We start from the raw sequence: 144179 nt of genomic DNA, 5'->3' as shown, positions 1-144179 counted from the left end.
CATATAATACCAGTACAAGCTCAGTAAGATCCCTATAAAACCAATAAATATATTGCATTGGTCAAATACAGATTTCTACTGGAATTTTTGCTATGGGAGGTGTAAGGCCACGGTGGCCCATTTTCTAATGTTTCGGCGCGCGCGCCGCAGAAAGTGGCGATGGAAATTTTCGCAAGCTTCGAGAAAGCGACGCGACCGATTACGTAATCTCGGCTACCGCGCTGCGCATCCTCGCCCTTGTCGACATCTGCTGAGTCACACTTGCATTCCCCCGCACGGACCCGCCCATCCTCCTCACTTCGCGCGGGAAGGCCGCGCATGCTGAAGAGTTTCGAGAAAATTCCAGATCGCTCCAGAGGGCCGAGGGGGGGGGAGGCATAGCTTTGGTAGCGCTTAGCTGTTTTCCGTTCCTCCTCCGTGCCTAGAAGCTTCTGCGCTGGCTATTTAAGAGTGCGCCGCGCAGTCATCGACAGTTCTGGTTCTTGTGCTGAGGCTAGTCATCGACGAAGACAGTGTAGCAGGCAGACCCCGACTGAGAAGTCGTAAAAAGAGCGATGCGCTCAGTTTGCAGTTAGTCTTTCGCCCAGTCTCTTTTATAAAGTGTGTCGTCTCTCTGCCACGAGAAAAAAGTTTTCTGCATCTTGTGTTTGTTTCGTATAAAGTTAATTTTCGTTTCGTTACTGCAAGTTCCTCGTCCTACGTCTCATTGAGAATTTGTGTGTGAACTACATATCGCCTGCCGAAACGAGCAGCACCTTGCAGAGATGCCGAAGATTTGAAGAAAACGAACCTGACGTTTACTGGAGGACTACAGGCGAGGACCGTATGGGCTGCTTGAAGGTTGAATAACGCCATCGGCAAGCATCTCCTTGACTTGTTGTTAGATAGCGTCTCTCCCAAGGAGGCACACGATAGGGCTGCTGATGGATGGGTCGAGTGCCTTCATGCGTGACATTCCTGTGTTTAATGACCGACGTTTCCTGAAATTTAGACGAAGACGTGAAGCACGCACGAAACTCCAGCAATAGATCCTGGAGTTGCCTCTTTTCAGCGGAGGAAATTGATGTCGACTGCGTGCACGGCATCATCCGGTTCAGTGCTAGGCGTAGCTTCCTCGGAAGCAAAGCATTCGGCGACTTCCTGCAGATGGTCGACGTAAGCAATGACAGTGCCACGGAACAGATGTCGATGTTCATTGGAGAAATTGGTGACAAGTACCTCCGTGTCTCTGCCACGAAAGAAACAAAGACCTCTTGCCACAGAAAGTCCCAAGGCGAGTGAGAGGGAGACATTGCGCTCAACAACCCGGAGGCCGAGATGTGGCTCGTCACAGGTAACTCTGGCGAGGATGCTGGCACGTGGTGGCACTGTGAGGCTGTGATCGCGACTCGCAGCGTGGAGTGGGAACCACGGTACTCATCCTTTTCGGTGGCCAGTTTGGCGGAAAATGTCACCAAGGGGTTCGGAAGATCTATAGTGGCACCGTGCCCACAAAGACAGTCGATGCCAAGAATAACATCGCGGGAACATTCGCGTAAAACAGGAAAAGTCGCGACAAATGTGCAGCCTCGCACCGTAACCCGGACCGTACACATACCCAGTGGTGCAACCACATGTCCGCCTGCCGTACGTATGCCTGGTCCGTTCCATGGCGTCATCACTTTTCTCAGCGTCCTTGTAAGCCACCCGCTAAGGATAGAATAATCGGCTCCCGTATCAACTAAAGCGCTAACCTCCTTCGTGTCGACGATAACAGGGATGTCCAGGGAGACCCGGTCAAGACCAGGGCCTGCCGACGTCGGTTCGGAGTGCAGCGAGCGGTGTGGAGGCGGAAGCTGGGCGGCAGTTGGGTGGTCGGCGTCGGGGCGATTCAGTGTCGACGGCAGGTCAGAGTGAAGCGAGCGGTGCGGCGGCGGAAGCTGGGCGGCAGTTGTGTGGTCTGCGTCGGGGCGATTTAAGCGAGACGGTGGTTATAACAGGTCGGCGATGCGGACGATATCGGGGCGATCGTGTCTGTGCGGCGAAAACTGGACAGGAATTCGGTGTTCGATGTCGGGGCTAATCGACGTGAGGCGGCATTGCCCTCAAAGGTCGCCGGAGCTAGTTTTTCCTGACGAGGGCTTATGAACCACGGTGTGCAGCGGTATAACGTGGCCCAGAGGGCGAAGAGCGACTCACGACGCGGAGAATGCGGCGGACTACACTGGCGGGTGGCGTACTCGGCGATGTCCTGAGGCCGCTGACCAGGCCGTGGAAGAGGGCTGTCGGGAGAAAATCCTCTAAGACCCATTTGGCAATAAGAATACCGCCGGTAGAGGTGACCTGCCTCGCCACAGAGGTAACAGAGAGAGGTTATCTGGAGCGCGCCAGCGATCAGTATTCCTTGGCGCCTGGCGCCGATCTGCCCAGAGGGGCAGCGGTTCCGCAGCGTGCACAGCGACCTGAGGTGGCGTGTAAGGCGAAGGGGTAGTAGGCGGGGCTGGACGGCGTGTGACGTCAGCATATGTCATCGGCTGGGTGAGGCCCCGGGGTGGCGGTGGAATGACTGCATTTATTGGCGGTGTGAGTGCGTTCTGGACCTCCTCATGGAATGCTGGCTAGAGAAGCCGTGCCAGGAGGATATGTCCCATGAAGTTGCTGGAACTCCTCGCGAACCACGGTGCGAATGAAGCCGCGAAGGGAGCTCAGATCTGTCCCGGGAATGTAGTCGGTGCGGTCAGTCGGCGCTAGTGCGGAGATGGAATTCAGTGGCCGAACGTACTGGCTGCATCGCTGCTGTAGCAGTTTCTCCATGATCACAGCTTCAGCCAGAAATGCCGTGATGGTGGTGGGCGGGTTGCGCACGAGGCCAGAAAAAAGCTGATCTTTGGCTCCATGAGTCAGGTGCCGCAGCTTCTTCTCACTCATGGACAGGTCGGCGCGATGGCAGACACATGACGCCTTCAACGTACATTGCGACCTGAACGCTGAACTCGAGACGTCAGGGCACACTTGGCATTCTCCAGGCGGTCACTGTTGGCGTACGTATTGAGAAGCTGGCATCGGAAGGCCGGCCACGTAGAGAATGTGGTCTCGAGGTTCTCGGTACCTCCGAGCAGCGTCTTCAAGGCTGATGTAGACGTTCCGCATTTTCGCAGCGTCGTCCCAGCAATTAAACGTCGCGACCCTTTTGTAGTGAGCTAACCAGTACTCGACATCTTCGAACTGCTCACCATGAAATGCTTAAGGGTACGTGGGGTCTGAAGAATGAGACAGGACGAAGGGGTGGAAGGGACAGTCGGTGTACGGGCGAGCGGCGTCGTTGCCATAGCTAGGGTGGAAGCTCGGGTCTATCGGGCCTTGCGAAGCAAGCCTCGGAGCCGCCGGTTTGCATGATGAACAGGGGTGGTCACGAGAGTCGGCCACGTCGGGTCGTCCGCAGGAGAAGGGATCATTGATGGCACCTCCACTAGAGTCATGACTCAAGCCATAGGGAGCCGTGAAGGTACACGTAGACGAGGACCCGAGAATAAGGTCGGCTTCTAGTTCCGATAACAGAGTCCAGACCCAGCGCGCCAGTCGAGCCAACAACCGCTTCGTCGTCTTCGGCACCAAGCACGGCAGTCGCGCGGCACTAGGCACGTGGCAATATAATTCAAGATGTGAATGCAGGGAACATCATTTTCACCGGTGAATATTAGAGAATGTTCCACGAAACTGCACTGGCAGCCACCGAAAACTCCTGCTCTTTCTTTGTAGATGTTGTTCCTCTACAGTACTTTCAATAGAAACTACGGCCGCCAGATTACTGAGCGGACATCCTCAAGCCAAGCATTGTTAAACCTTGCAGTATATTTTCTGTTCTATGTACTTCATACAAATCTCAAATAGGAGCATCGTGATTATTGGCTGATGAATCGTGCGTGCTACAATGCATTTTTTGTAGCCGTAGAGCGTTGTTTGATGCGACGAATGCGTGTTTTCCGGCAGCACTATGCTACCTTGAACGAAGGGCTTTAAAAACTTAATTTCCACATCTACTCGTTGCAACAATACAGTAGGCGTAAGGTGGGTGGAAACTAACTGCAGGTCGCATCTTTTGGTGCAGTTCCGCAGTATAGTGCGATAGTAACAGGGGTCTGTTCGGAAGAAAGGCTAGCGGTGTCACATGCTAGAATTGATATCAATTGCAAGTCTCAAGAGCCACTTGTCAAATTATTAAGCTGGGAAATGACCAGCAGGAGTGGAGGTCCGTCAGAGCGAATTCGTTAACGCCATCCTGAAGAACAAAGAGTTGGAGTGACTGCTTTGGGTTGGAACCGCTAAGACGACCGATGAGTGGACCCAAGGAGCAGTTTTGCATCTGCTAGTGCGTGATGTTAAGCAGATGAGATTACACAAACTTATGGGCCGAGGTCCTTTCCTCCAGGATATGTTAACTCCACAGGGTATGAAAGCAGGCAGTCACCGTATTGATGTAGATGGCCTGGCTTACCGACAGTTTTGTAAAAATACTCTTTGATGCGCAATGTGCAATTACAAGGTCGGCCATTCGGGTCCATCAGGGAAGAAAACAAAAAAGAGAGGAGTAGTCAGTCACAACCGAGAAAGTATGTCCAAACATGTAGGCCGAAATTTGAACACGAACAAAGAAATTCTCGGCCCTCGCACTTTCACCGGAATAATTGCACTCGGTAGAGGAAAGGAGAGCTGGCATGCGCAAGGACGCGCCCTAATCTTGCCGATATTGGTCTACTATAGCGACTGTGCAATATTCGCTGGCGTCTGCGCGAAGTTCAGTTGGAGTCGACGGGTTGAAATCAAACAATATAGGTGATCCTTAAGGAACTGAGTCACTAAAATAAAGCCTTGCCATGGCAAGGGCCCTGCGTTAGGACTATGTTTATTTAGGAGGTCATGAGTACGGGCGATTCCCCCAAGAATTATCTTAAAACGTCGGAAATAGGAGCATCAGCCGACAACATTGCGAACATCCGTAGAATATCAAGGCGGAAGTCTGGCGGATTGATGGTTAGCAATACCTGGACGATGCCCCAACGCATCCCCAGATATACAAGGATTATGGTTTGGTTTGGTATGTGTGGTTTAACGTCCCAAAACGACCCAGGCTATGAAAGACGCCATAGTGGAGCCCTGCAATGCCTGCGAGGCATTAACGGGGCCATTGTAGGCCAAGTCAAATGCGCGCATAAAATTCATAACAATTGCAGGTACTTTTCAAACGTCCCTATACTATTCTGAGTAACAGTTACGCTGTTAAGTTTGTTCCACTCAGTAGAAAAAAAAAGAATACTTAAAGCAGGTATTTCGCGCGTTCAAGGGTGTTATTGTCAGTGCGTGCCTTTGTCTCCTGTTATAACCTGAGGAGTAAAAAAACAATTAGAAGTATTAATGCTATAGTGACCTTTTATGAGCTGAAATAAAATCTTTAATGGGCAGACACGATTGTGTTTACTGACTGGGGATAATCCGCTGCCTTTTGACGAGCTCACTGACAGAGGCACGGCCGTATGCGTTAAACGAAAACCTAACTACCTTTGCTGTATTCGCTCTAATTTCGGCATAGTAATTGACTGGCATCTGGCATCTTAATTAACTGAAATATGTGTCTTGCAGACAAACATTGACAACATTTGTGACCATTCAAATTGTTGCGTTTTATGAATGGCTTGAACCTAGTAATAAGACCGATAGCCGGGTGTAGCCACGATATGCCCGTCAATCTCGGCTTTCAATCCGCGGTTGTTTTATTTATAAATGCAGGAATGGAAAGGTTGAATATGTCTCAAACATTTCGGTGGATACCCATATTAAGAGAAGGGAAGAAGGAAGGTGTTAATCAACGCGGAAAGAGAAAGATGCCGGAGAAAGGGCTGCCGTGCACTTTCGACCACAGGAGGAATGTTAACATGCACTGCAATTGCAGAGCACACGGATATCTCCCCGCTTCGCCTCCATCAATACGCAGCTATCGGCAGATGGTTGAAGGTCAAGCGGCTGGATATTTAGTAGACGGGAAGGCACAGTGTATGAGCACATGGTACTGTGGCTCCATAGAAATCAGTGACTAGCTCATGCCGATATTTTGTGTTGTTTTTAAGAAAAAAAAAGCTGAGTTCCTGTGACGTTTTTTTTTCTGTGAACACGTTCACCGCATTTAAACTCTTGGTCCCCTGGATTTTTGAAGGTCCATGAAGATCAAATGTGAGCTACCGTATATCTTGATGCGAGATGGTGTAGAAAAGCTTTCGCCTCAAAATCTTGTCCCAGCGGTGGTGGTGCAGTAATAAGGGCGATCTATTGCTTTATCCAAGGATGCGGGATGAAAACCGTGCCGTGACGGCCGCTATTGGGTAGACCTGAAAAACAAGGCGTCCGTGTGCTGTGGGATGCTTGTAAGCATTGAAGGACCGCAGGGGGTAGAAATTTCCGGAGACTTCCGCTACGGCGTCACAGATGTCTTTAGTTTCATGAGGTAAATATCACAAACATGAAACATATGTTTAAAAGTTATGCACATTTTCAGTTTGCTTCCTGAAAGGCGCCCCATCAAACATAAGAGCGAGATTTGTCCTTCCATTGGGGGCTCAGCTATAAAGAGAATGTTGACGCATTCTTAACGAATTCGTGAATCTCCTGCATTGTGCGCCTGAAATAAGAGCCTCATTTACCTTATGCTCTAGGCATAGAAAATATGATAATATCCATGTCGTTGCACAGAAGCTAAGCGTATGCTAATGAGATAGTGACCAGAACCAATGCGGGGTATTTGATTCCTGGCCTTTTGAGCTTCTTGAGCTTCTTCAGAAGGTTTCCTATACTGCATGCAAACTTCAAGATCATGTTGTTCCAATCCAGGTACCCTCAAAGCATGCGGCTTGCAATGATTCGCTCAGTCGGCATGCGCTCCTTACCGCGTAACTGGCTCGCTCGGCAGGTGTGCCTAAACTCGTGACTCGCCGTTCGTCTAATAATGCGAAAGCGATACTCGGTCCGTCGTACAGATATTAAAGTAGCAGGTTCAGGTACCTGTTTTTGGGCTTGTATCCGAGATGCCGGCAAGAATCTGACGACTGAGAAAATGTTGTGGGCTGTTCAATATTTGGGGATAATTAAAATCGCCCAATAAAATGCGGCCTCGTAGTAAGTATGTCGTAAGACCTAAAATTGAGATGCATTATCTTTCTTGCGTTCTCAAAATATATTTAAGAAAGTATGAAATATATGATGAAACAATGGTATTACAGATGCTATAATTTCACTCTTATGAAAATATTAATTATCTCACAAACTGAAACAAACAAACCAAGTACAATCATTCTAAACCATGCACAACTCTCATAGCAAGTTTCTCACCTTCAGGTTTCAATAAAAATAGAACTTCCTGCACCGGTACAACCGATTTGACTTTGAAGTGACCGTAATGCGATGTTTCTGTATGCGCGTGTGATTGCGGCCACACTACAGTTTAAGCATCTGCTGCGCAGCCCCTAGTGTTCAACGTCTACTGAATATTAAGTTAGCCATCGAATACCCTCAAATTTTGCTTAACGCTAGCGTGCTATGAAATGTAATGGCTGCCCCCATTCTTTTTCTCCATACCTTTCTCTATTTCCCCCTTCAATGTTCACCTCTGTGTGCTCTCTCTCCTACATTTTAGAACTGTCGAGGCATTCCCCTTTCTAATATTTCAATCTGACGACTAAGAACATAACTTTAGACAAAGCACAGTACAGTAAAGCACACACACTGAGAAACTACCGAGACTCGAAATGACCCTTTACGTTGAATATCGCAGGTCGATCACACCACTCCGAGCGTACGCACTTCTGCACTTGGAATTGCACTCTTTATGGTGGTGCACAACGGAAGAATCATGGCAAAGAAACGACCTTTACCCACATCGGCATAGCGAGCAACAACAAAGAAGAGACAATGACACAAGTGACGAGGCCCAGCGCTTTATGACTGCGTTCAAGAAATTAAAAACACTATTCGGAGATACAATTGGCTACATGGTGGTAAAACTGGTTTCGGTTTCTGTTTCACTGAGAGAAAACACAATCGTACATTTTGCTGTTTATTTCGTTACAATAGCTCATAACTGCGCTTAAATATCAGTGCTTAGAGTCTATTATCGGGAATTTCGACCACAATCGTCCGTGCCTTCTGGGTACGTATTTTTACAGGCTGATCTGCATCGGTATCATCCCAAAACTGTCCCTTTGAATTGATATTAAGGAAGCAAGCCTTATGTGGGGTACTGTACCTAAAGGAGAATTTTGTGACTCAGCAGCCAAAAACTGAGAAGCCAAACCTTCTCTTCGAGGAAAAATCTGAAATGTGCCGGGTTTTACTATTGATGTTGTTGATTTGTTCCATTCACTTCTGCATGTTCAACTTGTGTGGTATGTTCTGGAGTGTATCGCAAAGGACGATAATGAAAGCAGCTTTCAAAACAGTTGTTGGATTAGTACTTCGCCCATCCAGGAGCAGCTGGATTTTACCTTAACAAGACGTACGTATTGTGGGATGCTCAGAATTGTGTGCAAAGACCTGAAATCTGCATTGGTTCCAGAGGATCCCCCATTTAAGTAACATTTTTCTAGGCAGGGTTAACAGACTAGTGGAGGAAGAGCTGGACCGAAGTAACAGCCGCAATTTCCGCTATGTCGGCGCTTTGTTGGTACTAGGCAGGTTTGTGTGCAGGATATATTCTCACTTTCTTCAGGTTTTTGACCGTAATGGGTTGGGACCTGAGTTCACACATGATCTTCCACACTAGGAGCCCTCTCTAAGGATTTATGTTGGGACTACACACCAAGGAGCTATTTGTACGGCTGTCACTTCAACTTAATTACCCACCATCACTCCCTGTGTTGGCTGGTTGGCCTGCTTGACCCCTCAGGTCGATTAGCCCGCTGGGCATTACGTCTACAGGAATATGACTTTTCTGTGTCCTATAAGAGTGGCTGCCGCAACGCCGATGCTGATTGTTTGTCCCGATTTCCTCTTCCATGCACGGCAGTCAGTGAAGATGGTCTGTATGACTGCCTGGCGCCTGTCAGCGAGACATTACCAGACCTCGTAAAGTTCCGGAAAGAACAAAGTCAAGACCATGAACTTATTCCGTTCTTTGATATTGCGCGCAATTCTGCATCTGCACCTTTTATTATTCAAGATGGTCTACTCCTCAAAAAGAACTACTCAACTGATGGTGCCCGTCTTCTGCTTGTTGTCCCGGCTTCTCTCCGCAATGCTGTCCTCCATGCGATGCATGACGGCATCACTTCAGGTCATCTTAGTTTTTTGCGCACTCTCGCGAGGGTCCGAAATCGATTTTATTGGCCAAGGTTGTACACGACAACGAACAGCTATGTAACAAGTTGCATCCCATGCCAACGTCTCGAACGAAGCACCACGAAACCTGCTGACCTTCTTCAACCTGTCAAGCCCCCTAGGTCGCCTTTCGAGAATATTGGGATTGATCTAATTGCTCCTTTCCCCAAATCGTCTGACAGCCGTCGCTATATTATCGAAGCTATTGACTATTTTACCCGGTATGTGGAGACGTCTGCACTCGTTTCTGCCAAAGCAGCCGATGAGTCGAAGTTTTTATTACACCAAATCGTCCTTCGCCACGGCGCGCCCCGAGTGATCATCAGTAATCGCGGTCGGCAGTTAACTGCAGATATTGTGGAGGAACTTTTACGGTTCTGTGGTTCCGAATACCGTCATTCTGCCCCCTACCACCCTCAGACAAATGGCTTTACTGAGCGTCTAAACCGGACTCTCATTGCCATGATGTCAATGTACTGAACATCAAATCATAAGAACTGGGACGCCGTCTTGCTATTTGTAACTCAGGCTTATAATACAGCTAAGCATGAAGTGACCGGATATTCTCCTTTTTTTCCTTCTTTACGCGCGTTCACCATCAACCTTCCTGGACACCATTCTTCCATTCTCGGTGCACGATGACGTATCCGTGTCGCAACATCTTTGTCTTGCTGAAGAAGCGCGTCGTCTTTCTCGTTTGCGAACTATCGCCTCCCAAGACGCATGAAGGTTCGCTATGATGCGGCTCATGCTGCAGTAACTTGTGAACACGGATATTTGGTTTGGATTTGGACGCCATGTCAACGCCGCGGACTGTACCAGAAGTTATTGTGGCAATACGCTGGACCCTTCGTTGTTGTAAGTCATTTAGGTGAAGTAACTTACGTTATCGCTAAATTTACGCTGCGCCGCACGGTGTTGCGCATGTGCAGGAGAAGTAAAAAGTGAATGGTGGCGCTTGTGAAAAAGGAGAACGAAGTGGGGGCGCGTAGAATCGTTCGGGGACAAGCTTTACTGAGACTGTGCTTAAATAATAGAGCGAAGGGTACGCTTCATTTAAAGAAACATTTTATTAGACTCGACGTTTCGATCGGAGACCGATCTTTCTCAAGAGTGAATCTTCTTGGATAGTGTTGCGGCTTTTTAAGCATTCGGACATAGACCACACCTGGGTAGGAAAACAAAACGTGGGAGACAGAGGAAAGAGACAGATACAGTAGGGAAGGATGATGTCCAGGTGTGCCATTGCAGGTGCATCGCAGGTGCTGGACAGGCCTGTCGAACTGTGCTGACACAGGTGCCTGGATGCATAGTCTCTGCTGCGAAAGAATGCGGGCTATTTTCACTCTTCCTGGCCACGACGGCCGAAGAGTGGGAGTAGGGAAAAAAATATAAATGAATAAATAAATAAAAAAATAAAAAAAGAAAAAAGGGGGGGGGGGATGGAGGTGGATAAGGAAAGGTGTTAGCTTAGAAAAAAAAAAGTGTCGGAAGGGCGGTAGGAGGTAAGTGGCTCTGACAAGACCAGAACACACCAACACTTTGGTATTCAAAAAAGGTGATGACCTCAGACGACTTGGCCAGGTGTGCACATTTCCTGTGTTCGTGAGTCGTGACATCGGAAGAGAGGACAGGACCCCGTGGTTTTCGTTTAAGCCCTGTTGTAGAGTATTAAATTTAAAAATGAAATATGATTCTCGTTGTTCGCGCTCACGAGTGTTTTTGAAGCCACTCTGCAATATTGTGACTTTAAGATTATCGAACTCATGTCCCTCCTTGCGAAGGTGCTTCGAAAGGGGGAGGTTGGGAAGGGTTTGAGCGTGCGAGCGGTGGTTATTAAATCTCAATCGGAAGGAATTATCTGTTTGGCCAATGTACTGCATACCACAGTCACCACACTCGAGCATGTAAACAACATTGCTAGAATCGCAATTTAAATCTTCTCGTATAAAATGTTTGAAATTTGAGTGGGTGCTTTTAGCTAGTGCTGTGGATTGCATGTGTTTACAGATTTGACATCGGCTTTTTCCGCATGACGTGCAACCCAAAGGTCTCGGTTTATTGACAGTTGAGTGGACAACGTGGTTTTGTAAATTCTTTGGTCTTCTGTATGTTACCTGAGGAGCAGTCGAGAATATTTTGGAAAGTCGTTGACTTTGTTCTATGATATTGAAATGTTTTTTAAGGATTTTGTTAATATTTGGGATATTGTCTGCGAAGGTTAGAATGAGATTACAGTGTTGTGGTGTTGGCTGTGATTCCTGATGGAAAATAGCATTACTTAACGGCATTACTTAACGTGATTCCGCAAGGGTGTGATGACGATTACTTATTTCAGCCTTTTTTATGGCATCTTCGATGATAGAGGGCGGATAGTGTTGTTTCTCTAGTGTTACTCGCATGCGATTAGCATTTTCTTGAAAATCTATGGATTTTGAGCAAATACGTTTGAATCTGATAGCTTGCGAGTATGGGATTGAAGTCTTGCAGTGGCGTGGATGGCAGCTTTTGAAGTGAAGGTATTGTTGTCTGTCTGTGGGTTTTTTGTAAACGCTAGTGATTAATGCGCCCCATTCAACTCGAACCAGAACATCTAAGAAGTTGATTTTACTAGTTGAGTAGGTGTGTGTGAAAGAGATGCTAGGGTGTATGTTGTTGAATGAGGCGATAAACTTTACGAGTTCGTCCTCTGTTTCGGTCCAAATCATGAATATGTCATCCAGAAAGCGTTTGTAAAAAATTGGTTTGATTGCACATGAGGACAGAAAGTCGGACTCAATTTTGCTCATAAATATGTTTGCGTAATTTGGAGCCATTTTGGTGCCCATAGCTGTACCACTAGTTTCAAGATAGTATGAGTTGTTGAATTCAAAAGTGTTAAGTTGAAGGACCAGATTGGCTAGTGTCTCGATGGTACTTGGACTAGGAGAGTCTAAAATTTTATATTTCTCGTGTGCTCCGATCATGGCCTGGATTCCGTCGTCATGTGGGATGTTAGTGTAAAGTGACACCACGTCAAGGGTGACTAGAAAAGCGCCATGAGGGAAGGTAATATTGGATAATTCTCTCAGGAAATGATTGGTGTCGCGTATGTAAGATGGATGTTTCGGAGGTATGTGTTTGATTAGGGAATCGATATAATCTGAAATTGGCTCTGTGAGTGTGCCGATACCGGAAACAATAGGTCGCCCTGGATAATTCTCTTTGTGTATTTTCGGGAGCATATAGAAGCGCCCCGCTGAGGCATTTTTTGGCGTCAGTGCCTTACTTACACGTAGGGGTAATTCACCTTCATCGGTTAGTTTAGTCAGAGTTTTTCCTATGATGCTCCGGTGTTCAGCGGTGGGGTTCGATGAGAGTTTCTTATAGAATTTTGGGTTATTGAGTTGACGGTTGCCCTCCTGAATGTAATCGTCTTTGTCTAAAATGACTATACCTCCACCTTTGTCGGCGGGTTTAATAACAATGTCAGTTCGTTTGCCGAGTGAGCCTAATGCATTACGTTCTTTCCTTGTGAGGTTAGGTGGGCCAGATCTGCGTGTCCCAAAGGCCTGAAGAATATCCCCTTGTACTGCTTTATATACATGTCAAGATATTTTTCCCTACCAGGTTTGGGCGTCCACGGTTCCTGAGGTCGGGGGAAGTGCGGATTACTCGAGTTTGGTTTATCGAAAAAGTATTCACGTAGTCTAAGATTTCGAGAAAAGTTATCCAGATCTTTGAATAATTGAAATTCATTATACTTTCTATTACTTGGACAAAATTTTAGGCCGCGTGACAAAAGGGACTTTTCATCGGAGGTGAGTTGAGAGTTTGAGAGGTTAATCATAATTTCTGGAAGGTGTGGTTCCTCGGGTGTTTGGTCTAATGTGGTTAGGTGTTCGGTTACGGTTTTGAGGTTCTCGTTGGATGGGTGTATGTGGCTCCCTGGTTGTATTTCTTTTGTAGGGTCTATGTTCGCATCAACAATTATGTTATCCCGGGAGAACTTTTTAAGTTTCTTTGTCCAAATTTGCTCAATTTTGCAAGACTGGAAGACCTCAAGCTCGGTTGCCTGTGATGTTGAAAGCAACATGTTGTGACGCGCCCGGAGTTTTGGAGGTGTTTCGGTGCTCGCCTGGAATATATTCAACCTCCTCCTCAGTGCTCAACGGCACTGCATGGCCCCATTGAAAGACCACCTGCCAACCTCAGATAAGACCCACCAACCCACCATGGAGCACAGCACCCGAATAGCTGCCAGCTGTTTTGAGGTCCCATCCCAAAACAGTGAAGATGCTGGTCCACCCGCAACACCGGATTTCCCAACCATTGAGGAAGCAGAGCATCTGATCAACCAAGGACGGACATCTGGGTTGAAATGCCGCCGTGCCACGCATAACCTACCACCAAGTGGTTCAGGCTACACTACACTCACGAAAACGCCCCTTCGCCAAGCTCTGCTGCCAACTCCAAGATCACCACATTTCACTGCGCCTCCAGCCGCCGCCAAACCATCCAGAACAACAGGAAATCCCACACCGAATAACCCCACCTGCCCATCATCAAACCGCCCGTCCCTACTACCAACGCCTGCTGTGCAAGGCGGTACATCCCCGGTCTCCACTTCGGCGAGGCCCCGATCCCGGATGGATCCACTCTCAGCTGCAACACTTGGATCCCAGCAAGCTTCATCCACCATGCAGGACATCGGAAATGACGTCAACACGCCCACTCCAAGAGAACCAACGGGACACCAACAGCCTCCTTCCAATGAAAACGATCGTCCAGAGAGCGCCGCTACACCGAAACAAAGTGTTGCATCACGAGACACCACACTCCGGCACCCAAGCTCTACATCGAACTGCCCGTCCCTACTGCCGACGCCCATGGGGAAGGCGACACGTCGCCGGCTGCCACGCCGAAAACCCCGGGACCACGGATGGCTCCAATGTCGGCACCAATGGAGCCGGAACTTGGATCGCAGCAAGCATCAGTCACCATGCAGTGCTTCGGGGATGAAACCACCACGCCAAAACAAAGGTATGACCTCAGGCGACGCTGTGGCTCAGCCCAACGGCTGAAGCAATACTGACAGGCCGACCAGGCTCACGCGCCCACCAATTCTCCTTCTGGCGATGACATACACTCTCGAAATTTTTTAAAGTTAAGAAAAATAATAGACAAAAGAATCAGGCACGAGCTCCACGTAAAATCCCTTCGAATATATCTGAAATCGGAAATTGTACCGAGAGGACTTACTCTATATCTAACCCCATCGATGAATAACCTTTCGGAATCCCATCGACTAGCATAGACCAAAGAACTACTCGGGGCATCTTTTAAACTTTTCAAAAATAACAATTGAGCACTTCGAACAAACGTTGGCATCATTAAACTTCGAGGAGAGGCGGGCGCGTCACATGTTGCTTTCAACATCACAGGCAACCGAGCTTGAGGTCTTCCAGTCTTGCAAAATTGAGCAAATTTGGACAAAGAAACTTAAAAAGTTCTCCCGGGATAACATAATTGTTGATGCAAACATAGACCCTACAAAAGAAATACAACCAGGGAGCCACATACACCCATCCAACGAGAACCCCAAAACCGTAACCGAACACCTAACCACATTAGACCAAACACCCGAGGAACCACACCTTCCAGAAATTATGATTAACCTCTCAAACTCTCAACTCACCTCCGATGAAAAGTCCCTTTTGTCACGCGGCCTAAAATTCTGTCCAAGTAATAGAAAGTATAATGAATTTCAATGATTCAAAGATCTGGATAACTTTTCTCGAAATCTTAGACTACGTGAATACTTTTTCGATAAACCAAACTCGAGTAATCCGCACTTCCCCGACCTAAGGATCCGTGGACGCCCAAACCTGGTAGGGAAAAATATCTTGACATGTATATAAAGCAGTACAAGGGGATATTCTTCAGGCCTTTGGGACACGCAGATCTGGCCCACCTAACCTCACAAGGAAAGAACGTAATGCATTAGGCTCACTCGGCAAACGAACTGACATTGTTATTAAACCCGCCGACAAAGGTGGAGGTATAGTCATTTTAGACAAAGACGATTACATTCAGGAGGGAAACCGTCAACTCAATAACCCAAAATTCTATAAGAAACTCTCATCGAACCCCACCGCTGAACACCGGAGCATCATAGGAAAAACTCTGACTAAACTAACCGATGAAGGTGAATTACCCCTACGTGTAAGTAAGGCACTGACGCCAAAAAATGCCTCAGCGGGGCGCTTCTATATGCTCCCGAAAATACACAAAGAGAATTATCCAGGGCGACCTATTGTTTCCGGTATCGGCACACTCACAGAGCCAATTTCAGATTATATCGATTCCCTAATCAAACACATACCTCCGAAACATCCATCTTACATACGCGACACCAACATTTCCTGAGAGAATTATCCAATATTACCTTCCCTCATGGCGCTTTTCTAGTTACCCTTGACGTGGTGTCACTTTACACTAACATCCCACATGACGACGGAATCCAGGCCATGATCGGAGCATACGAGAAATATAAAATTTTAGACTCTCCTAGTCCAAGTACCATCGAGACACTAGCCAATCTGGTCCTTCAACTTAACACTTTTGAATTCAACAACTCATACTATCTTCAAACTAGTGGTACAGCTATGGGCACCAAAATGGCTCCAAATTACGCAAACATATTTATGAGCAAAATTGAGTCCGACTTTCTGTCCTCATGTGCAATCAAACCAATTTTTTACAAACGCTTTCTGGATGACATATTCATGATTTGGACCGAAACAGAGGACGAACTCGTAAAGTTTATCGCCTCATTCAACAACATACACCCTAGCATCTCTTTCACACACACCTACTCAACTAGTAAAATCAACTTCTTAGATGTTCTGGTTCGAGTTGAATGGGGCGCATTAATCACTAGCGTTTACAAAAAACCCGCAGACAGACAACAATACCTTCACTTCAAAAGCTGCCATCCACGCCACTGCAAGACTTCAATCCCATACTCGCAAGCTATCAGATTCAAACGTATTTGCTCAAAATCCATAGATTTTCAAGAAAATGCTAATCGCATGCGAGTAACACTAGATAAACAATACTACCCGCCCTCTATCATCGAAGATGCCATAAAAAAGGCTGAAATAAGTAATCGTCATCACACCCTTGCGGAATCACAGCCAACACCACAACACTGTAATCTCATTCTAACCTTCGCAGACAATATCCCAAATATTAACAAAATCCTTAAAAAACATTTCAATATCATAAAACAAAGTCAACGACTTTCCAAAGTATTCTCGACTGCTCCTCAGGTAACATACAGAAGACCAAAAAATTTACAAAACCACGTTGTCCACTCAACTGTCAATAAACCGAGAACTTTGGGTTGCACGTCATGCGGAAAAAGCCGATGTCAAATCTGTAAACACATGCAATCCACAGCACTAGCTAAAAGCACCCACTCAAATTTCAAACATTTTATACGAGAAGATTTAAATTGCGATTCTAGCAATGTTGTTTACATGCTCGAGTGTGGTGACTGTGGTATGCAGTACATTGGCCAAACAGATAATTCCTTCCGATTGAGATTTAATAACCACCGCTCGCACGCTCAAACCTTTCCCAGCCTCCCCCTTTCGAAGCACCTTCGCAAGGAGGGACATGAGTTCGATAATCTTAAAGTCACAATATTACAGAGTGGCTTCAAAAACACTCGTGAGCGCGAACAACGAGAATCATATTTCATTTTTAAATTTAATACTCTACAACAGAACTTAAACGAAAACCACGGGGTCCTGTCCTCTCTTCCGATGTCACGAACACAGGAAATGTGCACACCTGGCCAAGTCGTCTGAGGTCATCACCTTTTTTGAATACCAAAGTGTTGGTGTGTTCTGGTCTTGTCAGAGCCACTTACCTCCTACCGCCCTTCCGACACTTTTTTTTTCTAAGCTAACACCTTTCCTTATCCACCTCCATCCCCCCCCCCCTTTTTCTTTTTTTTATTTTTTTATTTATTTATTCATTTATATTTTTTCCCTACTCCCACTCTTCGGCCGTCGTGGCCAGGAAGAGTGAAAATAGCCCGCATTCTTTCGCAGCACAGACTATGCATCCAGGCACCTGTGTCAGCGCAGTTCGACAGGCCTGTCCAGCACCTGCGATGCACCTGCGATGGCACACCTGGACATCATCCTTCCCTACTGTATCTGTCTCTTTCCTCTGTCTCCCACGTTTTGTTTTCCTACCCAGGTGTGGTCTACGTCCAAATGCTTAAAAAGCCGCAACACTATCCAAGAAGATTCACTCTTGAGAAAGATCGGTCTCCGATCGAAACGTCGAGTCTAATAAAATGTTTCATTAAATGAAGCGTACCCTTCGCTCTATTATATATATATATATATATATATATATATATATATATATATATATATATATATATCAACCGTATCTCTTGCTGGGCTAGTTGGTCTGCAATTGTGTTTTTAGCCAAAGAAAAAACAGCGGTAAATATTAGACAGGACACACAGAAAGACGAACGGGACGGGTTCGTCTTTCTGTGTGTTGTAATATTTATCGCTGTTTTTTTCCTTTGGTTAAACACACACACACTTAATATATATATATATATATATATATATATATATATATATATATATATATATATATATATATATATATATATATATATATATATATATAACTGCATTGTCGTGGCGTAGGGGCTTGCGAAACTCGATGAAGTCGTGAGCTCTGCTGTGTAGGGCCACCCAAGATAGACAGGTCACGGCAGAGAGGTCTGACAAAATGTGATTCACTGGAGAAGGTAATGGCAACCCACTCCAGTATTTCCTGCCAAGAAAACCCTATGGCCAGTCACACTACCATTAATGATATGGCGCCGGAAGATGAGCCACCCAGGTTGGAAGGCGTCCCACATGTTACTGGGGATGAACAAAGGGAGATTCCTAGTAGCTCCAGGACGAATGCAGCGGCAGGGCTAAAGCCAAAAGGACGCTCAGTTGTGGATGTGTCTGGAAGCGACCGGAAAGTTCGATGTTGCAAGGAGATGTATCACATAGCAACATGGAATGTAAGATCTATGACGCAAGGTAAACTGGATATCGTCAAGCGAGAAATGGACAGATTGAACATTGATATCTTGGGTATCAGCGAGCTCAAGTGGACCGGAATGGGAGAATTCAACTCCGGCGACCATTATGTCTTTTATTGTGGGCACGAATCCAAAAGAAGGAATGGGGTCGCTCTCATAGTAAACAGAAGAATGGGCAAAGCAGTGCTAGGGTACAACCCCAAAAACGACCGAATGATTTCACTTCAAATCCAAGGTCACCCTTTCAACATAACAGTTATCCAAGTCTATGCACCGACCACTACTCCTGAAGAAGCTGACGTTGACAGATTTTATGCGGACCTACAATGCCTTTTAGACCGCACCCCATCATCAGACGTCGTTTTTCTCATAGGAGACTGGAATGCTAAGGTAGGGAGTGAAGAAATATCCGGAATTACAGGCAAGTTCGGTCTTGGTGAGCCAAATGAAGCTGGGCAGAGGCTAGTAGAGTTTTGTCAAGAAAACAACCTGACCATAGCGAATACTCATTTTCAACAGCACAAGAGGCGCCTGTACACATGTACATCACCGGACGGTCTGTACAGGAATCAGATCGATTATATTATTTGCCGGCAGAGATGGAAAAGCGCTATACAAGCAGTAAAAACAAGGCCTGGGGCCGATTGTGGCACCGATCACCAGCTTCTTGTTGCCAAGATTAAGCTTCGATTGAGGAAAACGCAGAAAACTAGAAGGCCTTTCAGGTATAATCTGGATCAAGTTCCATTAGATTATGCTGTGGAAGTGAGGAATCGATTTCAAGAATTAGATCTAGAAGACAGAGAGCTTGAAGAGATGTGGACTGATCTTCGTGATATAATACATGTAGTTGCTAATAAGGTAGTTCCAAAGCAAAAAAAAATGTAAGAAAGCAAACTGGTTATCTGAAGAGGCTTTGCAAATAGCTGAAGAAAGGAGGATGGCAAAAGTATGGGGGAAAGAGAAAGATACAAGGTTCTCCATGCGGATTTTCAGAAAATAGCAAGGAGAGATACGAATCCCTTCCCGAACATACAGTGCCAAGCAGTTGAGGACAACAGCCAATTAGGGAACACAAGAGCTCTGTATAAGACAATAAAAGATATGAAAGCAAGCTTCTGTGCTAAGCTGGCAAGGACCTCACTGAAGCAACAGAGATAAAGAAGAGGTGGCAGGAATACACAGAAGAACTGTACAAGAAGGACCCGGATGTGCAAACTCAACATAAGACGGTTGTGATTACTGATCTCGAGCAGGGCATCCTGAAGAGTGAAGTTGAATGGGCCTTAGCCAGCCTTGCTAAGAACAAAGCTAGCGGAATTGATGGCATCCCAGCTGAGTTGCTTCAAAACCTCAACCATGACGCTGTTAACATTCTGCATACATTATGTCAGAAGATTTGGACAACCCTGCAGTGGCCACAGGATTGGAGGAGGTCAGTTTACATCCCCATTCCAAAGAAAGGCAGTGCCAAAGATGGTTCCAGCTACCGCACGATCGCGCTTATTTCGCATGCTAGCAAGGTGATGTTGAAAATCCTCCAAGGTAGGCTGCAGCAGTATGTGGATCGGGAGCTTCCGGACATGCAAGCTGGGTTTCGTAAGGGCAGAGCAACTATAGACCAAGTTGCCAACCTTCGCTGGATCATGGAAAAGCAAGAGAGTTCCAGAAACCCATCTACTTCTGCTTTATTGATTATGCGAAAGCGTTTGACTGTCGAGATCACAGCAGATTGTGGCAAGCTCTCCAAGAGATGGGAGTTCCAATTCACCTCATCTGTCTCCTCAGGAACCTGTATGAAGGGCAAGAGGCCACAGTCAGAACTGGGTATAGTCTTACTGATTGGTTTCCGATTGAGAAAGGAGTGAGGCAAGGCTGCAAACTGTCGCCCTGCCTTATTTAACCTATATGCAGAGTGCATCATAAGGAAGGCCGGTCTGGACGAGTCTTCAGCTGGAGTGAAGATTGCTGGAAGACGTATCAACAACCTTAGATATGCGGATGATACCACTTTAATGGCAGAAAGTGAAGCGGAACTCAAGAGACTTCTGATGCGCGTACAAGAAGAGAGTGAGAAGTTTGGACTTAAACTGAACATTAAAAAGACAAAGATCATGGCGTCTTGCCCTATCAAGTCCTGGAGCATCAAGGGACAAGAAGGGGAAGCTGTGACAGATTTTTTCTTGGGCTCCAATATTACCTCGGAAGGAGGCTGCAGCCATGAAATTAGGAGACGCCTGCTTCTGGGAAAGAGAGCAATGGTTAGCCTTGACCACCTAGTAAAGAGCAGAGACATTAGTCTGCCAACCAAGATCCGTATAACTCGTGCTATGGTCTTTCCAGTTGTGATGTATATATGCGAGAGTTGGACTGTGAAAAAGGCTGACCGCCGAAGAATTGACGCGTTTGAATTGTGGTTCTGGCGAAGACTTGAGAGTTCCTTGGACTGCCAGAAGATCAAATCAGTCAATATTGTCGACCACAAACTCTGACTGCTCTTTGGAGGGCCAAATTCTAAAGTTAAAGCTCAGCTACTTTGGTCATCTGATGAGAAGAGAGAAGTCGCTGGAGAAAGATTTGATGTTGGGAAAGATTGAGGGCCGCCGGAGAAGGGGTAGGCAGCGAACGCGATGGTTAGATGGCATCCTCGAGGCACTGCAGATGAAGTTATGTGATGTTAGGAAGATAGTGAGAGACCGGAAAGCGTGGCGTGACATGGTCCATAGGGTCACGAAGAGTCGGACACGACTGAACGACTGAACTGAACTTTTGGACGGAAGAAAATTTGCAATTCGCAATAGTTAAAATATTGAGAACGCGGTTCGGAGCTGCAAAAGGTTCCTAGAGAACGCAAGAAGGTGGCGGTAATGCCATATGTGCATGCCTTGTCACACAGGTTAAAGAAAGTGGGAGCTAAGCACGGAGTGGATGTGGTATTCTCAGCCCCTAACAAGCTAGAAAAATTGGGGGCTGCCATTCAAAGGAAGAGTGAAGGACGCAATAGACATAAGTGTAATATTAATCATTTGAGTAAGTACGTTCCGTGTCAAAAGGGTGTTGTGTACCAAATACCGCTCTCATGTGGCCGAACGTACATCGGCCAAACTGGCCGATGTATCAACGTTAGGCTCATGGAGCATTGTAATGCATTAGACAAACAAGCCACAAACCTAGCCAAACATTGCTTTTCATGTAAATGTGTTCCATTTTTTGTAGATACAGAAGCGTTGTTTGCGCATAATGACCGGCGCACAAGAGAGCTGGCTGAGGCTTTCCATATCATCAGAAAAACAGACGGGTGTGTCAGCACACCATCCGTGTCTTTGTCAGCCAGAGAAATGAGCCTACTTCACAAAGATTAAAAGGCTCATTGCCCACGCATGTTTGATTTAAATTGATTTTATCCTGATAAGTATGTCTGAGTTTGACGCATGTTTTTGACATTGCGCATGTGCGCTGATTGAGTAGAGTATATATTGATCTGTGTTTTTCCTAATACAGCCAGTTGTAAGTTCAGCGTCGTCGTTGTGTACCTCCTTCCACTTGTCTCTGTCCTTTTGCGCTGTTGCCGAAACATACATGATCACCAACTAGCCCAAACCTCCGTTCTGCTCCGAATTTATCCTGGCCATCAATGAATGGGACGAGCCGGCGGTTTCCCAAAAGGAGTTGCAGGAGCTCTCTGCAAAAGACAACGTGCTGCTCAGTGTCTGCAGGTATGTCATTGAGGGTCGGCCAGCACCCGCTCGCATCGAAGGCTCGAAAATGAACCATTACTACAAAAAGCGTCTGGAGCTGTCGGTTGAGGTGGGACTATTGCTGTGGGGTCATCGAGTGGTAGTGCCGAAAGAAGCAAGGGGCCCATTGCTGAAGTTACTGCACGAGGCCCACCAGGGTATCGCAACTATGAAGAAAGTTGCGAGGCCAAAATTTTGGTGGCCGGATAACGACCAAGACATCTGCCGGATTGCGTCAGAATGTCGAAACTGTGTCCAGGCTTTGCCAATGCTTGCTGCACGAGAACCAGTCAGCTGGCCTGCTACCAACGAAAGGTGGTCAAGACTTCATATCGATTTCGCCGGACCAGTTAAAGAGAAAATGTTACTGATTGTTGTAGACTCGCACAGTAAATGGATTGACGCTATTCCTCTCTCTCAAGCAGCCACGTCGAGCAGCACGGTAGAAGCTTTACGTACTTTATTCAGCCAGTTTGGCCTGCCTCGTACGGTTGTTTCAGACAATGGCACACCATTTACTAGTTCCGAGTTTGCTCGATTTATGGAACGGAACGGCATAGTGCATATTCGCACGCCACCATATCATCCTCAAAGCAATGGGCTTGCAGAACGCGCAGTCAGGACAATTAAGGATGGTCGGAAGAAGATGCCTGGCGTAAATCTAGCAACCGCCCTCGCTAGGGCACTGTGCAAGTACAGAAATGCTCCGCAGCAGTCCGGATTGTCTCCTTCAGAATTGCTTTTAGGGTATCAGCTGCGCACGAGAATTGACATGTCTTTTCCTTCAAGGAAACTGCCCCCACAGCACGAACGATCTGCGGATGGAGGCTGGAGTTTCGCCCCGGGGGATAACGTTTTCTTTAGGAACTATGGTGTTGGTGATAAATGGAGACCAGGCAAGGTGAAGTCCACTGCAGGCGCATGACTATTATCCGTCGAGACTGAAGATCATCAGATGGTTCGCCGACATGTTGACCAAGTACGCAAACGGGACAAAGAAGAACCGGCTGCGTAAGAGGCCGGAACATCTGGGTTGTCACCTGGTCCAAGCCACAGCGCGCCAGAGTCGGAAGTTCACGAAGATGACACACCCCCGGAGCCCGTGCTGCGCCGGTCCACCCGTGTAAAGAAACCAGTGCTACGTTACGGTTACTAGGGGGAAGGAATGCTGATAGTCAAGTTCGACTCGTCGAAGGCTGGCATTGATAACCAGCCCCTGGCAACCGGCGCATGCGTCGCGCCTTTTTTCCCTCTCGTTTTATCCTTTCTTTCTTTCCAATGCTTTTCTATATATTCGCAAGCCGAGAATAAACGTGCAGTCATTCGCCGGGCGACGCTGTCTGCGGTGGTTGTTTATTGACGCTGCGGCCGTTGGGCCATACGCGTAACAGCCCCGTTCTTTTCTCTCTTTTGCGGCAGCGAAGATTCTGGCACTGTGGTGCAGAGTTCAATCCCTATATGGGGATTGGGGCTTTCGCAGTGTTCCCTCTCAGTTTCCTTTCTTTTCTGCCTTGAGCGCCTTGAGGGACGACTGGCCCCAGCTTTGAGAGAAGGAAACTCTGTCCCAGCCAACCCATCTCGAATACGGACTGCGGCGACTGTCGGTTACTGGGAGGGAGAATAGACGACCTCCTACTGTTGGGCTGTTTATGCGTTCGGTGGATTCAGCATAGGCCTTTGTGCCGGGTGCCTTTTTTCTTCGAGTGAGGTCCGTGGCTTCGCTTGCCGACCTCCGGCCTCGCGTTACAGCGGGTTGTGCTGCGAGGAACTGACAGGGATGGAAACGCAGGCCAGTCAGACTGAAAAAATTGGTGTTGCAGAAGGGTGCGTGAGGTGAGCCACGGTGTGCGAGGGCAAGCCAGTGTTGGACAGCGAGTTTAAGCAGGGGCTGTCGCGGCGAGTCCGGTGACGGCGACCCTGAGGATGCGTGGACCCAGACCGCGTGAGCCCACGACATCGCCTCAGTCCCGCAGTCAGCATCAGCAGCTAAGCCACCGGTACCCGCCGCCGCTCTATCGAACTCTTTTCTTTACTTCTCCCTCTTTAGTTCACATCTAGCTCTTTGGTGTTGTAGTCATTCCCGCAAGTTAGGTTGTAGTGTTAACTCTCTGCTTTTGCCTGCTTTATGTTCACAGTTAATGCCTGCGTCACCTTTCTTTCCGATACTTATATTACGCTATTGTTATCTTGCTATTGTGCATGGCAACTTTTCTTTTTCTTTTTGTGTGTATATAAGTAAATTCCATTGAACCGATCTTGAGTGTGCTCATGCCTCCGGCCAACAGCCAATCAGGCGTGGCTCTTATCGGCGGTTACCGTCCGAATCTGATTTTGCACATGGGGGAGAAGTTTGTCGCTCCACCCTCTCCTACGTACAAAGATTGCACTGGTGGGCAAGTTGGCCCGAATAATTAAATTCAACCGACCAGCCACCCACCAATATCCTGACACCCACTTGTGTAATAAAATACCTTGTGCCATGGTGCAGTCTAGTCAGGTTTCTCTTGTGCCAATAAAAAAGTTCCTTTATTAACAAGGCAGATAGGCAGTTGCTGGCATATTTATTTAAAACAGGATCAGTGAAGCAAACGGCACTGCTGATTGAACTGCGTACCTCTCGCAAGCGAGACAGCTGTTCAGTCCTTAAGGTGTGCATGTATGAATCCACTCTGAAAATTTCCCCGCCACATTCGTTCTTTCCGGAGATGGTGACTTGCGCTGCGCGGTTTCGCTGCTGGTAACGGCTCTAACCCATGTGGATGAAGCTAGAAATTTGAGCTTGTTGGCCTACAGCACATTGATTTTGTTTAAGACATTGCGCTTGCATCCCCAGTTGGCAACGAAATCACGCTGTAGTGCGTAGGCGCTGCGCAAGTCACTATCTGTACACAGAATGAACGTGCCGGTCCAGTAGCACAACGGGAAAATGAACGAAAAAGAAAACAGTAGAAAACCGGGAAAAAACCACGCCTATACCTGATGACAACAGGCAGACGGCTCTGATAGACCTTTTTCTACGCGCTTTGATATTCGCGTCTAATTTGACGCCGCTATTACCTAGCGCGTCGAAGAAATGCACAATACTGTCAGTGGTGCCAATTGTGGCACCGATCATCAGCTTCTTGTTGCCAAGATTAAGCTTCGATTGAGGAAAACGCAGAAAACTAGAAGGCCTTTCAGGTATAATCTGGATCAAGTTCCATTAGAGTATGCTGTGGAAGTGAGGAATCGATTTCAAGAATTAGATCTAGAAGACAAAGAGCCCGAAGAGATGTGGACTGATGTTCGTGATATAATACAAGAAGTTGCTACTAAGGTAGTTCCAAAGCAAAAGAAATGCAAGAAAGCAAACTGGTTATCTGAAGAGGCTTTGCAAATAGCTGAGAAAAGGAGGATGGCAAAAGTTATGGGGGAAAGAGAAAGATACAATGTTCTCAATGCGGATTTTCAGAAAATAGCAAGGAGAGATAAGAATGCCTTCCTGAACATACAGTGCCAAGCAGTTGAGGACAACAGCCAATTAAGGAACACAAGAGCTCTGTATAAGACAATCAAAGATATCAAAGGAAGCTTCTGTGCTAAGCTGGGCGTGATAAAGGACAAACGAGGCAAGGACCTCACTGAAGCCGCAGAGATAAAGAAGAGGTGGCAGGAATACACAGAAGAACTGTACAAGAAGGACCCGAATGTGCAAACCCAACATAAGACGGTTGTGATCACTGATCTCGAGCCGGGCATCCTGAAGAGTGAAGTTGAATGGGCCTTAGCCAGCCTTGCTAAGAACAAAGCTAGCGGAATTGATGGCATTCCAGCTGAGTTGCTTCAAAACCTCAACCATGACGCTGTTAACATTCTGCATACATTATGTCAGAAGATTTGGACAACCCTGCAGTGGCCACAAGATTGGAGGAGGTCAGTTTACATCCCCATTCCAAAGAAAGGCAGTGCCAAAGATTGTTCCAACTACCGCACGATCGCGCTTATTTCGCATGCTAGCAAGGTGATGTTGAAAATCCTCCAAGGTAGGCTGCAGCAGTATGTGGATCGGGAGCTTCCGGACGTGCAAGCTGGGTTTCGCAAGGACAGAGGAACTAGAGACCAAGTTGCCAACCTTCGCTGGATCATGGAAAAAGCAAGAGAGTTCCAGAAACCCATCTACTTCTGCTTTATTGATTATGCGAAAGCGTTTGACTGCGTAGATCACAGCAGATTGTGGCAAGCTCTCCAAGAGATGGGAGTTCCAATTCACCTCATCTGTCTCCTCAGGAACCTGTATGAAGGGCAAGAGGCCACAGTCAGAACTGGGCATGGTCTTACTGATTGGTTTCCGATTGAGAAAGGAGTGAGGCAAGGCTGCATACTGTCGCCCTGCCTATTTAATCTATTGCAGAGTGCATCATGAGGAAGGCCGGTCTGGACGAGTCTTCAGCTGGAGTGAAGATTGTTGGAAAACGTATCAACAACCTTAGATATGCGGATGATACCACTTTAATGGCAGAAAGTGAAGCGGAACTCAAGAGACTTCTAATGCGCATACAAGAAGAGAGTGAGAAGTTTGGGCTTAAACTGAACATTAAAAAGACAAAGATTATGGCGTCTTGCCCTATCAAGTCCTGGAGCATCAAGGGCCAAGAAGTGGAAGCTGTGACAGATTTTCTCTTCTTGGGCTCCAAGAGTACCTCGGAAGGAGACTGCAGCCATGAAATTAGGAGACGCCTGCTTCTGGGAAAGAGAGCAATGGTTAGCCTTGACCGCCTAGTAAAGAGCAGAGACATTAGTCTGCCAACCAAGATCCGTATAACTCGTGCTATGGTCTTTCCAGTTGTGATGTATGGATGCGAGAGTTGGACTGTGAAAAAGGCTGACCGCCGAAGAATTGACGCGTTTGAATTGTGGTGCTGGCGAAGACTCTTGAGAGTTCCTTGGACTGCCAGAAGATCAAATCAGTCAATATTGTCGACCATAAACCCTGACTGCTCATTGGAGGGTCAAATTTTAAAGTTAAAGCTCAGCTGCTTTGGTCATCTGATGAGAAGAGAGGAGTCGCTGGAGAAAGATTTGATGTTGGGAAAGGTTGAGGGTCGCCGGAGAAGGGGTAGGCAGCGGACGCGATGTTTAGATGGCATCCTCGAGGCACTGCAGATGAAGTTATGTGATGTCAGGAAGATAGTGAGAGACCGGAAAGCGTGGCGTGACATGGTCAATAGGGTCACGAAGAGTCGGACACGACTGAACGACTGAACTGAACTGTCTGGCATTCAGTGACAGTCCCGAAGCAAATGCAACAATCGGGCCGAGGTACGTTCGGAATTGCTGTTCGGACATAAACACTGAGGCATCACAATTAAGAAACGCGCCACTTGACCAGCACAAAACTAATATTTCCCACTCTAGAGTAACGGCTAACTAAATTAATTCTGACCTCTCGTTGGGAGTCCTCGCTCGATTTCGTCGAGGCGTCGAGGTCCTCGCTGTCGGATGGCGGTGGCGGTATGGGCACGCGTTTACTTCTTTGTTCTGCCTCTTCATTTGATGCTAAAATGAAGATAAAACATCTGAATATCACTGAGATAAAAGACGTAGGGCATGTTTTTCTTATCGACGAGTCTCAGGACTTGCGCCTTGAAATAGCCGTTTTGCTTGGAGTCTTCCCAGAAGACATCATACCACTTGCTTCTTTCGAAGTCGTGGAGGTGGGATGGACGAAAGCCTTAAAATCCCGTACGCTTACTACAACCTTTAAATCATCATCGCGCATGCGAACGTACGGGAACATATTTTCACTACTCGCACGTTACTGTATCACAACTCGAAGATAGGCCTTGAAGTGAATAGCACGTGGTTGCGACTTGCCGGCGATCACGATTCACGACCAGACCTCGTACGCCTCGTATGGCCAGCATGATTATAGTGTACTAGAATTCTAGTGCACTATAAGCATGTTTGCCAGAGCGGCTGGCTTTGGCTTGTGTTGGTTGGAACTGCTTATAAACTTTTGTGCTTAATAAATTGAAATAAAATATTAAATAAAAACTTTTGTGCTATAGTTAATTTAGAGAGAATTGCGAGTTAGCGTTTGTACGTGTCTTACTTCCTGCCGTCCTTCGTGTACCTTCGCGTTATTTTCCATCATGAATTTTAACCAACTCACCCAACTTTCGGCATTACTTAACAGTAATTAAAATAAATTGCGGTCCAGTTGTTACCAATAAACGTGAATAGATCCCGCGGGAAGCATCGCTAATCCAGCCAGTCTTGGTCAATCGAACGTCGGTAATGTTTTTTTTTTTTTTGCTTTTTTTCGCGTTCGCGCCTTCGCGCTTGTCGTTCCAGTGGCGAAATCGTGTGTGTTGTGGAATTGTGTCTGTACTACACTTGTGTCAGTAATATTATACTGGCTTGTGTAGTGCTAAGGCAAACGCGTGTTTTCTAGCAATGGGAGACAATGCATATTCAACAGTGACGAATGATGAACCTGCCACCTCGTCTACAAACCCCCGAGCTAAAAACGTAAGTGCTACTTGGAAACACGGAAGCCTTGTTTGCTTCCGCGAACGACGCTCCTTTACCGACAAGACAGAAATGAACAGAAATTTTCAAGCTCCAGTGACAGTGCGGCATGTGACATCAGAAGTGTGTCTCCGCCTTTTCTAACAGGTGATGGTGTGCACGCTACAGGCGACCAGTGGCAAGTTTTCATCATTGAAGAGCCATCGATCAAAAACATTGCAAATGCATTTGCAGGACTGCATAGCAGCAGCGCTCCGTGCAGCCTCACTTCAAGCAGTGAAGCAGAAAATCTTGAAAATGAAAACACGGACAGTGATTCGGATGTGAACAGCAATCCAAAGCGTTGTAGCGAAGCCGATGAATTTTGTAATCTATTTGCTGATATATATCTGCCAAATCTGACAAAACAGTAAAAGATGCAATGTTTATATTGATAGCATATGCTACCTCTGCAGGCTTGAACTGGGCGAACACAGAGAAACTTGTTTCTGTGGTTAACCTTTTAGTTGGCAAACACGTCTTGTCTGCGTCGTAATATAGGATCAGAAAGGTATGGAAACATTGGAAAGAAGAGCTTGTGACACAGCACTACTTCTGTGAAAATTGCGACTCCGTTTTTCAGAATCCGAGTCAAGGCTCTCAATAGTCGGCATGTTCAAACTACAATGCTGTGAGTTCAATGAACATTTTTGCTAGCTTCAGCATAGAAAAACAGAGGCTCATCTTTCAGACAATAGTTGCCACAGCATTGGCAACATCACTGAAGGATAAGGCAGCAGCTTCCAGCAGGAACACTCTAAGTGATATAACTGTTCGCAAACTCTACAAGCGAAGTATGAGACGAGCCTCCTGGTGTGACATTTCAGTGACATTCAACACTGATGGAGCCAGTGTCTCCAAAAGCAGCAAATCTATCCTTTGGCCAATACAAGCCATCATCAATGAATTGCCAGCAGCAGTACGATTGAAGAACATTCTGCTTTGTGGTGTGTACTTTGGGAAAACTCACCCAAAAATGGAACTGTTCATAAAAGCATTCGCCGATGCCATCCACAAACTGAGGCCTGTGAAGTGGGAGTGTGATGGACAGCAGTTTGTGTCGCAGGCAAACGTGATCTGCTGCTGCGTTGACGCACCGGCTTGAGCAGCTACGCTCAATATGAAACGGTTCAATGGTTATTATGGATCCAGCTAATGCTACCCCTAGGGTGCCTATGTTGGTCGTAAGTATCAATCCTTGACGCCTTCTATGCTCATAAATGCAAAATGTGCTACATGTAGCCTAGCTTACTCATTGGGTAATGTTTAAAAATAATTGCAGTTATGTCTTTAAACATACCTGCTTTTGGTTAAACAAACGAGGTGCAGACCAACAGATTCTGCAGGTTTTTAGATGATATTTGGTACATGATATTGTTGCAGGTATTTTAAAGAGTTTCTGTTTTTCTTTTAATTCAAGGGTCTGTGAAGTACCAAGTTTCAAAAAGTGGCCGTCAACCAGCTCCGAGGACCGACAAAGCCATGAGACGACATGCAAGCTGCTGTATCCACAGGCAGGCCATGCCATGGTGTAAATGGGCTGTCGCCACTTTCTCACTTGCCAAACTTTGACCTAGTGTGGGGCGTGTGCCCCGATTATATGCACTGTGTGCTTGAAGGTGCCAGCCGACAGCTATCAGAGCTATGGTTCAATGCTACCAGCTCTTTGGCATACATTGGTAAGCCTGCTGAGCTGCGGCAAATTAATTAACGGCTGCTTAGCATTAATCCACCTCTGTGTGTAACGAGGCTGCCTCGAGCAATCAATGAAAGAGGCATGTGGAAGGCTAGTGAATGGCGCTGGTGGCTACGTTTTTATGCTGCACCATGTCTTAATAGCATCTTGCCACATTCATATCATGGGCATTTGTGTTCTCTTGTAACTGGGATTTTTCTCCTTTTGAAGGACGCTGTCACTTGTCTTCAGCAACGGACCACACTACAAATGTTGTCATCCAGATGGGAAATTTCTAAGGAGATGCATGCATGCGTTTAACGTGCACCAGCTCCTGCACCTTCCCAAAAGTGTGGTGCAGCTCGGCCCCCTTTGGTCACATTCTACTTTTGTTTTTGAGTCTGGTAATGGAATGCTCCTCAAACTTATAAGTAATGCAAATGGTGTGCCTCTTCAAGTTGTAGAGAGACTTGTAGTGAAGCTTAGGTTGCAAAGCTTGCAAACAGCCTGGAATTGGCAATCTCTGTTAGGACTTTGTATGACAACGTTTTGAGGCCAAAACGTGCCAACAGAAGTATAAGACCATTAGTGCTTGGCACTGGAATTGTTGACTCCCTAAGCAGGACGAACAAGAGGCCTGTCTCGATAAGCTTGGCCATGTACCCAGCGTGGTAACAAAATACCAGCGCATAAAGGTTAACGGCCAGTACCTGCACACAGTTAATTACATGCGAACAAAGAAAACATGCAATACTACTTTCAGATGCACACAGGGGCAGCATTATAGATCGCAGAAAAACTATGAACTGCCTGGCTGCACATGTGTACTGTTATGTGCACAACTTCTCTGTGAACCCTGCAAGAGCCTTCCACACATATATACTTGTGTGGAAGCCTCTCGAAAAGTTGCAGTTTTTCCTGTTAATGTTGAAAATATTTGTTTCTACATGGTTGTTGGTTCAACTTGCTATGTTGGAATCTTGGCGAATATCTGTGAGAAAGACTAAATAAAGTGTTTGTTATGAATTTCGAATCCTGCATGTCTTGTAACTAGAATTCAATTCCTTCCTCTGTACACCTTTTATTAGTATCTGACTGGTGGCAACGTCAGTGCAATGCTATACCTACCAATTCTGAAATATGGAAGCAGATTTTGAAACAAGCTTAGCAAGTATATAAGTCATATAGGTTGCAAGGTGAACAATATTTGTACATTTCTCACATCAGTGGGCACTGTAGTGCACTGCAGATAGCTATTGTGACACATACTTGGGCTGATGTAGATTTGACGTGGTTGTCACTGTTAGGCAAGATACATGACATATATGAATGCCTGTACTTTTTATTATTGCAGGTTACCCAAACTATACGTTAGATATACCAATATGTAAGATGGATCAGAGAAACACTCTCAAAAATGACCCAATGGTATTCGGTCAGAAAAATAAAACGTGTAAAGAAATTCGAGTGGAAGAATGGGGAAAAACAGGACATGTAGTGCCGAAATTTGGGCTTGCTGGTTCATACTTCCAAGCTCTAGCGCACGCAAGACGAGGGACTGAGAACGAGAGGCCAGCGCTGTGTGTGTCCTCTCGTACTCAGTCCCTCGCCTTGTGTGCGCTACAGCTGGGGGGACATGTCGTGCAAACAGAGGATGATAACCGATGGTCACTAAGGGTAAGAAATTGGATTCCGAGATAATTGGAAAGCATAAAGGCTGGCAGGAACGTACAGGAATGAGTTAAAGTTCGCAGGGGTCAAGTGGATGCAGCTAGGCAGGACAAGGCTAATTGCTGGACTTGGGAGAAGAGTGGGTATATATATAAAGCTGATGATAATGCTACCTAATGGCCATATTTGTATTGGGACCAGCATGCCAAAGGTTATTGGTGTACTTGACACTGCAACCAATACGCTTATTTGTTTGGGGTCCATAAGAGCATTGCTTACTGGAGTACTTGACCATGTCCTAATATACTTATTTTTATTGGACCAATATCTGCCGGTCTATAGGACCAATTCATTACTATATTGGCCCTATACAATGTCATATAATACCAGTACAAGCTCAGTAAGATCCCTATAAAACCAATAAATATATTGCATTGGTCAAATACAGATTTCTACTGGAATTTTTGCTATGGGAGGTGTAAGGCCACGGTGGCCCATTTTCTAATGTTTCGGCGCGCGCGCCGCAGAAAGTGGCGATGGAAATTTTCGCAAGCTTCGAGAAAGCGACGCGACCGATTACGTAATCTCGGCTACCGCGCTGCGCATCCTCGCCCTTGTCGACATCTGCTGAGTCACACTTGCATTCCCCCGCACGGACCCGCCCATCCTCCTCACTTCGCGCGGGAAGGCCGCGCATGCTGAAGAGTTTCGAGAAAATTCCAGATCGCTCCAGAGGGCCGAGGGGGGGGGGAGGCATAGCTTTGGTAGCGCTTAGCTGTTTTCCGTTCCTCCTCCGTGCCTAGAAGCTTCTGCGCTGGCTATTTAAGAGTGCGCCGCGCAGTCATCGACAGTTCTGGTTCTTGTGCTGAGGCTAGTCATCGACGAAGACAGTGTAGCAGGCAGACCCCGACTGAGAAGTCGTAAAAAGAGCGATGCGCTCAGTTTGCAGTTAGTCTTTCGCCCAGTCTCTTTTATAAAGTGTGTCGTCTCTCTGCCTCGAGAAAAAAGTTTTCTGCATCTTGTGTTTGTTTCGTATAAAGTTAATTTTCGTTTCGTTACTGCAAGTTCCTCGTCCTACGTCTCATTGAGAATTTGTGTGTGAACTACATATCGCCTGCCGAAACGAGCAGCACCTTGCAGAGATGCCGAAGATTTGAAGAAAACGAACCTGACGTTTACTGGAGGACTACAGGCGAGGACCGTATGGGCTGCTTGAAGGTTGAATAACGCCATCGGCAAGCATCTCCTTGACTTGTTGTTAGATAGCGTCTCTCCCAAGGAGGCACACGATAGGGCTGCTGATGGATGGGTCGAGTGCCTTCATGCGTGACATTCCTGTGTTTAATGACCGACGTTTCCTGAAATTTAGACGAAGACGTGAAGCACGCACGAAACTCCAGCAATAGATCCTGGAGTTGCCTCTTTTCAGCGGAGGAAATTGATGTCGACTGCGTGCACGGCATCATCCGGTTCAGTGCTAGGCGTAGCTTCCTCGGAAGCAAAGCATTCGGCGACTTCCTGCAGATGGTCGACGTAAGCAATGACAGTGCCACGGAACAGATGTCGATGTTCATTGGAGAAATTGGTGACAAGTACCTCCGTGTCTCTGCCACGAAAGAAACAAAGACCTCTTGCCACAGAAAGTCCCAAGGCGAGTGAGAGGGAGACATTGCGCTCAACAACCCGGAGGCCGAGATGTGGCTCGTCACAGGTAACTCTGGCGAGGATGCTGGCACGTGGTGGCACTGTGAGGCTGTGATCGCGACTCGCAGCGTGGAGTGGGAACCACGGTACTCATCCTTTTCGGTGGCCAGTTTGGCGGAAAATGTCACCAAGGGGTTCGGAAGATCTATAGTGGCACCGTGCCCACAAAGACAGTCGATGCCAAGAATAACATCGCGGGAACATTCGCGTAAAACAGGAAAAGTCGCGACAAATGTGCAGCCTCGCACCGTAACCCGGACCGTACACATACCCAGTGGTGCAACCACATGTCCGCCTGCCGTACGTATGCCTGGTCCGTTCCATGGCGTCATCACTTTTCTCAGCGTCCTTGTAAGCCACCCGCTAAGGATAGAATAATCGGCTCCCGTATCAACTAAAGCGCTAACCTCCTTCGTGTCGACGATAACAGGGATGTCCAGGGAGACCCGGTCAAGACCAGGGCCTGCCGACGTCGGTTCGGAGTGCAGCGAGCGGTGTGGAGGCGGAAGCTGGGCGGCAGTTGGGTGGTCGGCGTCGGGGCGATTCAGTGTCGACGGCAGGTCAGAGTGAAGCGAGCGGTGCAGCGGCGGAAGCTGGGCGGCAGTTGTGTGGTCTGCGTCGGGGCGATTTAAGCGAGACGGTGGTTATAACTGGTCGGCGATGCGGACGATATCGGGGCGATCGTGTCTGTGCGGCGAAAACTGGACAGGAATTCGGTGTTCGATGTCGGGGCTAATCGACGTGAGGCGGCATTGCCCTCAAAGGTCGCCGGAGCTAGTTTTTCCTGACGAGGGCTTATGAACCACGGTGTGCAGCGGTATAACGTGGCCCAGAGGGCGAAGAGCGACTCACGACGCGGAGAATGCGGCGGACTACACTGGCGGGTGGCGTACTCGGCGATGTCCTGAGGCCGCTGACCAGGCCGTGGAAGAGGGCTGTCGGGAGAAAATCCTCTAAGACCCATTTGGCAATAAGAATACCGCCGGTAGAGGTGACCTGCCTCGCCACAGAGGTAACAGAGAGAGGTTATCTGGAGCGCGCCAGCGATCAGTATTCCTTGGCGCCTGGCGCCGATCTGCCCAGAGGGGCAGCGGTTCCGCAGCGTGCACAGCGACCTGAGGTGGCGTGTAAGGCGAAGGGGTAGTAAGCGGGGCTGGACGGCGTGTGACGTCAGCATATGTCATCGGCTGGGTGAGGCCCCGGGGTGGCGGTGGAATGACTGCATTTATTGGCGGTGTGAGTGCGTTCTGGACCTCCTCATGGAATGCTGGCTAGAGAAGCTGTGCCAGGAGGATATGTCCCATGAAGTTGCTGGAACTCCTCGCGAACCACGGTGCGAATGAAGCCGCGAAGGGAGCTCAGATCTGTCCCGGGAATGTAGTCGGTGCGGTCAGTCGGCGCTAGTGCGGAGATGGAATTCAGTGGCCGAACGTACTGGCTGCATCGCTGCTGTAGCAGTTTCTCCATGATCACAGCTTCAGCCAGAAATGCCGTGATGGTGGTGGGCGGGTTGCGCACGAGGCCAGAAAAAAGCTGATCTTTGGCTCCATGAGTCAGGTGCCGCAGCTTCTTCTCACTCATGGACAGGTCGGCGCGATGGCAGACACATGACGCCTTCAACGTACATTGCGACCTGAACGCTGAACTCGAGACGTCAGGGCACACTTGGCATTCTCCAGGCGGTCACTGTTGGCGTACGTATTGAGAAGCTGGCATCGGAAGGCCGGCCACGTAGAGAATGTGGTCTCGAGGTTCTCGGTACCTCCGAGCAGCGTCTTCAAGGCTGATGTAGACGTTCCGCATTTTCGCAGCGTCGTCCCAGCAATTAAACGTCGCGACCCTTTTGTAGTGAGCTAACCAGTACTCGACATCTTCGAACTGCTCACCATGAAATGCTTAAGGGTACGTGGGGTCTGAAGAATGAGACAGGACGAAGGGGTGGAAGGGACAGTCGGTGTACGGGCGAGCGGCGTCGTTGCCATAGCTAGGGTGGAAGCTCGGGTCTATCGGGCCTTGCGAAGCAAGCCTCGGAGCCGCCGGTTTGCATGATGAACAGGGGTGGTCACGAGAGTCGGCCACGTCGGGTCGTCCGCAGGAGAAGGGATCATTGATGGCACCTCCACTAGAGTCATGACTCAAGCCATAGGGAGCCGTGAAGGTACACGTAGACGAGGACCCGAGAATAAGGTCGGCTTCTAGTTCCGATAACAGAGTCCAGACCCAGCGCGCCAGTCGAGCCAACAACCGCTTCGTCGTCTTCGGCACCAAGCACGGCAGTCGCGCGGCACTAGGCACGTGGCAATATAATTCAAGATGTGAATGCAGGGAACATCATTTTCACCGGTGAATATTAGAGAATGTTCCACGAAACTGCACTGGCAGCCACCGAAAACTCCTGCTCTTTCTTTGTAGATGTTGTTCCTCTACAGTACTTTCAATAGAAACTACGGCCGCCAGATTACTGAGCGGACATCCTCAAGCCAAGCATTGTTAAACCTTGCAGTATATTTTCTGTTCTATGTACTTCATACAAATCTCAAATAGGAGCATCGTGATTATTGGCTGATGAATCGTGCGTGCTACAATGCATTTTTTGTAGCCGTAGAGCGTTGTTTGATGCGACGAATGCGTGTTTTCCGGCAGCACTATGCTACCTTGAACGAAGGGCTTTAAAAACTTAATTTCCACATCTACTCGTTGCAACAATACAGTAGGCGTAAGGTGGGTGGAAACTAACTGCAGGTCGCATCTTTTGGTGCAGTTCCGCAGTATAGTGCGATAGTAACAGGGGTCTGTTCGGAAGAAAGGCTAGCGGTGTCACATGCTAGAATTGATATCAATTGCAAGTCTCAAGAGCCACTTGTCAAATTATTAAGCTGGGAAATGACCAGCAGGAGTGGAGGTCCGTCAGAGCGAATTCGTTAACGCCATCCTGAAGAACAAAGAGTTGGAGTGACTGCTTTGGGTTGGAACCGCTAAGACGACCGATGAGTGGACCCAAGGAGCAGTTTTGCATCTGCTAGTGCGTGATGTTAAGCAGATGAGATTACACAAACTTATGGGCCGAGGTCCTTTCCTCCAGGATATGTTAACTCCACAGGGTATGAAAGCAGGCAGTCACCGTATTGATGTAGATGGCCTGGCTTACCGACAGTTTTGTAAAAATACTCTTTGATGCGCAATGTGCAATTACAAGGTCGGCCATTCGGGTCCATCAGGGAAGAAAACAACAAAGAGAGGAGTAGTCAGTCACAACCGAGAAAGTATGGCCAAACATGTAGGCCGAAATTTGAACACGAACAAAGAAATTCTCGGCCCTCGCACTTTCACCGGAATAATTGCACTCGGTAGAGGAAAGGAGAGCTGGCATGCGCAAGGACGCGCCCTAATCTTGCCGATATTGGTCTACTATAGCGACTGTGCAATATTCGCTGGCGTCTGCGCGAAGTTCAGTTGGAGTCGACGGGTTGAAATCAAACAATATAGGTGATCCTTAAGGAACTGAGTCACTAAAATAAAGCCTTGCCATGGCAAGGGCCCTGCGTTAGGACTATGTTTATTTAGGAGGTCATGAGTACGGGCGATTCCCCCAAGAATTATCTTAAAACGTCGGAAATAGGAGCATCAGCCGACAACATTGCGAACATCCGTAGAATATCAAGGCGGAAGTCTGGCGGATTGATGGTTAGCAATACCTGGACGATGCCCCAACGCATCCCCAGATATACAAGGATTATGGTTTGGTTTGGTATGTGTGGTTTAACGTCCCAAAACGACCCAGGCTATGAAAGACGCCATAGTGGAGCCCTGCAATGCCTGCGAGGCATTAACGGGGCCATTGTAGGCCAAGTCAAATGCGCGCATAAAATTCATAACAATTGCAGGTACTTTTCAAACGTCCCTATACTATTCTGAGTAACAGTTACGCTGTTAAGTTTGTTCCACTCAGTAGAAAAAAAAAGAATACTTAAAGCAGGTATTTCGCGCGTTCAAGGGTGTTATTGTCAGTGCGTGCCTTTGTCTCCTGTTATAACCTGAGGAGTAAAAAAACAATTAGAAGTATTAATGCTATAGTGACCTTTTATGAGCTGAAATAAAATCTTTAATGGGCAGACACGATTGTGTTTACTGACTGGGGATAATCCGCTGCCTTTCACGAGCTCACTTACAGAGGCACGGCCGTATGCGTTAAACGAAAACCTAACTACCTTTGCTGTATTCGCTCTAATTTCGGCATAGTAATTGACTGGCATCTGGCATCTTAATTAACTGAAATATGTGTCTTGCAGACAAACATTGACAACATTTGTGACCATTCAAATTGTTGCGTTTTATGAATGGCTTGAACCTAGTAATAAGACCGATAGCCGGGTGTAGCCACGATATGCCCGTCAATCTCGGCTTTCAATCCGCGGTTGTTTTATTTATAAATGCAGGAATGGAAAGGTTGAATATGTCTCAAACATTTCGGTGGATACCCATATTAAGAGAAGGGAAGAAGGAAGGTGTTAATCAACGCGGAAAGAGAAAGATGCCGGAGAAAGGGCTGCCGTGCACTTTCGACCACAGGAGGAATGTTAACATGCACTGCAATTGCAGAGCACACGGATATCTCCCCGCTTCGCCTCCATCAATACGCAGCTATCGGCAGATGGTTGAAGGTCAAGCGGCTGGATATTTAGTAGACGGGAAGGCACAGTGTATGAGCACATGGTACTGTGGCTCCATAGAAATCAGTGACTAGCTCATGCCGATATTTTGTGTTGTTTTTAAGAAAAAAAAAGCTGAGTTCCTGTGACGTTTTTTTTTCTGTGAACACGTTCACCGCATTTAAACTCTTGGTCCCCTGGATTTTTGAAGGTCCATGAAGATCAAATGTGAGCTACCGTATATCTTGATGCGAGATGGTGTAGAAAAGCTTTCGCCTCAAAATCTTGTCCCAGCGGTGGTGGTGCAGTAATAAGGGCGATCTATTGCTTTATCCAAGGATGCGGGATGAAAACCGTGCCGTGACGGCCGCTATTGGGTAGACCTGAAAAACAAGGCGTCCGTGTGCTGTGGGATGCTTGTAAGCATTGAAGGACCGCAGGGGGTAGAAATTTCCGGAGACTTCCGCTACGGCGTCACAGATGTCTTTAGTTTCATGAGGTAAATATCACAAACATGAAACATATGTTTAAAAGTTATGCACATTTTCAGTTTGCTTCCTGAAAGGCGCCCCATCAAACATAAGAGCGAGATTTGTCCTTCCATTGGGGGCTCAGCTATAAAGAGAATGTTGACGCATTCTTAACGAATTCGTGAATCTCCTGCATTGTGCGCCTGAAATAAGAGCCTCATTTACCTTATGCTCTAGGCATAGAAAATATGATAATATCCATGTCGTTGCACAGAAGCTAAGCGTATGCTAATGAGATAGTGACCAGAACCAATGCGGGGTATTTGATTCCTGGCCTTTTGAGCTTCTTGAGCTTCTTCAGAAGGTTTCCTATACTGCATGCAAACTTCAAGATCATGTTGTTCCAATCCAGGTACCCTCAAAGCATGCGGCTTGCAATGATTCGCTCAGTCGGCATGCGCTCCTTACCGCGTAACTGGCTCGCTCGGCAGGTGTGCCTAAACTCGTGACTCGCCGTTCGTCTAATAATGCGAAAGCGATACTCGGTCCGTCGTACAGATATTAAAGTAGCAGGTTCAGGTACCTGTTTTTGGGCTTGTATCCGAGATGCCGGCAAGAATCTGACGACTGAGAAAATGTTGTGGGCTGTTCAATATTTGGGGATAATTAAAATCGCCCAATAAAATGCGGCCTCGTAGTAAGTATGTCGTAAGACCTAAAATTGAGATGCATTATCTTTCTTGCGTTCTCAAAATATATTTAAGAAAGTATGAAATATATGATGAAACAATGGTATTACAGATGCTATAATTTCACTCTTATGAAAATATTAATTATCTCACAAACTGAAACAAACAAACCAAGTACAATCATTCTAAACCATGCACAACTCTCATAGCAAGTTTCTCACCTTCAGGTTTCAATAAAAATAGAACTTCCTGCACCGGTACAACCGATTTGACTTTGAAGTGACCGTAATGCGATGTTTCTGTATGCGCGTGTGATTGCGGCCACACTACAGTTTAAGCATCTGCTGCGCAGCCCCTAGTGTTCAACGTCTACTGAATATTAAGTTAGCCATCGAATACCCTCAAATTTTGCTTAACGCTAGCGTGCTATGAAATGTAATGGCTGCCCCCATTCTTTTTCTCCATACCTTTCTCTATTTCCCCCTTCAATGTTCACCTCTGTGTGCTCTCTCTCCTACATTTTAGAACTGTCGAGGCATTCCCCTTTCTAATATTTCAATCTGACGACTAAGAACATAACTTTAGACAAAGCACAGTACAGTAAAGCACACACACTGAGAAACTACCGAGACTCGAAATGACCCTTTACGTTGAATATCGCAGGTCGATCACACCACTCCGAGCGTACGCACTTCTGCACTTGGAATTGCACTCTTTATGGTGGTGCACAACGGAAGAATCATGGCAAAGAAACGACCTTTACCCACATCGGCATAGCGAGCAACAACAAAGAAGAGACAATGACACAAGTGACGAGGCCCAGCGCTTTATGACTGCGTTCAAGAAATTAAAAACACTATTCGGAGATACAATTGGCCACATGGTGGTAAAACTGGTTTCGGTTTCTGTTTCACTGAGAGAAAACACAATCGTACATTTTGCTGTTTATTTCGTTACAATAGCTCATAACTGCGCTTAAATATCAGTGCTTAGAGTCTATTATCGGGAATTTCGACCACAATCGTCCGTGCCTTCTGGGTACGTATTTTTACAGGCTGATCTGCATCGGTATCATCCCAAAACTGTCCCTTTGAATTGATATTAAGGAAGCAAGCCTTATGTGGGGTACTGTACCTAAAGGAGAATTTTGTGACTCAGCAGCCAAAAACTGAGAAGCCAAACCTTCTCTTCGAGGAAAAATCTGAAATGTGCCGGGTTTTACTATTGATGTTGTTGATTTGTTCCATTCACTTCTGCATGTTCAACTTGTGTGGTATGTTCTGGAGTGTATCGCAAAGGACGATAATGAAAGCAGCTTTCAAAACAGTTGTTGGATTAGTACTTCGCCCATCCAGGAGCAGCTGGATTTTACCTTAACAAGACGTACGTATTGTGGGATGCTCAGAATTGTGTGCAAAGACCTGAAATCTGCATTGGTTCCAGAGGATCCCCCATTTAAGTAACATTTTTTTAGGCAGGGTTAACAGACTAGTGGAGGAAGAGCTGGACCGAAGTAACAGCCGCAATTTCCGCTATGTCGGCGCTTTGTTGGTACTAGGCAGGTTTGTGTGCAGGATATATTCTCACTTTCTTCAGGTTTTTGACCGTAATGGGTTGGGACCTGAGTTCACACATGATCTTCCACACTAGGAGCCCTCTCTAAGGATTTATGTTGGGACTACACACCAAGGAGCTATTTGTACGGCTGTCACTTCAACTTAATTACCCACCATCACTCCCTGTGTTGGCTGGTTGGCCTGCTTGACCCCTCAGGTCGATTAGCCCGCTGGGCATTACGTCTACAGGAATATGACTTTTCTGTGTCCTATAAGAGTGGCTGCCGCAACGCCGATGCTGATTGTTTGTCCCGATTTCCTCTTCCATGCACGGCAGTCAGTGAAGATGGTCTGTATGACTGCCTGGCGCCTGTCAGCGAGACATTACCAGACCTCGTAAAGTTCCGGAAAGAACAAAGTCAAGACCATGAACTTATTCCGTTCTTTGATATTGCGCGCAATTCTGCATCTGCACCTTTTATTATTCAAGATGGTCTACTCCTCAAAAAGAACTACTCAACTGATGGTGCCCGTCTTCTGCTTGTTGTCCCGGCTTCTCTCCGCAATGCTGTCCTCCATGCGATGCATGACGGCATCACTTCAGGTCATCTTAGTTTTTTGCGCACTCTCGCGAGGGTCCGAAATCGATTTTATTGGCCAAGCTTGTACACGACAACGAACAGCTATGTAACAAGTTGCATCCCATGCCAACGTCTCGAACGAAGCACCACGAAACCTGCTGACCTTCTTCAACCTGTCAAGCCCCCTAGGTCGCCTTTCGAGAATATTGGGATTGATCTAATTGCTCCTTTCCCCAAATCGTCTGACAGCCGTCGCTATATTATCGAAGCTATTGACTATTTTACCCGGTATGTGGAGACGTCTGCACTCGTTTCTGCCAAAGCAGCCGATGTGTCGAAGTTTTTATTACACCAAATCGTCCTTCGCCACGGCGCGCCCCGAGTGATCATCAGTAATCGCGGTCGGCAGTTAACTGCAGATATTGTGGAGGAACTTTTACGGTTCTGTGGTTCCGAATACCGTCATTCTGCCCCCTACCACCCTCAGACAAATGGCTTTACTGAGCGTCTAAACCGGACTCTCATTGCCATGATGTCAATGTACTGAACATCAAATCATAAGAACTGGGACGCCGTCTTGCTATTTGTAACTCAGGCTTATAATACAGCTAAGCATGAAGTGACCGGATATTCTCCTTTTTTTCCTTCTTTACGCGCGCTCACCATCAACCTTCCTGGACACCATTCTTCCATTCTCGGTGCACGATGACGTATCCGTGTCGCAACATCTTTGTCTTGCTGAAGAAGCGCGTCGTCTTTCTCGTTTGCGAACTATCGCCTCCCAAGACGCATGAAGGTTCGCTATGATGCGGCTCATGCTGCAGTAACTTGTGAACACAGATATTTGGTTTGGATTTGGACGCCATGTCAACGCCGCGGACTGTACCAGAAGTTATTGTGGCAATACGCTGGACCCTTCGTTGTTGTAAGTCATTTAGGTGAAGTAACTTACGTTATCGCTAAATTTACGCTGCGCCGCACGGTGTTGCGCATGTGCAGGAGAAGTAAAAAGTGAATGGTGGCGCTTGTGAAAAAGGAGAACGAAGTGGGGGCGCGTAGAATCGTTCGGGGACAAGCTTTACTGAGACTGTGCTTAAATAATAGAGCGAAGGGTACGCTTCATTTAAAGAAACATTTTATTAGACTCGACGTTTCGATCGGAGACCGATCTTTCTCAAGAGTGAATCTTCTTGGATAGTGTTGCGGCTTTTTAAGCATTCGGACATAGACCACACCTGGGTAGGAAAACAAAACGTGGGAGACAGAGGAAAGAGACAGATACAGTAGGGAAGGATGATGTCCAGGTGTGCCATCGCAGGTGCATCGCAGGTGCTGGACAGGCCTGTCGAACTGCGCTGACACAGGTGCCTGGATGCATAGTCTCTGCTGCGAAAGAATGCGGGCTATTTTCACTCTTCCTGGCCACGACGGCCGAAGAGTGGGAGTAGGGAAAAAAATATAAATGAATAAATAAATAAAAAAATAAAAAAAGAAAAAAGGGGGGGGGGATGGAGGTGGATAAGGAAAGGTGTTAGCTTAGAAAAAAAAAAGTGTCGGAAGGGCGGTAGGAGGTAAGTGGCTCTGACAAGACCAGAACACACCAACACTTTGGTATTCAAAAAAGGTGATGACCTCAGACGACTTGGCCAGGTGTGCACATTTCCTGTGTTCGTGAGTCGTGACATCGGAAGAGAGGACAGGACCCCGTGGTTTTCGTTTAAGCCCTGTTGTAGAGTATTAAATTTAAAAATGAAATATGATTCTCGTTGTTCGCGCTCACGAGTGTTTTTGAAGCCACTCTGCAATATTGTGACTTTAAGATTATCGAACTCATGTCCCTCCTTGCGAAGGTGCTTCGAAAGGGGGAGGTTGGGAAGGGTTTGAGCGTGCGAGCGGTGGTTATTAAATCTCAATCGGAAGGAATTATCTGTTTGGCCAATGTACTGCATACCACAGTCACCACACTCGAGCATGTAAACAACATTGCTAGAATCGCAATTTAAATCTTCTCGTATAAAATGTTTGAAATTTGAGTGGGTGCTTTTAGCTAGTGCTGTGGATTGCATGTGTTTACAGATTTGACATCGGCTTTTTCCGCATGACGTGCAACCCAAAGGTCTCGGTTTATTGACAGTTGAGTGGACAACGTGGTTTTGTAAATTCTTTGGTCTTCTGTATGTTACCTGAGGAGCAGTCGAGAATATTTTGGAAAGTCGTTGACTTTGTTCTATGATATTGAAATGTTTTTTAAGGATTTTGTTAATATTTGGGATATTGTCTGCGAAGGTTAGAATGAGATTACAGTGTTGTGGTGTTGGCTGTGATTCCTGATGGAAAATAGCATTACTTAACGGCATTACTTAACGTGATTCCGCAAGGGTGTGATGACGATTACTTATTTCAGCCTTTTTTATGGCATCTTCGATGATAGAGGGCGGATAGTGTTGTTTCTCTAGTGTTACTCGCATGCGATTAGCATTTTCTTGAAAATCTATGGATTTTGAGCAAATACGTTTGAATCTGATAGCTTGCGAGTATGGGATTGAAGTCTTGCAGTGGCGTGGATGGCAGCTTTTGAAGTGAAGGTATTGTTGTCTGTCTGTGGGTTTTTTGTAAACGCTAGTGATTAATGCGCCCCATTCAACTCGAACCAGAACATCTAAGAAGTTGATTTTACTAGTTGAGTAGGTGTGTGTGAAAGAGATGCTAGGGTGTATGTTGTTGAATGAGGCGATAAACTTTACGAGTTCGTCCTCTGTTTCGGTCCAAATCATGAATATGTCATCCAGAAAGCGTTTGTAAAATATTGGTTTGATTGCACATGAGGACAGAAAGTCGGACTCAATTTTGCTCATAAATATGTTTGCGTAATTTGGAGCCATTTTGGTGCCCATAGCTGTACCACTAGTTTCAAGATAGTATGAGTTGTTGAATTCAAAAGTGTTAAGTTGAAGGACCAGATTGGCTAGTGTCTCGATGGTACTTGGACTAGGAGAGTCTAAAATTTTATATTTCTCGTATGCTCCGATCATGGCCTGGATTCCGTCGTCATGTGGGATGTTAGTGTAAAGTGACACCACGTCAAGGGTGACTAGAAAAGCGCCATGAGGGAAGGTAATATTGGATAATTCTCTCAGGAAATGATTGGTGTCGCGTATGTAAGATGGATGTTTCGGAGGTATGTGTTTGATTAGGGAATCGATATAATCTGAAATTGGCTCTGTGAGTGTGCCGATACCGGAAACAATAGGTCGCCCTGGATAATTCTCTTTGTGTATTTTCGGGAGCATATAGAAGCGCCCCGCTGAGGCATTTTTTGGCGTCAGTGCCTTACTTACACGTAGGGGTAATTCACCTTCATCGGTTAGTTTAGTCAGAGTTTTTCCTATGATGCTCCGGTGTTCAGCGGTGGGGTTCGATGAGAGTTTCTTATAGAATTTTGGGTTATTGAGTTGACGGTTGCCCTCCTGAATGTAATCGTCTTTGTCTAAAATGACTATACCTCCACCTTTGTCGGCGGGTTTAATAACAATGTCAGTTCGTTTGCCGAGTGAGCCTAATGCATTACGTTCTTTCCTTGTGAGGTTAGGTGGGCCAGATCTGCGTGTCCCAAAGGCCTGAAGAATATCCCCTTGTACTGCTTTATATACATGTCAAGATATTTTTCCCTACCAGGTTTGGGCGTCCACGGATCCTTAGGTCGGGGAAGTGCGGATTACTCGAGTTTGGTTTATCGAAAAAGTATTCACGTAGTCTAAGATTTCGAGAAAAGTTATCCAGATCTTTGAATAATTGAAATTCATTATACTTTCTATTACTTGGACAGAATTTTAGGCCGCGTGACAAAAGGGACTTTTCATCGGAGGTGAGTTGAGAGTTTGAGAGGTTAATCATAATTTCTGGAAGGTGTGGTTCCTCGTGTGTTTGGTCTAATGTGGTTAGGTGTTCGGTTACGGTTTTGAGGTTCTCGTTGGATGGGTGTATGTGGCTCCCTGGTTGTATTTCTTTTGTAGGGTCTATGTTCGCATCAACAATTATGTTATCCCGGGAGAACTTTTTAAGTTTCTTTGTCCAAATTTGTTCAATTTTGCAAGACTGGAAGACCTCAAGCTCGGTTGCCTGTGATGTTGAAAGCAACATGTTGTGACGCGCCCGGAGTTTTGGAGGTGTTTCGGTGCTCGCCTGGAATATATTCAACCTCCTCCTCAGTGCTCAACGGCACTGCATGGCCCCATTGAAAGACCACCTGCCAACCTCAGATAAGACCCACCAACCCACCATGGAGCACAGCACCCGAATAGCTGCCAGCTGTTTTGAGGTCCCATCCCAAAACAGTGAAGATGCTGGTCCACCCGCAACACCGGATTTCCCAACCATTGAGGAAGCAGAGCATCTGATCAACCAAGGACGGACATCTGGGTTGAAATGCCGCCGTGCCACGCATAACCTACCACCAAGTGGTTCAGGCTACACTACACTCACGAAAACGCCCCTTCGCCAAGCTCTGCTGCCAACTCCAAGATCACCACATTTCACTGCGCCTCCAGCCGCCGCCAAACCATCCAGAACAACAGGAAATCCCACACCGAATAACCCCACCTGCCCATCATCAAACCGCCCGTCCCTACTACCAACGCCTGCTGTGCAAGGCGGTACATCCCCGGTCTCCACTTCGGCGAGGCCCCGATCCCGGATGGATCCACTCTCAGCTGCAACACTTGGATCCCAGCAAGCTTCATCCACCATGCAGGACATCGGAAATGACGTCAACACGCCCACTCCAAGAGACCCAACGGGACACCAACAGCCTCCTTCCAATGAAAACGATCGTCCAGAGAGCGCCGCTACACCGAAACAAAGTGTTGCAGCACGAGACACCACACTCCGGCACCCAAGCTCTACATCGAACTGCCCGTCCCTACTGCCGACGCCCATGGGGAAGGCGACACGTCGCCGGCTGCCACGCCGAAAACCCCGGGACCACGGATGGCTCCAATGTCGGCACCAATGGAGCCGGAACTTGGATCGCAGCAAGCATCAGTCACCATGCAGTGCTTCGGGGATGAAACCACCACGCCAAAACAAAGGTATGACCTCAGGCGACGCTGTGGCTCAGCCCAACGGCTGAAGCAATACTGACAGGCCGACCAGGCTCACGCGCCCACCAATTCTCCTTCTGGCGATGACATACACTCTCGAAATTTTTTAAAGTTAAGAAAAATAATAGACAAAAGAATCAGGCACGAGCTCCACGTAAAATCCCTTCGAATATATCTGAAATCGGAAATTGTACCGAGAGGACTTACTCTATATCTAACCCCATCGATGAATAACCTTTCGGAATCCCATCGACTAGCATAGACCAAAGAACTACTCGGGGCATCTTTTAAACTTTTGAAAATAACAATTGAGCACTTCGAACAAACGTTGGCATCATTAAACTTCGAGGAGAGGCGGGCGCGTCACAACATGTTGCTTTCAACATCACAGGCAACCGAGCTTGAGGTCTTCCAGTCTTGCAAAATTGAGCAAATTTGGACAAAGAAACTTAAAAAGTTCTCCCGGGATAACATAATTGTTGATGCAAACATAGACCCTACAAAAGAAATACAACCAGGGAGCCACATACACCCATCCAACGAGAACCCCAAAACCGTAACCGAACACCTAACCACATTAGACCAAACACCCGAGGAACCACACCTTCCAGAAATTATGATTAACCTCTCAAACTCTCAACTCACCTCCGATGAAAAGTCCCTTTTGTCACGCGGCCTAAAATTCTGTCCAAGTAATAGAAAGTATAATGAATTTCAATGATTCAAAGATCTGGATAACTTTTCTCGAAATCTTAGACTACGTGAATACTTTTTCGATAAACCAAACTCGAGTAATCCGCACTTCCCCGACCTAAGGATCCGTGGACGCCCAAACCTGGTAGGGAAAAATATCTTGACATGTATATAAAGCAGTACAAGGGGATATTCTTCAGGCCTTTGGGACACGCAGATCTGGCCCACCTAACCTCACAAGGAAAGAACGTAATGCATTAGGCTCACTCGGCAAACGAACTGACATTGTTATTAAACCCGCCGACAAAGGTGGAGGTATAGTCATTTTAGACAAAGACGATTACATTCAGGAGGGAAACCGTCAACTCAATAACCCAAAATTCTATAAGAAACTCTCATCGAACCCCACCGCTGAACACCGGAGCATCATAGGAAAAACTCTGACTAAACTAACCGATGAAGGTGAATTACCCCTACGTGTAAGTAAGGCACTGACGCCAAAAAATGCCTCAGCGGGGCGCTTCTATATGCTCCCGAAAATACACAAAGAGAATTATCCAGGGCGACCTATTGTTTCCGGTATCGGCACACTCACAGAGCCAATTTCAGATTATATCGATTCCCTAATCAAACACATACCTCCGAAACATCCATCTTACATACGCGACACCAATCATTTCCTGAGAGAATTATCCAATATTACCTTCCCTCATGGCGCTTTTCTAGTTACCCTTGACGTGGTGTCACTTTACACTAACATCCCACATGACGACGGAATCCAGGCCATGATCGGAGCATACGAGAAATATAAAATTTTAGACTCTCCTAGTCCAAGTACCATCGAGACACTAGCCAATCTGGTCCTTCAACTTAACACTTTTGAATTCAACAACTCATACTATCTTCAAACTAGTGGTACAGCTATGGGCACCAAAATGGCTCCAAATTACGCAAACATATTTATGAGCAAAATTGAGTCCGACTTTCTGTCCTCATGTGCAATCAAACCAATTTTTTACAAACGCTTTCTGGATGACATATTCATGATTTGGACCGAAACAGAGGACGAACTCGTAAAGTTTATCGCCTCATTCAACAACATACACCCTAGCATCTCTTTCACACACACCTACTCAACTAGTAAAATCAACTTCTTAGATGTTCTGGTTCGAGTTGAATGGGGCGCATTAATCACTAGCGTTAACAAAAAACCCACAGACAGACAACAATACCTTCACTTCAAAAGCTGCCATCCACGCCACTGCAAGACTTCAATCCCATACTCGCAAGCTATCAGATTCAAACGTATTTGCTCAAAATCCATAGATTTTCAAGAAAATGCTAATCGCATGCGAGTAACACTAGATAAACCATACTACCCGCCCTCTATCATCGAAGATGCCATAAAAAAGGCTGAAATAAGTAATCGTCATCACACCCTTGCGGAATCACAGCCAACACCACAACACTGTAATCTCATTCTAACCTTCGCAGACAATATCCCAAATATTAACAAAATCCTTAAAAAACATTTCAATATCATAAAACAAAGTCAACGACTTTCCAAAGTATTCTCGACTGCTCCTCAGGTAACATACAGAAGACCAAAAAATTTACAAAACCACGTTGTCCACTCAACTGTCAATAAACCGAGACCTTTGGGTTGCACGTCATGCGGAAAAAGCCGATGTCAAATCTGTAAACACATGCAATCCACAGAACTAGCTAAAAGCACCCACTCAAATTTCAAACATTTTATACGAGAAGATTTAAATTGCGATTCTAGCAATGTTGTTTACATGCTCGAGTGTGGTGACTGTGGTATGCAGTACATTGGCTAAACAGATAATTCCTTCCGATTGAGATTTAATAACCACCGCTCGCACGCTCAAACCCTTCCCAGCCTCCCCCTTTCGAAGCACCTTCGCAAGGAGGGACATGAGTTCGATAATCTTAAAGTCACAATATTACAGAGTGGCTTCAAAAACACTCGTGAGCGCGAACAACGAGAATCATATTTCATTTTTAAATTTAATACTCTACAACAGAACTTAAACGAAAACCACGGGGTCCTGTCCTCTCTTCCGATGTCACGAACACAGGAAATGTGCACACCTGGCCAAGTCATCTGAGGTCATCACCTTTTTTGAATACCAAAGTGTTGGTGTGTTCTGGTCTTGTCAGAGCCACTTACCTCCTACCGCCCTTCCGACACTTTTTTTTTTCTAAGCTAACACCTTTCCTTATCCACCTCCATCCCCCCCCCTTTTTCTTTTTTTTATTTTTTTATTTATTTATTCATTTATATTTTTTCCCTACTCCCACTCTTCGGCCGTCGTGGCCAGGAAGAGTGAAAATAGCCCGCATTCTTTCGCAGCAGAGACTATGCATCCAGGCACCTGTGTCAGCGCAGTTCGACAGGCCTGTCCAGCACCTGCGATGCACCTGCGATGGCACACCTGGACATCATCCTTCCCTACTGTATCTGTCTCTTTCCTCTGTCTCCCACGTTTTGTTTTCCTACCCAGGTGTGGTCTATGTCCAAATGCTTAAAAAGCCGCAACACTATCCAAGAAGATTCACTCTTGAGAAAGATCGGTCTCCGATCGAAACGTCGAGTCTAATAAAATGTTTCATTAAATGAAGCGTACCCTTCGCTCTATTATATATATATATATATATATATATATATATATATATATATATACATATATATATATATATATATCAACCGTATCTCTTGCTGGGCTAGTTGGTCTGCAATTGTGTTTTTAGCCAAAGAAAAAACAGCGGTAAATATTAGACAGGACACACAGAAAGACGAACGGGACGGGTTCGTCTTTCTGTGTGTTGTAATATTTATCGCTGTTTTTTTCCTTTGGTTAAACACACACACACTTAATATATATATATATATATATATATATATATATATATATATATATATATATATATATATATATATATATATATATATATACCCCTTCATGGATGACTGCATTGTCGTGGCGTAGGGGCTTGCGAAACTCGATGAAGTCGTGAGCTCTGCTGTGTAGGGCCACCCAAGATAGACAGGTCACGGCAGAGAGGTCTGACAAAATGTGATTCACTGGAGAAGGTAATGGCAACCCACTCCAGTATTTCCTGCCAAGAAAACCCTATGGCCAGTCACAATACCATTAATGATATGGCGCCGGAAGATGAGCCACCCAGGTTGGAAGGCGTCCCACATGTTACTGGGGATGAACAAAGGGAGATTCCTAGTAGCTCCAGGACGAATGCAGCGGCAGGGCTAAAGCCAAAAGGACGCTCAGTTGTGGATGTGTCTGGAAGCGACCGGAAAGTCCGATGTTGCAAGGAGATGTATCACATAGCAACATGGAATGTAAGATCTATGACGCAAGGTAAACTGGATATCGTCAAGCGAGAAATGGACAGATTGAACATTGATATCTTGGGTATCAGCGAGCTCAAGTGGACCGGAATGGGAGAATTCAACTCCGGCGACCATTATGTCTTTTATTGTGGGCACGAATCCAAAAGAAGGAATGGGGTCGCTCTCATAGTAAACAGAAGAATGGGCAAAGCAGTGCTAGGGTACAACCCCAAAAACGACCGAATGATTTCACTTCAAATCCAAGGTCACCCTTTCAACATAACAGTTATCCAAGTCTATGCACCGACCACTACTCCTGAAGAAGCTGACGTTGACAGATTTTATGCGGACCTACAATGCCTTTTAGACCGCACCCCATCATCAGACGTCGTTTTTCTCATAGGAGACTGGAATTCTAAGGTAGGGAGTGAAGAAATATCCGGAATTACAGGCAAGTTCGCTCTTGGTGAGCCAAATGAAGCTGGGCAGAGGCTAGTAGAGTTTTGTCAAGAAAACAACCTGACCATAGCGAATACTCATTTTCAACAGCACAAGAGGCGCCTGTACACATGTACATCACCGGACGGTCTGTACAGGAATCAGATCGATTATATTATTTGCCGGCAGAGATGGAAAAGCGCTATACAAGCAGTAAAAACAAGGCCTGGGGCCGATTGTGGCACCGATCACCAGCTTCTTGTTGCCAAGATTAAGCTTCGATTGAGGAAAACGCAGAAAACTAGAAGGCCTTTCAGGTATAATCTGGATCAAGTTCCATTAGATTATGCTGTGGAAGTGAGGAATCGATTTCAAGAATTAGATCTAGAAGACAGAGAGCTTGAAGAGATGTGGACTGATCTTCGTGATATAATACATGTAGTTGCTAATAAGGTAGTTCCAAAGCTAAAAAAATGTAAGAAAGCAAACTGGTTATCTGAAGAGGCTTTGCAAATAGCTGAAGAAAGGAGGATGGCAAAAGTATGGGGGAAAGAGAAAGATACAAGGTTCTCCATGCGGATTTTCAGAAAATAGCAAGGAGAGATACGAATCCCTTCCCGAACATACAGTGCCAAGCAGTTGAGGACAACAGCCAATTAGGGAACACAAGAGCTCTGTATAAGACAATAAAAGATATGAAAGCAAGCTTCTGTGCTAAGCTGGCAAGGACCTCACTGAAGCAACAGAGATAAAGAAGAGGTGGCAGGAATACACAGAAGAACTGTACAAGAAGGACCCGGATGTGCAAACTCAACATAAGACGGTTGTGATTACTGATCTCGAGCAGGGCATCCTGAAGAGTGAAGTTGAATGGGCCTTAGCCAGCCTTGCTAAGAACAAAGCTAGCGGAATTGATGGCATCCCAGCTGAGTTGCTTCAAAACCTCAACCATGACGCTGTTAACATTCTGCATACATTATGTCAGAAGATTTGGACAACCCTGCAGTGGCCACAGGATTGGAGGAGGTCAGTTTACATCCCCATTCCAAAGAAAGGCAGTGCCAAAGATGGTTCCAGCTACCGCACGATCGCGCTTATTTCGCATGCTAGCAAGGTGATGTTGAAAATCCTCCAAGGTAGGCTGCAGCAGTATGTGGATCGGGAGCTTCCGGACATGCAAGCTGGGTTTCGTAAGGGCAGAGCAACTATAGACCAAGTTGCCAACCTTCGCTGGATCATGGAAAAGCAAGAGAGTTCCAGAAACCCATCTACTTCTGCTTTATTGATTATGCGAAAGCGTTTGACTGTCGAGATCACAGCAGATTGTGGCAAGCTCTCCAAGAGATGGGAGTTCCAATTCACCTCATCTGTCTCCTCAGGAACCTGTATGAAGGGCAAGAGGCCACAGTCAGAACTGGGTATAGTCTTACTGATTGGTTTCCGATTGAGAAAGGAGTGAGGCAAGGCTGCAAACTGTCGCCCTGCCTTATTTAACCTATATGCAGAGTGCATCATAAGGAAGGCCGGTCTGGACGAGTCTTCAGCTGGAGTGAAGATTGCTGGAAGACGTATCAACAACCTTAGATATGCGGATGATACCACTTTAATGGCAGAAAGTGAAGCGGAACTCAAGAGACTTCTGATGCGCGTACAAGAAGAGAGTGAGAAGTTTGGACTTAAACTGAACATTAAAAAGACAAAGATCATGGCGTCTTGCCCTATCAAGTCCTGGAGCATCAAGGGACAAGAAGGGGAAGCTGTGACAGATTTTTTCTTGGGCTCCAATATTACCTCGGAAGGAGGCTGCAGCCATGAAATTAGAAGACGCTTGCTTCTGGGAAAGAGAGCAATGGTTAGCCTTGACCACCTAGTAAAGAGCAGAGACATTAGTCTGCCAACCAAGATCCGTATAACTCGTGCTATGGTCTTTCCAGTTGTGATGTATATATGCGAGAGTTGGACTGTGAAAAAGGCTGACCGCCGAAGAATTGACGCGTTTGAATTGTGGTTCTGGCGAAGACTTGAGAGTTCCTTGGACTGCCAGAAGATCAAATCAGTCAATATTGTCGACCACAAACTCTGACTGCTCTTTGGAGGGCCAAATTCTAAAGTTAAAGCTCAGCTACTTTGGTCATCTGATGAGAAGAGAGAAGTCGCTGGAGAAAGATTTGATGTTGGGAAAGATTGAGGGCCGCCGGAGAAGGGGTAGGCAGCGAACGCGATGGTTAGATGGCATCCTCGAGGCACTGCAGATGAAGTTATGTGATGTTAGGAAGATAGTGAGAGACCGGAAAGCGTGGCGTGACATGGTCCATAGGGTCACGAAGAGTCGGACACGACTGAACGACTGAACTGATATATATATATATATACATATATATATATATATATATATATATATATATATATATATATATATATATATATATATATACATATACATATGCAGATATATGAAGGGGAAATGAGGGTGCCCGTTATAATACATGAGGGAAAGAAGCCAAAGTCGGCGAGGCCAAGGAAGCATTGGGAATTGTACTTCGTCCTTTTTTTAATTTTTGCTTTGATAATCACATAAATTAGTAATACAATCTGTTTAGGGGAAAGGTAATTACACAAAGTAAAATAAAAAAACAAGTATATATATATATAGGAAGGGGGTTGAAGCTCGAATTGGTCCGGTAGGGCATAAAATTATAGGAGGTGAAACACGGTGGAAAAAACACTTTATTCCGACGTTTCGGCCGGGGTCCGGCCTTCCGGGGGGGGGGGGGGGATTCATCCACTGAAATATTCTCATTGGTAGGCGACAGTAGCAGAGAACACGTCAGTAGAATTTAACTGTGAAATATAACTGTGATTTAGCGCGGTACACACACAGATGTAAACAGTTACTCAAATCGCGTCATGGTGACAAAACTCGATTTTGTGCTCAATGCTATGGGGACAGAGAGAAGCAGTTAAAAAAGTTTATTTTTCGTAACAGTGTCGATTACACAAGATATCGCGTCCAAGGTTATTGGATAAGTTGTAATGATCAGTCCATGTTACGGCGGGAAGCAATATGATCGTGAGAAACTGGCAAATAGGAAAAAAGATCAGTGTAAGTAAAGCATGACATCCTGTGAGGGACTTTGGGCTGTGACCGTAAGAACGCAAGCGAAGAGGCAAACAGTGCAAAATGGAGCCAATGTTGATTAAACATAATATCTATTAAGAATGCTACGAAATGCTACGACGAGAGACAAGTTAGCTTGCCAATGTTTTCATTCATACCACAAGAAACCGTGTTAAAATTGTGTATTAACAATGATTCGCGAACTTCGCGTTCGTGGTGGGTTCTGAAACCTAATTCTGGTAAAGTTACTTGCGTTTTTTCAAAGGGGTGCTTGGTAATGTTTACATGCTTAGAGATAGGAAGGTTAGGCAGTGTATTACAATGAGCTTTATGAATATTAAATCGGTATCTGAAGGGTGTTTCGGTTTGGCCAATTTACTGAACTACATGTTCCTGCAGCGCCCGAAGGCATTATTGCAGGGGGGGAGCTGACAAGTAATCTTGCTGGGAACGCCAGTGATAAAATACATAAAAATGAAGAAAATAACATGACACAAGTGATAATGCAGAATGAAAAACATGCATCTAAAGGGGGCAACTGCGCGACGAACAAAGTGATGAAAACACTCAAAAACAAAGTAATGAAGAAAACACACGCAAAAGAACTGGGCGCCACGTCACACATCTGATAAAAAAGCCCGAAATAAATTTTCAGTGTAACAGTCAGTGATGCCAGCTGGCAGCCGGTTCCACTCATTGATCGTCAGTGGAAAAAACGAGGTTTTATACACATCTGTCCGGCATTTTATTTCGCGGATCTTCCACTGATGATCAAGTCGTCTAGACAAAAAGTGAGGTTGAAGCAGGTACCGGTCTTTGTCAATGCTGAACTTTCCAAAATAAATGCGATACATGATCTGAAGTCTGAAATGTTTTCTGCGGTGAGCTAAAGATTCCCAACCAAAATGATGTTTAATAGACGTGACACTAGATGAAAGATTATAATTGCTAGACACAAATCTGGCAGCATTATTTTGGACGCGCTCGAGCATGTCTGATAAGTAAATAAACTGGGGATCCCATACAGGGCATGCATATTCAAGAATTGGCCTTATGTAAGTGAAATACAGGAGCTGCTTGACATTTGACTGCGCTTTGCTGAAATTACGTTTTAAAAAATTAAACATTCTGCAGGCTTTCGATGTAATATGCTCAACTTGTCTCGTCCACGTAAGGTTAGAGGTGAAATATACGCCGAGATACTTATATTCAGAAACTTTTTCCAGGGGAACATTATTTATTGAGTAGCAGGTCGGTAAAGGGGAACGCTTACGAGTGAACGAGACAAGTTTGCATTTTGAAATGTTCAAAGACATTTGCCGTTTTGAGCACCAGTACTGTATAAAATTTAAGTCTCGCTGAAGTTTTAATGCGTCAGAAGAACTTTCCACAACATGGTAAAGCACACAGTCGTCAGCATATAGCCGAACTTGGCAGGTGAGGTCAAGAACAATATCATTAATAAAAATTAGACAAAGAAGGGGTCCAAGGACAGACCCCTGGAGCACACCTGAGGAGACGTTTACGGAATCGGAGTGACAACCGTTAATTACAACACGCTGCATGCGGTCCTGGAGATATGAATGAAGCCAGTCGAGGATATTGGGGTGCAGACCAAGACACCGTAACTTATGTAATAATAGCACATGAGGTACAGAATCAAAGGCTTTTTTAAAATCCAGAAATACACAATCAATTTGATATCCGTAGTCAAAAGAGGAAAACAGATCATTACTGAACTCAAGTAACTGGGTGGTACAGGAAAAACCCATTCTAAAGCCATGCTGAACTGGCGTAAAGAAGTCATGAGAGTCAAGGTGTTTCATGACTGCACTGTATATTATATGTTCCAATGTTTTACAACACACGCTAGTCAGAGAAATGGGTCGGTAATTAACAACAGACATTTTCGAACCGCTTTTATGCACTGGGACGACATTAGCATTTTTCCAGTCATTTGGCAAACATGCCGAGTTAAGCGATGTTTGGAACAAGGTGACTAAATAATGAGCAATTTCGTTAGCACATGATTTTAAAACAAAGGTAGGTACACCATCAGGTCCGCAGGCGGAGGCGGCCCTGATGTTATTAAGCAGTTTTAAAACACCATGGTAAGTAAAAACAATTTCAGGCATGGTTTCGGTAATAGATTCACGAGTGTTCGGAAGTTCACCGATGTACGCTGGCGCAAAGGCAGACTGAAAATATGCATTAAAGCGGCAGGCTTTATCACCATTAGTACTAACAAGGTCACCATCGACGTCTAAGTTTGGGATTCCGACTGGTTCGCGTCCGTTGTGTTTCAGAAACGTCCACAATTCCTTGGGATTACTACGCAGTTTAGAACCCAGATTATTAAATTATCCTTATGAGCTGAGATTATCCTTATGAGCTCTAATTTCAGTTTTTAGTGTACTGCCAAGGGCCCGAATTGACTGCAATACAGCAGGGCAACGATTCTTTTTATACGATTGAAGAAGGCGATGTTTTTTCCTGACAAGCCGTCTGATTTGTCGCGGCGCCGCTTACCAGAAAGAAGTTTTGTTGGGATGTATTTATCAATTAGGCTGCCCAATTTATTTTTGAATACCTCCCAGAGTGAAATGCAGTCTAAACTCTGACTTAGAGTAATAAAATTGGGAAGGAAGGAAGAAAGTTCGTTATTCATTGATGTATAATCGCCCCTGGTAAAAACGAACACTTTCCTAGGGAGACCTTTTGGAATTAAATAAGGAAAATGCCTAACATTAGCAACAACACAACTGTGATCACTTATTCCTGGTATGATAACAGTGCCGCGCACTACCAATGGTCGGTTTCAGAAGAGTAAATCTAACACTGAAGATGAGTGCTGAGTTTCCCGAGTAGGCTCAGTGACGTACTGATATAGATCATTAGTAGTAATTAATTCACAAAAGCCAAAGACAATGAAGATTGATTCGTACGAAGAGGTTTGTAGTCAACCCATTTGAAATCAGGCATATTGAAATCCCCGCCAAACAGAAAGTCATTTTTTAAGCCAAGCAAGAAATCAGACAGTGACCTTAAAATGTCAGGGTTGGTAGCGGAAGGGGGACGGTAGACGGAACCAATAGTCAGGTCCCTTCCATTGCTTAGGCGTAAGTTACACCACACTGATTCGCAGCCAACTAGGGGCGCTGTTATTGCTGAAGAGCGAAAGCATTCCCCAACTAGCAGAAATACCCCTCCACCATGCAAGTGTCGGTCTCGACGATACACATTATAACCAGTTGGGAAAACTTCCGGGCTTAGAACGGAATCATCCAGCCACGATTCAGTGCCAATTATAACATGAGGCTTAACGGAGGAAACATGGGTAGCAAATTCATCAGTTTTATTTTTTGTACTCCTGCAATTCACGATGAGAATTGTCAATTCAAAATTTGATGATGCCGAAGGCGTAGAATGAAGATCAGGCCCATGCTGGTGAGCGGGCAGTTGCCTCCCTTTTTGCTATTCCCTAAGCTCAACAACTAGGTCATGTTCACAATCATACACAAAGCACTTTTTATTTACGAAAAGCTTATCAAATCGCAACTTCGAAGGAAAAGCCTGATCACGAGCGTATTGTGAAAGCTTCAAACGTGCCTTTCTAACCGCAGGCGTGAAGCCTTCGCGCAAGGCGAACTTAGTATCCTTGAGCCTAAAACCACATGGTAAGATATTGTCCTTGACCTTATAACTGCAAAATTTAACGACAATAGGTCGGGCTTTGCCTTCAGCAAAGCGACCTATTCGGTGAGCCCTTTCGATACTTTCAGAAGGAACATCTCGGAGAAGCAAAGAGGAAAAGAAAGCGCGCACATTTTTTTCAGATTCAGACCAACTCTCCGTTGCGGAATCTTTTAGACCTAGAATAACCAGGTTATTTCTGCAGGACCTATTAGATACATCTTCAAAACAAGCATTAAGATGCGCAATATCGCTGGATAAGGTGTCAACACAGGGTAATGCATTCGGAGTACGAGCATTTGCACTCTGCCGTAAGGAATGCAAGTCGGTCACGAGTGCAGAGACACTGCCCAGGAAGCCTTGCAAAGACGCACTTGTAGCGCTCTGCTGTTGTTTGAGCATATGGAGTTCCTGAACAAACTGCGTCTGATGTAGTTCTAGACGTTTCAATACTGCGTAAATCCCAGCAATAGCTTCGCTATCCGAACTAAACTGAGGAGCGTCGTAATCGGGACCGGGGTTGCTCTCAACGTCACCAGATAATAACAGTAAAATTTGACATAGGAGACCATGACCATACTTCCGCATAGCAGCACACTTTTTGATACCACAAAGCAGGACGTCGGGGCACGACACCGCAATAATACATCGATTGGAACTGCAATAGCAGACAGCGGGAAACCGGTAACCAACCTGAGCAAGAAACAGCGGTGAGCGCATGGCGACTGCGATGTCGTGCCCCAGCTGGCTGGCTTGAAACTGACGAATAAATAACCGCCCCTCGAAGATAGTGCTGCACGTGCATCCGTGTTGCCAGATCACCAGCGCAGTCGGAGCCAAACTGGGAGGCAGATGCAGAGGCGGGACGCAGCAACTTGCTATCGAAGCATCATCGGCAACAATTGAGCTGAGGTTGAAATGGATAGGCGCATGCTTGAATGCCTCATCCAGTGATGATGGATCCACGGGAGACCAAGAGTAGAGGACGCAGGACAGCACCTGAGCAAGAAACAGCGGTGAGCGCATGGCGGCGGCGATGTCGTGCCCCAGCTGGCTGGCTTGAAACTGACGAATAAATAACCGCCCCTCGAAGATAGTGCTGCACGTGCATCCGTGTTGCCAGATCACCAGCGCAGTCGGAGCCAAACTGGGAGGCAGATGCAGAGGCGGGACGCAGCAGCTTGCTATCGAAGCATCATCGGCAACAATTGAGCTGAGGTTGAAATGGATAGGCGCATGCTTGAATGCCTCATCCAGTGATGATGGATCCACGAGAGACCAAGAGTAGAGGACGCAGGACAGCACGTGAGCAAGAAACAGCGGTGAGCGCATGGCGGCTGCGATGTCGTGCCCCCATCGTGCCCCCAGAACATTCAAGCATATAAATCACGTTGTCCGTATCGCATGATAAGTTGCCTCGAATCCTTAAATTAAAGTTCGATGCAGTGCTGAAAGCTTTCACTGATGTAGTCATTTGTGCACACACTTTGCACCGTGACTTGTTGCAAGGATGGCAGCCGATTGGTGCATGGAGCTAGTTTTAGACGAAGGTAAAATATCACTGAGGTTCTTATTACGGCTATAGACAACACGGGGGGCTTTCTGATAAATTTTTTTCAGACGATCACTTTGCATGAGAGTACTATGATGTTTCTTTAAAATGCCTGCAACGTAGCTGAATGCGTTAGCACGAGATTGATTAGTGATTGGCCGGATGGTTCCTTTCCCGCTTTGAGGAGAGCTTTGCGATCAAGAAGGTTTGCTCGTTTCACTGCATCATTTATTAGGCGCTCTGGATATTTGCGTTCCATTAGGGTGTTAAGAAGGTTGGCACAGTGAAATTCAAAGTCGGGATCGTCTGAACATACCCGTTTAAAGCGGACGGGTTGTCCATATCGGATGCTAGTCTTCCAGTATTTAAGGTGGCTGCTGTCGAAGTGCAGGTACTGAAGTGTGTCACTGGGTTTCCGGTATAGATCAGGGATTAGTTTGCCATTCTTTATTGACACTGTCACGTCTAAAAAAGCAATAGTGGTTCGAGAATAAGAATGAGAAAAGTTTATGGCCTCATGCACATTATTAAAACTAGAGATGAATGATAGAAGTTTTGCCTCACTATGTTGCAAAATAAAAAAAAAATGTCCTCTATAAATCTCTTGTAGTAAAAAGGCTTTAGCGGGTAGTCTTCGAGAAACTGCTCTTCTAATAAGCACATGAATATGCTGGCGTAGTTAGGACCAATACGTGTACCCATCGATGTTTCGTTAATCTGGACATAATGTCTGCCATCAAATTCAAAGTTGTTAAGTTCAAGTATTAGTTTAAGAAGGATAGCCAATGTAGAACCATAAATGTTACTGCATAAGTTTCGATCTTCAAAAGCCTTTACAACTGCCCGGATACCATCGAAGTGGGGAATATTGGTATAAAGTGACGCAAGAACCAGAGTTACGATCAACACGTCTTGAGGGATGGTGATATCAGCTATGAAATCAGTTGTATCCTTTATGTAGGACTGGAATGTGGCTGGAATCTTATTGATTAGAGTGTCAAGATAGCGTGACAGGTTTTCAGTTACGGTTCCTATACCGCAAATGATGGGTCGTCCATGCAGGGTTGTTAGGTTTATGATTTTTGGGCAATAAATAAAATCGGCCTGGTACAGGGCTGAAGGGAATTATTGACTTTGCAGTGCTTTTGTCAATTTTTTCACTCAAGGTAAGACTGGATAAGGTTTCTTCCAAAACAGTTTTAAACACCGCAGTCGGATCGCTTTCTAGCAGGCGGTAAAAAGAACCATTTGCCAGTTACCTTTTCGACTTCCGCGATGTAGTCAGTTCTGTTCATGACTACGATGGCACCAATATTGTCAGCGGGATTTATGACTATATCAGTTTGTGACGAGAGTCGTTTTAATACTGCGGTTTCTTTTCCAGAAAGGTTACGACAAAATCTCTTTTGGGTATTGTAAGCTTTCAGCACCTCATTTTGGACTGCCTTAATATAAATGTCGAGGCAGTTTTCTCTTTGAGTCGGGGGGTCCAGTGAATTTGAGAGGGCAATTTACCATCTTGTACGGGATCTTGTGGCCGGCCATGGAAGTACTCCTTAAGTCTCATATTGCGGGGAAAATCTTCCAAGTCATTTAACAATTGAAGCTCATTTAACCCACCTGATGCAGAGCAAAAATTTAGGCCTTGTGCCAGGGCACTCTCGTCGTCATTAGTCAGGGGGAAGTTTGAAAGATTTACAATTTAGGTTTGAACCTGAGATGGCAGTGGCAACGGAGGCTGAGACTGCGCGGGCCGGGAGATTTTGCCGCGCAAACGTTTTTTGGATTTCACGGAGTTAATCTCTTCCCGTTTTTTCTTTTTGTACGCGTCAAGAGCAGCAAGTTCTTCGCAAGAGAGGTTAAGATGATTACGCAATTGTTTTTCTTTATTCGCTAATGACTTTAGGGCAGATTGGTGGTGATCCAAAATAATGCTCTTAAATTCCAAAGCAGCCGTTGCCGATGTGCTGTCCCATTTTGCACTGTTGCTCTTAGACGGTTTGGACGTTGCTGGTTTTACATTAACGCGGAGACTACGCAGGGCAATGGAGCATGCTAGATAAGCCTTTAAAGTCATAACATGCAGTTCGGCACGAATGCGCTTTTCTGCTACGTTTCTAACGCGTAGAAATTCATTGGAGTATTTGAGGCTGGGCTTTTTCTTACGAACCGAGTTTTTAAGTCATAAGGGTTTTCTTAGTGTTCGGGAGTTTCTTTCGAAGGTTGTACTGGCGCTCCTCGGTCGAGGCATGGTTAGCTGAAGACGAAGCAGACGTAGCATGGGCTTTGCAAATAGTTCGACCCAGATGTGGAAATTCCGGAGGCTCGAGCCCTATAAACACGAATGTTTAAAAACTGAGTATTACACTTCGGAGGGCAAAGATCTCGAGAGTCCGAAATAGCGGGGCAATGAAGGATATATATATATATATATATATATATATATATATATATATATATATATATATATATATATATATGTATATACACACACCAACATACCAGATTGAATTGGCCTGATATCAAAGCTAATCAATAAGCGCAAGGTGGCCGATATAAGGAAGTATAACATGGAGAAAATTGAGCATGCCGTAAAGAACGGGGGAAGCCTTAAAGCGGTAAAGAAGAAATTGGGCATAGGCAAAACCAGTTGTATGCGATAAGGGACAAGGAGTGCAACGTCCTCACGAATATGGACAAGATAGTCAAAGTAGCCGAGGAGTTCTGTACAGATCTCTACAGTAGCCAAAGTAGTCAGGACGGTAAGGAGATTGGCGGTAGGGAAAAACAGTCAGACGTTCCACCAGTTATGAAGGACGAGGCCAAGAAAGCATTAGAAACTATGAACAGGGGGAAATCAGCTGGAGAGGATCATATAACTAAAGATTTGCTGAAGGACGGAGGGGATATCGTGTTAGAAAAGCTGGCCACCCTGTATACGCAGTGCCTGATGTCATCGAAGGTACCGGAACCATGGAAGAATGCAAACATTATCCTCATTCATAAGACAGGGAACTCTAAGGACCTTAAAAATTACAGACCAATCAGCTTACTGTCTGTTACATATAAGGTATTTACTAAGGTAATCGCTAATAGAATCAGGACAACCTTAGACAGCAATCAAGCAAAGGATCAAGCAGGTTTTCGGAAACGGTACTCTACTACCGATAATATCCATACCATCAATCAGGTGATAGAAAAATGCTCGGAATATAACCAGTCCTAATACATAGCATTCATTGATTACGAAAAAGCATTTGACTCAGTAGAAACTTCGGCGGTGATGCAGGCATTGCGAAATCAGGGGGTAGACGAGCCGTACGTGAAAGTGCTGGAAGATATGTATAGTGGCTGGACAGCAACCATAGTTCTGCATAAAGAAAGTAACAAAATTCCCATAAAAAAGGTGTTAGGCAAGGAGACACAATTTCCCCAGTACTATTCACAGCTTGCTTAGAGGAAGTATTCAGAGACTTGGAATGGGAGCAGTTAGGGATAAGGGTAGATGGAGAATACTTTTATTTTTTTTATCTATTTATTAGAACCTCAAGGGCCCCCAGATGGGACATTACATGAGGGGTGGGCACTTGAACGGCGGTTAACAATGGTTTTTGTGAAGTGATTACAAAGATGATAAGGCTTCTTCGATGGCAGTCTTGAAATGAGCAGGGTCGGAGATTAGGGCAACGCCGCTGGGGAGGTTATTCCAGTCGCGAGCTGTGTACACGAGAAAAAGACTTCTGGAATGTAGTAGTATGGGCACGATGCGGGATGACGCTGTTAGAATGGCCTGTGCGGGATGTTCGACGTACAGGTTGGATGAGCTGGCTGTCACGAGGTGAACTATGAAGGAGCTTGTGATAAAGGCAGAGGCGTGAAATTTGGCGACGGGAAGCGAGAGAAGGATGTTGAAATTGAAGCTTTATAGCAGATATGCTAGAATATCTTGAGTAGTTTGATAGGAGAAAGCGAGTAGCACGGTTCTGTACAGATTCAAGAGCTGTGATAAGGTTAGTTTGGTGAGGAATAAAGGTAGCACTAACGTATTCAAGTTTAGGTAGCACAAGTGTTTTGTAAGTTAACAGTTTTAAGGAAGAAGGAGCCATGCGTAGATTACGACGAAGGTGGCCAATTGTTCGGTTAGATGAATTTATTATGTGGTTGACGTGGTACGTCCATGGTAAATCGCTAGTGAGGTTAATACCAAGGTATTTAAAAGAGTTAGTGGAAGTAACGTCAAAATCATTATTTTATAAGCGTGCGGAGTATAATTTCGGCGGCGATGGAAAGAAAGTAGTACTGTCTTTGTAGTGTTTAGAGACATTAGCTACGTTGAGCACCATTAGTGTACGCTAGGAACATCATTTTGAAGGGCAGCAGTGTCGTCGGCGTTAGTTATAGGGCGGTATATTCTCAGTAATCTGCGATTTGCTGATGACATTGCCTTGCTAAGCAACTCGGGGGATGAAGTGCAAATAATTATTGGTGACCTAGACACGAAAAGTAGAAAGGTAGGCTCGAAAATCAATATGCAGAATACTAAGGTAATGTTCAACAGCCTCGGAAAGGAACAGCAGTTTACATTAGGTAGCGAAGTACTGGAAGTAGGAGGCGAATATGTCTACTTAGGACAGGTAGTAACCGCAGATCCGGACATGAAAAGGAAATAACAAGAAGAATAAGATTGGGATGGAGCGCATTTGGAAAGCACTCGCAGATTATGACTAGGAGCTTACCGGTATCGCTCAAGAGGAAAGTATAGAACAGTTGCATCTTATCTGTGCTCACCTATGGGAATGAAACGTGGAGGCTAACCAAGAGAGTTCTACTTAAGTTGAGGACAACCCAGAGGGCTATGGAACGAAAAATGGTAGGTGTAACATTAAGAGATAGAAAGCGTGCAGAGTGGGTCAGAGAAATAACTCAAGTTAACGACATTCTAGTGGAAATTAAGAAGAAATGGACATGGGCAGGACATGTAGTGCGAAGAGAGGATAACCGATGGTCGCTGAGGGTAACAAATTGGATTCCAAGGGAAGGAAAGCGTAGCAGGAGGCGGCAGAAAGTTAGGTGGGCGGATGAGATTAAGAAGTTCGCAGGGGTCAAGTGGATGCAGCTAGCACAGAACCGGGTTAAATGGAGAAATATGGGAGAGGCCTTCACCCTGCAGTGGGTATAGTCAGGATGATGATGATGATATACACCACTACGGGTTTGTGTAGTCTTAATGTCTTAACGCGCAAGAAAAGAAACATAGCACAACCACAGAGAAGAGACGGGACGAATCGCCCGATACGACGAAGCGTTCAAACCAACAGAAGTATATATTTTAGTCAAGCAAAGTGATAAAACTCGCAGACATCAAAAGGTTGACCTGAAATTATATTAGCACCAACCTAACACGTGCGCGAATAAAAAAAGCATGTTTCTTCATGTTAAAGCGATACACGTCTCACTGACATATGTATTATCTAGACTAACCTAAACCGCGTGTCGAGATTTTCTAATTATGTTAAACATTGCCCTGCAGTCCTCTTTGAGGGCCAGTCCTTGACCAATGAGTGTTTAGCAGCATGGCTGTAGTTTCGAGTAATAGTTAGCGAGGCTAATGGAAGCTCTGAAACGTTTATTTCATGAGCATGCGAGAAATCTAAAAGAAGCTGAAATAAAGAGGATTAGCGGCAGCAAACCAGAGATGGATAGTGACTGTAGTGTCAAAAGAACATCTATTTACTGTATGGGCTACCGGGGACATAAATGTTCAGGACGCGTAATAAATAACTGGAATTCATAAAAGCATTAATAGACTGAATGGAGCCAAGACTGCTGAAGTGGAATCCAGCTTTGCGTGCAGCTACGTACGCTATTGAAATAGTGTGTGCCAAGAAACTTGTTTCATGTGCGCAGAATCGGTCATCTAACATTCTGGGGTCTGTTGTTGCCTATAGTGCCATTGCTTTCGCATAGTTACACATGCAGTGGTTTACGTTTCACGTAGGAGAGCCCACTAGGACGTGTTAAAGTTGTTGCGCACATGTAAGGAAGGATTTAGTTTACGACGTTGGATACACAGTGCGAGAATGTGTTTTAATAATAGGATGCAGCGATAGGCTTCTGATGAGAGATTTACGGGCTCGATTCATCGCCCTCCGACGCTTCTTCTTTAAACTCGGCAGAGCCTTCTGACTCACGGCGGGACCGTTATAAGCCGCACATTCACGCATAAATATGAACAGAAGGTACGACCGGAAGGAGTGGTTCTTAGTATCTCATAAGTTATTAGGACGATACACGTGTCGTGCGATGGGCGTTTGAAACAGGCTTAATATTTTAGAGTACCCTAGGTTGTCATCCATATCATGCGGCGAGAGATATTTTGGCGGTGCATTCTTCGAGATTAAGCTGGACTTCATCGCGTAAAACACATCTTGCGACAAGGGGACAAATGTGGTGAGTCGTGACTAGCATGCAGCGGGAGAGGATTCCTATGTCAGGGATGTTCATTTTGCCTGGTATTTTATGTGTTTTGGAGTGCTAATTGGTGTGCCCTTAATTTCTGCTCCCTTTAAAAGCATCGCTTGCGTGTCGACGCTTCCTTTCTCGCCCTCCATGATCTTGGCTTCCCTGCTGCATATTCAATATGACACCCTGAAAATTTCCCCAAAGGTTCCTTCTGCAAAAAATAGTCCTCACGATTCCGCAGAAGTTGCTGCTCGCACGTGCTACAGCTGTTGACAAAAACAATGCTACCACACTATAAGCTACGCAGTTTCAATCTACGTTCACAAGTTCGGAGTCAACCAGCCGAGTTATAGACCAGCTGTCGCCTAAATTCGGTGCTAACCATTTGTGTAAATTTTTGATCGCTGGCAGTAAGATAAAAGGATGCCGCACAACATAATAAACAACACTATTGAAGTATGAAATATAATTTAGTTGGGCGGCTAAAATTAGTTTGCATTGACAATTGTGCAACTTGCTTGATAACTTGAAGGCAAGCGTGATTAAGCCTTTTTAGGCCTAGGAAAGAAACTTCTCACCAGACGTCGACTTAGCATTTCTAAATCAGCTTACAATAGACGGCCTATGACGCCACTTCGTAGTTGCGCTTCTCTCTGTGCGGTATAGGACTGAATGATGGAGACTAGCCTCCTTCCAACGTGCTTGAGACATCTTAGATCACCAGGATAGTGTCGAACAGCGCCTTCAAGAAACCCGTTGGAAAAATGTATGCCTTCAAAAGTTCAGAATGAATTAACATGCTAATTCAGTATATAGTTTTGAAAACCTAGCCCGCACAGCAGATAGTAACTTCCTTTCAAGTAAGCTAACCCGGAAGTGAGGTAAAAGCACTGGTTGTTTTAATTAGACAGGCTATAATGGGTTCCTCAAATGCCTGATAAAACTTTTCTGGCAACGCTTATCGAATAGCTTAGGCTTATGAAATACAATCACATGCAAAACGTGGCCCATAAAGTAACTAAAAGTGAAATATTGGTTTCCACCTGTTTAAGCACATTATTTCATAAACAATGCCTCTTCCGTATCGCGCCAATTACCATATTCTGTGGCAACTGTTCAAACCTTATTTCCATATTTCACGTAATTTTATATGCCTATTTAAACCTCTGGTATCCACCTAATGCTTGCCCATTCTAGCTGTTCACTGAGTTACCTTGAAGACCTTTCTTGCGCCCACCTTTTCTTAGCCGTACATTTTCCTATTCACTTTAATTAGCATAGCTATTAGCTAATTTGCCTCAGTGATCTCGCTCATCATCCATAATTATCTCTCAATTTCACCTATCATTGAATATTCTATTTCATTTTATAGTTTCATCAATTAATTGCCCTCAATTTGCAATGTCATCGCCAAAGGTGTGTGCTGCTAATATCCAGCTGCTTTAAAATTTTCTTTCTTCGAATATTTGCAAATTCTCCTTTATAATATTAGCGTACCTGCAGAGAGAGAGGGAGAACTTTTATTTGTCCAACAGAGTGACTAGCTCTTCGGAGGATAAGCTCGGAAGGTGGGACAGTCACCTTAGTTGCAGGCCGGTTGTTCTTGGACTCCGGCGGCATCTGCGGCTAGTCGAACAATTTGTATTTGGGCTCTTGCGTCTGAGCTTCGCAGAGGGGTCTCCCAGGTGTATTTAGTTGTATTTATAGCCCTGCCTGGTGACTTCACACAATCCCTTATTATGTGATCTAATGGTCCCCTTTCTTTATATAATCAACATAGGTCTGATCGTATTTCCGGCCATATATGGTTGAATAAAATTGGGTTCGGGTATGTATTTGTCTGTAGGTTTCTCCAAGCTACTGCTTCCGCTTTGCCTAACGTGGGATCTGGTGGTGATCGGACCCTCCTGCTCAGTCTGTAATGCGTTTTTAATTCGCTATAATCATTCAGGTACTCTTGTATGCCTTGATCCGGTAGCACTCCTCCAACACGGTGTGTGAGATATCGGGCTAATTTGGGTGGCGCCTCGTTTCCAGGCACGCCTGCGTGGGCTGGCGTCCAAACAAGTGCGACGTCTCTTTCTATTCGCTTTTGATCGAGGATTCTATCCACGAGCGTCGCTAATACGCCTGCGGTGTAGCTCTTGATTGCGCTTTTGTTGTCACTGACTATGTATTTTGCCTCGGCCTGAGCAAGAGCCAGTGCTATTGCATCTTCCGATCTTTGTATCGATCTTCTTTTGTAGAAATTACTGTAACCATTTCTCGTTTGCCATTGACTACGACTGTATTCATATTTCCATTGCCGTAGTATGCAGCGTCTACATATGCAATTCTACCTGGATTTTCTGCCTAGAATCTCCGTGTCTGTGTTTCTGCCCATTTCTTTCGTCTTTGCTTAATATATTCAGGGTGCATGTTTTTTGGTAATGGTAGTATATGGAACCGTTTCCGCTCCTCCCCTCTCATTTCTTGTGTCTTCTCCCAGTATACCTTCGGTTGTATACCTCTTTCTCTCAATATGTTCCTTCCACCCCTAGTTTTCTCTAGCCTTCTTTGTTATTAGGTAGTGTTGCGTCAATCATTTCATCTAATGTGCTGTGTATTCCCAGCATCCTTTTCCTGTCCGTGGAGGTACTGCTGGGAGGTGTAGCGCTCTTTTAATGCATTTTCTGATCATGCGATTGATCCTATCTTTTTCGGCCTTTTTCAGGTCTAAGTGGGGTATGGCATACCTGACCCTGCTTGCTACTAAATCTTTTATGACCCTTAATAGGTTACTTTTCTTAAGGCCGCCTGTTTTATTGGTTATTCTCCTTATAAGGTTTGTCGTTTTTACGACATGTGCTTCCAGTTTCTTTTTTTTTTTTATTACGTCTTTACTTCTGCTTACGGTAGGCGTTTACCTTGCGGCAGAACTAAGTTGCTTCATGGATGTACGGGTGGGGGAGCGGTTAAGGGTGGGGGTGAGGGTATGGGTGGGGGTGGGGGTGAGGTTTGGAATAGATATGAGGGACCGGTGTCCACTTCTTCCTCGAGGTAGGGTCGCCCGAGGTCGGCTCCGCGAAGTAATGGCCTGGTCCTTTTTCTTCCTTGAAGTAAGAGTTCGCCAGAGCCGGGTTGCGTCTGATAACCCGATGTGCGATGGGGGATCGACCCATGCCTGCAGGGTTGGAGGTCGAAGCCCGCCCAGGGACTTGAGTGCTCTCTCCCATACTGCGTCAAAAGTAGGGCACCTCCACAGGAGATGTTCGGCCGTGCCTTCTTTGTCGTTTCTGCTTTGTATACATTTGTTTGGAGGACCATTCCTAGCCCCGTCATTTGCTCGACTTTCAGGACCACTTGTCATTTCACTTCTAAATTTACGTCCACTTGCTTTTGTCTCTGTGTTTCGGATTGCATATAAATAACTCCGATTTGTTTTAAAGAACAGTTCATGCCCCTGTTGTTTGCATATTGTACAGTGTTGTCTGCCGCCTCATGAAATTTCAGCTCGATTTCAGCATCAGTACCTTTGTTTGCCTAAATGCTTATGTCATCCGCATATAGGCTGAATTTTATGTCTCAGCTTTTCTGGCAATCCACGCATGGCTATGTTGAAAAGTGAGGGCGATGGCACCGCTCCTTGGCGTGTGGCCCTGCTCCCCAGTTCGAATAACTGAGATTCTATCTCCTGATATCTTATTTTTACTTTTCGGTTTGTTATAAAGTTTTTTATATATTCATAGGTCCTTTCCCCTGCGTTTAGGTCCGTGAGGCCCTGTAGAGTAGCATCTTGTTTTACAAGGTCGAAGGCCTTGTTCAGGTCCAATTCTAAGATACCTTTACAATCTTTTGATCTTGGTTTTACTATATCATGGTGCAGCTTAGGCAAAATATCTTGTGTACTAAGATGTTGCCTGAACCATATGACAGCTCGGGGCCATAGCTCATTTTCCTCCATGAAATGGTCATCCTTCTCTGAATCACATGTTCGAACAGTTTAACACATAATGTGAGTGATATTGGTCTGAAAAAATATCAACCGTCGGAGGTTCTCCGGGTTTGGGTATTAGCACTATCTCAGCAAATTTCTATTGCTCTGGGATTTCCCCTGTTTCCCAGAACAATGGAAATTTGCTGACATAGTGGTAATAACCAAACTCGGAAAACCTCCGACGGTCGATAATTGCAAACTGCGCTATACCTACTGAAATTATTTCAATGCCGTGGTCAATTCTGCTGCCACCACCTTTTCAATTAAGCTACCTTATTAAGCTATCGGTAAAATGTGGTTCATCATTATTTTTACATACTGCAGCTCCATCCGGAGCTATAGTACGAGTGCGAGGTTAATATGATATAAATAAAACAATTATACAATACAGTCCGTATAGCAATAACAGGACAGAATTTAAACAGAGCAACAACGCTAATAACGGCTAGAGGTTACTTAACTGTATGAAATAGTCAGTGTGCGATGGCGTCAGTAAAATTTCGTAAAGGAAGGGAGCGAATTGAGCCAGGAAGCTTGTTCCAAGCTACGATGGTGCGAGGGAAGAAGCTGTTTTTAAATGGAATATGTCGAGCAAAGTAGGGGACAATATTAAGTTCATGGTAGTATCAGGAGGTAGTAGGCCAGGTTGGAGTAAAGTAACTGCTAGATGAACGTCGATAATGAGCACGAATGATACAATTCAAGATTTCAACGATTCCAAATGCAAGCGACGTGACAGTGCAATAAGCTGTAATGAAAGTAGGGCAGAAGTAGGCGAAAAATCACGGTGATACTGGAGACAAATGATACAAATGGCTTTCTTTTGAAATCTTTCGATCTTGGTAACATTAGATAGTTTGTTAAGGTTCCATACAATGCATGCATAGTCTAGTACTGGACGAATTAATTATTTATAGACTAGTAACTTCACATTACTTGGAGCTTGGGTTAGAGTACGTCTTAAATATCCTAATTTCATGAGGGCTTTGCTACAAATGTAATCAATATGCTTGGACCAAGATAAATTGGTACTGAAAATAACTCTCAAATATTTATATTTACAGACCCTTTCCAGTAACATGCTATTACATGAGTAGGCGAAAAAAGAAGGGGGAGCTGTTAGAAAATATCATGACTACAGATTTACGACAATTAATACTTATTTGCCAGCTATTGCACCTATCAGAAAATGTAGGTACTGAACTGTTCAATTGGTAATGATCCTCAGGGCAATTAATGATGTCATAAATAACACAATCATCGGCATACATGCGAATCTTCAATCTGATATTATTTGGTAGGTCGTTAATATAGAGTAAAAAGAGCAAGGGGCCTAATACGGAGCCTTGCGGCACACCAGAAGAAACCGAGGCCACACAGGATTCACCTGAATTATGTGTTACGTATACTCAGAGCGGGCTGAAAAAAAATTAGATATCCAATTAACCAAACATAGATTCTTTAAAATAAGGTTAAAATTAAACAGGAGTTTAGAAGCAATAACAGTGTCAAAAGCCTTAGAGAAGTCAATAAATATTGCATCAATTTGATTATAACAATCTAAGTTAGAAGAAATATGTACAAATTCGGACAGTTGTGTTATTGCGCTGAAACCCCGTCTAAAACCATATTGAACATTAGACAAGATGGTATTAGTTTCTAAATACTCTATAATACGTTTAAGAATGATATGTTCTAACATTTTACATGATGAGGATGTGAGTGAAATGGGCCTGTAATTGCACAGAAGCTGTTTATTACCAGATTTCAAAAGAGGAAAACCCTCGACAGCTTCCAAGAGGAAACTCGAGGTGAGCGATTTTTTTTTAATATGGTGTGGAGATAGTGAGCTGCCCATAATGAATACCGCACTAAAAATGCATTTGGAATAGCGCCAGGGCCACCACATTTCTTAGTGTCTAGGGATAGCATTAGGTTCAGAGTACCCTCTTGAGAAACTACAATGTTAGAAACTGGAGCAGAAGTACTAGAGAATGATGACAACAAATGTATTGGATGGAGTGGCCTTAGCAAAAATGCTAGACCAGAACTTTCTATTATTAGTGGTTAGAAAGTTATCTAATTCAACACGAAAAAAGAAGTCCTTCGCTGATTTGGTAGCAACATGGAGCTCGTTTTTTGCTTGCTTAAAACGAATGATACTGCCTGGATTGCTTGTTGATTTCAGCCGCCAAAGCCTTTTTACCCGGCGGGATAAGTGCAAAATACTACGATTCATCCATGGCAGCTTGGTATTTTTGTTTTTAGTTTTAGGAGGAACAAAGCGATCAATACATTTCTTAACAATGCCCTCAAAACAACTAAGAGCATCGATATCTGTTTTTTGTGCAAACAACCAGAATGCTTAGGCACCAACTAGCCGGCAAAAGCGTACTCGCAAGCATCGATATTATTTGTATTGCTGAGCATCAAAAAATCATCACAACAATTAGACAGTTAGTCAGTAATGGATCAGCTTTGTTAAAATCACGAAAAGAAGTGACATGAAACTGCCGTTTGTAAATGGCGCATGAAATAGACACAAGAACTGCTTTGTCATCAGAGAAGTCATTAATAATTTCATATTTGTGACCTTTACTAATTATATCAGTGGACAGAAAAACCAAATCTTGGAGAGCATTATTCCGAGTAGCTTCATTAACGACCTGGGTGAGTCCGAAGCTTAACGAATAGTTCAGCAATTTCCTACACACGCTCAATTCTTTCCCAGAAGGCTGCATAGACTGCAAATTAATATTTGGCGTATTGAAATCTCCCATACAGATAAAATTAGATGCACTAAAGTTATTTTCGAACATGAATCGGTTGAGGCTCAGTATGCTATCGATACTGGAGCAAGGAGGTCTGTAAAAGGCACAAAAAATAATATGGAACATTTAGACACTGAGTTTGTACCATACAGACTCGGTATCAGGAGGACTAGATAAAAGAATGACTTTAAAATTGGCTCGGAAGAGTGGAGCCACGCCTCCGCCATTACCAGTTTGCCTATCAGCTCTAAATGCAAGATAGCCAGGAGGAGTGAATTCCATGTCTTGAACACCCTCATGTAACCACGTTTCGGTGTTGCAGAGCACATGGGGCGAGTATATAGAAACGAGAGCAAGAAGGCCCGAAGATGTATTAACAATGCTTCTTACATTGAGATTTAAAAGGGTGAGGTTTTTGTCCGGATTGGAGGTCCGTCAATGAATAGTATCAGTTGGAGGATTAAGGTTATGGATCGGAGATGCAGAGTTCGTTGAAGGTACCGGGGCTGTACGAGCATAGTTTGCGGCTTTATAATTTGCAGGGACTAAAGGGATGGACTGAGCACCCCATATGTAGCGAACGTTGTCAATGATAGCATGGTCATAATGCAAGCAGACATATGAACCATTGTTGCGGAAAGAAGCCGACGCATTTTAAAGGTTTTGACGGATAGAGCGAACTCTAGAAGAATAGTCCCCTTTGATATTGAACTGTGAGTTTTTAAGCTTAGAGACATTTTTCATTATTATCCTCTTTTCTCGGAAGTTCAAGAGTTTAAGAATACCTGGCCGGAGCTGCCCGTCACGACTTCTGCCTAAACTATGACAACATTCTATCTGAGGACATGGGATTTTTAATTTGACAACAATTAGTTGAGAGACGACAGACAACATGAAATCATTGGATTCTTCAATCTCTTCCGAAAGGCTATAGAGAATAATATTGTTTCGCCGGGACCTGTTTTCTAGATCATCGATCTTGTTCATTAAAACAGACACAACACTCGCGGTTGAAGATATTTCAGATTACATGTCTACACATGCTTGTTTGGGATCACAGTAGTCTTCAAGGGCGGATGCTCTCAACTGAAGAGCCTCGAATATAGCATGAAACTGTTGCTTAATGTCAGTTATGTCCTGCGCGATTTCTTTCTGATTTTTCAGTAATTCAGAAAACATACATTGAATACTAGGGTTTTCAGTGCTCTCTGGGAGCGATAGAGCAGATTCGTTGAGTGAAGAACTGGTAGCGTTCGTATTGGAGCGAGTAGTCTTGTTGTCCCTGGGTTAAATCCCACGTCACCGCTTAGTAAAAGTCGACTGAGGCAGTACAGACAATTCGCACAAGACAAAAAGACACTTTGTAGGCAAGGTAGCAAGGACCGATCGTCGGAGCGAAAGCAATGCGCACAAGGAAGGTAGCATACCTGCGCAAGAAAGAAGGAACGGTGAGCAACATGCTTGTGCTGCTGCCACCAAGCCCACTGAAGACGAAAGCCGAGGGCAGTGCTTTTAAAGCCCTGTTGTGTGATGTCACAGAACCATAGCCAGCGATGATTATTACCACGATGCAGATGTCATGCCAGCAAGAAGGTTTTAGAAGATTCATGAAGACAGGCTCATCCATGATATCGCACGGAAAGGTGAACAGCTTGCCCAAATGCATATTCATGGCCGGATACACGTGCACACCACTCGGCACAGGTGAAGCTGCAGGCAAAGCAATCGCAGCATGGGGCAGGATGGCACAGGGGAGAAGGGATCCAGCGATGCATTCTAGGAACTGCGCAAGAAAGAAGCAACGGCTGAGCAACATGTTGGTGCTGCTGCCACCATGTTCACTGGCAGCACCACAAGCATGTTGGCAGCAGCACGAGCAGCACAAGCAATAATGGGCTAGCCTTAATATATTTCTGCACAATACCTGCCCTGCTGTGGTTGACGAAAACGAGGTTACAAAGACAACAGAGGCGGTTGGTCGCAATCTACTGACTGATGGTTTATTCCATCAGAGTGCAAAAGCAAGAAAAACTAGAGCTCGTCACATGAGCTTGAAAAAACGCAGGAGGACAAAAGGGAAGTGAGCTGTAGAGCATCAAACTATACAAAGCAAAATAAATTACATTGCAATTGTTATTCCACTGCAATTATATAAACCATGAACAGGTAGAGTGCGCTTAACCGTTCCCGCTGTGTTCTTAGTCACGTCGTTGTCAATATAGGCAGCACACGATTCATATAAGCTTTTGTTTCCGGCCAATATCTATAATAGCATTTCTTCGCCTTTCTTTATGTATATATTTAGATGTAACGTTCTGCCTTCCCACAGTAAACCACCTGTAATGATTTACAATTCAACCTCAGCGTTATTTAGAGGAGCACCTCTAAGACGCAGGCGTTAGAGGATCCAATCTAGCGAACTGGGTTTATATAGAAATGGCAAAGGCAGCAGGAGGTGGCGGGGACGCAAAGGTGGTCAGAGTCAACTGTTTAATGAGATCATATAGAGCAACACCAACCGAGGGTGGAGCAGTAGCCCTTAGTGGTTCGGTGAACCGTGAGCGAATAGCTCATGAGTACAAGCTAACCAGTATACTAACTCACGCTGTTTGGAGCCGGCAGGGAAAGGTGTAAATGCAGTCAAAAGTACATATGCAGTTAAACAAAATGGGAAACACTATTATCAACCAAATATATTTTTTAAAACCCCACGTTTCATGAATAACTTGTTCCCTTCCTCACGGGCAACTGAAGTTCAAAGCCAGCAGTAGAAAGCAGCGACCTTTGCTTCCACTTTCAGAAGGCGTGTTCCGGCTTCGTATTCACTGTTGCTGCTGTCAGCCGGATGAACGAAGACTCAACGTGTCGGGGCTCAAAATATTTTGGACTTCTTTGTTTCCCCAGTAAGCGTGTTATAAACAAGCATTTGAATTTCCAATCCTCATTTTCAGCTAAAAAAAACTGCGCATTTAGAACCATAAGTCATAATTAAATTGGTCACCCAATTTATAGCATGGAGCGGCGCCTACAATTTTCATATAGGATCAAATCAAAGCAACATTTGCCAGTGTGTTTGAAAATGCACCGGTTGTTTATTCCCTGATGGGGATCGGTCATGCTAACCGCTGCCACCTGTTCCGGATGCGCATTTCCTGCTCGCGGATAACCACATGTAGACCGAATGACATCCGATTTAGGCTTTTGCACCGTTCATTGCAGAAACGAGTTTTAGCTGCCAAAACGAAATCTAGCAGGAAGCTTTATTTAGATGCTGTGTGGGATTATGAAGCATGTTGAATGCAGAAATCGGGCTTATCTAGCGATATCGTCCAATCGACGCAGATCACATGTCCTACGCATTTTGATTGCATTAACGAAGTGTTGATTCTGCATTTACACTATGCCGGTTTCATGGAAATTCTGCACATCTCGATACCTTCTTAGTAAAATGTACAGAAATAAGTTAGGAAGAATTCAATCGAAACACGTTAATAGCGCAAGAAAAGCTTATCTGTCTCCGCCCATTTTTATACCGAGTATGAATAAAAATGTTTCCGAGTAGTTTGCTTCGGTTTCATTCAGCGTTTTCATCACGAAAGTATGTATATTGCGCACTTTTCCCATCACTTAGCTTCTTCTTTTGTGTTACGAGCTTTATTGCCTCATGGCATCTATAGGGTATGAGAAGAAGATTGAAGAAATGAATAAATGAATGAAAAAGGTTGGCTGATTTTATGATGTCCATTTTCGAGCGATGATGGGGTCCCTGCGTCCAGGTAAATATACTATGCAGGATTGGTTGCTAAAAGGTCAGCTATCGGGAGTTGCCGGATTCTTGTTGGTTTCAGTGCTGGGCAGTCCTACAGAAAATGGTGAAAGTCGGTCTCAACATTTTCGTGTCTGCATATCGGACACACCCAAAGTTGCAGTGGTGGCGTAGTGGTAGAACACCCGCCTCGCATGCAAGAGGACCGGGGTTCAAATCCTGGTGCCGCGCTATTCTCCACCGAATTTTAAAAAAAAAGAAGAGAAAAAAAATCCGCTTGTCAATGGAATTGCATAAACAGGCTTGGGGTGGGACCTGATGCCGGTGAACACCTCCAGCAACGGACTCCCTCACCAGAACAGGAGTTCGCCACCCTGGTGCAGTAATTGGCCGCAACCTCTCATGATAAGCTTCATAAACCCCGGCCCTCAGTCACCAGCGGCTGCGGAACAGCTGACCACGGCGGCGGTCAGACCTGTGACGCAGCAGGGGGTGGTAAGAATTCCTGGCTCCGCGGACAGGCCGCCATTGGAAACTCACCCTGGCAACGTTTAACGCTAGAACCCTAGCTAGTGAAGCTAGTTTAGCACTGCTGTTAGAGAAACTACAGGGTATGAAATAGGATGTCATAGGGCTTAGTGAGGTTAGGAGGCCGAATGAGGCATATACTGTATTCAAGGATGGGCATGTATTGTGTTATCCAGGTTTACCGGAGAAGCAACAACTAGGAGTAGGTTCCCCTTGTCAATAGGTATATGGTGGGTAATATAGATGAATTCTATAGTAATAATGAGAGGGTAGCAGGCATCATAATTAGGCTTAATAAGCGGTATAAACTGAAGGCTCTACAGGCACCTACATGTATGTATGTTGACCAAGCAGTGTATGTTGACCAAGCAAGCTTCTACGAAGATGTAGAATTGGCAATGCGAAAAGTAAAGACGGAGTATACTGTACTAATGGGCGACTTCAGTGCCAAGGTAGGGAAAAAGCAAGCAGGAGACCAAGCAGTAGGTGACTATGGCATGGGCTTTAGGAATAGCAGGGGGGAGTTACTAGTTGAGTTTACAGAGCGCAATAACTTAAGAATCATGAATATCTTCTTCAGCAAACGGAATAACCGGAAATGGACATGGAAAAGTCCTAACAGGGAGACTAAAAATGAAATTGTTTTCATAATGTGTTCAACCCCCGCCACTATGCAAGATGTAGAGGTAATCGGGAAAGTGCGATGCAGTGACTATAGGATTGTGAGGTCCCGATTTAGCCTAAATCTGAAGAAGGAACGCAAAAAGATTAGTACGAAAGAAACCCATCAACGAATTAGCGGTGAGGGGGAGGGCAGAAGAGTTCAGGATCTCGCCACAGAATGGATATTCAGCTCTAACCGAGGATGGCGACATCACCCTAGAAGCAATAAACAATAATTTCAGAGATATCATTACTGAGTGCGCGGTAGAAGTAAGCGGTAGGATAGTAAGAGAGGATACCGGTAAGCTGTCTAGGGAGACAAAAGATTTGATTAAGAAGCGCCAGAGTATGAAAGCTTCTAATTAAACAGACCAGATCGAATTGGCCGAGATATCAAAACTAATCAATAAGCGCAAGGTGGCCAATATAAGGAAATATTACATGGAGAAAATTGAGCATGCTGTAAAGAACGGGGGAAGCCTTAAAGCGGTAAAGAAGAAATTGGGCATAGGCAAAAACCAGGTGAATGCGGTAAGGGACAAGGCGGGCAACGCCATCACGAATATGAACAAGATAGTCAAAGAAGCCGAGGAGGTCTATACAGATGTCTATAGTAGCCAAAGCAGTAAGGACGGTAATGAGATTGGCGGTAGGGGAAAACAGTCAGACGTTCCACCAGTGACGAAGGACGAGGTCAAGAAAGCAATTGAAACCATGAAAAGGGGGAAATCAGCTGGAGAGGATCAGATAACTACAGATTTACTGAAGGACGGGGGGGATATCGTGGTAGAAATACTGGCCACCCTGTATACGCAGTGGCTGGTGTCATCGACGGTACCGAAACGATGGAAGAATGAAAACATCATCTTCATTCATAAGAAAGGGGACCCTAAAGACCTTATAAATTACAATATAGTCAGCTTACTGTCTATTACGTATCAGGTATTTACTAAGGTAATTGCTAATAGAATCACGACAACCTTAGACTTCAATCAAGGAAATGATCAAGCAGGTTTTCGGAAACGGTACTCTACTATCGATCATATCCATACCATCAATCAGGTGATAGAAAATGCTCGGAATATAATTAGCCTTTATAAATAGCATTCATTGATTACGAAAAAGCATTTGGCTCAGTTCAAACCTCGGTGGTGATGCAGGCATTGCGGAATCAGGGGGTAGACGAGCCGTACGTGAAAGTGCTGGAAGATATATATATACTGGCTGCACAGCAATCATAGTTCTGCATAAAGAAAGTAACAAAATTCCCATAAAGAAAGGTTTTAGGCAAGGAGACACAATCTCCCCAGTATTATTCACAGCTTGCTTAGAGGAAGTATTCAGAGGCTTGGAATGGGAGCAGTTAGGGATAACGATAGATGGAGAATACCTCAGTAATCTGCGATTTGCTGATGACATTGCCTTGCTAAGCAACTCGGGGGATGAACTGCAATTAATGATTGATGACCTAGACAAGAAAAGTAGAAAACAAGGCTTGGAAATCAATATGCAGAAGACTAAGGTAATGTTCAACAGCCTCGGGAAGAAGCAGCAATTTACATTAGGTATCGAAGTAGTGGAAGTAGTAGGCGAATATGTCTACTTAGGACAGATAGTAACCGCAGATCCAGACCATGAAAAGGAAATAACAAGAAGAATAAGATTGTGATGGAGCGCATTTATCAAGCACTCGCAGATTATGACTAGCAGCTTACCGGTATCGCTAAAGAGAAAAGTATACAACAGTTGTATCTTACCTGTACTCACCTATGGGGCTGAAACGTGGAGGCTAACCAAGAGAGTTCTACTTAAGTTGAGGACAGCCCAGAGTGCTATGAAACGAAAAATTTTGGGGGGTTAACATTAAGAGATCGGAAGCGTGCAGAGTGGGTCAGAGACCGAGAAATAACTCAAGTTACTGACATTCTAGTGGAAATTAAGAAGAAGAAATGGGCATGGGCAGGACATGTAGTGCGATGAGAGGATAACCGATGGTCGCTTATGGTAACAAACTGGATTCGAAGGGAAGGAAAACTTAGCAGGGGGCGGCAGAAAGTTAGGTGGGCGGATGAGGTAAAGAAGCTCGCAGAGGTAAAGTGGATGCAGCTAGAACAGTACCGGGTTAAGTGGAGAAATATGGGAGAGGCTTTCGCCCTGCAGTGGGTATAGTCAGGCTGATGATGATTATGATGATGATGATGATGATGATGATGATGATGATGATATCGGACACCCTGAGCGGGATATAAATGTCGGACAAAGGAACGCTTAGTTCCTTTGTCCGTGTCACCTCAGCGTTTATGAGATAACAGCTGGTGTGAGGGCAACACCGAACTGATCCTCCTAAGCGCAACCTCCTCTGCACGGGTGAGACCGCGGGGAAGGGTTACCGCATACGGAGAGATGAGACCACGTTTTCCGCGCCGGAGGTGTCTTTTTCTTGATAAAAGGAGGGTAGCATCGTCCACATCAAAGAGTCGTGGCACTGATGAGCGGAGTCACGAGGCGGGTAGCTAAATCTGCGGGACAATCGGAAGGCAGAAGGTGCCGTGAGACCTACTCATTACTACTGACAGTGAGACGCGTGCCGTAAGCTGGTGGATATTTTGACATAGTTTTGGTGAACGGCTGACATGTCGGAACAACCATACTGCTTCAAGTGCGTCAGTGCTACAACGGGGACAGCAGGTAATATAGTTGTGATGGCAACAGAGCATTGTGCCTCCTGAAAAGAACTCAGCGCAGTAATATGTAGGTCGTTACTAAAGTTGAAACGTAGAGGTCTAATTCAGGCTAGGGCTGCACGGACAGTGCAGTGCAGTGTTTGCTTCACGGCCGAGTATGCTAGTATCCCCGTATACTACAATGGACCCTTGAGGCAGGTGAGCACCTTGCTCTTCAAACCTCTGGCGAAGCAATGACGCCGAGTTTGCAGATGGTTTTCGGTTATCAGCTGGCTTGTTGTCACCTAACTTTACAAGCTTCCAGTCAGGGAGAACTGGCACGGTTGACTGAAGAATAATGTTTGAAGACGCCACGCCCTCAGTACTTGCGTGGAATGTGGTATAGTGTACTTAAGGGTGCGACCATCACGGCGCTGCTGGACCAGCTCATCGATTGTGTTGAGCGGCGCTTCCTCTTGTTATTCGTGGAAGCATGTAATAGTCCTTACTTAGATCTATTGAGTGCCATTTTGATCATCCGCTCCAGAAATAAGCTAAGGCTAATCCCGAATGCGACATGTCTCCTTTCTTCCCTTCCGTTTTCATAATTCTTGGAACCCAAATTTCGCAAAGAAACAACATATTCAGAGCAGGGTCCATCTCCCGGACAGCCTAAGCTTACGTTTACAAGATGAAAAGTGAGCCCTTCTATACCGTGCGCCTCTTACATGGCTGCCACTGGCTACGAAATGAGAAATGGTTTTTTACCGTCTATACGCTCCTGGCGTTTTCATTGTTTCTCGTGTGTTCACTACCGCGGTTCCTTTCTCCGCCAGCCATTATGCTACAAATGTTGAGGAGCGCGATCATAAACTGTGTCAAAGTGAAATGCGCCCGACGGCTGCGTCGCTCGTATCTTCGAACATAGGCAGAGCAATGGCAGGATATGCTCTTTGTTCCTATGCGCTAAACCAATGTCTGTTTAATGCTCGATGCGATGTGTATGTTGTGTGGCATGATTTAGCAAAGATGATGTCTCGTAAATTTCAAATGTAAAGGAAAATAGTGGAACGAACGAGGGACGTAATTTCGATCGTGGAATTGGCAGATGATGGGCTTCATCGTACTGCTCCGTATCTCTCTTGGATCGCCTAACTGCGCTACACTTGTTGCGTCTTAACCACCAAAACCGATTTTCACTTGTCAACGCTTCATCATCCACCGACCTCCAAGGTTCTTCAGCGTAGTTTCTGAGTTTCCTGCTGTTCCTCCAGCGCCTTCCTTTGCTGCTCCTACCACCGCCTCAACCCTTTGCCGCCATGCGTCGACAGCACCGCACTGACATGTAAGCCGCCTCACCTTCATTCTACCTGGCTACCAACACAACTGACGTTATCAATGAAGACTCATGAACTGGTGAACGCCTTCGTTTTGTTTGTTTCGCGTGTAGGGGTTTATACGTTAGGCTTCCAAATGGCTCACAAATTTATGTGGGTAGTGTACCATTTTTGTCTTTTTGAATGTCCTTTTTAAACTAGGCTTCGATCTGCTTTTCTAACCTGGTCTGGCTCTCGCTATTTCAGAACCTTAGGCGATCGTAGTCCTCCTCGGCTGCGGACATTAGCGACAGATTTCTTACAAGCCTCCATGTGCCCACTCCAGACAGTCGCAAATGGCCATTTGCGACAATTGCTCCGTTCCTATTATGGCAACAGAGCGTATGAAAGTAGTGTACCGTGGTTGGGGCTTGTGTTTTTTTATTCCCGCGCACCGCAAAACCTGCCATCGTGCCGTTCAATATCATGAACCTTCCGACAATATTCTACATTGACATGTGGTGTCCTTCCGGTCTCGCCACATGTCGGACTAGTGTAAACAAGGAAGCGCATTCGCAGTGTTTCAGGGAAGCGTATCGAAAGCACAGGCACCTCGACGACTTCTGGCTTGTGAGTGCAACCCATCTCGACTTGGCAGTAGTTGGTGACAAGATATGTACGGTTCTCCGAAAGATGATGGCTATGAATTCTGGAGCAACCGTTGGAAGGACGCCCAGGCAACTTGGCAGCGCTCTGGCGTAATGGAGTAAGTGCGTCGCTAGCACGTACCTGAAAGGGAACCTTTAATGTCTGCTAGCGATTGAATAACGCTAGTTGACACTAGTGCCTGTAGCCGCGTAACAAAACTCATGGGCATAGCATTAAAATTATTTTAGCATTTTATATATCCTTAGGCTCGTCGCGGATTTTGGCGCGCTGTATATTAGCGCCTTGGTAAACTTCAAGACTGTTTGCCACAGTGGGGCCAAGATTATAATATTCTGATTGTTCGTTTTACTAAAAGATAACATTTTCCGGCTTTTAGGCATTGCCTCGAGCCCTCCTTGCTCAGGTGCACTCTGAACGGCATCTCTATCTGAAAGGCGTATGCATTATGATGTGGCCTCTCTTTGGCCAAGTGGCCCAGCCATATTAAAATTGAATGAAACACAGAATCGAAATGTAAAAGGGCAGTAGAACTCATGACTACTCCTCTTCAATATTGCCACGTGCCTAGCGCCGCACGACTGCCGTGCTTGGTGCGGACGACGACGAAGCGGTTTTGGGCTCGAGAGGCGGGCTGGTGCTGGACTCTGTTAACGGAAGTATTCACGACGAGCAGAACGAGGCAGACTACGCTGGCGGGTGACGTACTCGGCGATATCCTGATGTCACTGACCAGGCCGTGGACGAGGGCTGTCGGGAGAAAATCCTCTAAGACCCATCTGGCGATAAGGGCACCACCGGCATAGGTGACCTGCCTCGCCACAGTGGTAGCAGAGAGGGCGGTTATCTGAAGTACGCCAGAGATCAGTCTTCCGGAGCGCCTGGAGCCGATCCGCCCAGAGGGGCAGCGGTTTCGCAGGGCGCACAGCGACCTGAGGTGGCTTGTAAGGCGAAGGGGCAGGAAGCAGGGCTGGGCGGAGTATGACATCAGCATAAGTCGTCGGCTGGGTGAGGCGCAGGGGTGGCGGTGGATCGACTGCACTTATCGGTGGCGTGAGTGCGTTCTGGACCTCCTCACGGATGACGCTGGCCAGAGAAGCTGTGCCAGGAGGAAATGTCCTATGAAGTTGCTGGAGCTCCTCGCAAACCACGGTGCGAATAAGGTCGCGAAGAGAGCTCAGATTTATCCCGGGAATGTAGTAGGTGCGGTCAGTCGGTGGCAGTGCGGAAATGGAATTCAGTGGCCGAGCGTACTGGCTGCATCGCTGCTGTAGCAGTTTTTCCATGATCACAGATTCAGCCAGAAACACCGCGACGGTGATGGCCGGGTTCCGCACGAGGTGAGAGAAAATCTGGTTTTGACTCCGTGCATCAGGTGCAGCAGCTGCTTCTCCTCACTCATGGACGGGTCGGCGCGATGACAAAGACGCATGACGACTTCAACGTACATTGCAACCCCTTAATTCGGACCCTGAACTCGAGAGGTTAGGGTACCTTAGGCGTTCTCCCGGCGGTCACTGTTGGCGTACGTATCGACGAGCCGGCTTTGGAAGGCCGGCCACGTAGAGAATGGGACCTCGCGCAAAACAATATATAATTATGTTCTAAATGTGAGAGCGAGTCTATGCAAAAAGTCTTGCTGAACAATTTGCGGTAGTCCCTCGTTAAGGTGTTTAGATATCAGTATTTTACGGCTGTCCTCTCTTTTGCATAGAAGGAATATAAGTTATTTGATTTGATTTGAAGTGCTCATTGCATTCGGAAGGTAGATTTTTCGATACAGTTGGTTCTGGAGGGTGATAAAAAAAAGCATAGGACAGGACTGAGCGGCCGCGTGCGATTTTCACTGCTTCGCTCCTTGCCTCTTGTCCCTCGTGCAAGAGAAGGGGTGCTGCTCATGTGGGCCTTTCACTTTTCTGCGGCTGTGTCCCACCCCTGAACTGTTCCGTTACCGTTGGACCTAGATGACGATAGATTCGGCATCCGGAAGTATGCACGTTGTCTTCAGTGGATCAACTGCAGGCGGAGCTATACTAGTCGACAGAAAATGGCTTTTTGTTGTGACCTGATGTCCAGGTCCATTGTCTATGTGAATCAAACCACTTAAACAGCTAACTGCCCTTAGTGCAGGATTATATGTGATTTTTGATTTCATTCCTTCTTTATATACATTGTAGAGTTGTGCGCAATATTAATCAAAACGAGAACATTTTTTCCGCTTCAGTGACATTCGATCCCACATATGTAGCCAAGCAGAGAGCTCAAGAAATCAAACATTGCCAGCCCCGCTGGGGTGTTGCAGCGACTACTATTCCCAAGAATGCGGGTTCGAATCCCGGCCCAGGCGGCTGCTTTTCGAAAGAAAGGGAGTCGAAAAGAAAGGCGCCCGTATGCTGTGCGGTGCCAGTGGACATTACAGAATCCCAGGGAATCGAAATTTCCGGAGTCCTGCACTACGGCGTCTCTCTTAGCCTCAGTCTCTTTGAGACGTTAAACCCAAAAACCAAACAAAACCAAACCCCACATTGCTAAATCATCGATCAGTACCTACAACTAGGAAACAGATACATCTGCATGATACAAAACAAAAAACGAAATCAGATTTTCTGTGTTCTACTAGGAACATGGATTTGGCGAAAGGAAAGCTACATTTTCTACGGGATGCGTATACAATAGGTGCGTAAAGGTAGCAGTGACGTATGACATGAAGTTAAATATGGAAGTTGTTTCAAAACATAGAAAATGCCAAACTTCTTGCTGTTGAAGTGTGTAAGTAGAAACACTGTCTGCTTAATTGGAAAACTCCAAAATCAAATATCCATTTCTAATGACAGACTTCTTTCACCTAACAATTAAAAAAATGTTATATAATTATCACCGGCACAATACTGAAACGTTCGAACAGTTCATGAATATGGGCTTACAATGGCAATGTAACTGATCGCCGACTTATGCAGAAGAATGTGTTTATATATATATATATATATATATATATATATATATATATATATATATATAGCATGCGAGAACATTTAACATAATAGGCCGTTTTAAAAAACTGTAGAGCGAAGTGTACGCTTCATTTAAAGAAACATTTATTGGACTCGACGTTTCGACCAGAAGCTGGCCTTCATCAGGAGGGCGAATGTAAACGATTCGGGTAGATTCTAAAGGCGAAGAGCGGAAAAGAAACAGGTGGCGGAGAGGCAAAGAGGGAAAGAGGGCTTAGCAGGAGGGAAATACAATGGTATTGTTGGGGTAAAGAGCAGGTGCAGATGGAGAGTGAAGAAACCTGCAGGTGGAAAGTAAAAAAAAAAAGAAAAACAACACAGCACATGAGAGGAAGTAGAGTAACAGGCAACAGGTATGACCACAGGCGACGAAAGCAGGCATTGTGTGGCGTTCAATGTGTGTATGGTGGGGGAGGCTGACATTCCTTTGGGCTACTTTCAGTAATCTTGACTTGACATTTTGGGTGTGTTTGAGGAAGGAATTACAGGGTAACTGAACTTTGAAGTGGAGAAAGGGTGCCAGGGCTTTCATTTATACCGGCCTGTAGGGCATTAAATTTAAAAATAAAGTACGATTCTCGTTGTTCCCGTTCGCGGTTACTACGGAAGCCGCTCTGGAGCAAGATAACTTCGAGTTTGTCGAATTCGTGACTTTTTTGTTGAAGGTGTTTGGACAGGGGAAGGTGGGGGAGAGATTTAATGTGCGCGCGATGGTTATTGATTCGACTCTCGGAAGGGGTTCTCGGTCTGCCTAATGTATTGCATTTGGCATTCGCCGCACTCGAGCATGTATACCACGTTCCTGGAGTCACAATTCAAGTTTCCGCGAATGGAGTGTTTAAAATCAGAGTGTGTGCTCTTTGCCGTGGTCGTTGATTGCAAACTTGGCATCTATTGTTTCCACACGGCAAGCAACCAACAGGATCTGCTTTATTGACAGTAGAGTGGACTACATATTTTGTAAATTTTTTGGTCGTCTGTATGTAACCAGCGGAACCACAGGAAAACTTTTGAAGAGGCGAGCACTCTGTTCGATTATGTTAAAGTGTTTTGATTTTTTAGTATTTTGTTGATGTTCGGAAGGTTGTTTGCGAAAGTTAAGATCAGATTTGCGCGGTGTTCACTTTGTGTTGCCTTCCGGCCTTCAATTAATCCCGCTTTTCGGATGGCATCATCAATAACAAGGGGCGGATAGTGTCGGTGTTTCAGAACCTCCCGCATGCGGTTGGAATTTTCTGCAAAATCTTCTGAGCGTGAGCAGATTCGTTTGAATCCTATTGCCTGAGAGTAAGGAATGGATGTTTTGCAGTGGCGCGGGTGGCAGCTTTTAACATGAAGGTATTCTTGCCTGTCAGTGGGTTTTCTGTAGACATTGGTGACTAGTGCACCCTCGTCCAGGAAGTTAAATTGAGTGGAGGAGTAGGTATTTGTGAATGAGATGTTGGAATGTATGTATTTGAATGAGGTAATGAATTGGATGAGTTCGTACCCGTTTTCAGTCCAAATGATAAATATATCGTCTAGAAAGCATTTATAAAAAGCTGTTTTGTTTGGATACGAGCGTAGGAAGTCCGATTCAACGTGGTCCATGAATATATTGGCATGGTTTGGCGTCATTTTTGTTCCCGTTGCTGTACCACTTGTTTGAAGGTAATACGAGTATTTGAATTCGAAGGAATTGAGTTTTAAAACAAGATTAGCGAGTGACGCGGTGGCTGTTGGGCTAGGGTAGTTTGGGGCTTTGTGTTTTTCATAATATGTGATTAGAGCTTTGATCCCGTCCTCATGCGGAATGTTCGTGTATAGGGACACCACGTCAAGGGTAACTAAAAGGGCACCTTTAGGGACTTTAAATTTAGATAATCCTTTCAGAAAGTGATTAGTGTCGTGTATGTACGATGTATGTTTGGGAGGGATATGTTTCATGAGCGAATCGATGTAGTTAGATATTGGTTCTGTGAGCGTGCCAATGCCGGATACGATTGGTCGACCGGGATGATTTTCTTTGTGCACTTTCGGGAGCATGTAGAAACGTCCTGGGGATGGAGCATTTGCTTCTAGTGACTTACTTATTCGTGGTGGTATTTCCCCTATCTCGATGAGCTGCTTTAGAGTTTGTGCTATAATTTTCTGGTGTTCGGCCGTGGGATCTGATCGCAGTAATTTATAGAAATTGGCGTTGTTAAGTTGCCGATATCCCTCGTTAATGTACTCGTCTTTGTTTAAAATTACTATACCCCCTGCTTTATCGGCAGGTTTTATGACGATGTCCGTTCGCTGGCTAAGTGATAATAAGGCGTTACGTTCTTTCTTTGAAATATTAGAGGGTCCGGGTTTGTACGTCTCGACTCGAAAGCGCGAAGGATGTTCCGCTGTACAGCATTTATGTACAGGTCCAGATGCTTTTCCCTACCAGATCCAGGGATCCACTGTTCCTGAGACCGGGGAAATGAGACCGAATTACAGCTAGGTGTTTCAAAAAAATATTCCTATTGGCCTCGAGATCGAGCAGAGTCGCCACCTTGCGGCTCAGCGGCGAAACCTACTCGGTGTGGATGCGTTTTCGCGTCGCGTGCCTGCCCGCAGTGATTTACGCGCGCGCATGCGGTGTGTACACGAGTGTTTTTGTTTGTTTCGCAGTTCCTGTGAGCTTTTGCTTACGTATATGCCTCTTGCAAAACGAATATGAACAGTCTATAACCCCACGCTTCATTAAAAAATATATACTTGTCCGTATCGAGCATGTCATGCTCGGATAAGGACATCATGCATCGCGGTCTTCGGCGCTTGAGATCCTTTGACATGCAATGTCTCAAACGAAGTGATACTGTCTTTACAGCCGTGTCGAAGCAAAACAGGTCGTTGCCGTCAATAAAAGTTAATGTAAACGCTCAGAAATCGCATATTCCAGTTTCTGTTTGGAATACCGCAGCTACTAAAACATATGCCACCGCAGACTGCTTCATATAGCAGAATGCAGTTTGAACAGACCACTCTAAGCCTACTATGCCGTCTGTATACGCACGATAGAGTTGTGTGAGCACTTCTTTTTTTTTTTTTTTTTTTTTTTTTTGCTTTCAAACCTCTGTCGCAGTGTCTCAAGGGCGCTCGACTGCTGATTTCGAGAACGGGGATTCAATCACAACTGTTTCGAAAGGCGTTCATCTGCTGTGGGATTTGACTGCACAATAAACAATCCCACGTGGTAACGTGGTAAATGTGGTGTTAATAATGAGAAAAAAAACGACACAAAACCAGCCTTTGCAATAATCTGTCATAGCCAATAACACTTTCATGCGTTAAACCCAGGCCAATATGCATTTCTTTTCTTTTTTGTTTTTGTTGTTGAAGGCTTCTGTGCATCCGTAAAAGTTTTAGTGAGCACATTTCGCTTTAGAGAAATGCTCGAATGTTTAGGAAACATATTCCCTGCACCTAATTGTTACCCTAAATATTACATAATACACCTAGATTAATGTACTTTACTTGTAGCCTATTTTAATCATTATAATCCCTTTTCGTCCAAGTGCTGTCTTCCAAGCAAACTCGTCATTTCTGACAAGGGGAGTAAAACAGCTTCATGCGGGCTTAAATGTCAGTGTTTAGTACGGGAATAAATACATTTTTATAGTCGCATGATAAGATGACCTCCACTTCTTTCGGAATAGTTTTATATCCGGCATCTGTTTTGGAAGCAGCCCTAATATTTTACTTCGCATAAGATTTAGTCACTGCTAAATAATTAGCGATAAACAAATTTTCAGCCTGTAAAATTACTTCCCAGAACATGACAGTGCCCATGCGCAGTTTATAACGATGTCTTCGCAGCGAGTAATTCGTAGCTTGCACTTTAACGTTACTTGTAAATTCTGTCAAGTGTGTAAAAGTTCTCTCACACGGTGAAATGTATTCGCATTGCAAAACAAAATAATTACACTGCTAATTTACCGTTATATATTAACATCACACCCATCACAAATCCCTTATACTTTCCTCGGTTTCAGAAAATAGTTTACAGCTAGTGGCGCATGCAGTAATACACGATTACGTTGTATGACAGTTGCCACAAAAAGCATCTCGGCCAATTCAATCCACTCAGCGCTGTACACGTGAACAATCAGCTTTCCTGTGCGGCGAGGGTTCCTGTATAGTGTCGGCGTGATCTCATTTTTGGTGAATACATGTGCGTGGTTGTCTGGGCCAGAGTTGATGTGCACTCAGTCTAAAGCAACTCGCCATGCAGTGCGCTGCCAATGCTACATTTAACCTGCTTAATCCTCGAGTCAAGTACGATATAGTGAACCAGGCTTTCTCGATTCAATCTAGAGTACTGCAGGTCAGAGCACGAACTTTGTATCTGCGTGGGCTTGACACTAAATTCGCCACTCTCACTCGCATGAGAAACGCGCGAATTGTTTAAAAGTCGATAAGAAAAACAAAGCTGTCATTAGGCAGGCCCAAGCATTAGGCCCGTGAGCGCGGTACAGCGCAAGAGACGTGCAAAGTAAATCTAGAAGATTGGTGGTTGCGTGCTTTGTTTTCCTAAAATCCGCTCTTCTTCTGCTGCATTGGCGAAATCCTTTTTTTTTTTTCTGCAATATTGCAGAAATACTGCAGAAGGCACGTTTTCATCGCCAACAAACCCGCCGTAAACTCGGAAGCAGACCTACGCAGCGTGCGTTTCTGCGAGCGCCGCCGGCTGCCGATCCACACTACCGGAGTGACGGTGGCGCCACCTCTAGGTCGATGTCGTGGCGAATAGTCTTAGGGTTCGCGAAAAATTGTCTAGATCCTTAAGTAATTTATATTCGTCATATCGTCTCATATTTGGGCAGAATTTTAATCCACGGGATAGGATTGCTTTTTCTTTCGGGATAAGTAATGCATTCAAGTTAATAATGTTGGGCTGAAAGTGTGGTCTGTCTGGTGTTTGGTTAGAATAGTTTAGGTGGGTTCTTGAATCTTTTGCTATATAATTAGAGTTATTTATACTGTTACTCGGTCGTGATGTGCGTCATGCTCGAGATATATATATATATATATGAAAAGGGACGTTATCTCTTAGAAATTTATCACACTTCTTCGTCCAAATTTCTGTGTTTCTCCTGGACTGGAAGACCTCAAGCTCGTTGGCCTCAGTTGTTGATAGTGTCATGTTGTGACGCACCCGCCCCTCCTCCCGACTCAGTGATGCCAACGATCTCCTCGCAGTGATCTATGGTTATCTTTAAAAGGCTAAGTAAAGCATTGTGAAGTTCTTGGCTCCAAGCCAATTTATCGGGATTTGAAAAGTGGAAAACTATAGCCTGCTTCTCAATCGTTTCTCGTAGTTCTTTCAACAAGCCTTATTGTGGGATAGGATAGTACATGTCTTCAATATCGAGTGAAAATCCAGAATGTCTCTTCTTATCATATTCCTTGTTGTCAGATATCTCCTCAGAGTTTTTTATTCTAAAGGGATCATCCACATGTACTTAGCCGAGGTGCTTGACCAAGTATTCCGAGACTAGAATTTGCCACGTGTGTGTGCGCGGAAAGGTTTCTCATGTTTGTGTGCTTTTGCACTGAAGAATACCGACAAGGTATCATGTCTAGTGTCCTTAACCGTGCGGCAAAGCTGCCTCAGTTTAGTTTCCTCGAGAATCCGTACAACCTTCCTGTTAGCAGCTTGTAAGTCCTTAGGTTGCCCTTTTCGAAAGCTCTTGTTCATGGCCGCCAGAGTCTTTGCTCCGTAATTGATAGAATCCAATACAACAAAACCGCCTTCTTTATCCGAAAGCAACAGCTTGAATTCCTTGCTCTTCAGTTCTTTAATTACTGTTTCAAATCGCAACTTCCATCTTCCACGTCCTTTTATGCGGTTCAAACAGTCAATCCCTTCAGCCACAATTCGGCTGGCCTCTTCTTCATGAGCTTTTTCTGCGACATGTGATTCTGATCCCTCTAAAGAAGCTTGGGACGACCTAAGGGACAAGCTAAGGCCGTCGAATATGCCGGCGTTGCTAAAAGTCTCCACGGCCTGCAGCACGCGAATTCACTTCCCCCATTCCTCCCACTTATTCAATCTTATCAGCCTCAGCCTCTGCGACATGTCTTACAATGACAAGCTTCCCTGCGGCGTCAACCTTAGGGGGAAGAGCTAACTTAGGCCCATGTTCTAACACTTCCGTTGCATTGGCAGACAACTGTACATTACCTACAGTAACTACAGGATTTTTTCGCACTGGAACGGACTGCTAGCTTTTTGGTGCAATTCGTTACCAGAGGAAGAAACCATACATTTCACATATGCTCAGTGCAAACTCGTGTGGAATAATAACAGCTTCTATATGATAAGTCGTCCGCGGCTCTCACCTTCAGAAATTCGTTCAACAGGCGAATCTGTCTCCATAACTCTGAGCGTAAAATCTTCATCACCTTCCTTCCTGTGGTTAAAGCTAGCAAAAAGCAGTTGGAAGACTAGTGGCTTAAAATCGGAAAAATGTCATAATGCTAATATTGTTGAAATAAATAGTCAATAAATGGAAGGCTGGTATAGTCAACCGATATAAAACAATATTCAAGATATACAAAAATATGAGCATGATAGCAACTGCTACGACCTAGTTTCAAAGGGTATGCTCCTATATTCCATCCATCCATCCACACACCCACCCACCCACCCACCCACCCACCCATCCATCCATCCATCCATCCATCCATCCATCCATCCATCCATCATCCATCCATCCACCCACCCACCCACCCACCCACCCATCCATCCATCCATCCATCCATCCCCCACCCACCCATCCATCCACCCACCCGCCCACCCACCCACCCATCCATCCATCCATCCATCCACCCACCCACCCACCCACACATTCATCCATCCATCCAGCCACCCACCCACCCATCCATCCATACATCCACCCACCCACCCACCCACCCATTCATCCATCCATCCATCCATCCATCCACCCTCCCACCCACACATCCATCCATCCATCCATCCATCCATCCAACCATCCATCCATGCATCCATCCACCCACCCACCCACCCACCCATCCATCCATCCATCCATCCATCCACCCACCCACCCACCCATCCATCCATCCATCCATCCATCCATCCATCCATCCAACCATCGATCCATCCATCCATCCATCCATCCATCCACCCAACCACCCATCCATCCACCCACCCACCCATCCGTCCATCCATCCATCCAACCATCGATCCATCCATCCATCCATCCACCCACCCACCCATCCATCCACCCACCCACCCACCCACCCACCCATCCATCCATCCATCCATCCATCCATCCATCCATCCATCCATCCATCCATCCATCCATCCATGCATCCATCCATCCACCCATCCATCCATCCATCCATCCACCCACCCACCCACACATTCATCCATCCATCCATCCACCCACCCACCCACCCATCCATCCATCCATCCATCCACCCATCCATCCATCCATCCATCCACCCACCCACCCACATATCCATCCACCCACCCACCCATCCACCCATCCATCCATCCATCCATCCATCCATCCATCCATCCATCCATCCATCCATCCATCCATCCATCCATCCGTCCGTCCGTCCAACCGTCCGTCCGTCCGTCCGTCCGTCCGTCCATCCATCCATCCATCCATCAGTACTTGCCTGCACAACCCCGCCCACTATGCCACTATGCTTCCACTGCGGAGAAGCAGGCCACGTCTACCGTCGCTGCCCTTACCGCGAGCTTGGTCTTCGCAGTTTCCAGCGGAATGCTCCCCGTCCGGAGTTCGGCGAGCAACCCCGCGATATCGCGGATTATCTGCGCCGTTCACCACCACCCGACCGGTCTTCACGTCGCGACCTTCGCTCGACACCGTCCCGCCGGTACGATTATCCCCTTCGCAGCAATCGACGGCAAAGCCTGTCCCCTCATCGAGAAAACTAAGCCCGGCGACGTCTGGAGGTGACGTTGCCGAACCCGTTCCTGTTAAAGAGCCTGCACGTTTTTCGCCCCGCTCCCTCACGCGAACCGACGATCAACCCGACGACCTTCCCGACTAACTTCGCGCCTAACGTCTCGCCGAACTTCCCGCCGAGCTTTCCGACGAGCTTTCTGACGAACTTCACGACGAACTCCCCGACTTAGCTTTCGACGACCGTCGCGCCACAGTGTACAATAACCTCGATGTTGTGATCGACGGATACGACGTGACGGCACTCGTTAACACTGGTGCAGACTATTCTGTTATGAGTGGGGAGCTATGCAGCCGACTTCGCAAGGTAACGACGCAGTGGGATGGCCCCGATATCAGAACCGCTGCAGACCACCTCGTGAGACCAATCGGCAGATGCACTACTCGTATTGAGATTAACGGTCTTAGGTGCCCGGTTACCTTTGTTGTACTATCGAAATGTTCCAGAGACATTATTCTCGGCATGGATTTTTGAGTGATTGCAGCGCTGTAATCGACTTTACCGACCGCCGCCTCACGCTTCGTCAACCTCGATATACCTCGGCGCGAACAAAGCCCCAAGTTTGCACGGCACGCGTCTTGGCGTAGCACGTAAGCGTACCGCCCCAGTCTAGCGTATTTCTCCCTGTCACGTCCCACCACGTTGCTTCTAGCGAAGTTCTGCTGGAGGGAAATGCTCAGCTGCTTCTTGAATGGGGTCTCGCGCAGCTGAATACTGGCTGCGTACACGTCCTAGTCACCAATGTTTGTGGCACTCCACAGCGTCTTACGAAAGGCACGGCTCTTGGTACCATCCAGAGCATTACCGCCCCTATTCAAGTTGTTGCCCTGTCCGAAGGTGCTTTCTCCTCCTTCTCTTTGCAGCAGAACGATGCACCTTTGGGTGTAAGCATTGCACCTAATCTCTCTGTGAGCGAGAGGGCCAAATTGATAGCGCTGCTTGCAGAATTCCAAGACTGCTTCTCTACGTCATCCGGAGTTCGCCAGACGACCATTGCCAAACACAGAATAATTACCGATGACGCTGCTCACCCTGTTCGTCAATCACCTTACTGAGTTTCTTTCAAAGAACGTGAAGTTATTCAGAACCAAGTGCAAGAAATGCTGGCCGACGATATAATTTAACCCTCGCACAGCCCATGGGCAGCTCCAGTGGTACTAGTAAAGAAAAAGGATGGCACTCTTCGATTCTGTGTTGACTACCGCCGCCTCAACAACGTCACCAAGAAGGATGTTTATCCCCTTCCTCGCATTGATGACGCACTTGATCATCTACGACATGCCCGTTACTTTTCATCTATAGATCTGAAAAGTGGTTACTGGCAAATCGAAGTTGATGAGCGCGACCGAGAGAAGACTGCTTTTATCACCCCGGATGGTCTATATGAGTTTAAAGTGACGCCGTTCGGCCGCTGTACCGCCCCAGCAACCTTTCAGCGTGTTATGGACACCGTCTTGGCCGGACTGAAGTGGCAAACTTGTCTGGTCCACCTTGACGATGTTGTAATCTTCTCAAGCACGTTCTCCGATCATCTTCTTCACCTGAGAGCAGTAGTACAAGCTATAAGAAGCGCAGGCCTCACTCTGAAGCCCACAAAGTCCAAGTGTGCCTACGATGAATTAAAATTTCTTCGCCACGTCAGCAGTAGCGCGGGTGTTCGTTCAGATCCCGATAAAACAGCCGCCATCGCCTCCTTTCCTACGCCACCGGACAAGAACGCCGTACGAAGGTTTCTGGGCCTCAGTGCTTACTATAGGCGCTTTGTTCCTAACTTTTCTGATGTCGCTGCACCACTTACTCATCTCACGAAAAAGAACGTCGCCTTCCAGTGGTCGGATGAACAGCAGCGTGCATTCGACCGCCTTAAACAAGGCTTACAGACCTCTCCTGTACTCGGGCACTTTGACCAGGACGCCTAGACTGAAGTTCATTCAGACGCCAGCAACAAGGGCCTCGGAGCCGTGCTCATTCAAAAACAGAACGGGACCGAGCGTGTAATCGCTTACGCAAGTCGAACATTATCGAAGGCGGAGACTAACTACTCGACCACTGAAAAAGAATGCCTCGCCGTAGTTTGGGCGATTAATAGGTTCAGACCCTACTTGTACGGACGCCCATTTCAGGTGGTTACCGACCATCACTCTCTATGTTGGCTCAGCACTCTGAGAGACCCTTCAGGGGGGCGACGTGCACGGTAGGCCCTTCGGTTGCAAGAATTCGATGCTACTATAGTTTATAAGTCCGGTCGCAGGCACACAGATGCTGACTGCCTCTCGAGAGCCCTTACAGAATCAACATCTGACGGTCAAGACGACGAGTATGAAAATGCTTTTATAGGTACCATAAGCACAGTCGATATGGCAGCGCGGCAGCTACACGACACGGAACTCCGTTAAGTAATCGCCCATATGGAAGGTCAAGACGGCACCATTCCACGCGTCTTCTTGCGCGTTCTACCCGCATTACGTCTTCGCAACAATGTGCTATACAAAAAGAGCTTCGCAGCCAGTGCGAGGTCTTGGCTACTGGTTATTCCGGCTGACCTACGTAATGAAATTATGGACGCCTGTCATGACGACCCACTTCCGGGCATTTCGGATACAGCCGAACACTCGCACGAATTCGTTCCAAGTATTACTGGCCTCAACTTGCTAAGACTGTTCGTCACTATAACAGGACCTGCCGCGAATGTCAAAGACGTAAGACTCCGCCCGTACAACCCGCAGGACATCTTCACCCTATTCAGCCGCCTACGACTCCGTTCCAGCAGGTAGGCATGGACCTGCTCGGACGTTTTGCTACGTCCAACTCGGGACACCGCTGGATTGCTGTTGCTACGGATTACCTCACCCGGTATGCTTGATCGCGAGCTTTACCTTCTGCAACCGCGGTAGCGAAGTTTTTCGTCGAGTCCATCGTCCTCCGTCACAGTGCTCCCGAAGTCTTGATCACAGATCGCGGTGTCGCGTTCGTGTCCCAGCTAATGGCAGAGATCTTGCATTTAAGCAACACGCACCACCGCAAAACTACCGCATACCACCCCCAAACGAATGGGCTCACTGAGCGCCTTAATAAGACTATGGCCGACATGATATCTATGTATGTGGACGTCGAGCACCGTACATGGGACGACATTCTTCCCCACGTAACTTTCGCTTATAACACCGCAACTCAGGAAACAACCGGGTTTTCGCCGTTCCGCCTGGTGCGTGGCCGAGAGGTGATTACCATGCTTGACGCCATGCTTCCCCATGAGCCGGAGGCCTACTCTTACGACGATGTGCAACTGGTAACCAGCACGCGGAAGAAGCCCGACAGTTGGCACGACTACGCATCCAAGACCGCCAGCACGTCGATGCGCGTAGGTACAACCTCCGGCGTCGTGAAGTTCATTTTGCACCTGGTGATAAGTGTGGGTGTGGACTCCCGTTCGCCGTCGCGGTCTCAGCGAGAAGCTCTTAAAGCGTTACTTTGGCCCATACGAGGTCGTTCGCCGTATAAGCGACGTGAATTACGAGGTGATTCCGATTGTTCCGAGCACATCTCGTCTGCCCCCTCATCCTGAAGTGGTGCATGTGGTTCGCCTCAAAACTTACTGTGAACGCTAGAACCACGTATTCTGACTCTGAGCTCTGCTCGATTTAACGTTTTAGTTACGCTAGAGCGCGCATCGGGACGATGCGCCTTTCAGGGGCAGGAGTAGTGTGACCCGCGCTAACCGTGTCAGTTCTAGAGGGAGAAGAAAACGAAGTTCTGTGGAGTGCGCGTGGTTCTGGGCCGCCGCTGTGTTTGCCTGGTCAAGCGCCTGCTCTCTGCCTCCTGTGCCTCAACCCCGTCCTTTGACCCTGTCCTTCTGGACTGCCGTCCGGGTAGCGATAGAACCCGTGACAATATATGCTCAGTATAGGTACTCGCATCACACATTTTGACCAGCCGAATCTATTATAACATCAAAGTGTTGCCAGTCATTCCTTTATATTAAACTTGCACCCGCGTGTCTTGAGCGGTTTTGAAGAAAACAAAATTGGACATGGTATGTATCGAATATTACAATCGAAAAAAGAATGATGTCTGTAAGCACAAACTGCCTTACCTCAGAAGGGATTCGTCATTCGACGTACGACAAGTTTCCTTTTTTACGCAATATTTATTTTCAACCCTAAAGCCTTATTACCACATCAAATACTTATAACCTATATTTTAGGGGAAGTAGCTGTGAAGTAAATCGTGTTTTTTTATTAGGCCCGCCCTTCAGCATGTTTGTTTGCGAACAATTATAAATTCCATAGAATTTCTCCTTTTACGCAAAATATTCAACTCCTCTGCAGTCGCATTGTATTGATAGTGATACGGTAAAAATTCTTGAGATAGACGTAAATCTATTGCAACGTAGCTAGGTGGTAAAGCGTATTTCACTACAAGTAAGGACAATGTGATGAGCTTCATGCATAAATTTAGGAAAGATCTATACCACAAACTGCAGATCTCTTGGCAGCAATGCCCTTTTCTTTCATTGAATAGCTTGATAAATACAGACAGTGGAAGTTATCGTTGATGTTGTGAACATTTTGTTGAGTTCTCTTATTTACAGCTCTTTTAAACCCAATACAATTCGCAGTACAGGCCGTCTGCTATGGCTATCGAAGAAATATCAAGATAAATCCGCGCTTAGTCGCTCGGCACAGTCTGCCACAGAATAATTGGTGGACGCGGAACCTGACTTCTAAGTTTGTGAAAAATGTTAGTGAATGTTTTCTTTCCTACGTTTACCTTCTGAACGCAGCACGCACGCAAAATAGGCTTTATCGATTGGAGCTGAGGTACAGTTTCAATATTTGTTGCTGTTACTTGTTTCTGCATGCAACTCTCGTTAGCAGTCTGCATGAATAGCTGCCATCTTTCGCAATGCTGCAATGAGTGACCATCGCTGTGATCAGAACATTGGCGTCCCCCACAGATGAGTAAATGGGAGTGCACTTCCAATCAGAGCTGGAGAGGAGAGCATGTAGTCTTTTCAATCAACTCGTCTGCGCGTCTATCGCCGTGCATGTGGTGGGGCGCTCTTTGCACGCATGACTTCACTTTCTTCAAAGCGATGAAGTGGCGTCTCTCTGCGACAACTGGTTCGGATGCCCCTGAGAATGTCGCACTCAAACGCTTTCGAGGATCAAAGTTCGCATGTGCGAATCCTTCTTGCACGTATATAGTTGAATGACATTAGAGGGGGTCACTGCTGGCTCGGCGTGGCTGGCACCACTTGAAACAGGGTGGCCCAAGTGTTGTTGAATGCCAAATTGGACGGCGCCACTTATTCCAGGAGGACCATGGGGTGGCTGCCATCTTGAGTGGCACCGCGTGACCTAAGGGGGGCCGGATGGTGGTTGCAAAATTGGGTGGCACCCCGTGACATAGTGTTGGCGCCCTCTGGGATTGCTGGGGTGGCAAACTATCATGGTGAGCACAGCTTCGGACAGAAAAAATTCTAACTCAAGCCATTGATAGCCACGGGATACGTCAGCCACCTTTACTTTGGAGCCGTCGCCACACCGACTGAAATAGCAGAACAGGGGGAAGAGCTTCCGCTCCTAAAATATCGAGTTCTCCTGCCGGAAACAAAAACATCAAGGTAATACAGCTGCGCCGTGAAAAAGCATCCCTCGTGACACTTATGCTGCTGGCGCTCTGTTGCTGATCCGAAAGTTGCCATATGGTGATGACATCTATTTAAGCAACGAAAGAAATATTGAGCCCACTTGAAGTATACTAGAGTGCTGCTTTTTCATGCTGCCTTCGTTCACTTTTTTCCCGAGAAACATTTATTGGTTGTCATTTTTCATTCCACATAATTTAGAACACAGATTAGAAACCATTAAAGGAACAGAACGTAAATAATGGGATGTAGCCACTTCTGAGTGAAGACATAGATAGACCACACTGTGTGACATGAGGAAACTGTCAATTTTCATTTGAACAACAACGTCTCCTTTGTGCAGAAAAGCATCCTGCACACTTCTTTGATTAATCTATGTTGACACAGTTTATGCTCCGGTCCCGTACTAATCAAATCAGGTCGAAATAAACTCAAAAGAATGAGCACACCTCATCAGTTAGTAGAAATATAAAATTAAGAATTTTCACTACAATATCATTAAATACCGCAAATTCATTGGGCTAATAATTGAAGAAGAAATAAAAGATTTTTAGTGTAGGTGCGACGTTTCAAATGAACCGAGCATTGGATTCATGTATGCACGTAGTGTCGTTAAGGAGATAAAATTGTTGCACGCATTTCATTTCCTTTATTCACCTACTGTAGCCCCCAAAAATTCGAAAATTAAGAATATATGGTTCGCTCAATAGACACGCACTAGGTGCATTTCCTTTGACCGACCGTGATAATGACTTCACGCCAGTGCTGCCTTGTGGTAAATGAGCTGTGCAGGAGATAACAATCATTAGGACATAACGCAGTGTCAGTTACACTGGCCTAGGGTGACGTTATATTCATTTATGAATTGCTCAGCTCCGCACCTTGGTCCTATCGACGCAAGAAACTCGGTCGCTAACTATTGTGCTGAAACTGTACTAAGGATATCTTAGTGACTCATGCTAAAGCAAACGACATAGGTGTCATTAAACGAGGAAGCAGAGAAGCGTCACTGAACAAATGAACTATCCATTATAAAATAAAAAAGAAATCGACACGCGCAGCAGGCTGTCTGTTTGTTAGCAGTGTTCCTTAGTATCGTAGGAAACACCTCAGAGATGACAGGTCGTGAACGACTATGGGTCATTCAGAAATTAGTGGGGCGTTGTTTGCGCAGCCACATCTGCAGCAACAGATATGAAGAAATCAGCCGAAAAATTCGATCTGTGCTGACCATTTGCTGATCGGATCAAATTATTAGCATAGTCCCTTAGGGGTTTGTGAAACTGCGGAGAGCGTCCAGGTTTCGCTGTAATAATCAGAACCAGAAAATAAAAGAAGTAAACTTCGCTAAAAATATATGGCAAGCCTTAACCACAAGGTATCAATGTCAAGGGATTGACGTATCCTATACTTCTAGCTAATGTGACTAACTCTTAAGCCATACACTTCTGTTTTATCTTTTATATGCAATGCCTTCACTGCCTACATTAAAACTGCTAAACCTGATAGTCCGGACATAGATACTAATACTGATGACTTTATGGACCTCATGCAGAATATAATATATTTGGTACTGATGTGCTTCTTATGAGTTATTATTCGACATGAGGGAGACCTAAATTGAAAAAGGATTTAGAGGGAATTTTAACGGGCATTTGAGTTCGCATTTGAATAAAAGGTGCAAACTAGGTATCAATACTGAAAGGAGATACGGCGTACAATTTAAAGACACAGAGAAATACAGCAGTGAAATATCTGGATTCCATATATTTCTCAAAACGCAGGATCCTGTTGGAACACAAAGATGTTGTCCTGGCTGGGAAACGAGACGCGCAAGTGTTCATTCCACTGTGTGGTAAAGCGCACGAACTCAAGTGGTAAGTTCACGAGGTGCTCTATTCCAGCTTGTACAGAACAACTTTCGTGGACGCAGATAAACGCGTTTCCTCCATTATAGGAAAGATTATCCAATCTGTGCATACATTTTATGGCGAAAATATAATTGGATGTCTGCTTTGTATTGATACCTTTACAATATTATTTAATTCGGGAAGCAGTTGCTCTGTATAAAGGCCAACAATCTTGTGTGATGCGCATAAGTAGCTGGTGTTTATGAGGGCAAGTAAAAATACTTTTAGGATAAGATAATTGTTAAGATGGAGGATGTTAACATTCTCTGGTGGGTAGTACAGAAGTCCTCAGTGGTTACGTGCATATAAGCACACTTTATTTTGTGATAAGTACCAACTAAGTGAAATGACGTTTCCTAAAATAGGTGTGTAAGTATTTTTTTCTTGCTCTTTAAATGCTATACGTGACCATGCATGTCATATCTGTTTCATGAATAAGCCATAGGATTAGGCATCTTTCGCTGCTACTCGTGGACGTTTTACAAGCATCTAGGAATGGGCAGCAAACAGCGTAGAGACAGTGTCAGTCCTTTTTTTCCTTTGGCACCATAGAGATCACAGGTCCAGCTTTCTTGACCACCGATGTTAAATGCATGGCAGCCGGAGAATATTGCAGACACATAACGTATTTGGATGGGTGCTCCTAAGCCCAACAAAATCGTTGGCTTTATTATTTGCATTTTTCTCTCCTAGACTTTAAAGACAGTCTTAATGCCGATTGGGATTGTTTTTCATTATATCCAACTCTGGCGAGCATCCCGAGTGGAAATATGCGGGAATATTGATTGGAAGAGTAAAATGTTGCTACTTAGCGAAACACATTTCACACACAACTTCCTGTTGAAAAGTGCACTTACCGAGAATCGCTAGATACCTGAGAGTTCTAAATCACATGAGGAAGCGTACTTACCCATGCATGGCTGAAAGAAAAGCCCCCAAACTTGCTTTCCTTCTTGGGCTGTGTATAGACAAATGTCTTGACAGATAATGCGGGTCATTATTGGACAACTCTGCGTGGAGATGCAATTATCTTCTTTATTCACACATTCAGCGCGTGCTCCATGTTTGTTCCGTGCGTCAAACTGATATTTATGCGGAGCGCACACAGAAGCGCTGAAGTTTGGTGTCCAACACGACCTCTCAATCCAAACCTTTTTTTTAATAATTTACCTTCTACATTTTCATCAATTTTTTCGTTCAATGGCATATACACTGATAGGATATTTTTGTTTGTGTATTTTCGGTATATTATCCGAGCCGAAATGCAGCTTCTAAATCTTATTTTATGGTAGCGAGTCACCGGGTTCTCTGAGTGCAAGTGAGTCTGCTAGGCTTCATATTCGCTTTACACCACCCCACTAAAATTCAGCCCTCAAATGCTGGCTCCAGTTTATCTTTTTATGATCTGGCGTATGAGGCCGTTAAGATCGCGACTCTTTGAGCAAGAGTTCTTTTTAAGGTGGTATATAACGGGAAAAATTAAAACGAAGGGCTGCACTAGGATAACCTGCGACGGTGAAGACTGCAACTAATAATCTCTGCTCGGCTATCGATAACAACCGCTATGAGCATAGCTGTAGTCAGCGGCGGGATAATGCAGTGAAATAATTTTTAATAGATATAGTGCGTTTAATTGAAGGGTGTTTAGCCACAAGCATTACGTATTCCTTTATGGTTTTTTTTTTTGTGGGGCTGACCAGCAGAAATATTCTGTCGCAATGATATCGTCCTTCTAACGCAACTTGAGGCCCACACATTTCAGATGATTTACAAATATATTGTAACGAGAAACCCGCGGGACACAAGGTCCGAGAAATGCGAGTAAGTGTTGATAGTCCTGAAGTCGGCTGTTGCGAAGAGCGTTACATTGTGTGCTGTTCGAAAAAGAAAGGACAGGAGCATTACTTCGTTATTTCGTAAATATATCGTCATTTCACTTTGTCATGCTAAAAGCTCCAGAAAGGAGCACCGTGCGTCTTCGTAGCTCCCAGTTCGCAGTTGCGGCATGACGTGTGCATATATTTACGTCGAAGAATTTCATCATGTTTTTTTTTTTTTTTCACTGATAATTCAGGTTCCTGGACTTGGGCAATCGCGTGGTAGGGGTTGAATTTGTAGAACAGTGTGTACGAGAGTACTTTTCGGAGAACGGATTTGATACGCAGACAGCCAATTGCCCCGTCACCGACTGCAAGGTTTATCAGGTGAGGAGGGCTCAATTTAACGCAGAGTGCTTGGCATTCACGTCTTCTGGAGCCCTTGACATGTCAATGAAAATAAAGTTGAGTGCGTACTTAGCAGAGATCATTTTGCAGAATCTTATTACGAACATTTTGCGCAGACATATGACTGAGAAGTTTTACTACAGGCAATCATTCTTACCGTTAGAGCCTAGGAGATAAAGCCGTCACGCCTTAATGTATGCTGACAAAGAGTGATTGCGTGTTCTAGCCTTTGGTCTTTGAAGTAAGTGATTCAGATGCAAATCATGAAATACCTTTACCAACCATCTGCTACGGAAAAACCGAAAATTGAGCGAATTATTGCGTCATCGATCCTGTCCGTGGTCGAGGCGCTGTTTTTTAGTTCTTCACCCTAGTATGGAAAATTCTCCTTGAGGGAGTATGTGCGGAACAATGAAGGTGTTCTATTTCAAGTAATGTGACAAAGAAAATGGAAAGCCGCAGTATTTATTATTTGTCTTTTTTTTTTACCAAGTAATTATAAACTAACTTTCTTGAGAACTTCATATCCTGGTCTGTGTTTCGAATTTGCAGCATTTTCGAAAGTGTTGCTATCTCCCCAACCTCCACTTATCTGATTGGGGAAAACGACGGAATCAAAAGGGATATCCACATCTGGTTTCAGCGTTTCCACCACTCATATACTGGAGGTCGATGAGATAGTGACCCTTCTGAAGATGACGAACAATAGGAATACGGACCCTGCTGCAGAGTCTATTGTGGTTAGAGACAAAAGGTCAGAGGTAGCCGTAAAGTGTAACCAAAAGACCAAATGTGCATATATATGCGAAATATTGCCAAATGTTTCGCTTCAAAGAGTGATTCAAAGCTGCATCAAATATTAATAATTATAGGCCAATTTCTGTCTTAACTATATTCTCTAAATTATTTGAGCGCGTTATTAACGACAGACTCACTAATTTTTTTCGCAAACATCACATAATAGCTGTCGCTCAGTACTGCTTCCAAGAAAAAAAGTCGGCAGAACAGGCACTTCTATATATAAAAGACAAAATTATTGAAAACATAGAAAAGAAACGTCTAACTCTGGGTTTGTTTATAGACCTTAGGAAAGCATTTGATACTGTGCAACATGATATAATGATAGAAAACCTAGAAATGTGCGGAATCCGGGGCGTTGCGCTTAGGCTAATTGAGACATACCTAAAGGGCAGATCTCAATATATAATTATTAACAATCATATATTGAGAAAATTGGAGATCCAACACGGAGTCCCTCAAGGATCAATTCTGGGCCCTCTACTATTTCTTGTATATGTGAATGACATAACTATGATACCAGGATCCCAATAGCTAATCATGTATGCAGATGACACCAATATATTTTTTACTGGAGCAACAAAAGAATGTTTAGAAAAAATGGCTAATGATTACTTAATAAAACTCCCCACGTGGTTGCAAGCCAATAGTATAGGCCTAAATGTAACAAAAACTAAATATGTAATTTTCAAATCCGTCAGTAAGCGACACCTTACCTCTATTAGCATCAAATATGAAGGTATCCTGCTGGAGGAGGTCTCTGAGCAGAAATTTCTGGTGGTTTGTTTCTGCAGTGATCTTTCGTGGAACACCCACATCGATAGCCTTAAATCTGATTTGTCACGAGTGACAGGTTGCCTTTATAGAATTCAACACCTAATCCCATCTTGGATGAAACAAGCTCTGTATTACTCTCTTTTCTACTCAAGAATAACCTATTGTATATTAGTCTCTGGCACAACTACTGATCACAATTACAAAAAAAAATAATTACTTTACAGAAGCAGGTATTGCGTATATGTGAAAATTATCATGATGAGAAACATAAACTAAGAACTCGTCTATCCTTTCTGAAATACAGTATACTCAAGGCAGACGAGGTTTACTACTTTAAGCTGCTGCACTGGATACATAAGAATCGTTTACATAACACTCCTACATACAGAGTAAGCTTGTACGCAATCAGGGATCCTAAATAAAAGATGCCTATAACCAGAACAAATTGCGAGCGCCAAACACTGTCCTTCCAGGTAAAAAAATGCTCAATAGAAGAGATATCCCCATAAATTATTATCAACCCTTTTCTGCATTCAAGAAAGATTGTAAGAGATTTCTTTTGTGTAGTGATATTGCATACTCTCAGTAATATTACTCCGCCCGCGCATGCTTTAGATGATTTGTTGGTCAATTTTTCATTGTTTCCTTACCAGCGAGTTATTGTACTTAAATTGTTTGTCCAGTGTAATCTGTAATTGACTGTGTATTTGTTTATTTGTCTGATGGTATAAATGTAAAAAAAAAGGGAAAAATTCACCTGTCTGGTATAGGGTTTTGAACTGTGTATATTTAACTTTCATTATTTTTGTATGCCTGTTACACTCATCGTAAAATTGTGCCTATTAAGTGTGTTCATTATATGCATACTGTACCTACATATAATTCTTTTGCACACACTGCGCACAAATGTCACTATTGTTTTGTTTCTTTCCTTTTACGTCCTGATCAAGGCAACGGCTGTGTGCCAACCTGCCGCAATATTGTATTTTCGATGCTTACTGATCGTGTAGCAGGGGGCTGAGGCCACGTCAGGCGACCGCGCCTTTAGCCTCAGCCTCCTTTTAGGCAAATGCCTAAGAAACAAATAAAGAACGAAATTCTAAGTAGCGGTAGCGTATCAACGTTGCACAAAAGAAATAAAAATATTACCTGGTCAAATATGGAGCTCCTTTTTATTTTGACATCTCGTTTGTTTCTTCTTAGACGCCCGACCAACGGCTGCGGATTTTCGTTTGCAATATTTTCGACTTCAAGAGGTAAGACGTTTGAAAGAGAATATGCTTGCCAACATTCCGTTTATTCCAGTCGAGCCCGACGTTGCAATTCTGATGTTTGTTTTGTGGCATGTGCGGCAGCAGTTTGAATCCCCAAATATTATCGTGGCTACATGCAAGTGTATGGAAAAGTGCACCAAATATAATTTTTATCGCTATATTAAAGGTATTTTCTTCTAGAACCAGTTTTTTCTTTAAAGTATGCCCTACTTTGTTGACACGAGCTGGCCTAAATTTTCCTTCTCGTCTCTTTACGGATTGTTGTTATTGAGAATCGATGCTTTCCACTCGCAAGTGATCATAACCCACACCAACGTCCAGGAACACAATGAACGTCGCACCCTCGTTTGATTGCGTTGCGAGACCACAAAAATACAAAAAAATTGAATACTGGGAAGCATCTATGCCGCCATCAACACAGGTGCTACTTCGAGTTCCGAGGCGTTCTGCCTATTCTTTCCATCATTGCTCCTGAAGATTTTTCTCAACGTTGCACAGCAATTGCATTTGTTTGAGGCATTTGTTTGTTTTTTAAAGCGATAGCTTCACCATGCTAGGTAAAGGTTTCGCTATGTGTTTCGTTTGTTTCCACGATGACAATATGTATTCCAGGAAATAACAAGAAGAATACGATTGGGATGGAGTGCATTTGGCAAGCATTCGCAGATTATGACTAGCAGCTTACCGGTATCGCTCAAGAGGAAAGTATACAACAGTTGCATCTTGCCTGTACTCACCTATGGGGCTGAAACGTCGAGGCTAACGAAGAGAGTTCTACTTAAGTTGAGGACAACCCAGAGGGCTATGGAACGAAAAATGGGAGGGGTAACATTAAGAGATAGAAAGCGTGCAGAGAGAGTAAGAGAAATAACTCAAGTTACCGACATTCTAGTGGAAATTAGAAGAAGAATGGACATGGGCAGGACATGTAGTGCGAAGAGAGGATAACCGATGGTCGCTGAGGGTAACAAACTGGATTCCAAGGGAAGGAAAGCGTAGCAGGGGGCGGCAGAAAGTTAGGTGGGCGGATGAGATTAAGAAGTTCGCTGGGGTCAAGTGGATGCAGTTAGCACAGAACCGGGTTAAGTGGCGAAATATGGGAGAGGCCTTCGCCCTGCAGTGGGTATAATCAGGCTGATGATGATGATGATGATGGTTCCAGCTTCTGAACCACAGTCAAGGTAATGGTGAAAGGTCAATAATAAAAGTCAAAATGAGACATTTAGAGGGGTGAGTTACATAACGGGAGCGGTGTGTGTCAGACGTGATCGGTGCCATGTGACTACAGATGTCAAGCCTCGAGTATGTAAGGGAGTGCTTCCGGCCAGCGCCACGCCATAGAGCCAGAGGAGGAGCATAAATAATGTAAAAACTAATGGCTAAGAACTTGATGTTTTACCTGGCATAGCCGCGTGAAGCTATCGCGATATTGTGCCATCCCAGTTACGGCTCGAAATCTTGAGCGCTTGTCATGATGAACCATCCGCCGGCCACATGGGGGTCAGTCACACACTGGCAAAGATTCGGCTGAAGTACTACTGGCCCAATTTACTACCATCAGCACGGAAATACGTTGCAACATGCTCTGATTGCCAACGGCGCAAATCTCCTCTGAGGCCAGCTGGCTTTCTGCAGCCTATAGCACCCCCAAAAACCCCTTTTCAACAAATTGGCGTAGACCTCCTCGGTCTTTTTCCGAAGTTGTCCACTGGAAAACGGTGGATTGCGGTCGCGACGGATTACTTGACACGATACGCTGAAACTGCATCACTTGCAAGTCGTACTGCTGCTGAAGTCACCGAATTCTTTGTCCACGACATAGTCCTGCGTCATGGCGCTCCTGCAGCTATCGTTACCGACCGTGGTGCTGCATTAACGACTCACTTCACTCAGGCTGTACTGAAGCTCACGCACGCCAGCCATAGACGAACAACAGCCTACCAGACAAATGGCTGGGTGGAACGCCTCAACAGGACCTTGACCGACATGCTTTCCATGTATGTTGATGTCGAGCACAAGGCATGGGACCAAATTCTTCCATACGCAACATTCGCGTATATTACCGCGCAACAAGAAACGACGCGGTTCACTCCGTTTGCATTAGTCTTCGGTCGCCACGTAACCACCCCCTGGATGCTATGCTACCTGTGGACATCCCTGACAGTGAGACTGAACTTGACTTCGATGTCGCAACTTATGTTCAGCGCGCGGAAGAAGCGTGGCAGCTTGCCAGACAGCGTATTCTCCGCCAGCAGCAGGTCGATGCTGACCGCTACAAACTTGGACGCCGCTACGTTACCTACAACCCGGGCGACTATGTGTGGGTCTGGACGCCCGTTCGTTACCGCGGGCTGTCTGAATACTCCGAATACAATATACTCGGTTTAACCAAAGCTAAAACAGCCAATTGTTGCTATCACTATAGGCGACATCGGAAAAGAGAGCGCGGCTGCCCGCAATGTCGCGCATTTTACATTCTGGTGTCAAACGTGTCGACACTAGAATATGCTATGTTAACCGTCTGCGCTGTACCTATGAGTTACTGTATGCCCGCTCTTCCTGTCATGCCTATTGCATACAACGGTAAACAAACATGAAAGTGGCTCTACGCAATTCTCCGAGGCAGCTATTTGCGGCACTTCAACGCGTGGAATGCCACTGAGTTTAAATCAAAATCTCTCTTAATTCGCTCGTTCTTAAGGCTTTTAACCAGGTCAGACAAGAATGGTATAACGCAAAGTAAACCACGCCGGTTGCTTGCAATGTGTCCTTTGAGATGCTTGGAGTGATGACAGTAAGTTAGAACGCATTTTGCCAAGAATAGTTTCTAAATTTTAAACATTAGCACACTTTATCTGCTTGCGAGCTTTCAATACCAGGAGTAATAGCAGATCACCGATTCAAAGCCCAGATCATTAAACATCGAGTCAATTCATGATCATACTTCCCGACTTATTATCTATCATACTGGAGCTAACACAACCAATTGGAGGCAATTGTGACCCTTACTGGTCTTTCCTAAGTTACAAGCCTGAAAAATGCCCGCATAAACTTCTCTATGTCATTTTGCTATGCAGCGCTTTCATGCACTAGATTCGAATGCAAAAAAGGAAACACCTCAATTGCACAGCAGATAAACAAAATGTGTAGATTTCCTTGGCTGTTCACATTCCCTGAAATGTGTGCATATGTCGACCATTAGTGCAGAACAAAATACCTTTTTTTTTTTATTTTGACAGTCGACTGCCTGACAAGATGAATATGTCTACGCTTAAGATAACAAGCGCTTTTCATTAACTCTACAAGTGAAACCAAGCGAAATAGCTGAATCTTCTAACTTGTATAATTGCCACTTATGCTCAACGTTTTTAAAAAGTGAGCTGCGAATCATGACACAACATCGAAAACAAGATATTTCTTTATTCTTTTCATGAATGGCAACCAAGAAGTATATAATTATTATTCCCTGTCTTCTTGGTCTTGCTTTTAGCAAGAATAAGACTAGCTTAAGGAGGAAAAATGTGTACATGCATAATGAAATTATTGAGATTAAAATTCTGCTCATACATCGGGGATAGATTGCACAAGATCTTTTGAAATTAATAGGGCTCTTATATGCAAACTTGTGCGTTCCTGTATTGAATCTACACGATGTTGAGGTTATTAACTGAAAGTAGTACCTACGAGTCTATTTACACGAGAAGCAGTTTATAGAGATACAGCCCGAGCTAGTTCCTTCCGCAACCCACAAAATGCAAGAGATTTCGGAGAACTCATTTCCTGCCTGCTTGGCGGTGCAGTCGTTTTTAAACATCCTCTATTTTGTGCAACTTTCTCAGTTTTGGTATTATATTTGTTCTAAGGGTAGGGGTTAATAGTAGGGAAAATGGAAACACCTTTGTTCTGGAATAGGTTTAGTGAGGATGATGATGATGATGATGTGTTGTCGTCTTGCTCCACGTGTATCGAATGTATATGAGGTGATTTTTGATTCTGAAGACGTCAAAAGGCTGCTTTTATGTCATTGTAGGACGAACTGACTAGTGAATGCTCCATCGTTATCCTGTGAAGCCTAAAAAAGCTACTCTCTCTACACTATGAAAGTTCACCGCTCGCAGGCCAAAGGAAACGTTGCAGTCCCAACCTATCAAATACTTTTTCTTCGAAGTGGGAGGGCGTAGGCTGGAGGAGACGCACCCTCGCACCTGCTTTTGCCGGTAATGCAGGATGCTTTCAAGAGGATTCTCCTCGTCAATCTGCTATCATTGTGAAACGCAAGCGTGGTAAGCGATTGTAAGCGTGGGGATGATTGTGTAAGCGACCGTTCAGTCAACCTTTATGAAAAAGAAGGCAGATTTATGAACTGCGCATGAGATTATATATGACGCTTGAAAGCATATAAGATGTGTTTCCTTCCATATGAATTTCAGTCGCGAGTCTGCGCTTGTTGGGGGGGGGGGGGGGGGGGGGGGGTGTACCCTTCTCGTCCTTGTTTTGTGTGTGCGCAGGATACCTTGAAGCTATCATTGTTGTCGTTCACTTTCTGGCCACTTAAGGACCTCGACAATGAATGCGTGGCTGGGGAGCAAACAGTTGGGTGCTAATAAATTTAAAACACCGCGCTTAATACTAAGATCTTGCGAAACGACCCGCATGTATTCTACTGTTCAGCATATTGCAAGGGTGGCGCCTCTCATGCAAGGAGGATGCGCATATGCGAAATTTGGTAGGTTGCCCACCTATCTTTAGAAGCCACCACTCTGTTGGTCATATTCATACTAGGTTAAATACAACTGTGATAAAATGTTGGCGAGATTATATTTAGGAGGTCAGGGCCAAATTGTGAGGTTCACTCACCTAAATGTGGAAGTCACAACAGAATTGCAATATTCTAATTAGGTTATAGTCAAACTTTGTACAAATTCGAATAACGCCAAACTTCAGGCGTCCAGGGACGTTAAATGATTGGCACACCCAAATTTGCGGGGTAACCAATGAATTGACCAAATTAAGTTAGCCATCAATTTTTGGTACATATGTGAGGTCAGTGGTAACACGAAGAGTGGAGCTACTTGTTAGGATATTTTCTTAGAGACATCTCTAGACACAGCGAATGAGCAAATAGAGATTTGTATACCGATGTATTTTCTGAGCAACACAAGAATGCTAAAGTGACAGTAGCATACAAACCCGGGAAAAAGATAACTGAGGAAATTATAGGCCTATCTCAACATTACTAATATTTTCAAAACCTCTAGAGAAAAGTGCATTTATAAGACTTACTACTTTCTTTTAGGTAATATTGAAAAGTGACAACTAATGCTAGGACTATTCGTGAATTTTTTCAGGGCGTTTGACAGAATCAATCACAATATCGTACTAGGGAAATCGTCTTGCTATGGGTGTTGGTGGGACCTCTTTTTATCTCGTGTAAAGCTACTTGACAAATCGATGTTAAGGAATATGTGTTGGAAATGAAATGTCCATACTACAAAACAAAAAAAGCATGGCGTACCTGACGGAAGTATTCTTGGCCCACTGCTTTTCAATGCTTAAGTTAATGATCTTGTATCTTTCGATAACACCATAAATTACGTTATATATATGCCGACGACACCAGAACATTCTTTACAGGAAATATTGCACATGACCTTGTTAAAACCGCAAACATACTCTTAAACAAACTATGTAAATAGTCAAACGCAAACAGTCTAAAATTAAACTGTTCCAAATCAAAAGCAGTTCTCTTTCATGCTAAACAAACTAATGCGTGCATTACTCAGCTGAAGTGCAACAATACTGAAATCGAAATTTCTTCCTCAGCAAAAACACTAGGAATCGTTTTCCATGAAAATATGCTATGAGATTCTCACATAGCATAACACAACTAAACTGTGTAAACCATTAGGTATGTTGAGAAAAGTGCAGCACGTTTTACCCTTCCCTCAAAAGCTAAAGCTCCGTAACACGATGTTTGCATATCATCTGAAATAGTGTCATTTGGTTTGGGGTATTGGTACGAAGAAATCAATAATATAGGTTAGTTACATTACAAAAACACGCAGTTCGAGCAATTGCAAACGCTCTACACAATTCCCACACTTCTGATCTATTCCGTAAATACAATATTGCTAAACGTCCTACCCTCTACGAGCATCAGTTGTTAGCATCCCTGAAATCGGAAATCCATAAAAATAAAACAACATTATGGGCTGCTGCCAACTTACAGTTTAACATGTCATCTCGTTACACCCGCCATCATGAACATTGACACATTCCACGACCACGTACAAACTATGGTCTCCAGATGATTCAAAACACGCTGCCATGTATACTGAACAAATACAAGCTAACGGACAAGCAGCTGAGTATTCTAATCAAGAAAAAAATATTTTAAATTACTAACCCGTACTGTACAATCTGACTATTTTTTGAATTATATCATATTTTCCTTCTTTTTTTTTCTGTTTGTTGCCTATTTGTCTTCGTATGTATATTCTTTTGCTAATATGAAGTTGTTGCTACTTGTTGTTCTTTCTATTATATATGTTTACCGAGCTTCCAAACTGTCATGATTGCTGCCATGTTGTTTTGGGAGACGGGGCCAGTCAAGCTGCTATTGATGCAGCTTTTATCCCGTCACCCTGGCCACATCCTGTACATCCCCTATACTTGTTGCGTGAACTAATCTAAAATTGAGACGGGACGAGCACTGATTCCGTCTTCTTATTTGTCCGTCGTGTTTACTGCTGTTTCTCCAAAAAATGACACGCGGGTACAGAGAATCAAATTTTGGTTGCAGACCCATGAAAGGTGATTGCCACTATTGAGATGGCCATTCTCGAATTAGATTGCGCACCATTATTGGTGGAATCAAAATTTGGTAGTTCAGATGGCCACTTTTGGCAGAAGTTGAACGGCATTTTCTCGAAACCCTTTCTGCAAACACCTCCGGCGGACACCTGTTTGCACCATCAGCTTTGAGCTTACACAGTAAAAATTAACCACTTGACACAGCGCAGAAGCTTTCTGACGCCTTGCATTTATAACGTTTTGACAAAAACTTGTGTCAGTGTGGAGCTAGCTTTTTTTTTCTTTTTGCTGCAATGTGCTGGAAAGAATGGCGCGGAAAAAAAAATTCTACTTCACCTGTTTTCTATATCACCGTTGTTCACCTTAGGTGCCCTCGTCAGCTTTACAGAGAGACATCCTGAGGAGGCTTCGTTTGCAGCGAACATGCGACACGCCGTCTAACCGGACACTCAAAACGTTTTATATTGTTTTTAAGTGTAAGGTGTAGGATCCAGAATAAAATTTTTCCGCCACGTTGCACTTTTTATCTTGATACTGTATACCTGATTTCACCTAGATTTATTTCATATGTACGATTTCATTGTTCTCACATTCCTTTTGTATTGGGCAGACGGAGTAAATGCACAGAAAAAAAAACCCGCTACGATATAGGCGAAACTAAAGGGAAAGAGAAATGCGCAGAGGTTTGGCTATGATTAAGATATGCAGAGTTGTGTTTACGATAGGTTGTAGTGGTTAAACTGTTAACAGTTTAGTAAAGTTCCAAACTAAAGAAGTTCTAAAAAAAAAGTTCTAAAAAAAGTTCTAAAAAAGTAACAAAAATGTCATAAGATTTTGACAACCCTGCAGTGGCCACAGTATTGGAGAAGGTCAGTTTACATCCCCATTCCAAAGAAAGGCAGCACCAAAGATTGTTCCAACTACCACACAATCGCGCTTATTGCGCGTGCTAGCAAGGTGATGTTGAAAATCCTGCAAGGTAGGCTGCAGCAGTATGTGGATCGGGAGCTTCCGGACGTGCAAGCTGGGTTTCGCAAGGGTAGAGGAACTAGAGACCAAATTGCCAACCTTCGCTGGATCATAGAAAAAGCAAGAGAGTTCCAGAAACCCATCTACTTCTGCTTTATTGATTATGCGAAAGCGTTTGACTGCGTAGATCACAGCAGATTGTGGCAAGCTCTCCAAGAGATGGGAGTTCCAATTCACCTCATCTCTCTCCTAAGGAACCTGTATGAAGGACAAGAGGCCACAGTCAGAACGGGCATGGTCTTACTGATTGGTTTCCGATTGAGAAAGGAGTGAGGCAAGGCTGCATACTGTCGCCCTGCTTATTTAACCTATGTGCAGAGTGCATCATGAGGAAGGCCGGTTCTTCAGCTGGAGTGAAGATTGCTGGAAAACGTATCAACAGCCTTAGATATGCGGATGATACCACTTTAATGGCAGAAAATGAAGTGGAAATCAAGAGACTTCTGATGCGCGTACAAGAAGAGAGTGAGAAGTTTGGGCTTAAACTGAACATTAAAAAGACAAAGATCATGGCGTCTTGCCCTATCAAGTCTGGAGCGTCAATGGACAAGAAGTGGAAGCTGTGATAGATTTTCTCTTCTTGGGCGCCAAGATTACCTCGGAAGGAGACTGCAGCCATGAAATTAGGAGACGCCTGCTTCTGGAAAAGAGAGCAATGGTTAGCCTTGACGGCCTAGTAAAGAGCAGAGACATTAGTCTGCCAACCAAGATCCGTATAACTCGTGCTATGGTCTTTCCAGTTGTGATGCATGGATGCGAGAGTTGGACTGTGAAGAAGGCTGACCGCCGAATGATTGATGCGTTTGAATTGTGGCGCTGGCGGAGACTGCTGAGAGTTCCTTGGACTGCCAGAAGATCAAATTAGTTGATATTGTCGACCATAAACCCTGACTGCTCATTGGAGGGTCAAATTCTAAAGTTAAAGCTCAGCTACTTTGGTCATCTGATGAGAAGAGAGGAGTCGCTGGAGAAAGATTTGATGTTGGAAAAGGTTGAGGGTCGCCGGAGAAGGGGTAGGCAGCGAACGCGATGGTTAGATGGCATCCTCGAGGCACTGCAGATGAAGTTATGTGATGTTAGGAAGATAGAGACCGGAAAGCGTGTCGTGACATGGTCCATGGGGGCACGAAGAGTCGGACACGACTGAACGACTGAACTGAACTGAAAGTCTAAACATTTTTGAATGGTTTCTCGAGGAAAGGAAAGGCGCACTTTTGATATCTCTTCTTGGTGGACACATGCAATAGCATATATTTGGGTATAGATATTTGTCGTCGTTTCTAATCTCTGTTTCACACTTGCCCCCAACTTGACTAGCAGAAGGATGCTTAATGGAACGCGAAGTGGTAACACAACACCCTAACTGCTGCACGGAGAACGGCTACGTCAAAATGTTGAAACGGAACCAGATAAGGGTTTTGTTGCCGCTAGCCAATAACCCTTCCTGAACATGCCATGCATGAGCCAAGTAATAATATAGTCAGTGCTAAATGATCAAACATATTCTAGAGATATTAAGAATAGCACTAGGAGAATCCCTATTCCGTGGTGCAAGGAAGGCAGTAGGAGTATACCTAATTAATATACGGGAATAATACACCTGTGCGATCGCTTTCCATTAAGATATTATATATAAAATGAAGACGTAATGTCGGGAATAGTCGCCTTGCTCAGGGACTGATGGACGTTTTCGGCAAAGGGCTCATGTAACTGGTCAAGTTCTCAGTTTGACAAGAGCCACACTGTACCTTCGATTGGCACCTGTTACTGTTATCATAGAGTTATGGAGCGATTCTTAAAATGTAGGCTTTTCTATGTAAATTTGTGCCGCCTGTTTAAGAGACCTCTGCAGACCCTCTCTGCACAACCTGCTATAGAAGTCTCGCTCCTGATTCGAAGGCAGCCGGTCTGCTTTAATTTATAATCTCTATGATTTAGTGTAGGCGGGCTGTGAAGAAATGCAGACATACAGGGAAGCCACCGATTGGGGATTTATTACGAGGCAGCGCACGAGGAAAGACATAGACAGGAACAGGCACAAGCGCTGAACTTACAAATAAATTTTATTCAGGAGCCCGTCAGAATAAATACGTTGTGGTTGTTGTATTGTGTTTGTTTTGTTCAAGTTAATTCATATTTATTCGGACACGCTTCTGAAAAACAATTGGTTGGAAGTTCAGTGCTTGTCCCCCTTTCTGTCTGTGCGTTTCCCGATGCGCTGTATCATAGTCAATTAATCACACCTTTTAAATAGTTGAGGGATTGTTTCAATGTTATGGTTGTCTATTCTTGTTTTGTTAATTTCAGTAGTACGGAGTTATCAACTTTGTGGGCACAGTCCTGCGCATATCTCCAGAATTACGGTCGTAAATAATTTCCATGTCTTCAGTGAACACCAGAGGAATTGTGTACCTTATCACTTGCATACTTTGGCTACCTCAACAGAGAATGCGCCGGACCCATGGACATCGTTTGGGACAGATCTGGTTTCACGGCAATCCCAGAACCAGACAGAAAAAAGTGAGTCTTACTAAAATTTGATAATGGTCCCGGATTTTGAACGATTCAGACGTATTCACCACGTACCTTTACCCACTTTTTATTAGAGCAGAATATATCGATGTCTTGATGTTGCACTCCTATCTAACCCCAAAGATAAACGAAAATGTGCTCTACGAACATGAGTTATAACGCGAAAGATAAGTCGGCCCTTTCCTTGACAGTCTCGACTAAAAGGTAAATAATTTTAATTTAAAAGGTTTAAGTAACAGTGAAATATCACGCTCACAGAATTTTTTCAGGAAGGAAAAAGAGTTGAACGAAGAGTTGAAAAGCACAGCATGCGAACCAGTAGAGCAAGCCGCGTTTACGCATAAGATATTTTGCTGGGGCACTTGTACTGTTTCGAAATGATTGTTGGTTGTCCAGAGGTCATTTGAAAGCATTTGCTCTAAATCTGAGATCTACACTCTCATATTCAATATTATAGGTTGTCTCTGCCCTCTCTCCCAAATGAGAGCGGTCAAAAAAATGTGTGGCTCGCTTAGTTTCTGCCTTTAAATATATGTCGTGAATAACGCGTAACACACGAACGACATTTCACGAATTTTAATTTTTTATTTGTTTTGTTTAGTATACTTTTTATTTTTAATTTATTATCCATGGATACTTAGCATCTACAAACATTGGCTGATTCTGAGCAGTCTCACATATCAAAAGGCATTTTTAATTTTTTTATTTATTTCTATTATTTATAGATCAATAGCCTACTCGCAATTTTAAATTAGTAATGATTTAACATTACTTTTCATTCTAACCACTTTGACACCGCCTAACAACCTTTTCCTAGCATTTAAAGTTTTACAATTATATAAGTTACGTAATTGATCAAAACCACAATAAACCTTCTTAATTAGCATCATCAAGCAATAAATTTTAACGTAACAATTTTGGCGCATTTGAACTTTTTTAATTTTTTATTGCTTTCAATTGTTCCAATAAATTTTCAGTTACTGAAACTAAGAGTTTTGACTTAGCAACATCAAGAGGTGCCTTTTTATTCCACTATTCTAGCACCTATATGAACCATTGTGCTATTGTGCAGTTTTTCTGTAAAGAAAATTATTTAAACAATCGTATTGCGCACTACAAGCTTTATAAATCAGCACCCTAAAGCACTGGCTTTTCATTCTGACCATTGACCCTTTTTTTATCCCATTTCTTCCTATTTTTCACTACTTTCAATATTTAAATTTTTGATTGACACTTCACACTAGGTATTCTTGATAATACTATTTGGATTATGAAGATTTCTGAGAGTTTTGACACATTTCAATCCCCTGTTTGCAATCGCTCATTTCTTCAATGAATCCAATTAAAATGTTTCTCTTTAATTTTCCAAAATTTATGTAATCCATCAACTAATCAATTAGCCCCGCCTGGTTGGCACATTGGTTACGGCGCTCTGCTACTGTTCCTAAAGAAGCGAGATCAAATTCCGGCTTTGGCGGCCGCTTTTCGAAGTTGGCGAAAAGCTAGGCGCCCCAGTGCTGTCTGAGGTCAGCGCACGTTAAAGAACCTCAGTGTGATATCTGAAAAGACAAGCCAACACAAGACAAGACAAGGGCTATATACAGGGTCTGGAATATTTGGGTGGCGGGTTTTAAAAAATTCCTATGCAAAATCTACTACCCCATTCGCGATGAAACAGCGTTCACAAAGTAGCAAAATATAGTCTACGTTATCTGATAATTGATTCAACATCGGTACTTGCCTAGATGTTCCGAAATCAAGGAAAAACTGCTCTCAGTTACGGCACAATTTTCGCAGAAGAGTCGAAAAGCTATTTCGACATGGTGCGTCACCTGTCGGGCAGCGAGGCAAGCGCGCCAAAGGCCGGGATGGCGCTTGCCTCACTGCTAGACAGATGACGTACCCTGTAGAGGCAGCTTTTCGACTCTCTTCTGCGAAAATTGTGCACGCCATCGAAAGCAGTTTTGTGCGTAAATTTGTGCATAAATCTGTTAATACTGACACTGTTATCAGGATAGCATTTCAGCGCAGCTCATGAAATTAGTTGCCACTGCCAGCGGTGCTCAAACGTGAACGGTCGAAAATATTCTCTTCAGCGGTCACTGTAAGCCGTACACCTGGAACGAAGGCCGCAAGCATTCTTTAAAAAGAGTAATTATTAGTTCTTTTACAGCCGCCATCATCCGATTATCTCGTATTTCTCATCTTTAGCTCCCGCCCTCGCTCCCTGTCAGAGGGTTTTCACTTTCCTGCCTGACTGCCTAGCTTCTAACATGCATCTGCAAGTCGGAATCCGATTCCTTCCTCCTACGCATTTTGTGGAAGGCGTGGTGTCTGTAGGAAGGCTCCAAGAACGGCGCAGTCCACAGAATGGTCACTGAGTAGGGACTCCGCGTGCGCGACGACAAAACGGCCGAAAGAGAAGCGCTCGGCGAGCTGCTAGTACAATTAGTGGAGAGACAGATATATATTTTATTGATAGCAGAAGATGTCTGCCTGGTGTTCTTCTTCAATCACTATTACTAGACTCCGTCCATCCTTGATCTGTCAGTCATAGACGGACGAGTTGATGCCGTCATGGTGGTTCACGTCACCATCGAGGAGTGGCGGCCAAAGTAGAAAGAAGAGAAGGACGTGGCTTTCGATGGGGAGCACGAGAGAGCTTTGATTTTTAGCTGTACTGCGTCCAAAAAGCCCATCGCGTAGCATTCTTCAAGGACTGTCTCCGATACCTCATCGAAGCACTGGGCTTGTTTGCTTAAAATGTGATACCCCGGGCAGTAGACCATAAAGAAATTCGCCTTCCCACCCCCACAAAAGACGAAAGATGTTGGCCATTTCTCCCTTATCTCCACTGAAAAGCACTGCTGCACATGAAGAGCACACCTTTCAGGGCCTTTTATCAGATCACATTGTTTTAATTTGCACATTATATATTCGAAAAAGCTTTGCACTCACGGTAGGACGTGCCAGCTTTGAAATATATGTTTATGTTCTCTTCAGGTATTCCGCTGTGATGAAGTCCCTTTTGGCCCCTGGATACTCGTATGCGCTGTGGACGGTGGCCTTCGATGCACCCTGGCATAAAGGTGAGCGCCGTCTTTGCTTGTGATTTGTTTCATCTCGACATAGCGGGAACTAACTTTAGATTACCAACTTGCCCAAGCGTCCGCATTACACAGCCTCAAAAACGCGGGGCTAGACCATAAATGCAAGAAAGTAAAATATGTGATTTAGTTCCATGGAATGCGTAGGCCACCCTGCCAGAAAAATAAAATTATTTGTGCTCCCAGAGCCTTAATAATAGCATTCCGTTTCTGGTGTCCTTAAACGACAAGGCCATATTATCTATAAGGCTTGCTTACCGCTAGCAAAAAGAAACGGAATAAAGAATCTGGCAGCAGAACATTTTAAACCCCTGTCAGCGCAAGCTGCGCTGGAAGTACATTTCCTTTTAATATTGACCAGACCATAGCGGCTGGAATGTTCCATGCTTTCCGACATCTGTCAACAAATCCAGCTTCGTTTGTTTTGTTTATTTTTTACCCGAGCGTCAAGGGCAGACAGGTTCTTTAAAGATGCATTGCCATGGACTTCATAGGAGGAGCTAAGCGAATACTTTTTGAGGAAAAACAAACAAAGCACACGTCACTGTTTGCTTGTTCAAGCACCCTTTCTGCGGCGATTTGAGGGAAACCTTGATTAAACTGTCACATTTGCCGTTCCTTGTTCATACTGCCTTCTGAAAGCCAATGAGCGGGATAAAATGGCATCCTAAAAATTTGTCACGTTTACTTTCTTTCTGCAGTCTCGCCACGAAGCACTGACGAAGCTGCCGTGCGGGAAAATTTTGGTAAATGCACGGTTTGATTCAATCTCATTGAAATCCATTCTTTTGAATTTGTCATGCTTAGCATATGCTATCGTTCAACCGCAATTTAAAGTGTATTCTCTCGTGTAATCATAGCTTCAATTCATTAAACAACATCTGCATAAAGAGGTTTAGCTTTAAGCTCACAGGGCTAGCGCTGTCATGGTTTCACAAAGATACACGCAACAGGGATGATCCGTTGGTACGGGTTGATCGTGGAAAGTACAGCGTGAAAACAAATAAAGGACGGAAAGCAACAAAATAACTCCCGTTACTCTTCAAGAGGCCAACAACAGCTACAATCGCTCTTTTGCTTTCTTTTCGTCTCTCACCGGTTTTTGGGCTTTACTTATTTCCACATTGTAAAAAGAGAAGCCTTTTTCTTTGTTGTGGTAACGTTTTTGCTTCAGCCGCAAGTCAACGTTTTTTTTTTCTTTTGCAATATGTCAATCATTACATTCTAATTTGCTTGCACGCTTCGCACATAGGGCATAGCTGTTATCGAGCGATACGTTGCAGCATCTGGGTGAACCATTGAGTATTGTGATGGATGCTCGCCGTAATAGTCCAGCGCTGGTTTTGAAAAGTGCCCTTGTGCCTCGTACTCAGAGGAGATTTTTATGTTATCTTGTAATCGCTATGAGGTTAGTGTCGACGCGTCTGTTTTTGTTATTTAGTTTTAATTTATTGCTCGGTCCACTTTGCAACGCGTATTATGGATGCACAAGAATTCTCCTGAAAGTAAAGTGACTGGTCATGGCACTGAGCAAGTAAAAGTGCGATTTGAAACCGGCTTAGGCGGATGACGGAAGAACCTTTAGCTTCACAATGTGACGAGTTCACCGGCTAGTGGTTAGAGCGCCCGTCTCGGCTGCGGGAGGTGGTCAGTTCGAAACCCACCGCCGGACACCCACCGGTAAAAATGGGTACAAGTGTCCCCCGGCCTGGTGCTCGGCTTTTACAGGGGTGTGCGTTTGGGAGAAGCTCCGTAAACCCCGCTGCGCGCCCCTCCTCCGCAGTGGGCCCAAACCCAGTTTCGAACCTCGCAGCCTGCAAAGGTGGTTCTGTTTGTCTTGCAAAGGTACTTCCTCTGACCCTCACCTGAAGTGCTCCCTTAGAGCCTCAGCTGCAGCAGTCCTAAAAAAACAAAACATGGTAGAGCATCCGCCTCGCATTCGGGAGGTACCGGGTTCGATCCCTGGTGCCGCCGGTTACCCACCGGTTTTTCAATGGGTACAAGCTTTCCTCCGGCCTGGTGCTCGGCTCTTCTGGGGTGAAAGGCTTGGAAAAAGGGTCACATAATGGACTTATTGTCCGATTGTCTCGGCTGCGGGAGGTGGTCAGTTCGAAACCCACCGCCGGACACCCACCGGTAAAAATGGGTACAAGCGTCCCCCGGCCTGGTGCTCGGCTTTTACAGGGGTGTGCGTTTGGGAGAAGCTCCGTAAACCCCGCTGCGCGCCCCTCCTCCGCAGTGGGCCCAAACCCAGTTTCGAACCTCGCAGCCTGCAAAGGTGGTTCTGTTTGTCTTGCAAAGGTACTTCCTTTGACCCTCACCTGAAGTGCTCCCTTAGAGCCTCAGCTGCAGCAGTCCTTGCGCGGCAACAGCCCATTATGTGGCCCTTTTTTTTTTTGGTTTGTTTTTTTTAGGACTGCTGCAGCTGAGGCTCTAAGGGAGCACTTCAGGTGAGGGTCAAAGGAAGTACCTTTGCAACACAAACAGAACCACCTTTGCAGGCTGCGAGGTTCGAAACTGGGTTTGGGCCCACTGCGGAGGAGGGGCGCGCAGCGGGGTTTACGGAGCTTCTCCCAAACGCACACCCCTAGAAAAGCCGAGCACCAGGCCGGGGGACGCTTGTACCCATTTTTACCGGTGGGTGTCCGGCGGTGGGTTTCGAACTGACCACCTCCCGCAGCCGAGACGGGCGCTCTAACCACTAGGCCACGGCTGCGGTTCGATCCCTGGTGCCGCCGGGTACCCACCGGTTTTTAAATGGGTACAAGCTTTCCCCCGGCCTGGTGCTCGGCTCTTCTGGGGTGAAATGCTTGGGAAAAGGGGTCACGGCCCAAATAGTTGCACCGATGTGGCAGTGATTCGTTCCGCCATCGGACAACAATAAGTCCGCCTTGCGCGGCAACAGCCCATTATGTGGCCCTTTTACTGCTCACACAGTTGGGCTTCGAAGGCGCGGGCTCCTTTTCCAAGCCACGAGCCCTGGTAAGCCGAGCACCAGGCCGGGCCGTAGCTTGTACCCATTTGAGAAAACCGGTGGGTGTCCGGCCGACAATGGGAGTCGAACCCACTACCTCCCGTAGCCGAGGCGGGTACTCTACCCCGGGGCCACGACTGCTGGTCAGTTCGAAACCCGCCGCCGGACACCCACCGGTAAAATTGGGTACAAGCGTCCCCCGGCCCGGCGCCCGGCTCTTTTAGGGGTGTGCGTTTGGAAGAGGCTCTGCTAACCCTGCTGTGCGCCCTCGGGGGCTTAGTTTCGAACAACCATGGCCTGCAAAGGCCGTGCTGAAAAAAAAAAAAAGAAAAAAAAACCCTGGCTGCGTGGCCTTGTGGTAGAGCATCCGCCTCGCATTCGGGAGGTACCGGGTTCGATCCCTGGTGCCGCCGGGTACCCACCGGTTTTTAAATAGGTACAAGCTTTCCCCCGGCCTGGTGCTCGGCTCTTCTGGTGTGAAATGCTTGGGAAAAGGGGTCACGGCCCAAATAGTTGCGCCGATGTGGCAGTGATTCGTTCCGCCATCGGACAACAATAAGTCCGCCTTGCGCGGCAACAGCCCATTATGTGGCCCTTTTTTTTTTTCGTTTTGTTTTTTTAGGACTGCTGCAGCTGAGGCTCTAATGGAGCACTTCAGGTGAGGGTCAAAGGAAGTACCTTTGCAAGACAAACAGAACCACCTTTGCAGGCTGCGAGGTTCGAAACTGGGTTTGGGCCCACTGCGGAGGAGGGGCGCGCAGCGGGGTTTACGGAGCTTCTCCCAAACGCCTAGTGGTTAGAGCGCCCGTCTCGGCTGCGGGAGGTGGTCAGTTCGAAACCCACCGCCGGACACTCACCGGTAAAAATGAATACAAGCGTCCCCCGGCCTGGTGCTCGGCTTTTACAGGGGTGTGCGTTTGGGAGAAGCTCCGTAAACCCCGCTGCGCGCCCCTCCTCCGCAGTGGGCCCAAACCCAGTTTCGAACCTCGCAGCCTGCAAAGGTGGTTCTGTTTGTCTTGCAAAGGTACTTCCTTTGACCCTCACCTGAAGTGCTCCCTTAGAGCCTCAGCTGCAGCAGTCCTAAAAAACAAAAAAAAAACAAAACGAAAAAAAAAAGGGCCACATAATGGGCTGTTGCCGCGCAAAGCGGACTTATTGTTGTCCGATGGCGGAACGAATCACTGCCACATCGGCGCAACTATTTGGGCCGTGACCCCTTTTCCCAAGCATTTCACCCCAGAGGAGCCGAGCACCAGGCCGGGGGAAAGCTTGTACCCATTTAAAAACCGGTGGGTAACCGGCGGCACCCGGGATCGAACCCGGTACCTCCCGAATGCGAGGCGGATGCTCTACCACAAGGCCACCGCTTCGGTGGCCTTGGGAGAAGCTCCGTAAACCCCGCTGCGCGCCCCTCCTCCGCAGTGGGCGCAAACCCAGTTTCGAACCTCGCAGCCTGCAAAGGTGGTTCTGTTTGTCTTGCAAAGGTACTTCCTTTGACCCTCACCTGAAGTGCTCCCTTAGAGCCTCAGCTGCAGCAGTCCTAAAAAAAACAAAGTGGTTAGAGCGCCCGTCTCTGCTGCGGGAGGTGGTCAGTTCGAAACCCACCGCCGGACACCCACCGGTAAAAATGGGTACAAGCGTCCCCCGGCCTGGTGCTCGGCTTTTACAGGGGTGTGCGTTTGGGAGAAGCTCCGTAAACCCCGCTGCGCGCCCCTCCTCCGCAGTGGGCCCAAACCCAGTTTCGAACCTCGCAGCCTGCAAAGGTGGTTCTGTTTGTCTTGCAAAGGTACTTCCTTTGACCCTCACCTGAAGTGCTCCCTTAGAGCCTCAGCTGCAGCAGTCCTAAAGAAAGGGCCACATAATGGGCTTTTGATGCGCGAGGCGGGCTTATTGTTGTCCGATGGCGGAACGGATCACTGCCACATCGGCGCAACTATTTGGCCGTGACACCTTTTCCCAAGCATTTCACCCCAGAAGAGCCGAGCACCAGGCCGGGGGAAAGCTTGTACCCATTAAAAACCGGTGGGTACCCGGCGGCACCAGGGATCGAACCCGGTGCCTCCCGAATGCGAGGCGGATGCTCTACCACAAGGCCACCGCTTCGGTGGCCACAAGGCCACCGAAGCCACCGAAGCGGTGGCCTTGTGGTAGAGCATCCGCCTCGCATTTGGGAGGTACCGGGTTCGATCCCTGGTGCCGCCGGGTACCCACCGGTTATAAAATGGGTACAAGCTGTCCCCCGGCCTGGTGCTCGGCTCTTCTGGGGTGAAATGCTTGGGAAAAGGGGTCACGGCCCAAATAGTTGCGCCGATGTGGCAGTGATTCGTTCCGCCATCGGACAACAATAAGTCCGCCTTGCGCGGCAACAGCCCATTATGTGGCCCTTTTTTTTCGTTTTTTTTTTTTTTTTTAGGACTGCTGCAGCTGAGGCTCTAAGGGAGCACTTCAGGTGAGGGTCAAAGGAAGTACCTTTGCAAGACAAACAGAACCACCTTTGCAGGCTGCGAGGTTCGAAACTGGGTTTGGGCCCACTGCGGAGGAGGGGCGCGCAGCGGGGTTTACGGAGCTTCTCCCAAACGCACACCCCTGTAAAAGCCGAGCACCAGGCCGGGGGACGCTTGTACCCATTTTTACCGGTGGGTGTCCGGCGAGAAAGCGAAGCCAGTGCGCGGGCATGAGCGTGTACCCCTGTTTCGTAGCTGCATCGAGAACACTGGACAAACCTCGGTACAGTGGTACGCGGTGAAGTGTTGTAATAACCAGGAAAAGTTGCCTACTATAGCAGTCGTCATGATGAAAGCAATGAGGAGAAGAGCTGCTTGCGAATGTTCAAATAGCACAAATTTTTAACAGGCGCTGTGAAGACGTCCAGTCCACGAATAATCCGCGTTCCCGTCGGTGACGCTGCGGACGCCGATAATGATGGTGTGTAGAGATGTGCACGCGGGCTCGGGGTGGCCCAAAAGCCCGTACCCGGCTCGGTCTGTGGTCGGAGCTCGAGCGGTCCGGAAGCCCACTTCCTCGGGCTCAGGCAGGACCCGGCCAAAAGCATATTTTTCTCGGTTGGGCCGGGCCGGGCCGGACACATGCGACTTTTGCGATAGCGCGAATTCGACCATAGTGCGATAAGCAGAATTCACAGCATTATCCCGCATCCTCCCAACGTGAGAACTTCATAAATTCTTTCCCGGCGTCATCCCGCCTTTCCTCCTCGCCTCCTTTCCGAGAACGTATCTTTAGTAGCCGTCAGAGACCGAGCAGAGGGGTCCAGGAGCACCGTAAATGGCTCAACACATTGCATAACCTCTTTTTCCGTGAGTTAATTCTAGGTATGCGCTGTCTCTTTGTATATTCAGTTAATGTTTCATTTTAAATATGAGAACTCAACGCCTCAATATTTATTATAAAATTATCATCCTGAAATATTTCCTTCTGTATCAGCTCTTCAATTGCTGATATAACATAACAGGCGGGGCCATGCCAGGCCTTATATTTGAGCGCCGAGCCGGGCTCAGGCCCTTTCACGTCGGACCGGGCCGGGCTCTAGTCTCTAGCGTTGGGCCCAGGCTAGGTTCGGGCTCAAAATTTCAGCGCGTGCACACCTCAAGTGTGTATGCTTTAATGAAAACTGATATGCGTATATATTTTCGTATGATTGTAGAATCTAAGCTTTTGTGAAATCATACAGAAACTTATACGCAGATCATAATTCAGTAGACGACGCACACAAACATTTATAACGAGCAGTAAAGAAGGGGACAGGGACAGCCTTAGTTCGCAAGCGAAGACAACGCTTCGACATCTGGACACTTGTATCCGTCTTTGCAGCGCGATCATCACTGACGGAGTTTAAATAGGCTTTGCTTCAGAGGAAAAAAAGCCAAATTGGGGGAGAGAGTAGGGTGGGGGAAAAATATGTAGGGCAAGGAGTGAAATAATGTTTCGTCGGTATGTATCTCTGAGTCTGGAACCGGTGATCTCGATGGCCTGAAAAAGCAAATAAAAAACGGCAGCAGCAGCACAAATCACATTGCGGGGTGGATAATGAGTCAGTGCCCAAAGCAGCCTCGATGCTGATACGCCCTTCTGAAAGGGGACATTTTAAAGGTCCTTATCAAAGCCACAGCTTCCGGGGAACGGTTTTTAAAAGCTTTTCGCTAGGAGAGGACTAATCTCCCCTTCTACCTTTGCTCAGCACAGTTTGATACTGTGTATCCATCTTTCTCTCGTTCTACTCTGGATACACAAGGATTAAAGCATTTGTAGTCGACATCGACGGACGCTCGGATAGTTGCTGTGCTGGATGTCTTGAAATCCGCCTGCAAGCATTTTTTGTAATTTGAACAACCGCAATCGCACATCGTATTATGGCTTTGATTACGACGACTGCCTCGGTATGCGATTTCCACTGCTTATTGCAAAACTTTACCGCGTAGCGCTGTTCCGACATTCGCCGCTCTAGTTTTCCCGACGCGTAGTCGAAACAGGTGTACACGCTCAATTCTGTCTACTCTCTTCGCCGGTTTGAAGCCAACTGAATTCGCCCCGCTGTGAAGCTGAGGGTCCTCATCCACCACGAAACCGGTTTCCCAATCAAGTACACAGGCGATCAATGCCAGGCCTAGTCTCATTACTTTCAGGAACACCCTCTACGTGTCAGCATCTAGGCTTTCAGCACTTACCTTAGTCCTGGCTTGCCGGTGTTTTATGAATTGCTCACTATGAATTACCGACTAGTCCAAGGCACAATGCGGCGTGGATAGCATCGGTTGCGGTGCAGAGAATTCACTTTTGTTTTTGCAGTTTCTTGGCTCCTCACAAGATGCTCAAGCGAATAAGAATGATCAATGCAGCCACAATCAAGGTTTTGCCCACAAAAGCCAGACACCATCAATATAAAATTTTGTTGCTTCCCATCTTAGCACACCGACTTATAATATTTAATTAAAAGTCCTATAGATGATCATATTGCCGATAATGTTATCATTAATTTGTAATCACAATTTATTTCGTCTTTATTTATGGAGCACCGCACTCAATGTCAAAGCATAGTATAGGACACGCTTCGGTCTCACGTAAAGAACTCAAAGAATATAGTGAGCAAGGGGATGATTGAATAAACAGCTCTGCTTTACTTGCACATTGCAAGCACAGAAATATTTATTTATTTTTTATTTATTCAAGTTTCTCACAGGCACCTTCAACAAGGGAGCATTGTGTGAGTGGGGCAGTACATACATGAAGTTATAAATAGAGCAAAAACAACGATTTGAGAGAAGCGTTATACACTAGTTAGCAAGAAGTACTGAGCAGAATACACTTAAAATTTTCCCCTGCTTTTTGTCCCTTCCTTTAAGATAAAAACACAAGTTATACATTGGTTATTATTATACAGTATAGAATAACTATACAACGTTCAAAATGTGGCAATAGGGAAAGGAACGCAATCCGGCACTGTGTTTAAAAGATCATAATTTTGTTCATATTAGACCAGTAGTAAAAGTGATTTTCCGTAAGAGCACATAAAAGCATGACATTAGGTGAGGATCGTGGTTATCATATCTCGAAACGTACCAGGATTTCTGGTGTTAGTAACATCGTCAGGAAGGCTGTTCCAATTATTTATGACACGCGGAAGGGCAGACATGTTAAACGTTTTAGTGCGGCCAAAAATACGCGCAAAGCTGCTATAATTTTGGCGACGATGTGATGTACGAGATGGCCGTGATAAAGGTAATGCGTGGGTGTGAGGACTGAAAACCATTTTATGAAATCGACCAAGAAGTGCTACTGTACGGCGTGATTCTAAAGACGCAAGTGATAGCGATAACTTGATGTTAGTGACGCTGGAATGACGGTTATAATCACGTGCGATGAAGCGTGTAGCATGGTTCTGTATAGATTCAAGACTATGTGTTAGATGCTCTTGATGAGGTGACCAAATGGGCGAAACAAATTCAAGCTGTGGGCGGACAAACGTCTGGTAAGCTAGTTTTCGAGTGTCAGATGGCGCATCATGAAGATTACTTTTTAAGTATCCGAGGGTTCTTGAAGCCTTAGGTGTTATTTTATTAATGTGTGTTGGACCAAGAAAGGATTGGAGTTAGGTAGATAACGAGATATTTGTATGAAGGCACTGCAGTGATTTAGTTGCTGTTGAGGAAGTAGGTGAGAAAGGAATTTAATAGTTTGCGGCTGAAAGTCATCAATTTACACTTGTCAGTGTTAACCGTCATTTGCCACACAGAGCACCAATTTGTTATATGGTCGAGATCTGTTGCTAGATAGAAAGTTGCTTGGCAAACAGCATTGTCACAAGCTATGCCACAGCATAGACAATAAAGCTGACGAGGTAGGCCACAGGCCACCTGATCATGACGAAAAAGCGGCATATATGTTCCCATTGAAGTGCGCTAAAACAGGGCATGATGAAGCAAATCCATTATATACAAGCAAAGATTCTATCATCTCTTGCTGCTTGAGTTCAAAATTCAATTTTTCATGTTCAGCGCTGAAGTTTAAAAAAATTCTTTGAAGTTCGAGATTCCTTCCCAGTCATTATTATTCATTCACGGAGATAATTAAGCTTGAAATATGATTACAAAAGCCCAGTTACATTTTATTGTTACTAATGCGAGATACTTTAACAGCTTGAGAGCGAATGTGTAGCGTGGGCGGTAGCTACCGTTTTCCCCACAGTGGGCGGGAACTCTTGAAGCCGGTCCACCCAGAAAAAACATGCCAAATCACAATGGAATTATACGCAATGAAATATCAGATGGCGCACAGAAGTGCAACTACAAAGCAAAGGAATTCAACTGCTGAAATTCACGCTAGGAATCCGCGTTTCCGACGGTCCATTAAAAATTTAAAGACAGACTACTCGGTCCCATCGTAAACTACAGCAAATCTAGAATTGTCGCCAGAATGATATAGTAATGTTTTTCGGCGGTTACGAGGAGCGCCAGACACTAGTATTAACTTGAGTCCTACTGAGAGACTCCCATCAGTCTAAAACCGTACAATGTATCAGGAAGTATTAAATCAATGGAGATATGATGTATTCATTGGACTGCCGAACTGCCCTCTTAAACGAACGGGACATGGGAGGATGATATGCAAAATAGCGAAGCTTACAGCATACATGTGACTAGTCTACCCCAAACAGCTTTACATTGCTCATATACCCTGTCGCTTCACTATTGAGGAGCACGGAATTATCTTGAACCCTGTGTGTAGATGTAACAAGTTCTGAATGCTCCTACTAGCAGAGTAGGTTGAGTTCATTTGTACTTCGTAGCAAACATTACTAGTTGTATCGGACGAAACGCCTTCGGCGAGCGGCTTTTTTATATAGTTGAGGCCGAGGTGGTCCAAAAAAGGCCGAGAAATCAACATAAAGGAGAGCACACACAGCGGGAGATCAACCATATATGGGGAATAGTTGCGAATTTTTCGCCGAGATTGAATGCGAATTGTCTGTATCTACTGCCGCTCAGCCAGTTGCAGGCGGCTGTCCTCGAAAGTATCCCCATGAGTTGAAGACACGCCGAGGGAGGAATGCAGCTCGTCCTGAGAAGAGGACTGCATTCTCAAGAAGTATAGCACTAGCATTCCAACATGTGTGCTGTCCTGAAATTCGGTACCACATTTTGTTATCAAAATTTTCGCTCATATCTATGCTATGTTGGAATTTCTCAGACGGGTAATGGTCAGACGAGTGAAGATTAGCAAAAAAAAAAAAGAGCTTGACCGTCGCAGGCGTACGATTAAGAGCGTTAGCTCGAGTTTTACGGTATTCAAGTCTAGGTCCTCAGTTTTGAAAGCAAAGTATACATTACGAAACAATGGGTCATTTGTTACCACTAGCACCTCTCTGTGATTAGTGATTCGTCCGGCAAGGCCCCCCGAATGTTACGTTCGAACACGATCTCAAGGAATAAAAGTCATCTGTGCGAATCCCTCGCACATGCTAGGATTCAAATCGAGAAACAATTCTTTGCGCCATGTGCTGCCAATGTATTTGACACCACTCAAACCCATGTATCTTAAATATGTAGATCACAAATTTTCCACCAATGAGAACTGTCAGTCAGAACACACAACAACTATTCTTAGGTCGAGGATGTAATGCCGGACACTGGTAGAATATTTCAGCGGTGGTGTGTGGCCTCGGTCAGGTGGCTTTAGGGTAATCTTGTCGTCACACACTGTTGACTCCATTGTATGGGTGGTCAGGCGGCAGCTAAAAAATTATTTGCAATTTTATAGTTATGATCTTGTGATTTGACTGCAATCTTGAACCTGAGAGCGAAATAGAAACGAACTAGAAACCGGCAAATATAGGTAGTAAGAGCTCCCGCTCTTAACATATGCGATTGAACAAAGTAACATTTCAGTGGTTATTCTCGTTAGAGTCATTTTGTAGGCGTCGTCTTTATTCTGAGACACATGAATAGTTGCACCTTTACTGAACCACGAATAAGTCGCTTGCAGCTTGTTTCCCTCGTATATTACAATCATGTATAGTTGAAATGCTGTCATTCTTACGTTCTGAACTGCTTTCATTCGGTTACAGGTGATGCTGGCAACCTTCAACTAATCGAAAGCAGAGTAGACAAGCCCAGAGCTTTCCTAGGCGGATTAACACCGGCTACCGTCAGCCTTTGGCACATGAGCGGATGAAATGCTAAAAATTCAAGGCCTCCTACGTGTTGTCTGAACGCATAAATATTCTCTGAACGAGTGAACAACAGAGGTATATAACTGACTTTGGATTCAGAAAATGAGAGTGGAGATTCACCTAGGAATATTACCTTGTGAGGGATAACCAAGGGAAGGAAAGCATAGCAGGGGTCGGCAGAAAGTTAGGTAGGCGGATGAGATTAAGAAGTTCGCAGGGGTCAAGTGGATGCAGCTAGCACAGAACCGGCTTAAGTGTAGAAATATGGGAGAGGCCTTCGCCCTGCAGTGGGTATAGTCAGGCTGATGATGATGATGAACCATTGCGCATGACACTAAGCGAATTCAAAAAGTGTTGCAAGAATGCAATTTTCTAAGTATAAAATATTGAGCTGTTGTATTTAAAAACATTCAAATTATCGCGCCGATCAAAGAGATTCCGTGTGTATAAGGCAAAATCCACAACGAACTTGGTAACACTACCCGGTATGTCAACAATGAATTTCGTGTTACTACTTCGTGATCTGATGCTTATTGCACTCCGTGCTCCTTGTCGGCAAAGCTGCGCAGCAAAGACAAGAGGCAGCCATCAAAAATACGTGCTTCGTACTCTGGACTCGAACAACAATACACAAATTACACGGGTAGCTACCTTCAGCTAAATTCACCTATTATGCGTTATTTCCATGCAGAGCAGAACATATGCGACTGGCGGCCCTCAAGGGATTCTACTTCACACATTTTTTGGAAAGCAAAACAGCACACGTACGCCAGTACATAAGTCTGGCGCATTGACGCCGAATTTAAGGTCAAACTATTCCAGCTGAAAGTAATATAAGCATTGTGTGACAGTGAAATGCTCCTCGTACTTATTTTCTGCTAACACCCGATTAGCCTCTACGTTAATTTATGTACCCCCATCAAAGCCTAATTACTCCGGCTAAGTGCCCTACATTGTTATGCTAATGTAGAGAAGGAGCCTTAGTGTAGTATCTGAAACTGCGCTACACTCTCTTGGTTCCATCAACCTCTCAGGCTTTCTGCGGAATACAGCAATGATGCCACAAATACAGCATCCTTGACATGATCTGTTATGTGGATGCTTAAGCTTTACACTGCTCGGCGAAGGCTAAACATTAGGAAGTGTGATTTCAACCTTAGGCATTCATGAATTAATGTAATGCTAAAGTGTGTCGGCTCTGCTATTTTTCCATTGCAGAACATGAGATCAGCACAGTCATTTTCCGTTACCATTGCACTTCTATGCTGCTCACCACTCCAATGCAGGAAATGAAACATCTTGGTTAATACAGGTTTAGTTTTGTTCACCATACGTACGATGTGACCAAAATATATTGCCCTACGAGAGTCCCTGCGGTTTCTCCTCTGTATTGACAGGAGGAGTTTCATAGTTCCATGGCATATAACGTTGAAACAGTTTTGACCCCAGGAAAACTGTCATAATTTGTGTCTTTCATATTAGCATCGCATGAATATATTAGCAATGTTTGTTGCTGTGCGAGTTGGTAGAGCAAAGCGTGAACTAGCACTGGCAGACGAAGGACAAGAAGAAGGACGACACACAACATCAAGTGAAAGACTCAAATGTCACCATACGATTTGTACAAGAATATAACAGGGCCTTTCTACGCTTCTCAGGGGACGTGAAAGACATATATTACTCAATACCACATGAAAGTCTTCTCAGTTGTGTGAGTGTATTGATACACTTTTAATCTGGTTCCACGTAAAGTTCGAGCTAGTAAGCGGAACTTTTTTTAAAGTTCCGATTATATATGTGAGGCAGTGTTCCAGAAAAAAGTAGATGTATATGTGGAACAACGTTCCGGTTAAATTTCAAGGGTATTATGTTGAACATGCATGTAGCCGGAACATCTTTCCACGTATTCTGAATGTATTTCCAACCTATTTGCGGGCTTCTCATCTTGACATTGATATACGAAAGGGGTGCTCAACTTGCGTGGTGGTTAAGCTATTCAATAGCTTCCCTGCTCGGAGTCGCTCCCCGGCAGAGTTCGAACTTGGTTGATTTTCTCGATTGCTGCTCGACATCACTGCATAACCGGGGAGCCAAACGTGCTTGGCAGTTGAGTGCAATCAGACCACAGCTTTTTGGTTTGCTGGGGACAATGTTTCTGATTCAGTATCAGGCGGCAATTAACTGTATTAAAAGAGCTCTTTAACATGTAAAAACGTTTCCACCGTCGACATTACTTGGATACTGAGAGGTACAGTGTTTAGTGTTTACGTGACACTACATCTGCTCAGAATTGTCTTATGTTAGCTGCTGCTGAAGTACTTGCAATCACAGGAAACTAACGTGCAGGGGTTTTGTGAATGGCAGAATGAAATAATTAGAATTATGTTGATCCGGCACAATGATGAGCAGAAGATAGTATACAGCATAAAAAGTGAACAATGGTCCAAAGTAAAGCTCAGTTCGCAAGCCAACGTTTAGAGATGACTTCTCTTCAGCTGGACATGACAAATATCGCTGGCAGGGTTTATGTACGTTCTGCCTCAAATAGAAGATATGTCGCCAAGTGGACAGACACCTGAAGGATAACTTGGAGGGCTTACATTATTCCACCTTCAGGTATGTGGACGACTTTTTAGTATTCACAGACCGTGAAGGATTCAATCAACGAATGAAGGACATTATGGATGTTTTTACTGAGTGTGAATCCGGGCTGGAATTTACAGTTGAAGAACCAGTGGACGATCGGTTACAGTATTTAGATCTATTGATTCAATTCGGTGATGATCATGTTTGTTGGGAATACAATCCGAGATCGATAAAGTCGTTGCTAAGCTCCAATTCGGGGCATTCCATATTAGTGAAGAATGGGATGATCGACACATGCTTATTAAACGCGTTGAAGAAATCTTGTTACCACGGCATGGGCAAGAGTTTTGAAAGACAAGTGACAAGAATTGCAAAGGTCGGTTATCGGGAGTCGGTTATTATTGAGGCTAGTTGCTGGGTACTGAAGAGCCTTAAAAGAACGCACAAACTGAAATCCCTGCCCAGCACGGGTGAGAGGAAGGGGAAGGTTGCAGTGGTACCGTATGTGCACAGAATTTCGCATGGCCTCAAAAATGTAGGCAAGAGGTATAGTGTTGACGTCGCATTGACCGCCCCGCTCAAGATGAAGAGGATCTGCCCTGCTATTCAAAGGGAAAGAGAAGCGAAGAAGCAAGAATGTGGGGTGAAACATAGAAGCCCATATGCTGGATGTAACACAGGTGTTGGGTACAGGCTTCCACTCTCTTGTGGAGCCAGTTATATAGGACAACAGGACGATGTATTAATAAGAGACTACAGGAACACCGGAACAACTTGGAAAGTGGAAAGGACAAAACGTTTCTGGTATCACATTGCCATTCATGTGAAATAATGAAGAAGGAGAAGAAGAAGTGCACTCCTAAGTTTGACAAGGTTAGGATTTTGTATCGCCACAAAGAGAAGATGACGAGAGAGATAGTGGAATCATATTTTATTTCAACGGACAATAAGTGTATCAGCAAGACTTCTCTTGCTCTTTCAAGCGAAGAGGTGTCTTTTTTAAGTGTTTTTTGTGCAGCAGGTGAACCCAGGGGTTGTTTCACGTGACTGTTTCGTTTTCTTCATGTTTGTTTTTTCTGGGCCTTGGAGTAAAGGGCTTAGTCATAATTGTGAGTCAGCGCTTGTACTGTGGCTTCTTTTATCTTGTCCTTTGTCTACGCGTGTTCGCGCTGTTTATATTAATAATGAATAAGTACCAATTCGCCCAACAAAGTACCTTGGTAAGCCAAGCGCAGACCAGCAGGGCAAAGGATGAAAGAATGCTTTCTTAAGGATGATTTTTCAGTACTGAGAACCCGTGATTCAATTACTTAGAAAATAAAATAAAGAGGCAATAGCAGGAGACAAAAGTGCAAGCCTAAGCATACGTTTGATCTACAAGCGCACATAAAATCCTACAGAACGTCAAACCTAGAACAAAAATGAAACTGTCACAAATCTACGCATACAGCAAGGACCAGAATGGCGTTTTGATCGCTCCCTTGTGTGACCTTTATAATCCATCTCTCAACATCGGGCAGAGCCTTTAAATAGAAGAAATAAATTTGGCTTTCCATTGCTCTACACATTAAGAAAACATTGTACATTTCCTTGCTGGTGTTGCTCTTTTATTTTCCTTTTCAGGTAATCAGATTTGTCACTGCGAGTGAGGTCAATTAGAGTTTTTGGAAACGATTTTTTTAGAACATCTGAAACCAAAGCATACAACTATTATGAACCACAACCGTTACGTGTAGTGAGACACTCGAGCTCGACATAATGAAAGCTGCACAAATTGTGCCCTTTATTAAAAGGTATGCGGACACAAACATTTGTCATATCACTACTAATGCTTGCATGTGATTTATAAGAAAGCTACAAAGCTACAGCTTGAAAACGTCTTCAAGCTGTAGCTTTTGCTTCCCTTTGATGAGCTTGGCTTCCATTATCTCATCTGTAGTCTCAAAACAAAGTTTAGGCTCAAACGTAGGCTGAACTCGAACGAAAATCACGGATAGCCATGAACCAATATTTCAAACCCTGGCTCTCTACCAGAAATATTTATTCATTACTCTCGACAAGAACATACACCTCCCTGCTATCACCTATTGGCCATGTTTATAACAAGTCTCCACTTAGCAAACAAAAGTTGATAATTTTGTACCTTTCTTACTGCATGAAACACAAGTAATACCTTGCAATGAAATATAATATTAACCACGCCCATTTCACTATTCTAGATATTCCTTCATAGAGTAATTTTCTATTTATTTCCTGGAGGGTACGACTGCCTTTATGGCTTGCTTTGGCACCGTTCCTTCTTTTGATATTATTTTCCTAATAATAGTCCTCGATAGGTAGGTTGGTAGGTAGGTTAGGTAGGTAGGTAGGTAGGCGTTTATTTGAGTGTACCTCAACAGCCAAGTGGCCTAAAGGAGCGCACATTAGGTCAGATATCAGAATGACCACTTAAAAATATTTAAAACCAGGCATGAAAACAACAATTAGGAAATATGTTTATGCCAATAAACGTTTTATTACACAGGATTTGTAAACGAGTCATTGGACAGTTGGCGTGCAAATCTGGATAAAATGTGTCAAAATATCTTGCGGCCTTTGCATTTGGCTCACGAAACTTCAGCGACATCAGTAAGGTCCCACAGTTATTGAAACCGCGCGCAACGTTTTGCAGAAACTGCATGTCATGTATGAGTCGCCTGTCGCCAAGAATACACATATTGAGGTCAGCCAAGAGAGAATTGTAGTCGTAGAAATTATGCACCAACTAGCCCGCCAAAATGCTCTCTTGGATTACGGTTCGTGTACATCGGGCCTGTTTACCTCTTTTCTTCTTCGAAGTTCTTCCTTTTGTGTTACCCTCATCGTAGCAGCTTTATACCTTTTCTATCAACCACGCCTACGTGCCGCCGGATGTTGTCTTGCTGCTTGGCCCCTTAATGCCATCTTTGGGGCCCCGTTTAAAGATTTGTCGCATTCTGCGATCGGAATGCTGGAGGCAGGTTCGCCTGTTCAAGGATCACCTTCGTGTGGCATGCCCACATGAAGCCCCCGCTGTCAGATCCAACAGCCGCTACTCCTGGGAGCTGAGGACAGCCTCTAAGGTCATTGAATTTCTCTGGCGGAAGATTTTGAGTTTGCTACTGACTCACCGCCTGGCCTGTTTGCCTGCTGGCCAGGATGTTTTCCTCATTGCACCAACGTCCTTGCCTGCTCACGTAAATGCCATCCTAAGACTCGGACCAAAGTTCTGCGTGAAGCCCAACCTTGACAAGACAGAAATAGTCTCGCTGGTTAGAAATGCGGCCTCGAAGGCTAATGGCGATGAAGTTGACAGATGCATTGCGGAAGGCATTGACGCCTTACCAGAAGCGCCGTCAAGAACGCGCGTTCCGTTTCATTCTGTTGTAACCTGCCTTCGGGACGCCGACCTCAAGCTGGTTGAATCTGATAAAGAAGGCGGCTTTGTCGCTTTTACTGCAGTGAACTACAATCACCAAGCCAACGACGCCGTCAGTAGCAACTTCGTGCGTGTTGGTGCAAAACTCAAAAAAGTGCAACAAACAGCTGCCGCTTTGTGTGAGGATATCGGATTGACCAAGCTGGCATCATCTGTAACAAAGAGTGATGGTGTGAGCCTCGTCGTCTTCTTTACCTGCAAGACCGACAAAGATGGTCAACCCTTTCGTGTCATTGTTTCCGAAAGGGACACTTGCAACACCAGGTAGGCAAGTACCTTCAACGCTCTCTAGCCCCCTTGCCAGTTCAGGACTCTTTCCTTGTCCGTAGCCCGCAGGGCGTGTCTGAATTCCTTAAAGACGGCTAGCTGAAAGGAACATCCGTGTTCTCCATAGACATAAAGGACCTGTATTATTCCTTTACGCATGCCTCGATATGCGATGTTGTCAGTGAAACCATTGAGGCTTACGGAGTTGTCAAATTCCAAAACAGTTGTGGAACCAATGTTTCCTCCTTTCTGAAACTAATGTCCTACTATTTGAAGTCAACCTTTGTCAGCTATGATGAACAACTATACATCCAGAAGGAGGGTGTTTACATCGGGTCATGCTTGGCTCCCACCCTTAGCGACCTTCTGCTTTCCCGATACAACAGACAGCTAGCTGAAGTCCTTCAGTGCACCGGAGTGATTAAAGTTTTCAGATTTGTAGATGATTTTTTAATTCTTTTCAAAGCAAGCTCACCGGATGTTCAAAGTGACCTAAATAAGATTTTTGAGTCATTTTCTGACACACTGAAGCCTCCCAAGTTAACCAAGGAAGTTCCCATCGACAGCCAAATCCGTTTTCTCGACCTCAGATTATTCATCTTCCCAGACCACGTTTGCTGGCGATATGAGCCACGCTCAGAGAAGCAGCTTCTTCCTTTCACCTCGTCACATTCTAAGTTGGTAAAACGAGGCATCGTCAAGACTGTCATGAGAAGCGCCGTCGAGAGGTCCTGCAAGCATGAAGCCAGTTCCAGTCTACAGGCCCAGATACAGAGGCTAGAATCAGCAGGGTATCCCTCCCATCTGCTGAGGAACATTGCCGAAAAGTTGCTAAGAACTGCACAGCCAAAACCAGTTGCCGCACTGAGGTAAGGAAAGCCGTCGTGCCTTACAGTCAGCGCTTCTCTCACAGGCTAAAGAAGATTGTCGGCAGAGCAGGGGTTCGTCTGGTATTCTCGGCCTATAACAAACTTGCCCGACTTTGCCGCAAGGTGAACGTGCCACAGAAGAGGAAGGCTGAATGCTCTAAAAAACACAGGGATTCATTAGATCGTCGAGGTAGGCAAGTTCCTTTTTGTGCAGCGATATAGACGGGGTACTGACACAATCTTCACCTATCTTAAATATGCATAAGGCCTCAAATATCTCACGTGTGCTTTTTTTGCTGTATCTTCTTATGACTCTGCACTTATCGTGTAGTAGATGTTATGTGGGCCAGACTGGTCATTGTATCAACGACCGGTTGTTGGAACACAAAAAAGACCTCAAGACCGGCACCGGAAACAACATGGCAGTTCATTGTGCCTCATGCCGCGGTTGCCGTCCAGCCCTAGACAGATGCAGCGTCATAAGAAGATACAACAAAAGAAGCCCACGTGAGATATTTGAGGCCTTATGCATAGGTGAAGATTGTGTCAGCACCCCGTCCATATCGCTGCACAAAAAGGAACTTGCCTAGCTCGACGATCTTTTTCATCCATAATTTCCAGCATTTTCGTTACCTTTGACGCCCACAGGGATGTGCTAGTTTTCTCCAAATGAGACAAGCTTCATTTTGCTGATAGTTTTATATCTTTTCACACGCGCCTTTTCTGCGTCAAGGAATCTGCCTTGTATCACTCTGATAACAACCTGACTCGTTTTGTGACTATAAATTCCTTCTGTTAGCAAATAAATGTCAGTTGCTAGTCAGCACCTGTGTTGTGTGGTCTCGTCTTCGTTTTTGCGCTGTTTTTCTTCCCCTCTATTATGCACCAACTAGCCCGCCAAAATGCTCTCTTGGTAGAAAAGACGGCGTCCAATATATCTATCATAAAAGATGTGTATGAATGTATGCTGGACATTTTCAATTTTTGTGCAATAGGTGGCAGATACGTTATTCCAGGCTTCTGACGCGAACTCAAGGCGCAGTTTCACAAGGGCACAGTATCGAGTGCGTAGACATTCGTGCCGTTAAATTTTTTTTTTGTTAGTCTAGAGATAAGACCAATATGTCTCAATGCGCGTAGCACAATTGAATTTACATGCAATCTAAAATCAAGCCTTGAATCAACAACAACACCAAGGTCTCGTAAGTGGGCCACACGAGTAGTCTGACCCGCCAAATGTGTATAATCAAACACAACTGCGTCGCGTTTCCAAGTTAGAGACAGGACAGAAGTTTTCTTAATATTCAGCTTTAAGCGATTCGACAAGCACAATTTCTCGACGTTGTTAATGTAAGCTTGCAATTGGCGGCAGTCCTCAATATTTCCGATATTGCGGAATAATTTGAAATAATCTGCGAAGAGCAAAATTCTCGAGTTCTTGACATGTAACGGCAAATCATTAACAAACACTAAAAGCAACCGCGGTCCTAAGTTGGAGCCTTGTTGCACTCACGAAAATGATAGAAATTCGTTGGACACACAGTCGGAAAATCGGACCATGCTACGGAGGCTGCCAAGGTAGCTTTTGAGCCACCTACATCAGATGGAGCAAAGCCGTATTTTTCCATCTTCATCAGAAGTACCTCATGGGAAACCGTATCGAAAGCTTTAGTCTTGTCAAAGTAGACTGCATCTACCTGACCGCAATTAAATACATGTGGGCCAGTATAATCAAGAAAGCTGAATAAATTCGTTTCCACAGATCGACCTTTTAAATAACCGTGCTGCAGATTTGAGATCTGCTTGATGTATGAGCTCATGCGTTCGTACATAACCCTTTAAAAAACTTTCACTGAAGAACAAATCAGTGATACAGGTCGAAAAATGTTCACATCACAAGCATCGTCAGACCTGAAAACAGGAACAACTACTGACAATTTCCAATGGCAAGGAAAAACACAAGTTTGCAATGATAAGTCAAATAAATGTATTAAAATCGGGCCAAAAATGTCAGCGCCTCAATTGATTACGAAGCTGGGAATTTCATCGACCCTTGTTGAAACTTTTGGCTTAAGTTTTTGAATCGCCAAAAGAACCTCATGCTCGGTAACATTAACATAAGCCAAACAGTCAACGCTGTCTTATGAACTCAGTTATGCTTAACCTTTTTGCTTTGTCCCGCAAATAAGCATAGAAGAAATTAGACTGCTTCATTTACGACTAAAATGCGCTGTTTATGTCTTCGACTATTATGTTGATATAATTTCGCAGTTCCTGCCCAAAGCTCTCGGTACTTTTTTAACCTGCTGTCACAAAAGAAATGTCTTTCATCTGGTAATATTTTTTCTCCATGGTTACAGCTTGTGGTCACTCGTAGAAGAGATGCATATGTTGCGGTTTGTCTGATACAGCTGACTATATTATATCCTGAACGGGTTTGGTTTGGTTTGTGGGGTTTAACGCCCCAAAGCGACTCAGTATCCTGAACTGCAGTTGCGTTCTTTCAGTGCTGGATACGTATTTACACCTAGTCTTGAAGTAGTAGTGTGTTCTTATTTTTCAAAACAAACAACAGTAAACAGTAAAGGGGTAAGCAATTCACTGCATAACTTGACTATGCAGGAAATAACAATAATCAGTTAGCACTAATAAAGATTTACCAATTGGCATTATACCTGCATGCTCCTCCCATCCAACATTCTACATAGCATCTTTCAGCATGTTTTAAATAATAGCAAGCAGTTGACACACATGAGAGTGAATGGCAATAAGCAAATAAAATAGCCCAAATGAATAAACATGAGCTTGAATATGAAGTTCTCGTCATAAAAAGAAGTATTCACTTGACTGCAAATATTTCACAGTAACTTCACATAATTTTCTTTCATTGCGTGGCTTTCGAATTCATAACATATTAGAAGTTGATAAAACAAAATGTCAGTGAAAATGAGCCGTCATAATTCTTCCTTTTGCTAAATTTTCACAATTAGTTATTCAATAAACTTCTTGCCACAATATTTACTCTATAGGTATTGCATATTTAGTGTATTAATGAATTATTTTCATAACTTCTCCTGCACTATGATTTTGACAAGCAGGACAGTTTCCAGCTGCAAACTGATACATAAAAAACTCAGACACACGCTATAGCGTTTCACACACACGGGCAGTGTTTTTATCTTCACTTTATTAATTTTTTTTGTTTATTTATTCATGTTTGTGCACTGACATTTAGCATCAGGAACCATTAGCTTTCCTTTCTGTGCAATTTGACATTATGAGCACTGTTTCGAATTTGAATAAATAAAATATGTATTCCATCAGTTACACACTAAAGTTTCTTCATTAGTATAATGAAGCATTGTCATTTCATTGTGAGCATATTAAGCAACTTTGATCTCTCTTTTTTAAAGCTTTCATTTCTTCAGCTATAAGAATTTATTGATCAATTAAACACCTTAAATTTTCTTGTTTAGCCTTCTTAAGTATTGGCTTTTCATTCTGAATATTTTGACAACTTGAGAGCTGTGAATACCTCTTCGTTAATATCTATTAATCAATTAAACAGTAAAAATATTCATAATTACCATCATCAATCATCGGTTTTTCTTTTTGGCAAATTCAAACAACCCCTTTCAATTTGTTAACATTTTAACTTTCCTAATTATTACATTATGATTTCATTAAATCGCCATTGTATATCACGCAACAATCAACCATTAATTAATACAAAGATACATTTTTTTCAACGCATCCCACGGTTATTTCCGACGAGCGTTGCCGACAGCTACAGCGCCGGCGGCTTTACGGCGGGACAAGTTGTATAAGCTGTTGCTTAAATATTACTTCCCTCGCCTGGTAAAGTTGCATGCGCCACAGGCAAGTGTCCTCATAAAGTACACCATCTCAAGGGCAATGTTGCATTGGTGAACAGTTCCACGGTGCATTTGAAGCTACATGCATGTGTGTCATTCAGAGCAGCGACCTTATCGTTGCCCACTTATATCTCCTGCCACAGTTGACCAATACATTCTTTGAAGAATGATGTTAGAATGATAGACTGTAACGAGATTTTCACAGCCGCGAAAATGTACATAACCACAACCACATGAACGCGAATATTGCCGCGAAACCTTCAAAACAGTATTTGTTGTTGTTTTTTTTAACATCCGCCGGCATACAGGCTTATCACTCTGATTCTGGACCACGTATCAGTTCCGTAATCTTTGTTTGTTAATGCTCGATGTCGCGAGTCATACCTTTATCAGTTTTGTTGTAGCGCAAGATGCACCGAGATCTGTCTCGAAGGTTCCGGCCACTTGGGTGTCTTTCCACAATGTTCCAGCCCGTGCTGGTAGCTGTTTGCGACGTTATCTAGATTGTTCTGTGCAGCCTTTAAATTGAGCGTTGCCGAGTGTGACGGGCATTCTTTGTTCGACGATCAACGAGTATGTTTTTTTTGCTGTCGCCGCCGCCGAGTTGCTTAGTTATTTTGCGGGCGCAAGTCAGCCCAATAAAGAGTTAATTTTAGTACCATCAAGCCTGTGTCTTCTTTTGGTGTCAACGGCCTTGTCGCCACTACGTGACATCTGGTGGAGGTGCTGCCCTTTATCCTTCAAGCGAAGACCTCAGCCTTGTTCCTGTCGCCCTGGAAGACCAGCCTACAGGTCACCGAGCCAGCCGCCGACTCCAAGGCCTACAAACCGAACGCAGTCTGCTGCTTGACCCCGTTCGACTCCGGAAGTCATTAACTTTCGAAATGGCCCAGTCGACAGGACCAGTCATCTTCGTGCAGCCCAGGGAGCCAGCCATCTTCCAAGGATTGCCCAGTGAAGATGCGGAAGACTTAATGGACCTTTTTAACTGTGTGGCAGAATTCAACGGCTGGAACGATGCCGCGAAACTCCGGCAAGTCTACTTTGTTCAAGGACATGCCCGAGTTTGGCTTAAGAATCATGAGGAAGATATGAAGAATTGAGAGATTTAACAAGAAAACGTTTGTTTTACTGCCTTTGCAAGTTCTGTCAGAAAGAAAAGAGCTCAGGCCCTCCTCCAATCAAGAGTTCAACTGCCTAACGAGCCAGTGCTGGCGTACGTTGAGGAGATGAAGCGCCTCTTCTGCCGCGCCGACCCTAACATGGCCGAAGGTCTTGCCTGAAATCCGCCAAAAACCGTGGCGGAATTTTGAACGGAAGCTTCTACCATCGGGAAGATGTTGGACGCCCGGATGCGCCATTACAAGCGAACACATCAGTTGGACTACTCAAGCCACTACCCCAGCGCATCTGCAAGCGGAGAGAACCTTCGGGACCTCATCCGGGAGATCGTGCGAGAGAAGCTCCGCCGATTGATGCCATCATCGCAACAACCCCAGGTAGCAACGCTCGCGGACGTCGTCCGTGAAGAAGTCCAGCAGGCGCTGGGCGTTCCTCAAGCGACGGCTGCGACTGTTTCAGCACAAGAGGCAACAGCGATGAACTACGCTGGTGCATTACGTCGCCCTCCGCCCCGACGTGATGACTTTCCGAGCCCTCGCCGCTACCGGCCTGTTCCTGAAAACCGCCCCTTGGCTCCCGCCCGCCAAGCCTACCAACGACCAACACGCCCCAGGAAGTGCGACGCATGGAGGACAGCGAACAACCGGCCATTATGCTTCCACTGCGGTGAGGCCGGCCACATCCTGCGGCACTGCCCGTACCGACGAATCGGTCTCCGCGGATTTGCAGTC

The 144179-nt window shown here is 45.1% G+C and overlaps 1 protein-coding gene across 1 annotated transcript; it reads left to right on the top strand.

Moving 5' to 3' along the window:
- The first annotated feature begins 34222 nt into the window (after positions 1–34222).
- On the top strand, positions 34223–120378 carry LOC146177688 (thiopurine S-methyltransferase-like). Its single transcript, XM_084581617.1, has 7 exons — positions 34223–34350; positions 100935–101027; positions 103135–103264; positions 106064–106116; positions 116422–116496; positions 119512–119597; positions 120317–120378. Exons 1-7 carry the CDS (start codon positions 34223–34225, stop codon positions 120376–120378), a joined length of 627 nt encoding a protein of 208 aa, XP_084437743.1.
- Positions 120379–144179: the final 23801 nt, after the last annotated feature.

This window comes from Amblyomma maculatum, chromosome 10, assembly GCF_055883805.1.
Source record: "Amblyomma maculatum isolate TAMU_Amacu chromosome 10, ASM5588380v1, whole genome shotgun sequence".
Taxonomy (NCBI): Eukaryota; Metazoa; Arthropoda; class Arachnida; order Ixodida; family Ixodidae; genus Amblyomma; species Amblyomma maculatum.
Note: the sequence above shows the minus strand (reverse complement) of the source record. Positions and strands in the feature narration are given on the sequence as shown.

Bases quoted from the DNA above. Each gene is read 5' to 3' on its own strand.
- LOC146177688 (XM_084581617.1), top strand. From the start codon at position 34,223: ATGTCCAGGGAGACCCGGTCAAGACCAGGGCCTGCCGACGTCGGTTCG. The intron at 106,117-116,421 runs GTAAGACGTTTG...CTACCTCAACAG, and splicing joins AATATTTTCGACTTCAAGAG to AGAATGCGCCGGACCCATGG. The intron at 119,598-120,316 runs GTGAGCGCCGTC...TTCTTTCTGCAG, and splicing joins CGATGCACCCTGGCATAAAG to TCTCGCCACGAAGCACTGAC.